General features: G+C 49.4%; 2 protein-coding genes across 10 annotated transcripts; one reads left to right on the top strand and one right to left on the bottom strand.

The window, feature by feature from the left end:
- Positions 1–2859: 2859 nt before the first annotated feature.
- On the top strand, positions 2860–12207 carry SHH (sonic hedgehog signaling molecule). The gene is made up of 3 exons (XM_052639149.1): positions 2860–3168; positions 8365–8626; positions 11405–12207. Exons 1-3 carry the CDS (start codon positions 2860–2862, stop codon positions 12205–12207), a joined length of 1374 nt encoding a protein of 457 aa, XP_052495109.1.
- Positions 12208–35007: 22800 nt separating this feature from the next.
- On the bottom strand, positions 35008–141422 carry RBM33 (RNA binding motif protein 33). 9 transcript variants are annotated; one of them, XM_052639205.1, is made up of 20 exons: positions 141298–141422; positions 129592–129670; positions 125508–125556; positions 120033–120109; positions 117688–117997; positions 113981–114097; positions 99671–99842; positions 94149–94357; positions 89674–89965; positions 86036–86094; positions 68169–68301; positions 67440–67783; positions 65954–66226; positions 64297–64584; positions 60350–61000; positions 46125–46334; positions 44479–44667; positions 39385–39588; positions 38077–38165; positions 35009–37953 (listed from the first exon to the last, which is right to left on the bottom strand). In XM_052639205.1, exons 1-20 carry the CDS (start codon positions 141338–141340, stop codon positions 37905–37907), a joined length of 3837 nt encoding a protein of 1278 aa, XP_052495165.1. In that variant the 5' UTR covers positions 141341–141422; the 3' UTR covers positions 35009–37904. The 9 variants fall into 9 exon arrangements, with proteins under 9 accessions (XP_052495173.1, XP_052495165.1, XP_052495166.1 ...); XM_052639206.1 differs by having other exon boundaries at positions 46125–46331; XM_052639207.1 differs by having other exon boundaries at positions 89674–89932.
- Positions 141423–144179: the final 2757 nt, after the last annotated feature.

Raw genomic sequence — 144179 nt, 5'->3', positions numbered from 1 at the left:
GGCGAGGGATGGGAGGATGGGAGCCTGCGAGGAGGCGGGCGGGGCGGAGGGAGGAAGGAGATGACCGCGGGAAAGGCGGGCAGGGCCCAGACTGATCAGCAAGGGACCCTCAGGGTTACCTGGAAGGCCGGGTCAGCGCGGGCAGAGGCTGGGGCTTGGAACCTCGGACCCGCAAGGGGAGGGGCCCGGACCGTCTGGAGGGGTAAAGGCAAAGAGAGGGAGCCATCTGGCGTCTGGAGGTGGAAGACAACCATGTCTGGTGTCTGGGAGGTGGGGAGGGGTGGGATGAAAGGAAGGGGACGTGGGGGGAGGGCGAGACCTCAGCGTCTGGGGCAGATGCCCTCATTTCTAGGGCGAGAGATGCAAACTGCAGGTGGTTTGTCTTGATTCCCCCAACCCCTGCCCCAACGACAGGGAGCAGGCCCTTGGAATTCAAGCATCAGTGGTGGGTGGACGGCCTATCGCTTTTTCATTCCTGAGGATCTGCCAGTCTCTGGGCAGGCAGCCCTGGCAGGCTCTCAGGGTGTCCAGGGCTGGCAGGCACGGACGGCCTCAGCCCAACCCCCGACCCCTACCGCTGGGGCAGAAGGAAGGGACCTCCCACCTCCTGGGAGTGAGGGGCCAAGTGGCCCGCTCCCCGACGCCCCAGGTCTCCAAGCCCTCTGCAGCTGAGGAACTTGGGCTTTGGTTCCCCAGGTGCCAGCCTCGCTCTGGTGCCTGGCCGCTCTGGGGTCCTGGCGGGATTCTGGGGGAGCATCCCTGCTCTCGTGGTGGCTACATGGGTCCTGGATTTCCGGCTGGCTGCGGGGTCTGAGACCCAGCGCTGCAGCCCTTTCGCCTTTCTAGGAGAGGAAAAGGGGAGGGGAGGGAGACGCCACTCAGTGTCTAGGGGAGGGTGGTCAGGAGGCTGGAGTGTCCCCAGGGCCCAGGGGCTTGAGGACAAGCCCCCACCTCCAGCCGTGTCACGACCACACTGAGCTGCGCGAGGCCACCGCCCCGAGCAGACCTCCGGGGTCCAGGCCGGTGTGACCCTTCTGCTTCTGTCCCACTGGGAGACCTTGAGGAAGTTGGGTTGATGCCTCACGAATCATAGACCAGCATGGAGGGGGGCTCTCCTGGACGGCAGAGCCTCGGTGATGCTGGGTGTGTGCGAGGACCACACTGCAGACTCTGACGACGCCCCCCTTCCACGCCACCCCCGGCAAAGCGTGTCTGCGTGGAGCTCACCCGAACCGTGGCTGGGGCCCAGCGACAGCTCTTAACTGCAGAGTGAGCCCCAGGCCTTGCTCAGGCCCCTCCACGTGGAGAGCCCCGCCCCCCACCCCACTCGGAGCAATTACTGTGTCTGAGCAATAGGGCAGGGCCCAGAAGGAGGGCATATTCTGCAAAAGGCGGGGGGGGGGGGGGGGGGGCAGAATCTGTGCTTTTCTTTTTCTGGTTGAAACAAGACTGAGTTTGTTCCTTAAATGCAGGACCTGAGAGCTCCAGCTTTGCCGGCCCTGAGTGCTGAGCCGACTCCTGGACGCCCCTCTCTGACCAGGACAGTGTGCCCCCATCGCCCTGCCCCACCCCAGGCTGCAGCCCCCAGGGCACGAGGACCAGCTTGCCCAGCTCCAGGGAAAGCCGGCTCGGTGTGATGTGCAAGGAGCCTGAATTCCACATTCACCTCATCCCTGGCCTGCACTTTGCTCCGATCGATGCAATCGTGGGGGCGGTGTGTGCACAGCCTTGCCCACTCACCGCTGCCCCCACCCCGTCCCCAGCACAGTGGGCCTCCGCCCACCACACAGGCACCAGCACCGTCCCCTGCTCTGAGCTGGGGTGCAGCCCCCCAGACCCACTCTGGCCCAGCCAGCCGGCCCATCCCCTCAGCTCACTCTGCACCTGAGCTCATCTCCATTCTACTCTCAGGGCGTTAAAAATAATGCATTAACCGAAGCACAATAAAGAGCAGCAGGTTCAAGTTGTTCTAAGGTGTCAGAAGCTCCTCAAACAGCACCACGCGGTGTGTCCTGACCAGCTGTAGCGACTGGAACCTTCAGGAGGAGCAGAGGACCCCCCCCCCACTCCTGTCTTTCAACTGCAGGGAGACCTGGCCTGCATGACAAAGTCCCTGGGAAAACATTTAAATAGGACCTGGGCAGCTCTGCCCAACAAACATTTGAGAGACTATTTGTTTGGTGATGGAAGCTTGGGGGTGGGGGACGCTGAGTCTAGATGTCGTTTAAAAACTTAAGTTGGTTTTAACTGAAGCATCTACCATTCTGGAGGAAGGGAAGGGGGAATGGGAGGTGTGTGCAGGGCAGGGGTAACTGAGGTTATCCTCATCCGCCTGCCTCCTCCCTCCCTCTCACCTTTGTCTCGGTGAAGATGTTTTCCTCTCTTAACTAGAAGCCTTCAGGTAAAAATAAAGCCACAGCGGCAACAGAGGGGGGAAAAAATGAGTCTTTTTTAGGGTTAAACATCAGAAGACAAGCTTGTGCGGCTTCGGCCAATCAGATCCGCCCTGCCAGCTATAATATAGTACTGAAGACAGCCTCTCGCACAAGCTCTCAGGCTTGCTACCATTTAAAATCAGACTCTTTTTGTCTTCTGCCGGCTGTCTTGAGCCCCAACTCCGATGCGTTCCGTTATCAGCGGCCAGCAGCCTGCCGTCCCAGCCCCCGTCTGGGTGCGGATCGGTGGCGAGTCCCCCGCAGCGGCGGCGGCGGGCAAGGTTATATAGGAAAAGAAAGAGCGAGGCAGGGCGCGCGGGCGCCAGCAGCCAGCCGGAGCGAGGGAGACAGAGCGCGCACACTCGCACACCCGCACCCTCGCGCACTCGGACCTGCGCCGCCGGCCGCCAGGTCCCCGGGCTCCATGGGCGAGATGCTGCTGCTGGCGAGATGTCTGCTGGTGCTGCTGGTCTCCTCGCTGTTGATGTGCTCGGGGCTGGCGTGCGGACCCGGCAGGGGATTTGGCAAGAGGCGGAACCCCAAAAAGCTGACCCCTTTAGCCTACAAGCAGTTTATCCCCAACGTGGCGGAGAAGACGCTAGGGGCCAGTGGAAGATACGAGGGGAAGATCACCAGAAACTCAGAGCGATTTAAGGAACTCACCCCCAATTACAACCCCGACATCATATTTAAGGATGAAGAAAACACTGGAGCGGACCGGCTGATGACTCAGGTAGAAACCCAGCGCGGGGCGTGGAATGTGTGGCTTTCAAGGGGTTATGTGTAACCATGCAGTTCGGTCTGTTTGCTCTTCAGGCAGGTAGAAAGGCGATTTTGCCCGCTCCTTCCCCACCCACCTGCCGGGCCTCCGGGTGCCTTCCTCTTCCTGGAGGGGAATGGAGGTGAAGGGTCCAGATGGACAAGTTGCGGGTGGGGGCGGGGGGGTAAGGACGCCGGGACATGCGGTCCACGGGAGCCCCTGACCGCATGCATCCTGCTGGGACGGCCTTTCCATCCTGCCTGGCTCTGGCTGGAAACTTGGGGAGACCTTCCCTTTGGGGTCATCTGTCCTTCCCAAGTTGGGAGTGGGCACCGAGGAAGGAGGCAAGGAGGCAGCGTCAAGGGGTGTCGGGGTCAGCGGGCAGGTGCAGCCTCTGCGCTTCCCCTCTCCTTTCTCCTCGCTGCTCCGCTTTTCCCACCGCTCCCCTCGCTCTGTCGCCCCCACCCCACCGTAGCCCCTCCACAGGCAGTGCTGACAAAGGGTCGGGGTTCCAGAGGCAGCCGGGCTGGCCCCTGCCCGGATCACAGAGCTTCCACCGCCACTCGGGCGCGGGCGGTTGTGCCCATCCGAGTGTGAATGTATCGATATTTCTTTAAGGATGCCCTCTGATTCTCCCGAGCCCGCGGTACTTGAGGGGAGGGACTTAGAACTTACTGGCATTGCATCACGCTAGTTTTCAACCTGCTTGCCTAGGAATTAGGAGAGACTCGGTATCAGCGGGAGGGGGCTAGAGAGACGAACCAAAGCGAAACACGCGTTCCTCTCGCCCTCCCTACCTCCGCTGGACTCCTGACTGCCCATCTCCCCGCCAGTGGGAGACTTTCCGCCAACTCCACGCACGTAGGACTGAAGCTAGAAATGGATTTCCTGAGGAATATAGGTCAACATCCTTTTTATTGCCCTATTAAAATATTCGAGTCCTACCTTTAGGGCCAGGAGCGCACCGCCGCTGACGGAGCGGCGCTGGCGGGGCGCTGGTGCGGGGGAGGCTGGGGGCGGGAGCGACCCGGGAGCCACCTCCGGGGCCGCGGCGCTCCCCGGCCCACTGCCCGGCCTTGCGGCGGAGCCGAGCAGGGCGAGGACCCGGCGGGGAAGCGGGCTTCCGCTGACGGGCAGAGGGCGGCGAGGGAGCGGGGGAGGAGAAGGTCCTTCTCCCCGACTTGCTGGCATCTGCTCCCGACCACCTTAAATCTGGCCCGCGAGTGCGGACGCGCGCGCCGGTGCCGGGAGCGGCGAGAGCCGCAGTTAACTCTGCGCAGGCCGCGGGGGGCCCGGCGCGTGCGGGGCTCCTACCCCCGGCCCACGCTCGACCCCCGCGGGACGGAAGGGGCCTTCCCAGGACCGCTCGGAGCCGGGGGAGAGGGGCGAGGGCCCGGAGAAAGCGGCGGGGGCGGGGGCGCCGAAGGTCCCCGAACCAGAGAGCTCGGCGTGCGCCGCGCTCCGCGCGGGGCCGGCGCGGGAGGGAGCGAGGTCCCTGGCCCGCACCCTGCCGGGGCCGCGGGCCTCTTCGCCCCGCCACCCGGGCAGAGCGCGCGGAGCCGCGCACCCGGGCAGACGCATCCCTGCTCCACTTACTCCCGGGTTATCGATCCCGCGGCTCGGGTTTCAGTGCGCGCGGGGCTGGACCGCGGCCTCCCGCCGGCCCCTCCACGCGCCCGAGCGCGGGCTCGGCCAAGGGCTCCCGGCGGCGCTCCGACGGCCAGGCTGGCGGGGGCGGCACCGGGCGGGAGCGGGCAGGCCGGTTCCCGGGCGGGGGCGCCTCCCGGGCCAGGGCGCCCGGCCGAGCCCCCGCCGGGCCGCTCGCCGCCCCCGCCGGGACCCACGGCCGCGCGGCCCGACGCCGGGCCGCTCCGGCCGCCGTGTGCTCCGGCAGCATTTGAACTTCTGACCTTCTGTCAACTTCCCTCAGACGAACGAAACGAAAACAAATACTTTTTTTCCTTGGGCAGTGGCTATTCCCGTTCCCAACACAAAAGGAGGGGGGAGGGGCAGCCGGCGAGGGGGCGGGGTGGGGCAGGGCGGGCCAGGATCGTAGCCGGGACCCCCCCAACGCCCCCTGAAAATGGGGAGGCTGGCCGGGGGGCGGCCTGAGAGGTGCCCCCTTGATCTCCGCCACCGCGTCCTTCCCGCGTCCCCATCCTAAGACTTAAAGCGCGGAAGGCGGGAGACCTGGGCGGGGAGGGCAGGGCCGGCGAAGGGGGGTAGCGGGCACCTGCGCCCCGCGGGCCCCCCACTTAAGATAGCCGCCCAGACTGTTCTCAGGTGCGTGTCCCTCCTCCCCCGTCTCTGTGCGTCCCTGTCTCTCTAATGGGACTGCCGCCCAAGTCCCTCAACCATGGCGAGATCGTCCCCAGTGGAACTTTGAGAGCAGTTCAGGAACGCAGGCGCTCCTGTTAATATTAACTCGGGGCGGGAAGGGGGAGCTCAGACCGACGCGCTCTCCCCGCAGGCCGGCCGTGGGTGCCGGGGGCTCCGAGGGGGCAGGGGGCCGCCGGGGGCCGGCCGGGAGCGGCGGTGGAGACCGCCAGGTTTCCGGGGGGTGCGTGGCGGCCCCCGGGGAGCGGCGCTCCGCGGTGGGTTCCACCGGAGGGGCCTGGTTTTCTGCAGTGGGGGGCGGAGGCGTGGAGAGAGGCGCGTGCGGGACTGGGGGGGACCCTTGTGAAGCTGGGGCACCCCTCCCCCGCGCCGGGGAAGCCCGTCGGCGGCGACAGCCCCCGCTCGGCTCCCCGAGGCGCGGAGCGGCTGCGCAGACGGGGGAGGCGGCGGGAGCCCAGGCGTGGGGAACAGCTCGGCCTTCCGCCGACACAAAGCCGGGCCCGCCGGCCCCGCCGGGCTTCACGGTGGCTGCACAGGGGCGGGCTTGATTCGCGGCACACGACCCAGTGAATTGATCACCGGCCCAGCCTTCCCGGCTCTGCCTGCGACGACCCCGCCCGGCCGGGGCGCGGAGCGTCCTGCAGTCGCGGGGCCGAGGCCCCCCGCCTCCGGCGCCCGGCCGAGCGGGGGGAGCGCGCGTGGGGCGCGGGGCGCCGACTCGGGCCTGCCTTGGCGCGGCCCCGGGGCTCCTCGCCCGGCTTCTCCATCGCCTGCCCGGGTGGCGCAGCTCAGAAGGCGGGGGGCTGGTACAAGTGCTCCCCAGCCTGCCCTCCCCCTTGCCAGCGGCCCCCGAGGAAGCCATCAAAAAGCTCCGCCTGCCCCCCGAAAGCAGGGAGCCGGGGTGCCATGGGGGTTCGGGAGGAGAGTGTCTGCGTGTGCGCGTCGTGGTGTGCGCCTGCGCAGCGCGTTCCACATCCCGGCTCGAAACTGCCCCTGGTTTACTGATTGATTTTCATGTAAAACGCATTCAGTCCTCGAGATGACCTCACTCAAACTCTGTCCTTCCGAGTTTTTTTTTTTTTAAAGAAAACTGTCGGCGGGCCCAGAAACCCGCAAGCGCTGACCTGTTACCAGGGCCGCCCCCTAGTGCTCTGCCCGCATCACCACCCCACACACACACACACACTCACATCTGTTGTACGTTTAACCCCACAACCATAGGCTGGTACTCATTGCTGCCAGATACACAAGACTTTTCCTGCTGCGCAATCGGTCACGTCCCCTTAAAATGCGGCAGCAGCCCTTGCCAGAGCCCTCGGCACCCCCCCAACTCCGTAGGACAAGCCCCCCCCACCCCAGCCATAATCAGGGTCCCGGCGGGGGGCGTCGTGTCATCTCGGTGACCGGGGTCCCCGCTGGGGGTCACCCCCGCCCTCTGCAGAAGTCAGCTTGGAGTTGTCACCTACCTCCCCCTCGAGTCTGCCTCTTTGGGGGACACCCCCATCCTGACTTGGTCACCACTCCCCCATTTTGCAGTCCCGCACCCTCCAGCCGCGGTGCGACAGTCCAGGGTGTTTCTGTCCACAGCAACGCACACGTGATCCAAGGCTCTCTAGAATCCTTATCTGAATGGGACCCAAGAATCCTGCGGGAACTCCCACAACTTTGCCCTGGCTCGACTCCTGCCTATTCACTGTTTCTTTACCCCACAAGGAAGCGGGAGGGGGGGACCCCAAGGACGGTTTCCAGAAGGAGGCTCCCCAAGGCAAGGGCTCAGAGGGACCCCCCTCCACGCCCCGGGCCTCTCCGGTTCACCCACCCCTCCCCCACCCCCATCCCCTCCCCCACCCCACTGCACCTCACCCCTCCCTCCCCACCCCTCCCTCCCCACCCCTCCCCACCCCTCCCCACCCCTCCCCACCCCTCCCCACCCCTCCCCACGCCTCCTCCAGCTCTTAAGTTTGCTCTTCAAACTTGCAGGACACCATTCTGAGCCGGCCAAGAAAACAAGAGGGGGGAAGGGAACAGGTTAAGGAAAACAAGAGTCACAATCAGACCGCAGAAAAGCTGGGAAAAAAAAGAGTTCCACGGGGAAAAGGAATGCGGCTGTCCAGATAAAGAATGTTTGCCATCCGGCCCTGGCCTTATAGAAAATTATAACTCACCTGGTTGCCTTTCACTCCCAGCACCCCCACCCCTCGAGTCGCTATCAGCGTCCCACCTGCCTCTCTACCTTTGGCTTAAGTCTCGCCTCAGATAGGCACAGGGCAGGCGGGAGGGCACAGAGATAAGGCAAGGCTTTTAATTCTTTGAGAAGCAGTGTATTTTTCTTTTTGCGGCACAGTTGCGCCCCGGGCCTCTCTGTGGCCTCCAGATGAGGGGTTTGTCCAGGGAGAGGGGCGGAGCCTTGCACAGGTGCTGGGCGATGGGGCCAAGCAGGAGAGGGCAGGGCTGGAGGGCACCCTGGCCGAGGGTGCGGGCCTTTGGCCATCGTCCAGAAACGCACAGTTGACTTGTTGCAGAGGAATTTCATCTGCTTCTGGGGCCACGATCAGGCCTCTGCTGTTTCAGATGCAGAGAAGATCCCCAGGTCGTCTGCGAGGGAACTGGCTCATCACCCGAATGCCAGGACCCCTGCCACCAAAGTGCCCTCGCCGGGGCCCAGGCCTCGCCTCTTTCCTTCTCTGCACAGTCTGCATCTTGTGGGGCTGGGCTGAAGAGCCCACAGGGGCAGAGGTGGCATAGCGTGGGGAGGCATAGGGTGGCCCGCAGTGGGGGTGGCTGGCAGGCCCAGATGCTGAGGTCTCCTGGGGTGTCCCCTTCTCCTCACAGAGGTGCAAGGACAAGCTGAACGCCTTAGCCATCTCTGTGATGAACCAGTGGCCGGGCGTGAAGCTGCGGGTGACCGAGGGCTGGGACGAGGACGGCCACCACTCGGAGGAGTCGCTGCACTACGAGGGCCGCGCAGTGGACATCACCACCTCGGACCGCGACCGCAGCAAGTACGGCATGCTGGCACGCCTGGCCGTGGAGGCCGGCTTCGACTGGGTCTACTACGAGTCCAAGGCGCACATCCACTGCTCAGTGAAAGCAGGTGAGGGGCCAGGCCCGCCGCTGCCGGCAGCACGCCCCCCTCCTGCCCACCTCCAGCTCTGCACCCCACAGGCTGACTCCAGGGCCGGAGGAAGATGGGTAGGGGTCGGGCAGGGAGGGCCCTGGGGGCTGACTGCTGTTTGCGGGGGGCGGCCGTGCTCTCTGAGGCCCTTCTCCATGCCCACCTTGGAGGCTGCAGAGGCCCACGTCCTCGGAGTCCAGATGCAGAGGGCATCTGGCTTCCCGAGCCTTCCTCCAGCCTGGTTTCCGCAGCTCCTAGCGCAGGTGGCAGGAGACAGGGAGGAAAGATTGGGGGTGGCGTGGCGTGGCGGGGCGGGGCGGGGTGGGGGGGACTTTCCTGGTGAGAGAGGGCAGCCCAGCCCAGACAGCCAGCTCTGGCCCAGGGCCTTTGTCTCCGGAGGGTTTAAGAAGGAACCACTCCCCACTCCGCCCCCGCCCCCCTGCGCGGGAGGAGCCGCCCCGGGTGGAAACCCCGGCCCCTCCCCGCCCCGCTGGAGCCTAGGCTAACCGGGCTCACCGGGCCCGGGGGACGAGGCCCGGCGGCCGGCCACAAAGCCAGTAGTTACGGCTTCCAACATCTGGAGGGCGCCAGCCCGGAGCGCCCGTCCTCCCCGGTAAGCAACTGGGCCGCCCTGCGCCGCGAGGCCGCTTCCCTGGGCCTGCAACGCCACTCGCTGTTGCGGGCGAGGAACAGCTCCGGGAGTCAGGTGTGCGCGCGGGCGCAGGCCCCGACTCGGCCGGGCGGTCCCGCCACCCCCTGCAGAAGCTGCGCCTTCAGCAGAGCAGTCCACAGCGGGTGTCGGAGGAGCTGCGTCTCCCCCACCACTGGGCTTGCCGGTTTGTCTCCTAACCTGTGATTTATTAGCACATGTTAGGAGGAAAAACAGTTGAGAAGTGTCGACACACTTTGGAGGAAAGGAAAATAATGGCTTCTTGGCACACAAGGTGTGGACGGTGGGCAGAAGGTCTGGGCTTATAGCCCGAAAAAGGTCTCAGCCGCTGGAGGGCGCGGAGGCGCGCCCCCCATCCCCGGCCCTGCGCGGGGCTCCCAAACGGAGGCGCGCCCCCCATCCCCGGCCCTGCGCGGGGCTCCCAAACGGAGGCGCGCCCCCCATCCCCGGCCCTGCGCGGGGCTCCCAAACGGAGGCGCGCCCCCCATCCCCGGCCCTGCGCGGGGCTCCCAAACGGAGGCGCAGCGCGTGGTCCCCTCCCGGCCGCCCCGGTCCGCGGGGTGCCCCCCTGTCGGGGCTGGGGTGGGTGGAGGGTGGTCCCTCGAGGTCTCCGCGCAAATGAGCAACAGTCGTCCGGCCCGGGACCCCGGCGGGGGCGCGCGGCCTGGTGCGCAGCAGAGCCGCTCATTGGCATTCCGCGCACGCGGGCCGGGCGCGGGGCGGTGCGTGTCAGGCAGGGTCGTGCGACTCGACGACTCGGGCTCGCCTGAGTCCCGGACGCATTGCGGGAGGCTGCGGCGGGCCCCCAAAGGCCGGCCCCTGCACTTCATGCCCGAGAAAACGATGAGAAGATTAAATACCCTCAGTAATTCCAGCAGGAAGATTCTTTCTGGCGATCTCTATTTGCCAAAAGCCTGATCCCGGAGATTGGAATGCAAAGAAGACGGGGGGCCGTCCTGCCCCTCCTCCCCGGCCCCCCGCGCGCCGCCCGACTCCCCGGGATTATTGTCCCGGGGACAGTGAGCCTCAGAGAGCGACGGAGGCCGGAGAAACCCGGTAGTCAAGGGGCCTTGAGAACCCGGGGCTTCCCGAGCGCGGAGCAGGCCCCGCCATTTAAAATTCAAATACACATCTTGAGTGCTTGCAAGAGAGGCCTGGCTGTGCAAATAGTGCCTGTGAGGCCCGGGCCTCTGGAGGGCCCGCGTGTGAATCGCTGAGGGGCGGGGGGAGGGGCGTTGCACCTGAGCAAACAGGGAGGGGGCGGCCCGCGCGGAGAAAGTGGAGGGGGACGGGGGGCGAGATGGAAGGGTCCCCTCTTCCAAGAGCGCCTCCTGTTCGGTGCAGAAATCACAATGACAATGGCGAGCCCTTTATTGGATTTTAATTAGAAAATCCACACAGCCCCGGGTTTTCACACCTCAGGCAAAGCTCTGGAATGTTTGTCCAGTTGCTACAACTACTATAGCTATTTTTCACCGCACTGCCCCCACCCCCGCCACACACACACCCGCCGGCCGACCCCCAAGCCCCCCCCCCCCCACTCCAACCCCGCTGGGCGCTGGGGGTGGGAGGCCCAGGGTGCCAGCCGCGCGGCCTGGGTGCCGAGCGCACGAAGGCAGGGGAGCCGCGCCTCCCGCCGAGGCGGGAGGAAAGGAGGGTGCGCCCCGGCGCGCGGGTAAGCTCGAGGAGGCTTCCTGAGGACTCCAAGTGGAGAGCAAATACCCTGTGAATTCGCGGCGAGGCTGGGTGTGTGCGAAGCCGGCGGCGGGGGTGAGGGAGGCGGAAGGGAAGGAGGGGAACTGGCCTCCCGCCGGAGACGCCAGCCGACCTTTGGCACCGCCGGTCCAGCCCTAAGAGAGTCGTTAGGGAATGCGTCTGCATCTGAGATCGGCCTCCGGGGCGGGGATGGGGGAGGGAGGTCTGCGCGCGCCCAGCCGGACTGTCTCCCGCGCGCCCCGGAGCCACGGGCATCCCTGGCCTGGGCGCGCGGCACGCCAAGCGCGCGCCCCCCGCCCTTTCCGCCGGCGCCTCCTCGGGGCTCACCGCCACTCCCCGTCTCCCCTTGTCCCGCCTCTCCCTCCCCGCAGAGAACTCGGTGGCGGCCAAGTCGGGCGGCTGCTTCCCGGGCTCGGCCACGGTGCACCTGGAGCAGGGCGGAACCAAGCTGGTGAAGGACCTGCGGCCCGGGGACCGCGTGCTGGCGGCCGACGACGAGGGCCGGCTGCTCTACAGCGACTTCCTCACCTTCCTGGACCGCGACCGCGGCGCCAGGAAGGTCTTCTACGCCATCGAGACGCGGGAGCCTCGCGAGCGCCTGCTGCTCACCGCCGCGCACCTGCTCTTCGTGGCGCCGCACAACGGCTCGGCCGCGGGGGCGCCCGAGGGGGCGGCGGCGGGCGGGGGCGCGCCGGGGCGCCGGGCGCTCTTCGCCAGCCGCGTGCGGCCGGGCCAGCACGTGTACGTGGTGGCCGAGCGCGGCGGGGCCCGGCGGCTGCTGCCCGCCGCGGTGCACAGCGTGACGCTGCGCGAGGAGACGGCGGGCGCCTACGCGCCGCTCACGGCGCACGGGACCATCCTCATCAACCGGGTGCTGGCCTCGTGCTACGCGGTCATCGAGGAGCACAGCTGGGCGCACGGGGCCTTCGCGCCCTACCGCCTTGCGCACGCGCTCCTGGCCGCGCTGGCGCCCGGGCGCACGGACCGCGGTGGAGCCGGCGACAGCGGGGGCGGCGGCCGCGTCCCCCCACCCGCGCCGGGGGCGCCGGGGGCGGCCGACGCGCCGGGCGCCGCGGGCATCCACTGGTACTCAGAGCTGCTCTACCAACTAGGCACCTGGCTGTTGGACAGCGAGGCCTTGCACCCGCTGGGCATGGCGGTCAAGTCCAGCTGAAGGCCGCGGGGGCCGGGGAGGGCACCGGAGGCGGGAGGGGCGGGCGGGGGGGGGGGGGCGGACGCCGCCAAGGACACACGGAAACGGCGCACGCGATGAGACTTTAATTATAATAAGAGTAAAGATTAAGAATAAAGTAGGACAGTCCAAAGTAGACTATAAGGAATCAAAGACCCCGAGAAATTCTGTCGTCGTCTTTAGTTTATATATATATATTTTTTTGAATTTTTTGATTCTTGTGTTAATTTTGGTTTTTTTTTTTTTTCCACCTCTCCTGGCTATTTATTTGTTTGGTATGAATAGATGTTTTAAAATAATATGAACCGGACCTTCAAGAGCCTTAAATAGTTTGTTTCCTGGATAATTTATTATCATGTGAACTGTACTCACAGGGGGAAAGATTATTTTGTGAGGCCAAGCCACCCGCTCAGAGTCTATTTTTCTACATGCCCCTCGTCCTGACTTTCAGAAAGCAGAATTCTGTCCTCTCCACTCCTCCTTTGCAATGCTCCTGCTTTTCGGCAAGTGTAAACTAAAACAAGCTTCATGGGGGTCCACAAATTATATTTTTATACGCAGAATTGTAAATTAGATTTTTGAGAGATCAATACTTAACTGAATTACATTTCATTTTTGAAATAGTGTAAAATATGAAAATATATTATTTTAATTTAACTAGCTTCCAATGTCACAGCCATCTCCTGTATTGTCTTCTGGGTTTAATATTTGCTTTGTCATCACCATTTTGGCCACATTCTTGGAAGTCGAGACTGTTACACACTCACTCACTCACACATAACTTTTTTTTTTTCTTGGACAAACTGGAAGAACTCTTATTTTTAACTTCAAAGAATTTATTAGAAAATAATATTTTTTAAAAGCGCACATAGTGATGAGCCCACAAGGATGGAGCCCGTAGTTTGTACAGAGAAAAACAAAGGATGTTTTTGCATTAATAAGTTGAGAAATAACTGCTGTAAATTTACTAAAATGTATTTTTGAATATTTTGTAATAGTTTTATAGAAATAAAATGTGCCGCGCACAGACTGGTTAGTGCATAATCACTAAGAATCCCTGTTGCAGCCCGTTTTCTTTGCTTTTTTGGCTTCTTTGTTTGGGAAACCTAGTGCTAACAGGAGCTCCCCGTATTGTATTTAGATGTTTTGCTCAAACTGTGAGTTCAGATCAGCTTGCTTAGGTAACCAAAGCAGGTAACCAAATTGACTTGTTTGTTTTGGTCACTGGAGAAACCTCAGCTCTGTTTGTATTTATTGTGTGAAAGTTGCTCTACTCCAAGGATGGCGGTGCCGAGCTGGGTACCGGCCAGCCCTCGCCTCCCCACAGGCTAACCCGTCCGGAGGGGCTCGGTCACCCGGAACTTCCTCCCCAGGCTCCGTGGTGCCGTGGCTGACTCTGCTCCCCCCAGCTTGGTGGCCCCAGGTTGGAGTGCCCTGCCCCGGCCTTCCAGGGAGAAAGTCCTTCACTGCTTTCTGAAGTCCTGGGGTGCCCTTTTCAGAAGGGTCCCCAAGGAGAGGGCCACACACTACCCACATGCTCCCCGCCTGCTCGGTGTGGCCACTGGCCTTCCCGCCTTGCCCACAGACCCCTAGAGCCTGGAGGTGCTGGGGTCTTTGGGCCACACCGGGTCTCCAAGCTGTCTTGAGTGGTGCCAGGTGAGGACCTTTGTCCCCAGGTCACAGCCCTCCTTCCATGAGTGGCTGGTGCCCCACACCTGCTGCTTGGCCACCCCAGTGGGTCACTCCAGGGGCTTCTGTCCGGTGAAGACCGAGGTCACACTGGGCACTACCAGCCCCGGCGTGAGCCCGTACAGGCCCAGCTTTGGGCAGGTGGGCCGTGTGGGCCCCAGGGCTTCTCAGCGGATGAAGCGTGTCTGGAGGCTGGCCTGGGGCGAGGGGCACGGGACTGAAGCCGATGACCTGGGCCCCCCTCCGCCCCACCAGGGCAGGGTCTGGGAAAGCCACTCCTGAGGCCCCCGGGGGCCTCTGTGCTCCAGGTCTGGTGAGACGTGGCTTTTTCAGGAGGCCAGGGCCCCGATGGACAGGGCTGGGGGCCGGGGCTCACCGTCCAGGGAGGAGCGGTCCCTGGTTCTCCTTGGTCTCCAGGGGGTCAACCAGGTTGCAAGCCCTGCTGAGTCTGGGAGTTTCTGCTCTGGTGACTGTTCAAGTCTGAGTGTTCAGTTAACTGGGCACACCGTGGGCTTGGGCCTGGGTGACCCCCCGACTCATTAGCGGTGAGAGAGAGGTCAGGCCCCCTCCTGGCCAGGCGAGGTGGTCCTGCCCCTCGGGGGTCCCACCTTTCAAGGCCCTTCCCAGCTTCTTGGTGAGAACTCTCTTTTCCACCTCCACCATGTAGACAGACCAAGCACCCGGCAAGGATCAGCGCAGGCTGACACCAGCCCAGGGCCCGCTTCTCCATGGTGGGGGGTGACGGGACCGACCGACCGTTGGTACCAGATGTGTGTGTGGTCTTGCTGCCCACCTCCCTTGTGGCTAAATGCACGTCTGTTTGTCAAACACGCGTATCCGAATGTACTTGAACCTGCTGTCTTTGTGCTCTATTGTTTGAAAAATTAAAGAAGTCACAGAGACCCTGTGCCATGTCTGTTCTGTGGGAGGACCCCTGTCCCCTCCTGTCATCCGCGGCTCATGCGTTCTTCCACCACGGTGTCCCCAAAACGTGAAAGCAAATACTTCATGGAGCGCGCACACTGCAGACCCATCCGGGGAGGGGAGGGCCGGGTCCTGGGACCAAGCCAGAGCCCATCCATCTGAGCAAGCAGCCAGCGGGGCGCTGGGAGAGACAGGCCCCTCCTCCCCTGGTGGAGACCCCTGGCTGTCAGCGCCACCTCCGCATGGAGTGGGCTGACATGCAAAGAATGCTGGCCGGCTGCAAGATGTGGCAAGAAGTCAACACAGGGCCTGCCCATGAGCCAGCTCCAGGCCTGGGGCGGGGGTGGTGGGGAGGAGCTGGGTTCCCCAGTGACGCAGAGAAGTGGCCAGTCCATCCTTGTGAAAGAACAGTCCACTCGAAGGGGTGGAGAGGCCCAGGGAAGTGACCTTCATAGGATTTCTTATCAGCCATCCTCGGCCCCAGGGACAAATCTGGCCAGCGGCCTGTGTTTATGCAGCCCGGGAGCTGAGATGGGGTTTTCTACGTTAAGTGGTTGAAAACAAAACAGCTAAAGAAAATTTCATATGTGAAAATTCTATCAAACTCATTACTCAGTTTCCAACCAGTAAGTGTCTCCCGGCCCCTCAGTGCCCTGCACCTCCCCCGCCCGGCTCACTCCTCTGCCTGCTGCCGCCTTCTCCCACCCAGGGCCCTCACGGCTGAGAAGCGGCACTGGAGGCCGCACGACCGCAGAGCCTGAACTGTGTGCTCTCTGGGTCTCTGCAAACCTCACATGGAGACCCTGGTGGCTCAGACAGTAAAGAATCTGCCTGCAAATGCAGGAGACTCAGGTTCAATCCCTGGGCTGGGAAGATCCCCTGGAGGAGGGCATGGCAACCCACTCCAGTACTCTTGCCTACAGAATCCCATGGACAGAGGAGCCTGGTGGGCTACAGTCAATAGGGTCACAAAGAGTCAGACACGACTGAGTGACTGACACTGTCAGTCACGTGATGGAGGTGGGGGGCGGCAGTGGAGTGCACTGGGATTCTGGGGTGTGGCCAGCACAGTGCACCTTCTGTTGGGGTTCAAAGGCTGCCATGCTCCTTGTGTAACAAATCCAGGAAGCCCTGCTGCTGTAACAGGTGAAGCTGATGCCAGTCTGGAGATAAACTGGAGACAGACCCAAGGGCAGACGCGAGAAGCCACGCAGGCTTCACCCCACCCGGTGAAAACCACCCCGGCTGAGAAACTAGGGAGCCTGCATTTGGAGGTAACCCTCTTGGCTTTTCTTGGCTGAGCTTTGATTTTCTGAGATGAAGAAGAAACTGACAGCGATCCACACCTCTGTACACAGGCTCTGGGCCGCAGTGAGGAGACCGGGGAACTGTGTGAAGGTTTGGGTGTTCAGTGGGATCTTTGGTTTCCAGGATGAGGGCAGCTATGTTCTCAGAAGGGGGAGACTGGTTTAGATAAGAGGACCCAGAAATCCCAAAAGATAAATTCGAAGAAATATGATGCCAAAAATCCAAGGGCTCCCCCATCTAACCGAGCTGCTTGGTAAACAGAACCTTCTGCTCTGGGTCCCGGAGCCTGTGTGTCTGCCTCCAGGGGAGGGGGACACCTTTTCTGCTGGACGCCAGGCGGGAAGCTCCCTCTTGTCCACACCCCAGGAAGGCTCAAGGCTTCCCTCTCTGAGCCAGGCAGCCAGAAGGCAGGGAAACCAGCCCTGTGTCTTCGAAAGGAGCTTTGGGCTCTGGGTCCCTGGGTCTGTCACCCAGCTGGTCCATGTCATCAGCATCCCAGCTGAAACCCTCGAGCCAGACCCAACAGACAGGAGCCCAGGAAACAGGATCTACGGCAGAGGCGGGATTGGGGGCTGGGGTGGGGGGCGCTGTGTCAGAGCCCTGATGCGCAGGCCTCAGCTCGGGGTGGCCGGGTGGAGACCGGCCTGTCCGCTCCCTTGCCGCTGCGGGCGCTGTTATTCCGCAGCCTCCGTAGGACAAGACAGCATCCTTCTGAGCGTCAGCGCCCCGTCGCTTCCGGCGCTGGGCGGCCACTGCCCCTCCCGTGGACGCCTCCCGAGGGTGCGGGCCCCTCCACTTAGCGCCGGGACTCCCGGGCGGCCTCTCGCCCCCCCGGCCACAGCCCCGGGCAGCGGAGCGGCGGCCGTGCCGGGTCAGGCAGCACCGTGCGTCGTCGGGAGCAGCCTCCTCTCCGCCCAAGCTTCCCCGGGGTCCAGCATCGGCCGGGCGGCGGGCGGGCGGGACGGACGCGCTGCGTGGAGCCCGCGCGCCCTCTGCTGGTCACGGCGCGGAACGCGGGCTGGTGGCCAGGAGGAGCCAGCAGGGCTGAGCCGGCCGGCTGGGGCGTGAGCACCGCTAACGTCGAACGCACCTTCAAGGAGAGGCGGCCAGGCAGGCCCTGGGGAGAGCTGCCGTGTCGGGGTGAAGCCGGAGGCACCCCCGCCCCACGCTACACTCTCAGTGGCCCCAGCTGAAGGCCAGCCGTTCACGCCGCCCCTGAGCCCCGGGCCGGGGCGGGTGCTCTGAAGGATATCAGGGGTCACAAAAGGAAAGGGGAGAAGGTGACCGTGTTGGAAAAAGCAGAGGCTGGAAACGCGGGCGGCGGGGCCCTCGGGGCCGTGCCAGGCTCAGACCCTTCGTCTCCCTTCACTGGGGCTGAGGGTTCCCAGGGCTGGGGGGCCCTGCATCCGGCCCTGCTGCAGCACCTTCAGAGCAAGGCACGCAGCCGGGGGTACGACCCACCAGGCCCTGTTCCTGAGGGTCCGGGTTCCTGGGCATGTGGACCCTCGCGGGGCTCCCAGGGCCTGGAAAGGAGTCCCCAAGGCCATGGGCTGAGCAGATGGCCTGTGCGAAGCTGGTAGGAAGCAAGGGCCACAGACACTGACCGCGGTCACAGCGCTCTGCTCCCACCAGGACGGGGGATGCTGGGCTCTGCCCCGCCGTGGCCCTTTGTCCAGGGGCATTAACCCCCCTCTCTGCTCCATCCCTGGGGAGATGGGGTGGGGGACACTGGGACCCCTCCGACTCAGAAACATGGCTGCTCTGAGGCTGGACCGCACCTCCCAGGCGCGGGCCTCACCTGGACTCGGCCACACTGTCTTCACTCAAGAAAAAGAATGACCTTGCAGTCTTGGAAAATTCCAGATGAAGGAGTCTGAGTCTCTGTGAACCAGCCTTCAGGGTCGGCCCCGTGGAGATCCTGAGCCATCGCCAGCTGTCTCCTGAGGGACGGACCCCCCCAGAACCCTTCCCTTGGGTGGCCTCCCCGGGGACCGTCCCTGCATGGACAACATTCTCAGTGGAAAGGATTGAGCCATCTGCCTTGCGCCAGCGTCCCCTGTGGCTGCGTGCAGGGGCCAGAGGCACTAAGAGAACCCCTCTTCCCTGAACCCAGGGCTGGCTGGTGCGCGACTGGGGTGGGAGGAGCCCCTGGTCCTCATCCACAGCCGGTCCCTCCCGCAAAGAGCCTAGCGCGGCCACTGCTGTCAGGAACACATCTTTTCAGCCCTTTCTCTTCTCCAAGGAAGTCGTTCAAGAAGAAAGGAAAAGCCTGGCAGACCGACGCTGACCACGCGGCCAGAACTCCTTCCCTGCTGGAGCATGCTGAGCATCATGACTGACTAGCCTGTGGTGTGTCCACACAAGCAGCCCACTCCCCCCACACCCGCCACGTGGTCATCGTCGCCACTGCCACCCCCTGCAGCCTGCAGTGCACACCACCTTCACCCTCCTGTTTATCCGCGCCCAGGGAGCCACTTTAAGGATTTTCCACAGTGTGTTGTGGTCCATACAGCTGAAGGCTTTGGCATAGTCGATAAAGCAAAGGTAGCTGTTTTTCTGGAACTCTCTCCCTTTTTCCATGATCCAACAGATGTTGGCAATTTGATCTCTGGTTCCTCTGCCTTTTCTAAAACCAGCTTGAACATCAGGGAGTTCACGGTTCACGTATTGCTGAAGCCTGGCTTGGAGAATTTTGAGCATTACTTTGCTAGCATGTGAGATGAGCGCAATTGTGCAGTAGTTTGAACATTCTTTGGCATTGCCTTTCTTTGGGATTGGAATGAAAACTGACCTTTCCCAGTCCTGTGGCCACTGCTGAGTTTTCCAGATTTGCTGGCATATTGAGTGCAGCACTTTCACAGCATCATCTTTCAGGATTTGAAACAGCTCAACTGGAATTCCATCACCTCCACTAGCTTTGTTCGTAGTGATGCTTCCCACTTGACTTCACGTTCCAGGATGTCTGGCTCTAGGTGAGTGATCACACCATCATGGTTATCTGGGTAATGGATAGCTTTTTTGTATAGTTCTTCTGTGTATTTTTGCCACCTCTTCTTAGTATTTTCTGCTTCTTTTAGGTCCATACTATTTCTGTCCTTTATTGAGCCCAACTTTGCATGAAATGTTCCCTTGGTGTCTCTAACTTTCTTGAAGAGATCTCCCGTCTTTCCCATTCTGTTGTTTTCCTCTGTTTCTCTGCACTGATCACTGAGGAAGGCTTTCTTACCTCTTCTTGCTATTCTTTGGAACTCTGCATTCAGATGCTTATATCTTTCCTTTTCTCCTTTGCCTTTAGTTTCTCTTTTCTCAGCTATTTGTAAGACCCCCTCAGACAACTGTTTTGCCTTTTTGCATTTCTTTTTCTTGGGGATGGTCTTGATCACTGCCTCCTGTACAATGTCACGGACCTCCATCCATAGTTCTTCATGCACTCTGTCTATCAGATCTAATCCCTTGAATCTATTTGTCACTTCCACTGTATAATCGTAAGGATTGCAAATCGGAAAAGGAGCACATCAAGGCTGTATGTTGTTGTCGTCACCCTGCTTATTTAACATATATGCAGATTACATCATGCAAAATGCCAGGCTGGATGAAGCACAAGCTGGAATCAAGATTGCCGGGAGAAACATCAATAACCTCAGATACACAGATGACACCACCATAATGACAGAAAGCGAAGAATTAAAGAGCCTCTTGATGAAAGTGAAAGAGGAGAGTGAGAAAGTTGGCTTAAAATTCAACATCCAAAGAACGAAGATCATGGCATCCGGTCCCATCACTTCATGGCGAATAGATGGGGAAACAGTGGAAATGGTGACAGACTTTTCCCTGGGCTCCAAAATCACTGCAGGTGTGACTGCAGCCATGAGATTACGCTTGCTCCTTGGAATAAAATCTATGACCAACCTCAGTTCAGTTTAGTTCAGTCGCTGAGTCGTGTCCGACTCTCTGCGACCCCATGAATCGCAGCACGCCAGGCCTCCCTGTCCATCACCATCTCCCGGAGTTCACTCAGACTCACGTCCATCGAGTCCGTGATGCCATCCAGCCATCCCATCCTCGGTCGTCCCCTTCTCCTCCTGCCCCCAATCCCTCCCAGCATCAGAGTCTTTTCCAATGAGTCAACTCTTCGCATGAGGTGGCCAAAATACTAGAGTTTCAGCTTCAGCATCATTCCTTCCAAAGAAATCCCAGGGCTGATCTCCTTTAGGATGGACTGGTTGGATCTCTTTGCAGTCCAAGGGACTCTCAAGAGTCTTCTCCAACACCACAGTTCAAAAGCATCAATTCTTCGACGCTCAGCTTTCTTCACATTCCAACTCTCACATCCATACATGACTACTGGAAAAACCATAGCCTTGACTAGACGGACCTTAGTCGGCAAAGTAATATGAATTTGAATATGCTTTCGAATATGCTATCTAGGTTGGTCATAACTTTTCTTCCAAGGAGTAAGCATCTTTTAATTTCATGGCTGCAGTCAGCATCTGCAGTGATTTTGGAGCCCCCCAAAATAAAGTCTGACACTGTTTCCACTGTTTCCCCATCTATTTCCCATGAAGTGATGGGACCGGATGCCATGATCTTCCTTTTCTGAATGTTGAGCTTTAAACCAACTTTTTCACTCTCCTCTTTCACTTTCATCAAGAGGCTTTTTAGTTCCTCTTCACTTTCTTCCCTAAGGGTAGTGTCATCTGCATATCTGAGGTTATTGATATTTCTCCCCGCAATCTTGATTCCAGCTTGTGTTTCTTCCAGTCCAGCGTTTCTCATGATGTGCTCTGCATGTAAGTTAAATAAGCAGGGTGAAAATATACAGCCTTGACATACTCCTTTTCCTATTTGGAACCAGTCTGATGTTCCATGTCCAGTTCTAACTGTTGCTTCCTGACCTGCATACAGATTTCTCAAGAGGCAGGTCAGGTGGTCTGGTATTCCCATCTCTCTCAGAATTTTCCACAGTTTATTGTGATCTACACAGTCAAAGGCTTTGGCATAGTCAATAAAGCAGAAATAGATGTTTCTCTGGAACTCTCTTGCTTTTTCCATGATCCAGCGGATGTTGGCAATTTGATCTCTGGTTCCTCTGCCTTTTCTAAAACCAGCTTGAACATCAGGGAGTTCACGGTTCACGTATTGCTGAAGCCTGGCTTGGAGAATATTGAGCATTATTTTACTAGCCTGTGAGATGAGTGCAATTGTGCAGTAGTTTGAGCATTCTTTGGCATTGCCTTTCTTTGGGATTAGAATGAAAACTGACCTTTTCCAGTCCTGTGGCCACTGCTGAGTTTTCCAAATTTGCTGGCATATTGAGTGCAACTTAGTGTATTAAAATGCAGAGACATTACTTTGCCAACAAAGGTCCATGTAATCAAAGCTATGGTTTTTCCAGTGGTCACGTATGGATGGGAGAGTTGGACCATAAAGAAAGCTGACTGTCGAAGAACTGATTCCTTTGAACTGTGGTGTTGGAGAAGACTCTTGAGAGTCCCTTGGACTGCAAGGAGATCCAACCAGTCCATCCTAAAGGAAATCAGTCCTGAATATGCACTGGAAGGACTGATGCTGAAGCTGAAACTTCAATACTTTGGCCACCTGATGCGAAGAACTGACCCTTTGGAGAAGATCCTGATGCTGGGAGGGACTGAAGGTGGGAGGAGAAGGGGGCGACAGAGGATGAGACGGTTGGATGGCATCACCGACTTGATGGACATGAGTTTGAGTAAGCTCTGGGAGTTGGTGAAGGACAGGGAAGCCTGGCGTGCTGCAGACCATGGGGTCACAAAGAGTAGGACACAACTGACCAGCTGAACTGAACTGAGGGAGCCACTGACCTCAGGATGGCCTGGGCTGCAGGAGAAGCTTTCAAGTGACTGCCCTGCACCCTAGGAGTGAAGGGCACCTCCTCCAGGCAGCCCCAAGCTCTCTGCCCCTTCACGGGCGGGCTCTCATTGCAGCCCCAGATCCCCACTGTCCCCTCCTGGCCGCTGCCCCGCCCACGAGGAAGCAGCACCGAGGGTAAGAAGGGAAACTGAGGCAGCCAGGGTGGGCCCAGGGGCATCTGAGGAGCACTGCCCGCCCTCAGCCAAGAAGCCCCAACGCCCCAAGGGGGCAGGCAGCCAAGACGGGCAGGGGAAGCCCCACGGTGGGGGGTCTCGGGCGCCACTGGGACGGGGACTCCGGAACACAGCCGGCACAGGCCGGGGTGTGAGGAGCTCTGTGGATATATGTAGATGTGCTCCTTTCTCGTAGTTCCGTGTAAGGAGCACACTTCCATCGCTGAGAGAGGGAGCGGGTTTGTAAATTCCAGGAGCTCAGGTCCCGCCGGTGCGGCCAGGCTGCCCTCTTCCCTGCAGCCCCTCGACCTGCCCTGGGAGGCCCTTGTGGGCCTGGCTCCGTTTCGTCTCTTCTGGTTCTGCGATTCAAAACACCCCGGGGATTTCACTAGTAGTCGAACGCCAGGGACGCGAGTTCGGTCCCGGGTCCGGGAGGATCGCAGGAACCGCGGAGCCGCCCACTGGCCACCGCGCGCATGCGCCTGGAGCCCACACTCCACAACAAGAAGCCCGCGCGCCGCACCTGGAGACAGCCCGCGTGTGAGCAGCAAGGAAGGCCCGGCACAGCGAAAAGACAAGTGAATAAATGAAGTACAATAGTGAAAAAATAAAGGAAATCTACCCTGGGCACCCCCGTGTGAGACCTCACACCGGGGCCCCTGGACGCCATCACCGCCTCCCTGGGTGCTCCAAGCTATTTATAGGCGGTGTCAGGATCTGTCCCAAAGACTAGGTGTTCAGTCCCAAAAGAGCCTTTTTAGGTCAAGGAAATGAGTTTAAAAATACTTTGTCTGCAAGTGTGCCAGGCAGGGCACAGCCTTCCCAGCCTCAGCCTCTTCCAGGTGGACCCCCTGACCCCAGGCCGGGGGCCAGCCTCCCCGCTGAGCCCAGGGAGGTGGGGGTACACGCCTGGGCCCTTGCTCCTCAAGGGTACAGGCCAAGGGGCCTCCTGGCCCTCCTGCCCAGCCATGACTTCAGTCCCCAGGTTTGCAGAAGATCCCCCCAGGGCACACAGACTTCCCCCAGGGCAGGCACACACCCCAGGATGGACAGACATCCCCCAGGTCAGACAGACACCCCAAGGCAGACAGACACCCCCCAGGGCAGACAGACACCCTTCAGGACAAACAGACACCCCTCAGGGCAGACAGACACACCCAGGGCAGACAGACCCCCCCCAGGGCAGACAGACACCCCCAGGGCAAAGCCCTGCTGTTTGCCCTGACCCTAGTAAGGTGCAGATACACAGCTCAACACACTGGTATCAGGACAGTGTTTGAGGGTGTGGCTGGGCACACAAGCATATGTGTGTACTCATGAGTGTGCATATGTGTGAGTCTGAGCATGTGAGTGTACTTGTGAGTGTGCATATGTGACCATGTGGGTCTGAGCATGTGTGTCCTCGTGTTTATGTGAGTGTGGTCTGTGTGTCCCTGTGTGTGTGTACGTGTGAGTGTGTGGGGTCTGTGTGTGTTCATGAGTGTGCATATGTGTGAGCATGTGGGTCTGAGCATGTTCGTGTACGCATGAGTGTACATGTGAGCGTGTGGGTCTGAATGTGTGTACTCGTGAGTGTGCATATGTGGGAGTGTGTGGGTCTGAGAGTGTGTGTCTTCGTGTGTGTTCCTGTGAGCGTGAGTGTACATACTTATGAACATGTGGGTCTGAGCATGTGAGTGTACTCGTAGTGTACTTATGTGTGAACGTGTGGGTCTGAGCGTGAGGGTACTCGTGTGTGTATGTGTGAGTGTGTGGGTCTGAGCGTGTGCTCTGTGTGACTGGTGTGTGGCCATGTCTGCAAGTATGCTGCCTGAGTTGTGTGTGTGCACACGTGTGTCTGCGCGAGCGGCGGGGGCTGGGGGGGGTGCGGGGGGTGGCAGCCAGATTCCGGATTCTGCCGGCAGAGCGGAAGTCAGCCGTCCCCCTGTAGAGAAACGCCGCGCCCCCAGGGAATGCAGGCTGTCCGGTCCTCACTTCAGCATCAGCTCCTCTGAGGACCGGTTTGGAGAGGAATGGAGCAGAGAGGGTACTGACGCTGGGACACGTGGGGGCTCCCGGGGGCCGGCAAAGCGGAGGGGAGGAGCCTCAAGGGGGGCGGGAGCCCCGCCCAGCCCAGCCCCGCCCCGCCCTTACAGCCGCCCTGGGGCCACGCTTAGTAAGACTCTGTATCTTCAACCCCAAAGCGGGATTTCCAAAGCTCCGAATTCCCCATGAGCTTCTTGTGTGTCTTCATAAGACTTCATGGCATTAACCTGACAACTGAGGCACACAGTGTGCCCTCCACTCGGACTCAGCAGTCGCTGACATGAGTTGACAACGCACGTTAGACACCGGAGTGCGTGTGCTATAGATTACAAGTGACATGGTGCACAGTGCAGGCGCCCAGCACTTACAAGTGTCTGGCGGACAGCAGCGCTTACACGTGTTATCTGATCGAAGCTGCCTAACTTACCTGTGGGGCCACAGGCAGGGGTTTCCACCCCACCTTGGAAGGAAAGCTATGACCAGCCTAGACAGCATATTGAAAAGCAGAGACTTCACTTTGCTGACAAAGGTCTGCACAGTCAAAGCTGTGGATGTGAGAGTTGGATATTAAGAAGGCTGTTTACGGAAGAATTGATGCTTTCAAATTGTGGTGTTGGAGAAGACCTTGAGAGTCCCTTGAAGTGCAAGGAGATGAAATCAGACAATTCTAAAGGAAATCGACACCAAATATTCATTGGAAGGACTGAAGCTGAAGCTCCAATATTCTAGCCACCTGAAGCAAAGGGCCAACTCATTGGAAAAGACGCTGAGGCTGGGAAAGATTGAGGAGAAGGGGACAACAGAGGATGAGATGGGTGGATGGCATCACTGACCTAATGGACATGGGTTTGAGCAAACTTTGGGAGATGGTGAAAGACAGGGAAGGCTGGAGTGCTGCAGTCCATGGGTCGCGAAAAGTCAGACATGACTTAGCAGTTGAACAACACGGTCCTTCCTCAGTGGGGGTTTGCTGAAATGTCAAGGCCTGCTGCTGTCTGATGACGCCTTCGAGATTAACAACGTGTGCAACTGTGTCCCGAGTGCCTCCATGAGAAGTGTCAGACACACCCCATCTCAGAGACGTCGAGGGTGAGAGAAGGATCTCACCATCAGTGTACTCAGTTCACTGCAGATGTTGTTCCCTTTTCTTTTATTCTAGGTTGTGCTGGGTCTTCGTTGCGAGGCGAGGGCTTTCTGTAGCTGCAGTGAGCAGGGACTACTCTTCGCTGCAAGACACGGGCCTCTCACGGCAGTGGCTTCTCTCGTTGCAGAGTAGCTGGGGCTCCCAGACTCTAGACCGCAGGCTCAGTAGTTGCGGCACAGCCTTAATTGGTCAGCAGCACGTGGGGTCTTCCTGGACCAGGGATTGAACCCATGTCCCCTACATTGGCAGGCAGATTCTTAAGCACTGGGTCACCAAGGAAGCCCATAGATGTCTTCTCTAGAGAACCTGAAATTTGTTTCACAAAGGACAAGAGATATAAGGCCATGTTTTATAAAAATCAGTATGGAAATTTGCATACATATATTAAAAATGCTTTTTTAACCTGAAACCTGGGGTTTACAAGTCACCATGAAATCCAGGAGGAGGAGTGTGGAAGCTGAGGCCCAGAAGTCACTGATGTCCAGTGTGACCAGAGGGCCCTTCATACATCGATTCCCCACCGGCCATCTCAGAAATCACCTGCTTTCTACTGAAGGGCTGACAGATTTGCTTGGTCCCTGGGCCTCAGGCCACGTCGGTTTCTGGGCCCTGAACATGGGAAGACGTGTCTGTGGGTGGCGGGACCCCAGCTCAGGCTCTACCGCTCCTGCCCAAGTCGGGACCCCTGAATTCCAAGGCGCCCCTGGGGTACCACCTGGGGACAAGTCCTACCTGCTCACTTCTGAACTGAGCAGCTTTGGAGTCACAAGAACAATCCTGGGCCCTCCAGATACATCAGGGAAAAAAATCAGAAAACGTGTCCTCCCTTTCTAGAACATACTTACAGAGTGAAGATGGGCACGCGATCGACAAAATAAGCAAAAGGGAATGCGTTACTGTGTGTGTATTAGTCGCTCCGTTGCGTGTGGCTCTGCGACCCCATGGACTGTAGCCCACCAGGCTCCTCTGTCCATGCGATTCTCCAGGCAGGAACACTGGAGTGGGCTACCATGCCCTTTTTCAGGGGATCTTCCCGACCAAGGGACTGAACCTGGGTCTCCCAGTGATAAAGTCTACAGAGATAAGCCAACAGGATAGGAGCTCTGCTTCTAACCCCAAAGGGACAACCACAGACTGCCTGGCTGTGCCCCTTGACAGGTGTGAGGCAGGGAAAAATGCACCTGGTGTCTCTTCCAGGCACTGGACACGGGCACCCGGGCTGTCACCATACAGGTCGGCTCCAGGACCCCCAGGCTTTCTGCCTGGAGGAACTTTCCAGACCTCAGTGCAGAGGCATGGACCCCAAGTGCAGCACGCCAGTTCTGCTGGGCTGGGCAGACTGGAATTTGTGGGACAGGATTCTGGGGAGGACAGAGCTACCCACAGGAGAAACTCCAAACCTGTGCAGAGGGTCCCCGGGAGCTTTCAGAGGGTTCAGACCTGACCCAGCGGAAATGTCACAGAATGTCCTGGTGGCCCGTGTGAGACCCTGGCCACAGGAACCCCGAGCAAGGGCCATCCGAGATGGGCCGAACCAAGCTGGAAACCAGGTCTCAAGAGGCTCATGAGACCAGAGCTCAGAGACCAGGCCCTTAGGCTGGCTGCCTCCAGAATAAAAATGAGCATTCTTTAAATGTCAGGACAGCAAAATTCAGGCTCCCAAAAATGTGTCCAAAGTGTCTCAAGTACAATCCGAAACTGCTGGACATTGTAAGAAAGAAGAAAGCGGGACAAAAGCTCCCAGGAGAGTAACAGTATAAGAGGAGTAAAATGATGGAAGCAAGGGAAAGGGGAGATCATTTAGAGACAGCAATCGGAAGGTGGCCGCCTCCACAGAGGCCTGAGCGTGGAGAGGCCGAAACAACGTCCGTGGACAGAAGGCAGAGCATCACAGGGCCAGGACAAGGAGCACAGTCCCACGGGAAACCTGCAGACCCGAGGCCTGGAGGCCGTGTCGGGGGGTTTAGCCTGGCTGAGATGAGAAATGCCTGGAGCGCCCCCCCACAGAGGAGTGGGCTCATCTGACCTTCACCTTGAAGACATTTCCAGCTGATGTTTGCTCATGGCCGGTGGAGGGGAAGAGTGGGTGCAGGGAAACCGTTGGAGCCCAGGCTGGCCATCCGGGTGGGAGGTTGGGGGCGTCACTGGGGTGGTGGCTGCGGGCCAGAAGAGGAGTGATTCCAAGGGCATTGGAGGGTACGGTCGCTGGGTGCGCCATGGTCAGAGAGGAGGGGGAGGCAGAGAGGGCGCCGGAGTTCGGGATCTGGGTGCCCCCAAGAAATGAGCTGCCATGTCCCGAGATGGGGCTGAAGGGCAGAGGTCAGAGTTCAGCTGGACCGAGTGTGAGCTGGATATCTGGGTGTCTCAGCAGGGACGCAGGCTCGAGTCTGGAGTTCAGGAGAGAGTCCACGGGAGGATGAGGGTGCTCAGGGGCCCGTGGCTGACCTTTCAGGCCACTGAATGGCCTGAGGTCACGGGGAGTGCTCGGGGACTGAGACAGGACAGACCCAAGGGCTCCGGCCTTTAGCTAGAGGTGAGGCCCCACCGGGAGCCCAAGAAGCAGCTCCGAGGACCACCGAGAGGGGGCGGTGAGTGAAGTGAGAGTCACTCAGTCGTGTCTGACTCTTTGTGACCCCTTGGACTGTACAGTCCATGGAATTCTCCAGGCCAGAATACTGGCGTGGGCAGCCTTTGCCTTCTCCCCGGGATCTCCTCGACCCAGGGATCGAGCCCAGGTCTCCCGAATTGCAGGCGGATTCTTTACCTGCTGAACCACCAGGCAAGCCCAGAGGGGTGGGATTGGGTAGGAGAGAGATGGAGAGAAGGCGGCGCCCTGGACACCAGGGACATCAACCGCTTTACATGTGCCGATGGCCTGAGATGAGTCCTGAGGCTCTATCCTTGAACTTGGTGACACAGGTACCAGGAACATCTTTAGCAAGAGAAGTCTTGGGGAAATGCAGGGGTCGAAACCCAGATTATTGTGGATTCAAGAGAGAATTTTCAGAAGAGAAAATGAAGGCAGCAAAAAGAGGCAGCTCTCTCAGTGGCAGTGTCATGCTTCAGCCTTTTCGACCCCACAAACCTGTAGCCCCCCCAGGCGCCTCTGTCCTGGGGACTCTCCAGGCAAGGGTACTGCAGTGGGCTGCCATTCCCTCCTCCAGGGGATCTTCCTGACTCAGGGGTCGAACCCGGGTCTCCTGCACTGCAGACAGATTCTTTACTGTCTGAGCCACCAGAGCTTTACAAAAATGGGGAAAGAATTATGCATCGGTTGCTTAAAGTGGTTACAAGATCAGGGAGGACATTTTCTTTTTTCCACTGGAGGCTGTTTCCTGCACGTTTGCTGCTGAAAGGAAAGGTCTGGGGCAGAAGGGAAAGTCCTGGAGAGGAAGAGACCCACGCAGGCCCCGGGTCTTTTGTGTGGGGGCCGTACCGGGGGGGCGCTGGCCTTGGATGGGAGCACCGCGGGGCGGGCTGGGAGGCTGGGTGGTGAGGGAGAGGGAGAGTTTATGCTGAAAGGGGAGCCCGAGAGGCCGTGGACACCGAGGGGAGGAGACAGGAGGGAGCCCCCTGAGAGCAACCCTGGCCTGACTGGGAGATGCAGCTGGGCCTCCCAGACACCTGGGCTCTGCCCTGAGGTCCACAGCTGCCAATTCAAAGCAGGCCCGCCAGCCTGGCTGCCCGCTGCCGGGATGCCAGGCACGTGTCCTGAGAAGAAGGGAATGCACTGGGAGGGCGGCCAAAGAGCCGGTTCCCAGCGGGGGGCAGCCAGAGGCGGCGGGCTGAGGACGGGGCGTCTGGGCCCCTGCGGGCCTGCCAGTCGGGCTCAGCAGGTCAGGGTCCAGGAAGGGTCCACACAGGCCATGGCCCAGGTCTGCGCAAGGGGCAGCCGAGGAGGAGGGGGAGTCACAGGACTGTCTCCATGTCAGATCACGTTGTTCGGTTCAGTCCAGTCGCTCAGTCGTGTCCGACTCTGTGACCCCATGAACCGCAGCACGCCAGGCCTCCCTGCCCATCGCCAACTCCCGGAGTTCACTCAAACTCACGTCCATCAAGTTGGTGATGCCATCCAGCCATCTCATCCTCTGCCATCCCCTTCTCCTGCCTTCAATCTTCCCCAGCATCAGGGTCTTTTCCATCGGGTCAGCTCTTCACATCAGGTGGCCAAAGTATTGGAATTTAAGCTCCTTCCAATGAACACCCAAGACTGATCTCCTTTAGGATGAACTGACTGGATCTGCTTGCCGATCATGTTGTGGAAACGACATTTCCTAATGTCCAGAGTGATGGTGGAGAGAAACGGGTGTCAGGTCAGCCAACTGGGATGGCATGACCCGGGAGGTGTGATCCTAGGGACGTGGTGACTCGGGGGGTGTGGCCTTGGGGGTGTGGCCCTGGGGGAGGCCTTGACCTTGGGGGAAGGATGTGATTCTGGGGCTGTGACCCTAGGAAAGGGGGCAGCCCTGGGGGAGGGTGTGACCCCAAGGGCTGTGACCCTGCGGCAGAAGGGACTGAGTGGGGGGTGGCTGGTAGCCCTGGGAGGGATGACCCTTGGGGTGTGGCCCTAAGGGAGGGTGTGACCCTGGGTGGGGGCTGACCACGGGGAGGACGGCACCCTGGAGATGTGATCCCGGTAGCTCCTCCAAGGGTTCGGGCCTCAGGCAAGTAGCCCTAAGAAAGGGAGGGGGTCCTGGTCTCCAAGACCAAGAACCAGGGCTGTGGCACCGAAACACAGGCCCCCTTCCAGGTCTGCTGGATGGAGGGCTGGGGACTGGCCGCCCTGGGGGACTCAGGCTGGCAGGTGCTGGGTGGGTCCCATGGTTCCGCCCTCCCGGTGACGGAGGCTGGAGCATCCCAGGAGGCCTGCACCCTCGGGCAGGGCTCAAAGCTGGAAGCCGCAGCGGCAGGGCTCGGCCTGATCAGGTAGGCCCCCACGCACCCCCGAGGACCCCACCCCCCCCCGAGGACCCCACCCCACCAGGCCGCCAGCACGGGACCCAAGCCGGGGATCAGGCCCAGGTGGGCTGTTCTCCATCCAAACCGCTGCCCTCCTCGCCCACCTGCGCCCCTGCCCAGATCTTGGACCTTGTTCAGGCGCTGGAGGCCAGGCCCACCCACCTCACCTAGAGGCTTGAGGGCGAGGCTGCCCACACCCCGCCCCGCCTGCAAGCCCCCTTTATCACCCAGGCACAGGTGTGCCCGCGGGTTAGGTGGGTGCTTGGTGGGAGAAGGGGGCTGCACGGCCAGCTCGGCGTCTGTTTCCCCGTTTGGATCTAACATCAACGTCTCCGCCTCTCACCCCGTCTTCAGGTGACGCTGGAAGTGCAGCCGAGAAACTTGGCTCTCGAGCGACACCAAGCCTTTGAGTCTGGAAGCCACACCCAAGCTGCAGACAAGTTCCTTTCCGTGCTTTCCTTCTTGGAGCCAGGATTTGAAAGCACTCACCTAGAGAACTGCACGACGTGCTTTTCCCTTCAGACTTGACTGTAAGTAATTTCCTGGAAAATGAGGAGATAGGCTTTTGAGGAAGAGCCTGTCAGATGAGAACGGAGCGAGAACAGCCTTTCCACAGGGAGTGAAGGACGCACACGCACTACGCGCCTCGGGTGTGCAAGGAGGCCCCACGCCTGGGACACGCACACTCCCCCTGCAGCCCCGTCCAGGCCCCGGGCACGGGGCGCACCGGTGCAGAGGCTCCGTCCACAAGGAGCTCCCCCAACTCAGAGAAGCCCGCTTGCCCCCCGACATCTCCAGGCGCTTTCGGTCCATCTTCTTGAGATCCCCATCACTCCAAGCAAAGGCCGGGTTGTAGAAAAACAGTGACTTATCCATGAAATATGGATTAAAATAGAAGAAAATGGTCTTTAATCACTAGGTACTTTAAAAACTCCATTAAATCAGATGAACTGATCTCTGTGAGACATCTCTTTCCTCTTAATCTGTGCTCCCCCAGACCAGCCTCTTTTCTCACCTTCTTCTTCCTTCCCTGAAACCTGGGCTCGTTCTCATCCACACCTTGGGGAGAACGGTGCTAAGATTCAGGCTACCTTTAGGGACAGGCCTCCTTCTGTCCTTAGTGAGGCAGGCGCGTGTGGACGCAGCCCAGGCCCAACCTGTACAGCGCGGGGGGAGTGATGGTGTGTTTGTGTGTGGGGGGCGCTCTGGGTTTTTTTCCTCAAGCTTTTCCTTTAACGTTTTTTGGGGGGTGCTTTATTTTTTAAGTATTTTCCAAGAAAGACCATGAGTTATGAGCAGTTTGCAGCAATATGGGAAGGGCCAAGGGTGCCTGGAGGGTGGGCACACAGCGCGGGTACATGGGCACGTGCAGCTTCTCGTGACAGAAACAGGAAGTCACCGGGCGATGGCAAGCGACCTTCCCCACTCTCGGTGTCATGATCACCGATTTCCTCTGAAAAATGGCTACAGATTAGTTCTGATGCTTCAGAACGTTTAAAAGGAGAATGTAAGTCTCCCACTTCCAACTAACAAAACACAGTGAGCCTGCCTGCTTGGTCAGTGTGGACTCATGAGGCCTGGACCGTGAGCAAGTCAGTCACCTTGACCTTCCATTGACTAGACACCTGATCAGGGCAAGAGTTGACCAGAGGGGGCGGGTCTGGGGGGCCTCAGGACAACCCCCATCCACTGAGGGATGGTCCCAGTGCCTCTGCTCATGGGGGGAAGACGTGGGACGGACCGAACCCGAGTGGGAGAGGGAATAAAAGCTACGGACAAAAGCAGAAAGTGCAAGGCATTTATTAACACATCTTTCAAATTACAATACAGTTCAAAACACATTTCTTGGCATGGAATCACATAGATGACACACACAGAATACATTTTTTCCAACTATGTCACAACTGTTCTTCACACATATTCCTGATAAAGCTATCACAGTGATTAGCGCAAAGTAGAAAACGGGGTAAAACAAGGCAACATCCCTGCCCGCAAACGTGAGAGTGGTGGGTTGGGTGGAGACACGGAGCAGATCACCCAGAAGAAAGCAACTCGCTCAGCTCTTGATTCCTCAATCCTAGTGTGCGCCCCACAAACACAGCTGCAGATGCCGCGCCGAGCCGCCCAGGCCAGCTCGCGGCACTTAGCAATACGCTTAGGAAGGTCACAGCCAGCCAGAGTGGCGACAGAGCCCGATGGGCCGTCGCCTCCCAGCGGAGGAAGAGGCGCGCTACCACTAACACTGACGCACGCAAGAGAGGCCCTGCAAAAGGAGAGGGAGGGACAGAGGGCTGGTTAGTGCCCCGGGCGCGGGCCAGCCTCCGTGGGCGCCGCCCCTGGGGAGACTGCGAACAACAGGACCCAGACGCGACTCTGCCAGCCGGAGACCTGGGGGAACAAACCCGGAGTCAGACCTGTCGAAGCAAAGGGTGAGACGGCACAGCACAGGGGACTCGCGGTAGCAGGGTAGAATTCTCAACACCAACACGGCAAAGAGCAGCCAGGACGAAGTCACCGGAGGTGGCGGCGGGAGGAGAGAACGGTCAGCCGGCAACACAAGTGAGAAAAGGGCATGCTTGTGGGGACAGTGGGGGTGGGCTTGGCAGGGAACCCCGAGGAGAGGGGGTGTGCGGGAGACCTGGCTGACGGGGCCCAGACTCTCAGCAGCAGGAGTGAGACCAGACAGGGAGCCCAGCAAAGAGAACCAGCTCAAAAATGAAAAGGAAAAAAAACAAATCAGATTTCAGGCTGCGCTGCTGGTGAACCTGAAAATTAAACAGCAGAATTAAAGCCTTAGAGTTAAAATCCTCACAGAGGAAAAAACAATTCTGGATCCCACGCCTGTGAAAAGCAAAGCCGAGTTATCAAAACAAGTGGTTATTTGCTCTTCGGTCAATAGTTATAAATGTGTGTCGTATAAATGTTGCTTTAAAAACATAAATTATATATCCTGAGACAACACTGCAGAGAGCACAGAACTTAAACGGTCCTTTAAAAATCAGGTTCCATTACGTGCCCTTAAAATGAAAAATAGTTTAAAAGAAAATCATGCTAGAAGAATGTCAAAAGGTCTACTTTCTAGAATATATTAAATTACTAAATACAAAATATATTAAAACAGTACATCTGTTTGTCCACTCTGCGGAAAGTATTAAAATTCAAAGACTACAATCATGTTTCTTTTTAAAGGCCTGTACTTTTCTACATACCTTTCAAAATTAGTAAAATAAAGCACCAACATGAAGGCCTTTTTACATTTTAGTTGGTTAGAAATGAAAGCAAGAAGCAACTTCTCACTAAAAATGCCTCTTCTGCCTCCTCATCTTAATTAAAAGACTTCCTACCAAAGTACAGCACAGAAAAGAGAGGTAAGATTTTCTGCACATTTTCTAAAAAGACCAGGTTTTTTACACATGTAAAACCAAAGACCCTTCCCCATCAAACACTACCAGCAGGTATACCCGGGATCCAATATGAATCAGGGAGTTGCTTGGTTCCAGGACACAGAACCATGGGCCCTTTAAATGAGGAAAATTAAACAGGTTGCAAAAAAACCTTACACAAAATCCTTAGGATTTAATAGTAAGTCAAGGCTCACTGCCTTTGCAGAGTTCATATTTACTGATGTCCAAAACAACACATCATTCACATGATTTAAAAAGAGGTAAAAAGGCTAAATTAACTGCTCATTAAGCACAGTAGAACATCTACATTCTCCCTGTAACGGATGTGATTCCTATGGCTTCCTCCAAGGGGACAGGGGTGTCTCCTGGTCCCATTTCGTATCGTCCACCCCTTTGGTTAGTTAATTCCCTTTCAGAATACCGTCACTTAGAAAAACCTGTAAAAAAATCAACCATGCCTTTCGAGCACCCCACACCCCCTCAGAGACAAAGGAGCTGGGCTGCGGTGGGGGGCCGGGACGGGATGCAGGTGGGGGCGTGGTCTGTCTGACCATGGGTGGGTAAAAGCAGGGCTCCCGGTGGGGTGCAGCCGGGGGGCACACTGCCACTCCAGGGACTGGGGGCAAGAAGCTAGGGGGCTCAGGGGCTCCACACCCCATGCGTGGCTCTAGGCGCTCTGCACACAGACCTCAACCAAAACCTGACTGTCCTCATCAGGGTCCCTGGCAGTCAATGGTCCATAAGCACACTGAGCTTACCTTCAATTAAACAACAGAGAAACTAAAAAATAAAAAGCAAAAAACAACAAAAACTACAAAAGATTTTAAAAAAAAAAAAAAAGGAAAGAAGGAAGTGACAGGTTCTCGGAACAGCCTGGCCCTAAGTCTCATCTACCAGCCAGCCAGCCGGGCCTCCTCGCGTCCGCCAGCTTGGCGGTCCACTTCGTGCAGAGTGCTGCGCGGCCCGGGCTCAGGACCGGGCTCCCGGCCAGCTCTGCATGCTCTAACCCCCTGCGCTCCGCCCTGTCCTCTTCACCCAGCTCGCCTCCCCAGCCTCCCTCCAGCAACAGCGTCTGCTTGCGGCATTAGCAAAACGCCCTTAAAAAAAAAGACCCCTGAGTGCAGGATCCAAAGCTCTGCCACAATTCAGAAACTCTACGGAACTGAGCACAAACAACTGTTCGTCCAGGACCTTTTACAAATCATGAGAAGACCCCAGTCAGAAACAGTTACGATGAAGCCCCTCGCCCCCCGCCCCGCCCCACCCCCCACCCCTGGTGCAGAGAGGGCACAGGCCCCTGCTGAGGGTGCTGCCCGGCCAGAAAGGGCGGGACCCTCAACATTGCTTTCGGAAAAAAGAGCTAGCACTTCTCCCTTAGAAGGATATCATGTAAGACTTAACAGATGTGGCCAGACCAAGGGAAATGCAAGATTACCTCAGTAAGTAGCTAAGTGAACTTATATTACAGCATTAAAATCAAAACAAGATAATATGAAAAGAAAGGGTACCTGAGCTCCACATAATCACTGAAGTCTTTACCTTATGAGATATAATGATATTCACTGGCTTCTTGAATTTGTGAACAAATAATACACAGATCAGGATAAATGTATTGACTTACTACCATCTTTATAAAAATCGAATATACACACAAACACATCAACATTATGGAACTGTATCCATTAAACTTTGATAAGACAACACAAAAGAACTAACAAATAGCTACGATGTTGCTGAGTCGAAAGCATTTCCCTTAAGGATCTAATTTCAAAAGGTCCATATTTACACAGTGTGTTACCTGCTTCTGCATCTCACTTAAATGCATGATAAATAAAGAACAAAGATAATGGTTGCAACAGATCTTCCCAGAGGGTTCAGCGCACGGTAGGCTGACTGCGCTGCGCTGCGCGGTGCGCGAGGCGGCAATAGTGCTCCTTTCTAACTCTGCTCCTTCCTTTCCCAGTTTCCTCAAGGAAACCGAGGCTGCGTCCTCAGGCCTGGCCGGCACTGAAAGCCCGTGCCCACGGGCCCAGCGTGTCAGGAGGTGACCACGGGGAACCTCTCTAACCAGGCCTTGACGGAAGGCCTGGCCGACTTAGCCGATGGCCATTCAAGAATGTTCTATCCATAGAAAGCGTGTTCCGGGTGTGTGCAGACAGTTACAGACGCACACGCATCCCGGGGCACCATGTCGGGCTCAGACAACACAAAAGCAGCCCTTAGGGTAGCCATGAGGGCCGCTGTGAACAAGGTGCCCAAATAGGATTCGTTTATTATCACTAACTCGAAAAAAGGGTGCCTAGCTAGTTTATTATCGCTAACCAGAAAAAACGGTGCCTAGCTACGTTATGGAGACAACGGGCAGATTTTTAGCTTCAAAGTCATAGCACACTCAGACTATTTCAAAAAGCGGTAAAATCGGCAGGCTCATTTTACTGCGCCATCAAGCCCTGAACAAGCCCCTTAACTGTGAGCCTCCCGCCGCCCGGGGGGGTAGATGGCCTGGACGCCCCCGCATGGTGCCTGCAGTACCCCACTTGCCGCTTCAACCCAGCTCTGTGGACTGAGCCACACTCGTGTGAACACACCTGCATCTACTTGTGAAGACGGGCTGGGGGGCGGGCACACCAGTGGCCGGGCGCCCCCAGCGAGAGGTGATCTAGCGTGTTCTACCAGTCCCTACAGCTTCCTGAACTGCAGCCTCCGAGCAGCGGCCATGAGCACCCACCTTCACGTTGCAGGCTCCCTCCTAGCACGTGGTGCACTGTGGAGTCAGCGTTACAGAGGCTCGTGGGTCTCAACACTCCCCTGCAGTTCTGGTGACTTAATTTGAAAAACATAAAATTTCAACTGTGAAAACAAGAAGATACAAGATCACATGACCTGTGTCTCAGCTCCCCAAGAGAAAGCTGAGAAAGGGGTGCCCTGCTGAGGGGCCTCGCTGTGCTAACCAGCAACAGGCGTCTCTTTCCCTTAATTCTACTAATAAATGTGACAGGAAATTTTAGGTATAAAATTCAGCTAAAAAGTCTGAGTATGCCCCAGTTATCATTTGCTCCAATAGTTCAGGCCCATGTTAGAATAAACCCAAACAGTGAGACTCCTGCATGAGCACAAATGCAGTAAGGCACTTCTGTCATCGTTTGCCCAGAACGGATTTCGCTGAAGATGACTTTACGGGGAGCGAGCGTCTCACCTGCGTGAAGCTACCCCGAGCCCCGGAGCTGCCCGCCCACACGCCCGTGCGAGCAGCCCCTGCTCCGGGCCCACTGAAGGACAGCGCAGCCCCTGCTCAAAAGGCCTTCAAAAAAGAAAACGCTCATCACAGCAGTGACAACCAGGCTTCCCAACAGTCACGTACGTATCCCAGAGCCAGTGCCATGACTATGCCTCCTGGGGCTGTGTCTAAAATGAGGAAGAAACCAAACAGGTCCTTTCAAGCTTCCAGCTGGCCTACCCTCCCCTAGCGGGGCCCCAAAACCTGCGCTCAGCTCGGGGGCTCACGCCAGTGCCCACCAGCGTCTGCATGGTGTCTGGGCAGAGTGTAGAAAGGGGCTTTCCCTCTGGAACTGGGCTGGCGCTCTGGGAATATTTACAAGAAGCAGAATCTGCCGCACAACTGGCACCACTCCCAGCCACCCGCACACCCTGCTTCCCAGGATATCGCCACCCGAATTTGCCTCTACGTTTCCACAAGAGCCCTGGAGGGCCTTCTGAGAAAGGAACGCGAGTGAAGCTGGGTGAGAAGACACTCGTCTAGCCTGCACTGAAGATAAGTGCAACCATTATCAAGTATTCTTTGCTGTGAAAAATACTGAGAACCTGTGACGGTGATGGTCTCTCCTGACTCTAGGTCACTGGGATCGGTCACACAGTGAGATCACAAAGAACAACGTGTACATGCACTGTGAGCACTTGGAGAACAACAGGAAGCCAAACTGCAGTTCTTTGTGGTGGCGACAGAACGTGGACGCTCTACCAGCGACTCGAGTCTGCCACGTCCCGCAAGTCCAGCTCTTCTGGAATCTACTCTGGGCCGTCGGGCGTCTCAGACAACGGCCTGGCAGGGCTGTGGATGGAGAGACTCGGCTCGTGGGGCCTCTGCGCGCAGCTCCGGAGGAGTTCCACAGTGTGTGTTCGGCGTCCCAGTCAGCCCGTCCGCGGAGGTCACTCGACAATCAGGGCCACGTTTATGTGGGACAGGTCTATCATGTGCCTGCGGGTGGTCACACAGCACACGCGTGACGCCCCCTGCCCCCCGAGGGACCGCCCACGGCACGCTCCGCACCGCGTCCTGCAGCCAGCCCACCCTCGTCCGGCCCCAGGGACCCCACGCTACCTGTGGAACTTCTGCTGGAATGCCAGCGCGTGCGCTGGCTCCTTGAACTTGGCTATGGCTTTCCGCTGCTGGGGGAGCATCTGCAAGCTCTGCAGGAAGAGGACAGAAGCGTGTCAGAGCGGGGCTGTGCACCACGCGACACACGGCACAGGGGGTGGTGCACACGCTGGTCCACAGGGGTCAACACGAGGTTCCAGTCCAGGCGGACCACAGGTCCCTGACACAAACTCGCTACTTCAAGCTCCCTGCCGAGACAGCCCCGCGCCCCCGCCCTAAGCAGCACTCAGCACCCTCCAGGCCCAGTGTGAAGACCCTCCTTCGTTTGCCCGCCAGCTGCCCCCCTTCCCTCCACCTGCTCACGCAGGTCTGGGGCAGGCGCCCAACCTCAGAGACTCCCTTCCCCTCAGGCGACATTCCCCAGGCCCCACTCACACAGGAGGGATGAGGTTGGCGAGGGGCCCGAGGCAGAGGGGCGGCGCTCCCCCGAGGACCGCTGGGGCAGACCCAGGTCCTCACACAGAGCAGGGCTGCGGGGGGCGCGGCTGGGACCGGGGCAGCCCTCGGCTCTGTCTGCTCACACTCTGCACTTTAAAATGTCGAGGAGCATGAAGCAGCATCTTAAATTATATCCTAGGATGTGAAACACCATTTCCGAGGCTACTCTCTGGAGTGAAGACCAGAGGCATGCGTGGAGTGGACAGATCTGTCTAGCGAGGAGACCAGTGCCAGGACTGTGAATGGACAGCTGGTCCTCACACCTGCCCCAAGGATGAGGGGAGCTCTGTGCTCCGACAGAGCACTCTAGGATTTGGGAGGGACGCGCCGAAGGAGGACTCGGATCTCTCAGCCAGCCCACTCTCCAGAGTCTGATCCTTCTCAAGCATTTTGGTGACTCGCCACGTGTGTCTGGGGCAGTGAGCCAAGTGCCCGGTGGGGTGGGGGGCGGCGGAGACCTTGCTCCCTGGAGGACCCAACCCGAGGAAGCAGCAAGGACTCGGCAGCTAAGAGCCGTCTGCTGTGTCTGGGCTTCTGTCCAGTGAAGTGCAGCAGGCAGAAACACAGCCAGCAGTAACACACCACCCTTGACAAGGGTTTACACATGCGGCGGTTTCGTTCTAAAGCACTTGTTCGAAGACCTCCAACAGAAGTATCTAGCCAAAACATCAATTCTCTGAAACACGTTGAGAAAGCCATGCTGTGTGTAAGAACAGACGCCCCCCACTCCCATAAACACAGCACCCCGCGAGTAAGAGCAGCGAGCAGAGCACTAAGGAAACGCTTTCCCAAAAGCTGCTCTCCGGCGCTTACACAGAAACGAACGGTCTCCAGTGCCCAGCTGGCATGGCGCCGAGGTTCACACCGGCCACACGGAGGGGCAGTCGGGTCGCCCGGCACGCCACCAGGCGCCCCTGACCAGCAGCAGGCCCAGGGCGCCTGGCGCGGGGCGGCCGCCAGCAGGCTTGTCTGCTTGCTCTCTTGACGCCAGCTCAGCAAATAGCAGATCCACCTCTTCTGTCAGATACAAAACCCAGAAGCACAAGAATTTTCTTGATAATTTCACTGATCACTAAGTTCACTGGACCAAGTAAAGTCGCTCAGTCGCATCTGACTCTCTGCGACCCCGTGGACTGGAGCCCGCCAGGCTCCTCTGTCCGTGGGATTCTCCAGGCAAGAGTACTGGAGTGGATTGCCATTCTCTTCTCCAAGTAAAGCTGGACAAGTAAAGCTCAATATTAGTTTCTCTGGGACATGCCAGCAGCACACAGCTTTCCTGGCCTCTGAAATCCCACTTGCGTTACTCAACAGAGGCCTGTCGGCCCCAGCTAGCTTTCAGCGTACACCCGCTGTCTTTTCTGACAACCATCTCCAACTGCTGACACCCTAGAGCTGCCCCCGAAGAGCAGAGGCAAGAGGGAAGGCCGTGCTGCCCCGAAGCCCGCGGAGCCCCGAGGGGAGCGTGGCAGGAGGGCGCTCCGGCCGTGAGGACAGCCCCTCAGCGCAGTAGGCACCCCGCCAGGCCCGCCTCCTGACCCCGGCCCCGACCTGCGCCACGTGGCTGCAGCGCTCGAGGGCACCAGGCACGCAGACACAGCTTCGTGCCAACTGCTGCCAGCACCACGGCAGTTCTCAACACAAGAACCACAGCTCACCTAGACTTATTCTGTCGGAAACTATAAAAATCACTCAATTAGGAACAGTCAAGAAAAACTAATTTGTTATGATGGCACAAATAATTATCGGCACTCTACGATTCACAGATGGAATTTGGATTTTGAAAACACCATGCTCTTCTTCTGAGAAAAAGCATATTGAGACTGTATTTCCTCTGGGTGACTTCACAATGTGGAATGAAATATGATGCTTCCTGTTTACCACTTATCATATAAAATGGCATCTGAGGTATCTGTAGCTTCCTGGTTTAAAGCTCAATTTGATTGAGAAAGGATCAATCAAAAGAGCGTAAACTTTCAATGAAATTCTTAAATCACAGGAGTGAGCCGCTTCTCAACAGTCAACAGAAGCAGTAAGAACATTGTCTTAAAATGTTTTCCCTCCCCCTTATTGACATTTCTACACCTTTTTTTTTTCAAAATACAGAGGCTATTTTCAGATAAAAGATTAATACACTGCCAATATTTAAACACTGTCAATATTTAACCATTTCTGACCTACCAAAGTGACAAATATTAGCGATCACTCTACTGGGAAGATGGAAAAAGATACCGTGGACTATAAACTAAAGAGCATGTACTATAATCACCAATTTCCACTCCGAAATTATGTCCTGCAAATCAGCAGCCCATCTCCAAATAAGCAAGCACTTTAGTTCACCCGGAACAAATGGAGAGGCGGACTCTGTCTCCACCCCACACTCCCTGACCCTGCCCGGCTGGCTCCACCAGCACCTGCTGGCCCACGGGGACAGGCTCACTGCCCACCTCACCCAGATATACTTGTCATTTTTCAGAGACAAGACAGCTGCAGACAACTCCCGAGAGCACCCGTGCTACTGCAAGCAGAACACAGGCTGCGACGCCCTCCCGAGGCGGCCTCCTGCATGTATGCTCAGCGACCCCACTCGGGACCCCGGGACTGAGCTGCCACCAGCACCGCAGGGACAGTGGACAGTCAGTCCAGAAAATCGTCCACACCGCTCCAGGTCTCTCTTCCCTGTTTCGGGAAAGTTCCTCCTCTTTCTAAGAAGAGCCTGTGTTCGTGCCTGTGCGCATGAATAAATGACAATGCGGGGGGAACTCTGAAGTGAACCTGCAGCCCTGAAAATCACTCACACTACTCTCCCTACTCTGGCCAACAGTTCCCAGCGCCTTCAGGAACTGACTGAAGCAAAACTGACACTGATGTTCGGTGTTCTAGACACACACGAACCTGCTCAAACAGAGCCCCAGGGGTAAGCCGTCAGGTTCATAGTGACAGTGGTCCCTGGGCAGCCAGGCCGCAGGGGCAGCCCTGGGGCGTGCCGGGCGGCGGGCCTGCCATGACTCCAGCTCTCCTCCCCTGGGCCCACAGCTGGGCTGGAGTGCAGGGGCACCGGCCTCTTCATTCTGGACGCGGGTCACCCGACCCTCTCGTTGGCGATGGGGTGCTTGCAACAGCGACTCCAGCATCTCAGGCCGCTCCGTCACATGCTGCTTCCTCTTCGCGTTTACACTGGATGTGGTCTTTTTTGACGCCAAGTCTGTCTTTTCCTCAATTCCAGCATCTGGGCTTCCTCTCACGCACAACGTAAGTGCTGTTCCTTCTGCTCTGACACAGTTGAGAGATACTCTGAGGCCCCCCTTCCGCTCTCATCTTGTACAAACTTACCCTACAGATCACAGCCCTCGGGTTACCATGCACTCTGCCTGGAATCCTCTTTTTTGGGGACAATTATTTACAACAGTGTTTTCAGAACTGTGTGTGGGAGCCTCTGGTCAACAATTTCCTCATCACAGTTTCAGATCGTGTGGCCACGCCTGTTTTCTTGAAAGCTCAAAACATCAGTTTTGGGAACGTCTACATTTCTCTTGAATAGTCACTGGAAGGACTGATGCTGAGGCTGAAGCGCCAATATTCTGGCCACCTGATGTGAAGAACTGACTCACTAGATAAGACCCTGATGCTGGGAAAGATTGAAGGCAGGAGGAGAAGGGGACGACAGAGGATGAGATGGCTGGACGGCATCACTGACTCAATGGGCATGAGTCTGAGCAAGCTCCGGGAGTTGGTGAGGGACAGGGAGGCCTGGCATGCTGCAGTCCATGGGTCACAAAGAGTCAGACGCGACTGAGCGGCTTACCAGCAACATGTAACTATGTCTAGTGTTTTCTTCCCCAAACGTCCTCAACTCCAGAATAACTAAACTGCTTCCACTGAGATCCCGACTTCCTCCAGGTCACCCCAGACGCTCCTGGTCCGTCAAAACCAGACAAGGCAGGCAGGAGGGCTCCTCACAGGAGGTGAGACGCTCCAACACAACCCCGCCTCACACGATGGCTCCAAGGGGCTCCTCCTCAGCAGGTAACCCAAGATAGCCCCAGAACAAGGGTTTCCCCTGTGCCTGCGCCCCCGAACAGCAGCGCCGGCAGCCTGAAGCGACCCCAGAGACCTCATGCAGGGACGACAGGCGTCCTTCCGAGGACACACGCTTTCCCTCAGCAGCGCCCAGAGGCCCCGCCTTTCTTTCACCCCACCTCCGTGGTAACTCCAGGGGCGGGGGCAGAGGCAGAGACAACATGCGCATTACTGTGCGGGGCCTGGGGGACGTCCTCGGTTGGGAAGCTGCACCCCAAGAAGTGGCAAACTCAGGACCGAGACGGAAGCCTTCTCGAAGCCAACGCCCGCGGCCCCGCTGTGTCCTGGAGGGCCCGGCAGCTGACGAGGCTCACCTGTCCACGGAGCCCCCAACCACCACCCACCACATTAAGTCAGCCACCGCAGTCTCACTCCGCCCCAGCCTGCCCGTCCCTTCCCTAAGAGCAGGACCCCTGGCATGGTGGACGGGCGGACAGGCCCTTCTTTCTGGTTCTTCCCACACCCCTGCTAGTGGGCACCGGGCAGGGCCTTCTGGGTGCTGACACCGCCTGCTCTCAGGGCACGCAGGCACCAGGTGGCGCCACAGCCCAACCCACCAGAGGCCTGACGTCTGCCTCTCCTGCAGCCAGGAGGCCTAGATCTCCTCACCACCCCCTCAAAGTGTATTTAAAGTTAAACCACATCGAAGTCTTGTTATAAGCATATTCTCACAATTTAAACTTAACAGTATTGGTCTTCAGCTATCTAATGCTGGCAAAGTTTGTTACATTAGCACTCTGTGATCGCAGTGCTTACAACCTGTGAACGGCCCTCAACACCATCCCTCAGGACCAAGACCGGCAAGGAGAGAGGGGTGCTGGCTCCTTGGGACCCTTGGGATGGCCCACAGGCCCTACTGGGCAGCTGCTGAATTCCTCACCCTCCGGGACTCCTTCCGGCAACATTCTGAGGGCACCTGATGTAACCCCTCTTATCTTCCTGTCTTCTTCTCTAATAAAAAGAAGCCTTTAAATACCCGGTATCAGTTTTGCTCCGCTTCAATAAAGTGCCCTCCATTAAACTTTAACACAGTGATCTCTAATCCATCTTTCCAGAACAGGAGAAGGAGAAGAAAGGCAGATGGAAAAGCGGCCCCCAGAATACAGCACTCACTGCAACTCCTGCAGGCCTGCCGTGCAGCGCTGTGAGCAGCAGCTCTGCCATCACGCGCTGACCCTGAGCACAGGTTCACGCTCAAGGACGCACAGCAGACTCATCGGGACCGCGGGGCAGAAGCGTGGCCCAGACCGACCAGAGGCCACACGTGGAGAGCAAGAGCGCCACCACCTCCTGCCCTGACACGGGCCGGGAGCCAGCCAGGAGCAGGGGCCCCGGGCACAGCCTGGACTCGCCATTCGCCCCGCCCCATCCCCACCCAGGGTCCCAGGCTCACTACTCAACTGTGATCTGATCCCAGGTTTTCAACTACCATTTGTTGGAGAATCTCCACTCAGAAGACTGTATTTTTAAAAGCATCATAAGCTCTCTGACGCCAGCTGTGTTCCTGCAGATTAACCAGTTCTATGACAGACTGTCCAAGAAGAGCTCTCTGTGGACACAAGCTTAACATGTCTGATGACGGACAAGTCACTCCTCAATAATTCAAGGGTAACTTCAGGATTTCAAAGGATAATTTGTTCAGCTGGAATAAATAGTTCATGAAGCTTCTGAGCATCTGAAAAACTACAAACACTCTAACCCTCAGGCAAAAAGTTCTGACACCAAGTGTGCACAATGGTAAAACATTCAGCTTTCTTCTCAGGGGCTTTAAGGAACTGAGTCTTGGGAGGGCAAGATGGAGGCACAGACCGAACGCGCAGGGTGGCCCACCTGGATGGGCCCCACCGACGTCAACAGGCTCTTCAGCTGGGCGTCGGTGGTGGACGAGGAGAGGCCCTCCACAGACACGACGCAGGGCTGAGGCTTGCACTCCACCACCCGCAGGTTCTGCTTGTTGGGCATCAGGCGGCCCCGGCCCATGGCTCCCACCAGGCCCCGGCCTCTCCCATGCACGAGCACCTGGTAAAGACAGAAGAACCGTTCAGGGTCAGGCTGCGCGTCTGCTCACAGCTGCCGAGACACAGAGCGAGCACGTCAGTCAGAGCTCACCAAAATGTACCACGAGCTGCAGGGTCCTCTGCAGCAGTTCCTGAGGGTCTGACAGGACCGCAACACCCAGCACACGCTCATGAAGAGGAGGAGAGGAGGCGGTGCAGTCTCGGTCAGCCTGCGCACCAAGCACGGTGCTAGGTGGGCACTTTGTGTACCAGTCGACCTGCTCACACGGTCATGCTGTGCACGAAGCAGCAGGACCACAGGCTCCAGAAAGGTGATCGACTGACACAAAGATGTGGGTCCAGTCAGTCCTTACAGGCCCCAGAGCCCGAACTTCCCCACTGTGGTTCAGGCCAGCAGGGGCGGGGGGCGTCAGTGAACTTGCGCAGCACTGCCCCCAGCCAGCTCCCCATCACTGCAGGCCACGGCAGTATCCCTCCTGAAAGGCAGATTCTGCAGCAGGGGCCCCCCACCCTCCGCACACAACACTCCTCGGCAGGGCTTTCAAAGCAAAACCAAAACCCCAACTACAGTGACTGAAGGCCCTCGAGTGCACCATCTGTGAGTACAGCTAACGGTGAGGGAGGACGGGGGGGGGCCTCCCTAAGGTCTTTCCCGTCATACATCCAGGGACAACACCCGACTTGAGGAAACTCAGACTGGAACATTCTTTAAAGCTCTGACCCGAAGGTATGACGAATGTGACTGCGCGGGTGCCTCTCACAGCACAAACGGACTGTCTGTTTCTTATTTATGAGACAACATACACGAAGTGTTTTAAACATTTCAAAGACCTAGGTTGGTCTTCACACTAACACTCCTCCTCAGTATCAGCAGCAAGACCAGCAGAGGAGGGACTGGCAGGGTCCAGCTGCTTCCAGGAAAACTCAAGAGCAGTCTGAGTCCTCGCATGTGTGCGGCTGTGGGGCAGAGAGCGGGGCCCTTGGGAGGGCTATGAAGACGCCCCTCACTAGAAGCTGCGGGGAGGGGTGCCCCCATGGGACATGACAGGGCGTGGCGCACACTCCTCTCCTGGAAAGATGGCCGCGGCTCTCATCTCACACACGGAGCTCGGACAAGACATCCCTCGGGGCAGAAAGAGCCGGGGCCAGGGGCACTTTCTCGGGCAGGGGACTTCACCCCAAAGGCTTCCCATCTGTGAACGAGGCACGGAGGAAGAAACATCGGAGGGGCCTCTGGAGGAGCAGCTGGGAGGGCAGGGGCCATGCAGAGCCACGCCCACCGTGCACGCCGAGCTGCAGGAGACACCCACACCCTGGGCTCCAGGTGAGCTCCCAGAATCGCACCGTGAAGCCGAGGGAGGGAAGCGCGCCTGTGAGCACATCACCTTTCAAACCCAGGGACGGGGGCGTTCCAGCTCCTCTACCCAGAGCACTCCCAGGGATGGGGCTGGGCCGCACCTTCTTGGCTGGGTGGATCCCCTGGATGCTCTTGATGCCTGGCGGGCCGGCCGCGTGCATGTGGGCCCCCACCGCAGGGTGTTGCGGCTGCTGGAGCGCCCCCTTGGTCAGCGTCACCTTGCGGGCGGGCTGCTGCCTCGCCTCTGGGGGCTGAGGGAGCCGCTGAGGCTGGCCCTCCGGGTGAAAAAAGCCGTCGCTCTCTCCTCCCTGCTGAAACAGACAAGGCAGCGTGCTGGTCAGTGTCTGCACAGGCAAGCCTCCCTGCCCAGCACCAGGGTCCACCTCGATTAGTGCTCAACCAAGGGGCAGCACCACCCACCTGCCATCTCATGAGGGCCACTGAGGAAAGGACACGCTCACCTGACAGGTGTTAGGGTTAAAGAGTCTTTATCAAAGTTAAATCTAAGACCTTTAATCACTGTATCCACTCAAGAGGTCTGTAATTATTAAAGTGGGTCCTCTTTAGTTCAATGAAATATTGCTTAACTTTAAAAACAGTTCACATCTGGCATGCCTTTTCCATTGCCAGAAGCACCCTTATGAAAATCTGATAGTATGCGTCAGCAGTTGCTTTAAACTTTTAACTCCCCTTCAAGCCTCATGACAATGGGTCACCTTCCTGACCACCCCCAGGCACATCCCAGCACGTCCTTCCTACAGATACAACCCTCAACAGTGGTGCTCCCCGCAGCAACCACAGGCCTACAGCACCCAGTCACCCCTTCCCTCTGAGTCACAAGTCTCCACGTGCATGCTGGCCTCCAGCCTCAGTCCTGTTTGGGACGAAAACAGACCAGCTGGGAATCCACAGAATGGTGAGAGAAGCCTCTAGAAATCAGTTACTGGAGGCCTAGACAAGCCCCCAGGGCAGACAGGGAACCACGGGGGACAGCAGGGAGAAGAGCTGAGCAGAGCAGGGCGAGGCCAGGCGCTGGGCAGTGCTGCCTCCTGAGCACTGGCCGGCCCCTGAGGGCGGGGCGCCACGGCCGCCGGCCAGGAGACCGGGCTCGGAGGTGGAAGGGAGCACAGGCACCGAGCAGAAGGCGTTCTCAGTGAAAATGAGAAGACAGCACCACATCAGAATCGAGGGGCTGCACCTAAAGCAGCGGCACCGGGAAGGAAAACGGACCTAAGCCCAAGACCGTGACCCGTTATCACAAGAAACTAGGGAAAAAGCAAGAACCCAAATCCAAAGCTGGAGAGAAGGGCGTAAGATCAGAGAGAGAAGCACGGACAAGGCACAGAGAGACGGGAGGAAAAGTCCAGCACTGTGACTCTCCTGGGGCCAATAAAGCCGACAGCCCTTTAACTAACTAAGGAAAGGAGAAGACAGACACAAATTACCAAAATCAGAAATAAAAGAGATTATCAAAAGTGGCACTTGCCAAAATATGAAAGAATATTCTGAACAACTCTATGCCAACAGAGTCAGGGGACTCAGGTGAAATGGACAAACTCCGTAAGGGATGTGCGGCACGCCCCAGCACGCAGCCGCGCCCGACCACTTGAGACCCCGTGAGCCGCAGTCCGCCAGGCTCCTCTGTCCATGGGATTCTCCAGGCAAGATGCAAGACACCAAAGCTGACTCAAGAAGAAGGAGAAAATCTGGAAATCTAAGAAGACACTGAATCGATCATTAAAAACCTTTCACAAAGAAACACCGGGGCCCAGATTGATTCTCTGGTGAATTCTATCAAATAGTTAAGAGAGACAGACTACCCATTCTACAGTCTCGTTCAGAAGGCAGAAGGGGAGGAACAACTTTCCAACTCATTTTCTGAACACTGTTTTTCTGAGATACAAAAATAAAAGACAAAAAAGAAACAAAAGCCACAGAAGAATACCCCTCATAAATAAATAAATATGTGTATATATGTATGAAAAAAATCCTCACTAAAATGTCAGCAAGCTAAATTCAGTGGATCATACACCATACTCAAGTAAGATTTATCCCAGGAATGCAAGGTTGGTTTAACACTCAAAAATCAACTTACAGACCACATCAGTGGAGGGAAAGACCATATGACCACCTGCACTGACACAGGAAGGGCACCCGTCATGAAAACTCTCCATGAACCAGGAACAGAAGGGTCTTTCATCAGCCTGATAAAGGACATCTGCCAAAGCCGAGAGCTCACGTCACACTCGGCCTGAGACTAGCCAAGGGCCTCGACCTGCACGTCAGTCACCTGGGCACCTTTCAGATGTTACTATTCCTGGGCTTTAGCCCAGAGCCACTCAGTCAGACTGTCCTGAGCTGGAGCCCAGACGTGAGCGCATCTTAAGGCTCTTCCAGTAACGTCCAGCCTGGGCTGAGGACAGCTGAAGCGGAGGGCACCCCTACACTGTGTCAGCAGGAACTGCCTAAAATGTGATCCTACGGTGAGTGGATCCACTCCAGCCTGATGGAGAACGCCCAAAGGAAGACGGAAGCCCCACGGAAAGGCAGGCCAGGCCGTTCTGTGGGACCACAATCCACATAAAGTTAATGAGAAGTCTGGAAAAGCTGTGTGAACTCTCTCCAGTTCTTCATATGCTTAAAGTCTTTCTACACTAAAAAGCTGAAAATGTTTAGGATATACACACATACTCCTAATGGTTAAGAGCCAGTAATCCATTACTTATTAATCTCCCTAAAATCCCATTGAAATTATGTTAGTATACGGTTCATAAATCCACTCTGCAAGGGTTAAGTTTTGCTGTTCTTTAAAACACCTTTTTTTTTCACACGGGGGGGACACATCACACTAGCCCCAGGTCCCACCAGAGGCTGCGTCACACACGCAGGAGGCACTGGGCCACTAAACCTCCCCACAGCTCAGCTCCCCAGTCTACTGACCGATTCTCCTCTACTGTCTACCCTTCTCACAAATGTGGGTCGATGAGCTGGCTGTGTATGGCTGCCTCTGTGGGAAAGTCCTCCATTCATGGGCTCCCTGGAAACTCCCGAGAGGAGGCTGAACGAAGTCTGTGGACAACTAAAGCATATGCCATTTTTAAGTGTCTAGAGAAACCAGTGATTTGCACTTCGGTGAGTCTGTTTTTGTTCACCAAGCCAAAATTTCTGGTGCATGCAGATGGCACTGAGCTATTTACTGAATAAAACAATAAACAGTAGACCAGGCATCTAAAAACTAAGTCATTCTGAAAGTGCTGTGAAAAAAGCCTGCACTATCAGGATACTAGGGTAGAGTCACTGTCAGTCAGTGCAGTGATGTGGGCATCCCAAAACACTCTGCCAGGCTGCAGAAATCAGCAGTGAGCTAATACAAGTGCCCTAAGAGGAATGATGTCCCTACAGACGACGGACAATGAGGAGCGCTGTCATAAAATTCTTCTTTAGCAACCCAAAACTGAAAACGCAGATGATCTAGACAGTAACTTTTATTTAAAACGAAGAGCTTGTACCAAAAGTAGGCTGTGCCTGTTTTGAGGTATACACTGTATATGTATCTGGGGGATAAATATACAATACTGTAGAGATCCGATGATTTTTAAACTAGGAATTGAGAACATAAACATTGAGTCAACAAACGCTGGCAAGTAATAAAAATTCTCTTTACTGCCATTTTGAGTCAGAGACTGATAATTCACGCCTGACAATATTCGGTCACATAAAAACCCTGAAAGCCCAAGTTCTAAACTTTTACTGTCCTTTCAAGAAAGAGTTTAAAGCAGGCTTGTTCTCCATCTACAGCTCAGAAGCACAGGCAGCAAGTGTCACAAGCGCCTCTCTGTCTAGGGCTCTGAGGCTGCCTGCGATGACACAGGAGCCGGGCACTGCTTCCTCCACGCGGGCCCCCCCACTGTGCCTGCCTCTCCCCGGCGCAGTGAGCGCCCCGACCCCGCCCTCGTGGGGAGCCAGGGCAGCGCCTCCAGCCCTCAGGCTGCCTGGGCCATGGGACTGTACTCTTTGTCTTCAGGGTTAATCCGCACTCACTGTCCTGCAATGCTCACGAGAAGGGGAGCCCCACAGGGACACCGGTCACCAAGCAGCCTCAGGACCAAAGAGAGATGGAAGACAATCGGCACAGAGCAGGCAGATACGAGCAGAGGAGCAAGACACAGGGATGTTTCAGGCAGGGATTATGACAAAAGCCCAGCTTTTAGGAAAAACGGCTGTCATCTGCTCACACGAGTAGGGGGAAGGCCTGAGCAAGCTCTAGAGTTCCTAGTTCACAACAGGACAGTGTTTTATACCCCCTATAGCTACCTATGGAGTCACTTCCCTGGTGGCTCAGAGCGTAAAGTGTCTGCCTGCAATGCGGGAGACCAGGGTTCGATCCCTGGGTTGGGAAGATCCCCTGGAGAAGGAAATGGCAACCCACTCCAGCACTCTTGCCTGGAAAATCCCACGTACGGAGGAGCCTGGGAGGCTACAGTCCATGGGGTCGCAAAGAGTCGGACACGACTGAGCGACTTCACTTCACTTCATAGCTACATATGATGGAAGAAACTTCAAAACAGCAATGTCCAAGGCACTCTAGGTTCTTAATCACCAGAGTCTTGGTATCATTCACCATGCCCTACCCAGGGAGGATGGACAGAGCTGTTCTTTGAATGTCTCCCAGTTGACAAGAAGTACACTTGGGTCTGTTTCCCTCCACCTCCTTCAAAATAAACATTACTGTTCTCACTGGTCACACACTGAGTGCTACCAGGACTTCCTGTCCTGGTGGATCCAAAGCATGGACTTCACACGACCTCGTAGGCAGGAGCTTACTCTTAACATCCAACATAACGCTTTTTAGCAGGGCTGGAAACAAAGGGGCTGACCATCACTCAGTCACACCATTTTAAGTAAATCAAGGGTTACTGTAATATGCTGCTTTGACTTTTTTCTGAAAATCACTGCTGAGGACTCAAGCCTTATACATAAGCATCGAGTTTTTTTATTTTGTAAGGAAGACAGTGCTGCTTTTCTTTCAATTGAGAGAACGATTATTTTCTTTCAAAACAGCACTATGAAAAGCTAGTTCTCAGGGGAAATTCTAAATCCCAGAGCTACTCCAGTAAACACTAGCAAACAGTCAACCTACGAATTTCTAGGCTGCGGCCAGAAACGTATTTTCACACCTACTCTCACACAGAGACACAGAAGAAAAACAGTGACTGTTCAGAACCAACCCAAACGGAACCCACCCATTTACTTACAAGTCTTCTACAACTCACACATAATAGTTAACAGCACTGAAAAGACATCCCACAATTGTTAGTACTCAGTTATGTAAATTTAAAAATACTGTCAATTCAAACGAGGTCTTTTAGAAACAATGCTGTCTTAATGTAAGGAAATTACTAGTCATTTGTGCATGGCAGATTCCATCCACTCAAAGAAAGGAAATCCATCTTGCAAATGAATTTCTCTAGGGCAGCACGGTTCCCTTTTAAATTCCTTACACACTAGTGTGTTTAGACATGATCTTAAACTTCTTTTACTTCCTCCAGAACAGGTGAGGAGAAAAGAAGTTTGGCCCGTCTTAGACCAAACTGGAAATATTTTGTTGGCTTTTTTCCACAAATGATTTATCTTTTAATGAATACTGCAAAAAGTGCCTTTTGAGAGTAGTTTTTCTTAAATATAAGAGGCACTTCCTGAATTAAGTAAGCTTAAGGAATACTTTTTATCAGCTTCATCGTTACCCAAAAATGAGGCTTGTAGCCACCAACATTAGCAGGACAAATTTACTTATAACAAATGGCTTAAATGTATAGATAAAAATGCCGACTGATACTGTCAGGGCGTCCTGCAGTTTGACAGATCAAATCTTATTTTCATTCTTAAATCCCATGAAGAAGTGATATCACTGACTTGCATTCACTGGTGAGCAAATTGATTAATCCCTCTCTATAGACATCTCAACTCTTGATTACACCTATCAGACGCTAAGCAGCATTATTCTAGAGTGACAACACTTGACAAATGCCCCAACCGTTTTTCCCAGCCTTTGTGGCCCTGCTAGCTTGTATTAACCCTGATGAAAAATTAATTTTCCTTATCTTCTTCTAAGCCCCAAAATCCAAATCCGCCAAACTGGCAACTCTTTCTGTAAAGGTATTATGAAAACCTCTAAAAGATTAATTGCATGTCTTCAGGTGACATTAAATTAATTTCTGTGCTCATGACAGACATGGGATACTCCGCGCTGAGAGGACAGATAACATTGTCGGGACACACAGAAGGACAGTGGTTGGGGTCCCAGGGCAGCCTCTTATGCATTCTCCTGCCGATAAGGCCTACTTCGCTGTCATCGCAGCGCTGCTGATCTGCAGCCCACAGACCTCACGGAACAGGTTCCTATTAACTGCAACAATGCTGGGTCTAGCCTGCGATCTTTAGAGAGCTCACTCGGAATCTGGGCAATAGATGATCTGCATGCTACGCAAAGTTTCTCAACACCAGTGCATTTAAGGCTCTATTTTGTCTTTGAGACTACTGTTTAAAGGAGGAGAGAATGGAAATGACGTTGTTCTCCAGGCTCTGGGGTCAGTCCCCTAATTAAACTACCACAGTACGATACAAGGTGAGAATAATCCACACGTGCAGTGTTCACCTAGTCTCGGCAATAAAGTATCCTTACACATGGCAAGCACGCAAAACGTGTAACCAGCAACTTAAACCTAAAACCCTTCCTAATTCCACTAACAGTCTACATCCCTTGAACTGAAACAAAATCCATTGAGATTAGAGGCACCGCCCAAGGGCTCTCCTGGAGAAAGGAAAAGGGCCCAGAGGCAGGGGCACGATCTCTCTGCAGGGCTCTACCACAGCACAGCGACGCAAGTGCTCTCGCTCTCAACATTCTCCTTTCTGAGACTAGGCAGGTTTGGGGAAATCGCTTGAAAGCAAAATTGACTGGCCTTTGGAGAAGCAAAGCAAGGTGCGGGGCCGACAAGGCGTCTCCAGTTTCCCAGGACGGGCAGCGGAGAAGGAGCTCCTTCAGAGCGCGGGGCGACTTCCCTGTGCAGAGGGCCTGGCTCCCACTCTTGCCAGCTGCTCCTCGTGAGGACAGGGAAGGCACCCAGGTCACTGGAGGAAGCAGATTCCTTTTCTGCTGAAGAAGCTGGGTGAGCAAATCTGATTCCTAATTATAGACGAACTATTTCTGATTTAACCACTCATCTCACTTGGAAACACCATATGCATAAAAACACCTATAAATCAATGTGCAGACTTTCTGATTCATTAAGACTGACTTCTGTCCTCTAATGAACTATAGTCCACTTTGGCCAAATGAAGAGGTCACGTGTTTAAGAATGATTAAAAGGTCATGTCTCTAGAAGTTATCAGTTCTTCCCACTAAAGTATTCCAAAGTTCTCAAAAATAAGTATCACCATACAGCGGCTTGTCCTCCAAGGAAAGTCTAGAATACACATTTTACCGAACAAGTGACTGTTCACAACACATGATGCATTCTTCCTCGGGCCTGTGTTTCCCCCTTCCCACCATCTGTACTCACCAGCGCCTCTAACAGGGAAGTGGTCAGGAGGCAGAAGACACCACTCCGCCTACGGGAGAGGGATGGACGGCAGGGAGAGGGGAGCTGCGGTCAGCAAGCCGGGAGTCGGGCCGCGCACCCGCCCCAGCTGCCCAGGCAGGGTGTCTCCTGGCTCTCCTCCCTGCGTCAGCGCGGGGCCTGCCAGGAGGGCGTCCCTGTCGCAAACCCGCTGCGGCCTGCCCTTGACTGCCTCATTTCTGACTCACTTCCACCAGGCCTGCTTTACCCTGGTCCTCTAGAATGTCCTCGGCTCGCGGGTACCACGTGAAACCACGGCATCAAATCGGCTTCTGCCAGAAACCAGTGAGCTGGTCAGCTGAGCCCTTCTCCTGGTCAGGCAGCTGGCTGCGTGATGCAGCGACACCCGCAAGGTCAGACTTGCCCTGCCTTGGCCTGGGGCTCCCTGAGAACGCGTCACCACCGCCGACTCGCCAAACAGCAGCCAGATGCGATGGGCGACACAATCCCACCTTGTAAACAGAGTAGAGGAGTGTGGGAGCAGACTATAAATTTCAGCATGAAAAGGCAGCCAGAAGAACTAACAGGGATTCGTGCTATTTCTGGCGTTACCTTTGCTTACTAGAGAGGGCTTCCTTGGCGGCTCCACCTGTCAAGCAGACTGTGTTTGATCCCTGGGTGGGAAGATCCCCTGGAGGAGGAAATGGCAACCTATTCTGGCATTCTTGCCTGAGAATCCCATGGACAGAGGAGCCTGCTACAGTCCATGGGTCACACAGAGCTGGGACTCCACTGAGCACGCGTGCACACAGTGCAACCTTGCTTACTAGTGCCATCAACAGATGCTTCTTAAATAACACATTTGAAACTGTCCTAAATTAAATTCAGAGACAAAAAATGAGCCAAGGAGGAAACCCAGCCTCAGTCAGGAGCACTGACTGGGACACAGCTCTGAGCGAGGGCAGAGGCTGTACCGGGAGCCCAGGCACGTGCGTGTGGGCCAGGCAGAGAGAGAGACGGCAGAGGGAGAGCAGCAGCCGGACCTTGGGGCCACAGGACCACAGGGACCACGGGGCAGGGAGCGGGCAGGCGGGAGGCAGCGAGTGGGGCTGCTTCTACCTCTGCCAGCGACTCCGCCTCAGACCAGAGTCCCCAAAGCGTGGACCGACACTGCTCTCTCTAGTAAATCTGGTAAATCTTGTACTATTTTTGCAGCGCCTCTTAAATTGAGATTATATTTTATCCAAAAATGCCTCTATTCCACAAAAGAGGGTCAGGATTGTACACATTTTACCTCTTCTACCACCTCTAAAGAAAACCTGACAATAACTTTCGAGGAAGAAGAAATCTACAAACTCAGGGCAAGCCCCTGAAGCAAGAGCCCCACACAAGCTGGGGCCGCCTGCGTGGAGCACTCCGAGTCTCCCGCCCGGACGGCGGGCTCTCCTGCTCAGGCGCTCGGTGCGCCTCTCCTCCTCCTGAGTGGTCGGCACAACAAAGGGCTCCTCACTTAATCTGCTGGCCAACTCTTAAATGTTTCATTACCTCAATCAGAATAAAGCAGCAGAATTCCAAATTTGCTTTCACTTTCTTAAAGAACGGCCATGTCCGACTCTTTGCAATCCCGTGGACTGTAGCCCATCAGGCTCCTCTGTCCTTGGGATTTCCCAGGCAAGAAGATGGAGCGGGTCGCCATTTCCCTCTCCAGTAAAGAACAGTGGAAGAACACATTCTTCCTGCCCTTAACTAAAGGAAAGGTAGTAATACTGAGCAGTCATGAGTAACACAGGTGAGTACCTCAGTACCGGTGACACGGAGACCCTGGGTCACACTGGTGCTCACGCAGGCCAGGTGACCGGATACACACGCCTCACAGGTTCCGTTTCCCCTGAACTGAAAGACAGAGCTGCAGGCCCAATTAAACTCCTGAATCTCGCCCGGCACACGCTTCGTCTTTCTTTTTTCCGGTGCTTCATCACAAGTCATGGCTGGGGTGACTACGTAAGTTACGCTGACCAGTTTCTATTTCCCATATGCTCGGTTAGTAGCTGAGGAGCTGTACGGGACTACGTGCTGGTCGTGAGCAGCTACAGCGGGAGGAGTGGCGTGCCACGGGGCTTACAGGGTCTCAGTTCCCCCACCAGGGCCTGAAGCTGGGCGCTCGGCAGCAAGGGTGGAGTCCTCACCACTGGTCCACCAGGGGACATCTGCAGCCATGATTTAACAAGATTGCTCTCTTTTGGTTTATGAGAATTAAATACTTAAAAGTAGCTTTCTGAGAAGTGAGCAAATGTAGAATATTCCTATGTTTTAAGTAATAAAAATAGAACCATTTCATCAAATGAAATCCTTTAAGTTGATTACAATATTCGGGGAGGCACACTAAATTCTAGAAGCAATAGTTGACGATATGTAATACTCTTTAAAAGCAGTGTTAATGTGTTCCTTTTTAAGTCTCACCTAACAAATCCAGACAATAAAATATAAGTGGGGGAAAATGAAAATTTAGAGAGATTTCATGTGCCTCATAACAAAAGGTCTCTTTAAATTTCAAGTTCCCTTCATGATTTCAACCCAAAGTTTTAAATAAAAATCTGACCCACTCTGATTTATACAGAAATGTTCTAAGACACATTTATAGCACAAAGCAAGTCAAAGCCACCCTCCACCGGGGTACACCGTCACCCACTTCAATTCACTATACCAGGCTAGTGGCCAGGTGGTTACCCAAATGTACCAGGCCACTCCATACTCACCCTCCAGCCCTGCCACCACTCACCACTCAAGGTACTCTGTTGTACCTTCAAACACCTCCCAAAATTCTCAGGACTGGGCGCCACCAACCAGGGCTGGCAAGCGACATGAAACCTGGCCACTCCCTTACTCTCGAAAGCCCCTAGAGATGTTCTGAACCAGCCCTGATTGCCATATCCTCACTGGAGACAGCAGACTATGCTCCCTTCGGACTAAGCAACACCTGGGGAGAAGGAGCAGCAAAACAAGTATTATAAATAACAGTGAAACGCACGAGACTCAGAGGCCTCACTCGACCAGTCAGTCAGTAGCTGAGTGGCCCTGGGCAACTAACACGACCTCCTCGACATTCAACTTACTTAACTGTAAAAGGGAAATAACAGAGCTAACCTGTAAGGCTGCTGTGAATACATGCTAAGCAGCAACTCTGCTTGATAAGCAGTAGCTACCACTTATTATACGGCATAAAATCATGGAATGTGTTTCTAGACGGGGCCTTAGGAGCATTCTGAAAAGAAAATGGGCATTTATAAAGTACCTTCTCTGTGTTAGAAAGGTCCCAAAGAAATAAAGAAGAGGCCAGCACCCAGCCACGGGTCTCTCATCCACAGCCCTGTCATTTTCACTTTGCCCTGCCCTTGAGTACACACGTGTGCACTCTGCCCTGGTGACAAGGGCCTCAATCTCCACGCTCCACACACACAACCTCAAGATGGCCAACAGCACACATAATGCCGAGACCGCCCTCGAAGAAAGTGAAGGACAGCTCTGCGAGCTTTCAACCCAGACCATGACCCTGCCCACCTGACTGCGAGAGCCAACATCAAGAAAGACTCTTTGTTACGTCCTTCCTAAAAACGCTTCCCATGTCCGTAATACATTAACTCTAACAAAGAGGAACAATACAGAAAGACCAGAGAGTCTCCTTGGATGATCAGTATGAATTAAAATCACTTTAAAGACAATATGATTAATGAAAGGACAGACTGAAACAGCTAGTCTTAAGACTCAGATTCTTTCACTTTTCAAAAAACTCAATTTAATAAAATCCAAAGACAAATTACTTAATTAGAGATGATGAAATACGGAAAATGACAAAAAGAGAAGTTCTTGTTGATTCACCATTGCCTCACAGGTAAAAGCTCACCCAGAGAACCCTAATGTAAACTGTGATATATTTTCAATTTGTATATCAGAATAAGACTGCCAAGAAAATTCTGTTTTCCTAACAATTCTGTAGATGCATATTTTGACTCTGATCACATAATCACTGGCATAATTTCTAAACAGCTTTATGTACCATGATAGTTCAGTGTCCTGTACAGAGACCAATGAATGCAAAGAATAATTTAACTAATACATTAGATGCCAGTTTAGGTTAAAAAAAAAAAAGTGAAGGAAATGAAACTCTCTGAAGAGTAAATTTCTCTAGGAAATCTTATGAACAAAACATGTATTTTGGTACTAAGAGAAGGTGAAGAAGGCCTGGAATCATAGCAAAATACAAGAACATGCGCTGACTGACAATGAGATGCTTTTATTAAACAAGCGATTATAAACCTGAAATGCATAAATAACATTCTCCACAGATGCAGCACACAAGTCAATCCTCCCAGAGAGGAAGCCCCCGTCAGACCCTCATGGGGGCGGCCAGTTCAGCACAGTCCTGGGCATCAACACCTCAGTCCCTGCAAGGGGACAGAGACCAGCAGGGGCAGGAGGAAGAGGGGAAATGAGAGCACACTTACTTTAGCACTTAAACGGTCTCCTTTTTGCACAATGGGTATGTTCTCTTATAAACAGTTCCTACCCACCAAAATATACACATACACACACAACAACAACAAAAACCCAGAACAGGAGGGAAACACAGTTCCACTTCAGAGAGATACAAGCAAGCGACCACTATCCTCTGAAAAGGCGGACTTGCCAATATGGAGGCATTACTGGAATAAAAAAAGTCTTAGTTCACAGATTTACACATGTTGGGCAGTTAACTTAAAACTTAAGGATTAAGAAGAGCTGAAAAACCACTTCAACGTTTGGCAGATAAGTACTTTCATGTAAAATTCTTGTTATTTTCCCGTGTATTGTAAAATCATATAGCATGATTTTAGAATATGATCTCATATAAAAAACATACTGTTTTCCATCAGAGCAAAAGAGCAAAAACTGAAGCAGATAAATTCTTCTGAAGACAAGGTGTTCATCGGTTGAATGCCCGTAATAGCAGAGCCGCGCCCTGCCCCTCCTAGTCCCCCAGAGCCCAGACTGCACGGGCCTGCAGGGCGCCACCTGACTGCACAGGCAAGAGGCCTACTCCCAGCCAGCCCCAGGGCCCGTCCTCTGCGTTTATAGCTCCAGTAAAAGCATGGGACACTGACAAAGACCATGATTAAAACAAGGCCAGAAGCAGGAGCCACAGAGGCGCTGGGAACTGATGAGCACTTGGGTTTTCACCTAGAGACAGAACAATCTGATACAACACAGGCCAGTTACTTATCAACATTCTGAATCACAATGAATGGAGGAGAGAAAAAACAGATTTGGTCTATCAAAAATTTTCTTAGGGCATTGGAAACACTTCACATCGTTAGCGCACAAACTGAGCAACAACAGCAATGGAAACGCATCTAACGGAAGGGCTAAGGACGAGCTGCCCTTCATTCAGCAGAGCAAATGACTCCACACTCCTTCCACTTCCTAATGGTGCTGCCTTCCCCGGAGGGACGGAGAATTTGAGGTCCTTTTTGCAAAGAATCGGACATGACTGAGCGACTGAACTGAACTGACTTTTCCTACAGGATTCCCAGGTGGCACTAGAGGTAAAGAGCTCGCCTGCCAACGCAGGAGACATAAGAGACAGGGGTTTGATCCCTGGGTTGGAAAGATCCCCTAGAGGAGGGCATGGCAATCCACTCCGGTATTCTTGTTTGGAGAGTATCATCGACAGAGGAGCCTGGCGGGCTACAGTCCATGGGGTCACAGAGTCGGACACGACTGAAGCAACTTAGCATGCACGCACTTTCCCTACTGTAAATATTTTGTGGTTAATTGATGACAATTAAAGCAAGAGGTGGGCGTACCTTCTACTGTAAGTAGAGACTGCACGGCAGGGTTAAGAAAGCACTAGGTGGCTCAGTGGTAAAGAACCCGCCTGCAAAGAAGAAGACGCAGGTTCGATCCCTGGGTCAGGAAGATCCCCTGGAGAAGGAAATGACAACCCACTCCAGTACTCTTGCCTGGGAAATTTCATGGACAAAAGAGCCTGGCCAGCTATACAGGCCATGGGGTTGCAGAGTCGGACACGACTGAGCGGCCAAGCAGCAGCGCTCTACGCGGGCTGACAGGAGGGTCTCCTGCAGCAGGGCCTATCTGCAGCCAGCCTGCTCGGTTTCAGCGCTGGGCTTACCCAGACTTCAAAGGCAGGCTGCTTTGCCACAGACGCTCTAAGACAGGCTCCGAGCTAAGGTGAGGCAAGGAGTGACGTGCATCCCACTTCTGAAGGATACCGCGGGAAGACCCCCTTTCTCCTCAAACAGGGATTGGGGGGGGTGAGGAGCAACCAGCCTGAACTGGAAGACAGGAAATGGCGTCTGGGATAAAGGTGCTTAAAAGCAACACACTGTTCCCTCCCCACCCACAGACACTCACTGAATCTAAAGCTACATGCAACAGATTATCTTTTTTGTGGTAAAGGAAATTTTTTAAAACAAATTTGAGGATTCTATTATAAATTATCTACAAAAAGAAGTTAAAAATTCTACAAAACTCCTAAATCAGGACTTTAGGAACTGTCACACTGGTTTTCCACTAAGACTCAAAGAGACCTGAAGTAGGGGTCCCAGCAGGCAGCAGCATCTCAAGGACCCTCCCACAGCACTTCGGGGGACAGGGGCTGCCCACGGGACTGCAGAGGGTGACCTGACCCCACCTTCACAGACTCTCTGGGAGCTGGGACACACTCGGAGAAACACAGAGTCCAAGAGGCCCTGGTGACCTCGTCAACTTACCCCGCCTGACAACTTAATCACCCTGACCTTGGAGCCGACGTGTGGCCCGTCTCCACCACCGCTGTTGGCCCGGTGCATGACAGTCCTCTTGGCGCCGGGCTTGACCTCCGGGGGCCGGCCTTGGAGGGATGCGGCCCGAGCGGTCTGCGAGGGGGGTGGCGGCCCCTCCCCACCGGCGGGCTTCACCTGCAGGACTTTGTGCTGAGCTGGGCTCTGAGGTATGGTTCTGGCCTGTCTCAAGTGTTTCAGTGGCTTCATCTGTTGTCCTGGATACTGTGTGTGAGCACCAGACGGCACAAAGCCCGACGTTTTGGGTGGAACGTTTGCAACGGCCGCATCCTGGTTTTTGACAAGGAGTCTGTTTTTCACATTGGGTCTGACCGGAGGCCCCGGGAAGGGGAGCAGCGGGTTGCCGTTGGCAGGCGGCGGGGCGGGCGTCTCCTCGCCGGGCGCGGCGGGGGTGGGCGGGGCACAGAGCTGCTGCTGCTGCTGCTGCTGCTGCTGGGCCAGCCTCTCGAGCAGCTCCTTCTTCCGGGCGCCCGCCTGCTGCTGCCGCCGCAGCTCCTTCTGCTTTAGGATCTCTTCTCGCAGGCGCTTCTGCTCCTCTATCTTCAGACGGTACAACCTCGTTTCTTCATCTTCATCAGGAAACTGAAACCAGAAACACAAGTGCTTTACTCTGGAGTACGAGGCGAGCTACAGTTCCAGTCTGTTTCAACAAACTTAAGAAAAGGCACTTTCTAAAAACCCTTTAATTCAGGATCTGAAAGAAACCATTCAACTCTGCCTATACACTTTAAGTGGAACTCCTTCCCCAGGGGAGGGAAAAAAATTTACACAGCTAAAGCTAATTTGGAAAATCTTATCAGAATATTAAAAATGAAATAATGCAAATTTCCACTCATTTACAACTTTAAATCAATTAAACTATTCATTTACGATATCAAAATATGTTTGAAATGGAAACTGCAACAGCAGGGAGGCCCTGCTGTCACACAGGTTTTATCTGGCTCTTCTCTGACGAACCAACAAAAGGTGGGGTGTAAATGACCTGAAAGGGCCTGATTAGAACTATTGATTTTTCGTACAGAATTTTCAGTCTGATCTCAAACTCATTTGTCACAGAATAATTGCTTACAATGAACAGCCAAGTCAATCTCTCTGACCTTGAACTCATGTACTCTCCTCAGAATCAAAATGCTGCTGATTGCAGTATCGGAATATTAATGGTATGCAAGGGATGCCTTTAATACGCCAGCCTCAAACCACTCTAAGTCTATCAAAAGAATCTTTATAAACTCCAGTAATTTTCAAAAAAAAGCATTTAGAGAGGAAACTTTATTAGAAGTTAAGCATGCTTAAAATTGTAATAATTTTCTTTCAAAAAAATCATAGATATCATCACTCACAGAACCTTTACAAGAGAATGTAATAGGGTTTAATCTACCCAGAATTCACTGTTAACAAATAAACCTTACAAGCTTGGAATTAAAAGACCAAAGCCTCCCTCACAGCTCACTCGGCGAAGGATGCGCCTACAGTGCAGGAGACCCGGGTTCGATCCCTGGGTCGGGAAGATCCCCTGCAGAAGGGAATAGAACCCACTCCAGTATTCCTGCTTGGAGAATCTCACAGACAGAGGAGCCTGGCGAGCTACAGTTCCGTGGGGCTGCAAGAATCGGACACGACTGAGCGACTAAACCACTACCCTAAGACTAAAACACCGCTGAGGTTGCTGGTGCCCCCAGGGCCCATGCACAGGACCTACAAGACACATAGCCGAGGTCTCGCTACCTGCATCTCAGAAGCAATTCTGACCAACTCAGTCATCTAACTTCAAACAGCAAATCTGAAGCTGGAAGGGACATTAGGGGAAGACAGGAAAACAGACGTTCAAAAAGCCCAAGAGCCAGGTCATCCTGGGGCAACAGTAACAGGTCCAGAGGGCCCACTGTTTCAAAGGCAGGACAGTTAACACCCACTCGGATTTTTCCCCAGGGAGTCAAAAAACAGTTACAGTATGTTCAAGAATATAGGTAGAAATATTTCGAAATAGACTTGTCCTTTATTCTATCAACTGGGTGAATATAAGAGAAATCACATTTCACATTCACCTAAGCAAAACAAACAGAAGACTTTAAAACGCAAAAAATAAAAATAAAAAACCCACACAAAAAACTGTACTCCTGGTTACACTCCACGTACACTGCGGCCACCTGCAAGTTCCACTTCATGTACAAAGTGCCCATTTTCCTCTAGAGAAGACGTCTTCAGAAGCCTGCTTAAACCAACTACTACGGGAGGGACAGGCAGATGTGCCCAACAGTGTGCCTAAAAAGCCACTTTCCTCATTTTATTTAGCCACTGTCATCATACAAGTGTATGTGACCTCACTTTTCTGAGCCAAATCCTTTTACACGTGAGTTAGGAACCACCTACATCAACTAAAAGCAAGATAAAACTGTTGGCAAAGATTTCTAAATTATCCCAGTCCACTTTGTAAATCTACATTATTTTTTCACATATTGATTTTAAAACCGTAATGTCACCCTTCTTCTAATAATATGTTTTTACATGTTAGCTCAATATTTTTACTTTATATTTACACTTCTGATTTAGAAGCATTACTGTAACAGCTGCTACAATAATTTATTAGAAGACAATCTAATAGAAAACACAACTTGCTTAATATTCTTACCTGAGGAAAGTCTTTGTGCCATTATTCTTTTATACGTTAAGTCGATTAGCATTAAGTTAGTCCACAATACTTATTTCTTACGTTCTATACAGCACTATAAAATTAGCGTAACTTTCACATACAGGTCTTCCGCCACGTCTGACACATACACCCAACAGCATGGGATACGTGGAGTCACAGGCCCAGAGCCGCTCTGCTAGCGATGGCAGTGGGCTGTGCAGGGGTGTGCCCTGGCCTGCACTACACTGGACACCCAGGCTTTGTGAAAGCTGCATCACATGAGCCACTGCCCAGCCTCTGTGTCTGTAATTCTAGGGGGAGCCCAGAGGGAACTCCAGGGGTCCCAGAGGGAAGCTGCAGGGAAGCACTCGATAAGCGCACTCACTACTTGGACAGGAGACCAATGGACAGAAGAGACTTGTCCCAGGAGTAAGCTAATAAATTTTACTAATGGAAAGAAATGTTCTAAAAATTTTAAGCTGCATGACTAAGCAATCAAAACTATATCAAATAACATCTCAATTGGAAATCACGTAGAACACTGATGTGCATTTTTATTTATTCTTACCTATTTATACCTAGTTAGAAATCAGCAATAATATACACAATTCAAAACAAAATACGCCCACCCCCCATCTCATTTAAAGGTCCATAGTAAAACTGGTCCTACCTCCTGGTAGCCCACAGGATAAAAGCAGAGCGAGTCGCAGGAACGTAACAGTATATGTCAGGGGTCGGCTAACTAAGGCCCATGGGCCAAATTCAGCCCAGCACCAACCCGACTCTTCACGCAAAGTGCTCACAGCACACAGCCGTGCCCACCTATGCAGGAGCCGTCTATAACTGCTTCTGTGCTAACCCTAAAGAGCCAAGTCATTCTGAGAGACCATCCGGACTATAAAGCCTGAGATATTTATCATCTGGGCCTTTTAGAGAAGCCGTCTGTTAAGATTCCTGATACACACAGACTGTGCAACATGTAACTGCAACTGTATAAATACATCAACACAACCTAATACAGGGCCAGGGAGAATGAAACTATCTTCTATGAATATGGGGGTTAGGCTACAAGGAGGAACCGGTGAAAAGAAAGTGGGAAGATTCTGGGAAGAACACACTGGATGCTAAGTGTGCTCTAAACAGGTAACAAGTACTTACCTCTTACCTAAGCGGCACAGGCTGATTATAAGATCTCCCTGTTTGAGTCCAAGTATTATTTTTTAATTAAAAAGAAAAAAAAAAGCCCCACCTCTGGTTCGGTCTTTGCTTCCTCTTTCGGCTGACCCACAGGGCTAAGCGGCTTGACTCTCCCTTCGGCCTTTCCCTGCGCGTTCCTGGGCCCCAGCCCGGGCCTCGAGGGGGGAGACGTGCTCATGATGGGTTTCACTTGAGCCGCAGGCGTGGAGGAGCAGCGGCTGGTGCTCATCTCGATGACGTGAGGCGGCGCGATCGGTAACTCGCGCAGATTGCTATTCCTCGGAGCCGTTGGCTGCATCTGCTGCATTGGCCGCTTGGTGACGTTCTGAGAAGCAGTGTTCTGTCACAGGAAGCAAGAAATCCTCATCACAACTGGAGACTCGGGGGAAGAAGCTGGGCACACGAGCTCAATCTGACTGGGTGAGTGACTTGGGAGGCGGACACTGTCCCGCTGGGAAGCCTCTTCTTGCTATATAAATGCCTCTTGCTCTCTGTAGCAGCATACCCTAGAGCTAAGCCCTGGGGCTGGGAAAGGCACCACACCGGCCTGCGGACAGCCTCCTCTGTAAGGATATTACACCAGCTGACTGCAGTAGGTGCCTTACAGGACGGGGACATTTTTAACAGAATCAACAGAGCAATCAACTCCTGCATGAGGAGTCAGCTGGGTTACTGGCACCCCCATGGTCAACGGCCCCCTAAATCCCAGGTAGAACAAAGAATGAAGCATTAAGTTAGTGTTCTAAAAAAAACTACATTCTGGAGGAGAAAGATGCCCGAAGGGTTTCATCGGAGAGGACACTTGTCAGTCATGTTCGTTCTCAGGATTCTCAACAGACCTCACAGCTGGAAGAGCATGCAGATCTGTGAGAGGCCAGCTAGGGAGTACCCAAGGCGGCTCAGCTCAAGGCTGAGGGCATCGTCTGCCGCTCTGCTTATAAGATGAAGTCCAGGTTACAAAGCACCCATTTTAGTCTCTATGTTACTTAAAGAAAAACACAGGTTTGCTTCCCTGCTGGTTCAGACAAGAAAGAATTCACCTGCAATGGAAATGACCTGGGTTCAATCCCTGGGTGGGGAAGATCCCCTGGAGAAGGAAATGGCAACCCACTCCCGTACTCTTGCCCGGAAAATCTCATGAACAGAGGAGCCTGGTGGGCTATAGTTCATGGGGTCACAAAGAGTCAGACACCACTGAGGTGACTTAGCATGCATGCATCTAATGGGGGACAAGACAGTAATGATGACTCATCTTTGACTTTCAAAGCAACAGGCTAGTCTCTTTCGATGCCGGACAAGCCACACATCTGCTGACAGGGTTTGAATCGATGAGGCTCTCCCCCATGATTAAGCTCCAGGAAGGCAGGAAATGCGTCTCTCTTGTGCAATGCTCTACTGCCAGGAACTAGAGTAGCACCTGACAACAATGGATGTTCAATGAATTCTTCCTGAATTCACTGACATGCATTAGTTGCCCAAGGAGTTAGAGATAACCTCAGTACCGAGTAATAAACCACTGGAGTTAGGGATGACCTCAGGACCGAGTAATAAACCGCTGGCAAAGGCAGGATGACTATCACCCAAAAATATTTTCTAAAGTTATGCGTCAATCAATAACCTCATCTATCACTACAGAAATAGGCAGATACACCAAAGTCCTGTGCCAGAACAGGCGTCCCCAGAGCCGGCTGAGGACACAGGACACTCACATGCCGCAGCCCCGGGCGCTGGGGGCACTGCATCCGGCTGCTGCTGGGCTGAGGCTGGGTCGCCGGCATGTGAGGCCTAAACTGGGGCTGAGCCACGGGCATCAGCGGCGGGGGCGGCACGGAGAGGTGGTGGTGGTGCTGCTGCGGCTGGTGCGGAGGCTGGTGTGGTGGGGGCGGCTGCAGCGGGGGCTGCAGCGGCGGCTGGAGCGGGGGCTGCTGCTGCGGCTGCGGCTGCGGCTGGTGTGGCGGGGGCAGCGGGGGGTGCAGCGGCCCCTTCCAGGCCAAAAGAGAGACAGAAGACAGTTAACCACGTGTGAACTAGTCACACTCCAGTGCAGCCACTTCCCTAAAGACCCCAACACCAGAAGGAACTTCAAGTGGCACTAAATTTCATTTCAGATTGGTTGGTGAAGGTGAGTAATACCTTAAAGGCAGTAATAAGCCAAAAGCTACTATCTGGCATTTTCCATCTGCTCTAAACCCTCAAATTCTGAACTTCCAGGGACGTATTCTGAGGAAATAACTAAAGAGGAAGGAAGCACAGCCTCAGGGACGCTCTCTGCAGCACTGTGTCTAATACCCAGGCACTGAAAGAACCAACGCGTGCCTGCGCTGGGGACAGCCGGATAATGCCAGCTGCTGCAGCAGCGAAAAATGCTCACCACCATGGAAAGATGGCAGTGAGACGCTAACTGGGCAAAGAGAGCATCATGAGGGTGCCAGCACTGAGAAGAATGAGAGGTGCGTCACCCCGGCATCTGGGGTGACTGTTTCCAGATGGTGGAACCAGAGTGAACCCATGCCTGTGGCAGCGAAATAGAGGAGTCCTAATCACTGGTCCACCAGGGAATTCCCAAATTATATTTTTTTAATAAAATAATTTAGGAAGAAAATTTTTATCTTATTTTAACATCTTAAGAAATAACCCGTTTACCTGTTTTTATTTTAGGTACATATTCTATGTGGTTTCTAAACAATTGGTTCAAGCGTATCATCATTACACACCTTAACAGGAAACTTAAAATACAAGATGAAAGCTTCTGGCTAAGAGAACACTCCAGCAGCTGATGACAAATCCCACCAGCAGAGGGCACTCAAATCTCTCAAATAATAAGGCAGCAGCAACCCGGTTTTCCCCACTACACACTGAAGGAACGTGACCTGACAAAGAAGCTGACTTCCTGTTCACCTTCTGAGAGTCTTGCAGTGATAGCGAAGGTATTATCAAAACATGTCCTAATTTCAGTAGCAATATATAGGACATCCTTTACAAAATCTTAATACTCAATTTTTTATTTCCCCAAAAAATGACAATCACTGTCTCCATTTTTCCTATGGTTAAGAAAAGAAGCAATATTAAGAAAGTTGTCTTTAATCAAGAGTACATGAAGTTTAACCTCTGCTCTCCAAACACTCTCCACATCTCAGTAGACTAGAATGAAAAGGTGGAGCTTGTCCTTCGGATTCTGAACCACAAGCCACTCACCTGCAGACTGGGCTGCGTGTGGGTGGGCAGGAAGGGCTGTCCCGGGCCCGGCAGGAAGGGTTGGCGAGGAGGGATGAAGGGCCTCGTGGCCGCAGACCCCGGCTGGCTGAAGTGCAGGAGCCCCACAGGCCCTGGCGGCTGGAGGGTTGGCCTCACGGGCCTCTCTCTGGGGAACACAGGCTGCTGCCCCTGCTGACTGAACGCTGGGCCGGGCTGGGTGAACGGCAAGGGGCTGGGTGTGGGCACAGGGTGACCGCTGCTGAGGAGCGTGGGAGGAGGAGGCGGTGGGGGGGGACTTCGTTGCTCCAGGAACAGATGGCTCGGGAACCTTGGCTCACCTGAAACTGAGGGGATTTGCAACGTTAATTGCCTCTAGTTACACAGAGCACTCTGTAGAAATCCGCTTTATGGACTGTGCTGCTAAGGACAGAAGTTACACGTGGTGGCTGGAGGTGAGTATCTGAAAAGAACGCTAGATTTTGCCTCTGTGTTTCCAGATCGCTTCCTTAGTTATTCTCCATAGATGATGGCCTCCTTCATGGGAGGTCTTCCCATTTCAGATGCCACTAGTGTCCGACTACAGCCTCTGAAATGACAGGCAGGGCTGTGGCACAGAAACCTGACTCTTCAGAGAATCTCTGGCTAGGGGCTGAGCATGGATAAAGCATGGACATGGCCAGGCACATGGCCCCACATAGCTCTGCTCCCGTCCTCCGCACCCTCCTTTACCTCCCAAGAAGAAAGGGTCTCGCTCCTGGGGCGGGGGCGGGGCCCTCCACTGGTCCTGAAGAGGAAGCCGAGGGGGCTGGCTGAAGCTGTTGGGGACGGGGCCAGGCGTGTGCTGCGGGAACTCTGGAGGGCCCTAAAGAACAGCAGGAAAACAGGATGGAAGGCAGGAAAATAAGCGATAATGTTCAGAAAGGTGTATCTGTGTTAAGTTTTCCTCTGAAAACATCAAGTAACTGATCTCCTGCAGCTCCCCCCCCATCTACATACAACCTCATATTACAAAATAGGTGTATTTTATGTATCTCTCCCATAATTAAACAGTCAACCATCAAAATGCAACACCTAAAAATTAATTCAATGTTTGCACAGTACTACAGAACCAGCAGAATATTATTTTTAAGCTTACTGAAATCCACACAATTACTGACCTTCTTGCCCATTAATCTGAAAGACCAAATGTATACTTCCAGCGTTCCTGACATTTATCTTCTCAAACATGCTACTCTTTGCTACCTTTCTGACAGGACCATAAGCCACAGCTATGAAGTTGCTTTACTTCAAAAGAAGAAAAAGAAATTGAATGTGCACTGTAACAAAAATCAGCCATGTCTGATGAAGTAGGAAAATGTGAAAATGTTTAAGAAGCCACATTACTACAAAAGAAATACTACAGTCAGATTCCGCTGGCTAAAAAACGCTGAACTCTTACAGATTACCATTTTTCAAGAACTACATGTTATCAGTAAAAATTTACAAAAAAAAAACAAAAAAAAAACCCTAAAATTACTTACTTCTTTTTCTGCCAGTATTTTATAACTTTAAGTGAAATATCATCTATAAAAATTTTGAATCACTGTATTATAAACCCGGAACTAATATTGTAAATCAACTATATCTTGATTCTTAAAAAGTCATTTTTTTCAAGTATTTATGGAGAATTAAAAAAAATACATTTACTTAAGAAAGCCCCACATTTTATTTTTCCAGAAATTCATTAATTATATATACTATCATTCAATAACATTTCATTAAGTATTTCTCAACTTAAAAATCACTTTCCCATAAACTTGAAACTCTAATGATTTTCCTGTCCTTTTATTACTAATACAACTAGCTAGTCTCTCTAAATGTGGCATTATATTACAATGTTGAAAACACTTTTGCAAACTACATTTGCTTTCCTTCTCTCTTTAAACAGCTGCTCTCTCCACAGCGTTTTAAGGATAATGCAAAATGAACACCAGAATAAACATCACAAACCTGTAAGACCATTGGCTATATGACATCAACAAAATTATATTTAGACACAAACATTACTTCTTCATAAAAAGACACAGAGACATGTGGTCAGAAAGCCGCAAAGATGACATTCTTGTAGTCTGTGTCTATGTGGGTGAAATCTAGGACATTCTCACCTCACAATGTTTGACAGCTGACATAAAGGAACATCACTTCTCACTCTAGATAAAGGCATCAATTAAGATACAACTGAAGCGATAAATATCGGGAACTGACAAATGTCGGATTTATAACTGAGAATACATAACCGTATACTCTCAGACTAAATCATCACATTTTTGTACCCCTAATGTATGTATATGTTTTTATCACAATGTTAATTTCAAACTTCTAATATGATGCTGTGATATGGATACTCTTCAATATTTACTCTTTTGCACTAACGCAATAATATGCTGGAAAAGCCTATTTCCACCAGCATCAGCTACCCTACACGGATACTGACGGGTCAGATCGCGCTAGGAATCCCGACGGACTTGCCTTCTGTCTTCCACTGCCACTTCCCCCGTTTTAAAATGACTCGTATTTTTGTGTGCAGTCAATGAAATATGCAGTGTGCATTTACGTGGGTATTTTGTCAAGTAACTCAGAAAGAACAATTATTAATAAAGTATGAAATACAGCATTAATATCTTGTCTGTAGTTTTACAGACCTTCTTCCTCACATGTAAATGTATTTCAAAACTTTCTGTATGATAACATATTAGCAATCAAGGTCCAATCATTTTTTTTTAATGCTTAAATCATTTTTCTTGGAGTGGCCCAGAAAATAAAATTTAAAATTGTCTGCCCTCTGTTTTATGACAAGGTTTGACTTGTCACACTGCCTCCCATCTGTGCAACGTGACACACAAATTAGTAACGCTCACCTAAGTAAAACCGGGGCTCAACTATACGGCTTGCTGCCTCGAGCTGTTATGGAGTAAGTGTACCTGCCTGTCCCCCCTCTAGAGGAGGGGACACCAAGAGACAGTTTCAGAGAGACCAGCACAGAAGGGACAGGCAAGAGGCATTAACTACACCACAGCCTCAAACAAGGTACTGGTGTAAAAGGTAGAAGAAATCACTGAGTTTAAAGCCTTATAAAAATGAAACACATGTACTTTTCATGAGGTTTTAGCTTACAAAAAGTAAAACATTAACACATACCTGAAGACAAGTAAAAAAACATTTTCAACTTCACAGCATCCTAAGAAATGTTAGCTCCCTTCAGATAATTGCACAGGGATCACGCGTAAGCCGGTGTATGTGGCCTGCGTCAGGCCACCAGGGCAGGGTCTGCCTGGATGCAGGTTTGGCGGGGCAGACAGCACCCCGAGAGGCCTCAGGAAAGCCACGTGGATGTGGAAGTGCCCGTCGTTGGCAGGAGGACGGCTGTGCCAGGAAAGACCCTCACTCTGGCTGACCCCCCCACATGTGCTGAGAAGTGGGCGTGAGACGCCGGGGCTGGACCCAGGGGGGCTTACTGGAGCTGTCACCAGGACTTGGGGTCAATGCCCTGCCTCCCTGGCTAGTCTGACAGCCCCAAGCGCGCATGGTGGGACCGAGTGAGGCCCAGCCAGAGTCGGCACCGAGGCTCGTGTCTGGGCACCATCACAAGAGGGAGAGAGAGCCCTCCCTGCTTCCCAGGACTCGCTCTCCGCACGAGAGCCCCTGCTTCCAGCGCACTCCCGCGGGGCAGCAGCAGCGGGCGCAGCCATTGGCATGGGAGTCAAGTCACTCTGAGAACCCTGCGCAAGCACCTGTTTCGCAGGCAGGATGGGCGGGGACCGGACTTGACGGCCACGGCCTCCACCGCCCCGGCTCCCGCCCCGCCCGCCTGAGCTCCCCAATGCACGGTGAGGGCAGAGGGACGTGCCCAGCTTCACAGCCAAGGAAATCCAATCACGTGACACTATTATATTTTACTTCTTAATCAGTACCCAAGAAAAACAAGTTAAAATACAGTAGGGGAAGTTTCAATGCATATAAGTCATCAAAATGACTAAATCTGGGGATTCTAAAAATGATACTTTCCCGACTCAGACATGAAAATCAGTTTATAACTATTACGCAAAACATGAGTTCTGGAAACCATTGCATTCTGTATGAACGTCCACATCCTGACTTCGTCAGGAAAATGTTCACTCTGTGCTTCTGTTTCAACCAAAATGCGAGCCCTCTCATAAGCCCCTGGTTCAGACACTTCCTCTTCCCTGTCCCTCCTTCATTCTCCTGCCAGTGGTCTGTCCTGGGGCCGCGCTGCTCCAGGAGACACTGTGTGCGCCCGGGCCAAGGTGGGCCCCCGAGCCCGCGCCCCCACAGAACCCCCGGCACTCCTGCGTGGAGCGCTACACGCCACGTCACACCCCCGCCAAGCTGCCACTTCCTCTCGACAGGCCCAGCAGCGAGGCTCCCTGGCTGCCGGGGACACTCTCCCATGCTCCCGCCCCTCGGGCTTCCTCCCCAGCTGCACCTCCATCCACAGACAACTTTTTGCCATGAATCATGTGCTCCAGGCTAATGTTAGCATTACTCTAGAAATTTTTATTCGCATTCTGATACTGCATTTGGCCAGCTTTCACGTAAAAAACAGGAACAAGATGCTGAATTACAACAGCAGTTGGAACTATTACACTGCTGATTTGCTGACAAGCTTTTAATCTGAACTACAGTTAGCACACTTCAGGACTCGCAACTCATTAGCTGTATCAGTCATTGCTATGCTAGCGAGTTGACGAAAGAGGACGGACATAGACAGATGGTATCAGAAAGAAGGATGGGAAGACTAAAAAGCGTTTTCTGAGAGAGAGAGAGTCCTGTAAGGCTGTTCCGGACGACTCACTGGACAGCAGCGTCACTCAGGGGACTTCACTAACTTTATAAAACCCCCACCGGCCCCCCTAGGAAGTGAGACAAAGTTTAACTTCTGTTGTTCAGAAGCACTGTTCTCAGAGCCCCTCGTCCAGGGCTTCCAGCACCCCATCCAGCCCAGCCCACTTCCACTTCGGTCCCAAGCGGCCACTGAAGGACACATGAGGTCTGCAGTGTTGCCGGCTGTACCGTCAACGGCTGGAAGGCGGAAGAGCCGCATGTGCGGAAGAATCACTCCAGAGCTGCCGCCTCCGTTCAGCTCCCCAGAAGCCAGCAGTGGCGGATTCTCTCTGTCTTGCTTCCCTGATTCTGCTCACAGTTTAGAGAAGCTTGAAGAACTTCCTAACTTTTCTGTCCTGCCAACAAACACGGCTTTCTTCGTTACTTAACATGTGAAGTCACAATACTTCACAGCATTTCGCCTATCAGGCTCACATCACGCTGGGAAAACCCTCAGCGTGTTCCTCTGACATCTGTGGTTATTTATAAACTCTGCCTTTTGTTTATAAACGCACCTTAGAGCCACAAGTCTCACCCCCGCAGATGAAGCTCTGGTCATGTGGCTGCTGCAACGGAGCTCTTTACAACCTCTCTCTCCTTTCGTCACACAGGAGATTTCAAGTCCGCCCAAACACAGGTTCTCTCATGACAGATTGGGCAAAGTGTCTGTGGAGAAACACACTGGCTTTCCCCACTGTAAGTTAGTAGGAAGCTTGCTACTTTTTGACTTTTACTATGCAGAGGCGGAAAGCAGGGCACACCTCCTCTCCTTAACCCCTTCAGCCTTTCCTAAAAGCAAGCAGTTACAGAGTTACAAGAATGACCTCAAAGGAGACTGCTGCAGCTAGCTTTCAGGAAAAATTCCAAGCTGCCTGAGCGTCTCTGAACACTTTCAGATTTCCTGGAAGATTATTTTGAATATTTCTAACTTCTAAGGACAATTTCTGATATTAAATTGAACATATATGGGATTATGAATCTTGCCCCCCTTGGAATCTTCAGATTGTGATTTTTAGCTCCCTCCCAAACCTTCCCTTTTACTAATCATCCCTGTGCTAACAGCATGTACACAAGCATTCAGGTGTTCTTTAGCAATATACAACAAAGCCGCAGAATTCTTTCTGCATCAGTAATACTTCGGAGAAGGCAATGGCACCCCACTCCAGTACTCTTGCCTGGAAAATCCTATGGACAGAGGAGCCTGGTAGGCTGTAGTCCATGGGGTCGCTCAGAGTCGGATTCAACTGAGCGACTTCACTTTCATGCACTGGAGAAGGAAATGGCAACCCACTCCAGTGTTCCTGCCTGGAGAATCCCAGGGACAGGGGAGCCTGGTGGGCTGCCGTCTATGGGGTCGTACAGAGTCGGACACGACTGAAGTGACTTAGCAGCAATACTTCGGAAGGAATGATGCTAAAGCTGAAACTCCAGCACTTTGGCCACCTCACGCGAAGAGCTGACTCTTGGCCTGGAACTGTAACTTCCAAATGATCCTCCAGCCTAAAGCATCAGTGACTGAGAAAGTGGACTCCAGGGCTGGACTGACAGTCTCGGCCCGTGTCTCCCAGCCCTCCCGTTACAATCTCCCTCACAGCCCAGCACACGCCATCAAATCACTCTGGGCCTCGGCTCCCTCATCTATAGGACAGGGGAGACGGGTAGGACCCACCTCACGGGGGAAAACGAAGTGCACGCAAGCACTTAGGAGCACCCAGCAGACGGCAGAGGCGCATCATGCTGTCGCTACCACCCTTCCTGGCACTCCTACAGGCAGCACTCCACCATAAACAAACACGTTACAGCTGTATTAGCTTATTATTAGTATAATTAATAATTACATTGGGCTTGTGCTTAGTCGCTCAGTCACGTCACACTCTTTGTGACCCCATGGACTGTAGCCCACCTGGTCCTCTGTCTATGGGATTTCCCAGCCAAGAAAGAATACTGGACTGGGTTGCCATTTCCTCCTCCAGGGAATCTTTCCAACCCAGGGATCGAACCTCCGTCTCCTGCACTGACTGAGAGCCTCCGGGAGGAGAGAAAGGGAGGCAGGCCATGCTGGCCGAGGAGCCGGCGACCGGCCCCAGGTTCCTGAGCCTGGTAGATTCAGAGCACAGACAGGGCAGTCAGAACAGAGAGCAGCAAGACCGACAGCCCCTGCTCCCCCAACCTAACTTCAGGAAAGCAACGTGCTATGACCTGCACGTAATGATATCATACGGTCAGAGAGAAGGTAACACGAACCTGGAGACGCGCGACCTCACCCTGCAACCACGTCCCTATGGTTAGAGAAGAGGGACCTTCCCTGCAGAATAGATGGAGGTGGGTGGGTACCCTCCAACACGGCTGTGAAGGAGCACACCCCAGGCCAGTGTCCTCCTCCTGGCTGCAGAGACAACTGGAGAACCATGCCCCTGGAAAACGCATGATGATCCTAAAGCCACATGGCCCCGCGACCACTTTCTGGCAGACGGCACATGAGCACAGGTGATGGGGGTGAGCTGCAGGCCCGCTTCCAAGACAACTTCTCATGGATAGCCCTCCCTCTCTCCCCACCTGCCGGAGCTGGAGAGAGACCCGGGGTCCAGAGGAAGATGCCCAGAGCAGGGCGTGAGTGAGAATAAGCTTCCCGAGGTGAGCCACCAAGGGCTCAGGGCTATGGAGTCAGTCCACTCCGGCTGACACTCCCGTGCTGGGCACTCCGGGGCCGTCGCCATGCCGCCTTCACTGGCCAGGGCCAGACACCCCAGAAACGCACGTACCACCCTGGCAGATGGTGGCGGGTTCACCGAGGACTCCCTGCCATAGCCACACACTCTGCCCAGGAAGGACAACTCAGGTCGGACTGACACTGCGGAGCCCTGCCCCCGACCCCGGAGGTCAGGCCAGGGCAGGGGCCTCTGACCAGAAACTCCATGTCAGCCCGGCCTCACCGCCCCTGTGCTGCGCCCCTGTGCTGCGCCCCCATGCCCTTCCTAGCCCCTGCACCCAGCCCCCCAGGCTCTGCCGCCCACACTACAGAGAGCTCCACTCGGGCAGCTCCTGCTCATGACACCTCCGAGCGCCCACCTGCCCTACACAGAGCATGAGGCAGGAACGCACCGGAGCCGGGCCTCACCCCAGGGACAGACACGGGCACCCAGCCACGACGCTGCCGACTGCGGGCTGTGCACAGCAAGGGCAGGGGCTTCCATTCACATCCCCTTTTCTGTCTCAATGTCTCACAGTCACCTCTGGGTATATAAGCGAGGGAGAGCCATGCGCATGCTTTGAGGTCAGGAAAAACAGTAAATTCTAAAGGCAAAAGTCAGACGGCCATGGAGATTCCACAGCTGGCCTGAACGGGAAAACAAATTAGGGGCGCTTATCTGATCAACCTGAGGCACTGATAAAAGGAGGGAAGGCCACAGATGCGATCTACAGCTTAGAAAGAAACAGCTGACTCAAGCTGAGTAAACAAGCAAATCTCTGCCTTTGGAAGAGGCTCAACAGAGTAACAATGGGGACAGGGGTTTTGTGGGCTTAACCTTGAAACTAAGGGACACTGGCAAGGTGCGGGAGCCTAGGCCAGCCAGGTGGGGGCAGCAGGTGCCAGGGAAGGTCGTGGCAGGTCACACACAGGCCCCAAAGGAGAGGAAAGCCACCCTGAGGAGGACAAATGAGAGAGACCAACACCAGGACAGAGCCAGCTTAACGATAAACGAATCCTGCCCAACCGGGAAGAAGCCCATTTCCAGGACGACAAACGCCTGCAGGAGAGCCAGATGGAAGCAGAATGAGGAAGAGGGCAGGTAAAACAACAGATGGTTCAGACAGACAGCGGCTGATGCCCCACAAGCACAGGGACAAGGGCGCCCTCTCTGGCGGTGTCCGCCACTGCTGGACACGAGGGAGACCATCTGGGAAGACACACAGGCCCCTGACTGCCTCCATTCGCCTCAACGGGCGACAGAAGTGGAGTCCGGATATCTAAACAGAAAAATTTTCAGCTCGAAGGTCCCAAAAGCTGCTGACTGTTACCAGTAAGTATCGGCTGTATAAAATACTTTAACAAATAGGAATCATCAAGCTCACAATACCATTTTTCCCTCAGCATTGTCTGTTCTGTCTTGAATACCCATGTCACTTTCTTTTTCTCTATTTATACAAACTTAAAACTCTGAACATGTATTTTATCCGTGTGGAAAAGCCTGTGAGTTGCGTCCCGAGTATGAACTCTCACCTCTCGCTCAGTAATGCAGGGACAACAGGGTGCCCAGCTGCGAGATCAGCAGGCCCGCCTTGAGACAAGACGAGCTGGCTGCTGGACGGGGCGGCCTCAGTGGGCACATGCCTCTGCCGCCTGCCCTTCTCCTCTTTCAGCCCGAAACTTGGGTAGGGGAAAACTGACAACACAGAACTGATTAACAACAGAGGTAACAATACAGAACTGCTACACCAACCCGGAAGAACTTTCTCTTTTATGCAAAAACTATGACACCAGGTTTGCCAAGTCACCGTTAACTGAACTGTCTGTTACATGCAGCCTCATTCACATCCTGGCTGATAAACCTAGTACGAACTGTATTTTCCATGAATACAGCAGAACCAATCACTCTTCCTTTAAGGGATGAAGAAGCTCAGGTTTACAGGGTTCAACTGAATTAGCCAGTTACACTGTCAATGGCAGAAAGCGAAGAGGAACTAAAAGAACATCCTGATGAAGGAGAAAGAGGAGAGTGAAAAAGCTGGTTTAAAACTCAGCATTCATGGAGATCATGGTCATGGCATCCGGTCCCATCACTTCATGACAAACAGACGGGGAAACAATGGAAGCAGTGATAGACTTCCATTTTCTTGGGCTCCAAAATCACTGTGGACAGTGACTGCAGCCACGAAAGTAAAAAGATGCTTACTCCTTGGAAGAAAAGCTATCACCAACCTAGACAGCATATTAAAAAGCAGAGACATTACTTTGCCAACAAAGGTCTGTATAGTCAAAGCTGTGGTTTTTCCAGTAGTCCTGTACAGATGTGAGAGGTGAACTATAAAGAAAGCTGAGTGCTGGAGAACTGATGCCTTTGAACTGTGGTGCTGGAGAAAACTCTTGAGAGTCTCCTGGACAGCAAGGAGATCAAACTAGTCAATCCTAAAGGAAATCAACCCTGAATATGCACTGGAAGGACTAACACTGAAGCTGAAGCTCCAACACTTTGGCCACCTGATGCCAAGAGCCGGCTCACTAGAAAAGACCCTGATGCTGGCAAAGATTGAGAGAAAGAGAAAGGGACAACAGGATGAGATGGTTGGATGGCATCACCAACTCGACGGACATGAGTTTGAGCAAGCTCCAGGAGATGGTGAAGGACAGGGAAGCCTGGCTTGCTGCAGTCCATGGGGTCACAAAGAGTTGGACACAAATGAGCAAATGAATAACACCACCACTGTCAATAAATACGACATGAACCCACATTGTCAGACTCCCGGCTTAAAAGAGCTTTCTCCTCTCACACACTGCTTCTCCTGGGACTTATCTATCCTCAGGTACCAAGGTTCCCAAGTCGGGCGTTCTCTTGATGTGAATATTCATTCAATAATGTCTATCATTTCACAAGTAAAAAGGATAATAAATTCTCTCCAGCAAATGCAGAATTATTTTAAGACTATTAAGGAGTTGTAAATACCTCACTTAACAGAATTTCTAGTACTATTGTCATTCAACCATTTGAAAGAAAAAGCTACCTTAATCTTTTCAAATAACTGCTCTGTTTTGCTTTCCTTTATGTCCCTTTAAAAGTCCAAGGTAAGAAATTATCATCCTCCTCATATAATTCTTATACAAATTGTACTTCCTTTTTGCATCTCTTGTTAATTATATGATGTTATCTATGTTAATCCTATTCAGGAAGAACTGATAACTTTGGTTACAAAAAAAAAAAAAGATGAAAACTTTGCATAAATTGCTTAGCACAAAGTTAATCATATAATGCAAAGAATAAAGAGGTTCTAACAGCTATTATGTGACTTATCAGCTTCCCTGAAAGGGTCAGTTGGTATATTTTAGTAAGACTAATTGAATACCTTAACAATGTCATTGAAACTTCATGAATCTTTCAATAAATTACAGCCTGCTGCTTCAACGTGTTTTCATTTATTAATCTCACTTAAAATGCAAAGAACTATATAAGAAACCAACAGATACTAAATAATGCCTCTCAGTTAATTCTGATTAAAGGGGTTAAATGCAAGGAATACAGACCACTGGTGACCCCCAACACAATTAAAATTAGAGCCCACTGTCACAATGTTAATCCTCTTATTTGAGTGTTTTCCATAGATTTCTTTTTTCTTTCAGGTTATGCCTTGTTTAAATATCTACATTCATTTTCCTAGAAGGTACTCGCTTATTTGCAGATGCATTCTAAACATTCTGAAGCACCACATCCCTAGCAGCCAGCCCTAGCTTTCTGAATGGGGCGGGGGGCCACCACAGGAACTTACATGTGCCATGGGAACATTACTGGTTCAAGAAGGAGCAGGCACCACAAGTTGTAACACTCCAATACAAAATACTGCTTCTGAGGAACCTACTAAAGACTACTTGCTACTTTTTTTCCTAAAATGAGAAAGTCTTTACCCCTGCATCTCACCCCTCCTTCACCTTTTGTTAGCAAGCTCACCCAATGACAGGCCCTACCATACAGAGTACACGCTTCACTGCAGCACTCCTGAGAAGCACAATCTTATATATTATGGTTATGACTCAACCTACCAGATGCAATTATCTTTCTCTGGTTTACTGAGGTGGGTTTTAGCATTTTCAGAGAAAAGGAGAAGGTTCAGCACGATCAAGAGCCTCAGACTGACCTGGTTCCACTCCCACCTCCTGTACCAGTTATGTGAACGTGAACCTTTCACCCTTTCCAAGACTCAGTTCCTCTATCTGTAAAGTGGAGAAAATGATACCCTCTTAAGGTTGCGAAATGCAAGCTTTGCACAGAACCTGGAATACTGTAATTACTCAATGACACTCTTCATCTCCCACTGGCCGACCGGTCACTAGTGCGTGCTCCAGGAAAAGGACATTTCCTCACTGAATCAAGGACTGAGAGCACCAGCAGGCCCAGCTCCACGGACTGAAAGCCCGCAGTCTGCTTCAGAATTCTCACCTGAACGCATCTGCCGTATGGCTCACAACCCGCCCTCCTAACACCCACTATGACCACAGAGAGTTCAAATGGCCAAACAGCAACTGGGTAGACTAACGGGGGTACACCTCCCCAAGGGAATACTGCTGGTCCACACGAAAGGACAGCCCCTGGCTGTTGTGACCGAAGGGTAAACGAGTCTCAAACGCACTGTGCTGAGTGCAGGAAGCAAGACCCACAATGAAGCCAGGCATGTGATTCCATTCATCCACATTTTCACGAGAAGAAGCCAGATGAGGGTCTGCCAGGGGCTGGGCTGGGAGAGGGCTGCCTACAAGGGGCAGCACACGATGCCGTCTGGGCAGACGGAACTGCTGTCAACAGCAGTGATGACGCCCCTGTGTGCAGCTGTGCAAGGTCAGACTGTGCATCAAAAGGACTACATTTTTACCAGTTAACAAAACAAAACCTCTAGTCTTTTGCAAGAAGCACTTTCAGGTACTTTAAAATAAGGTCACTTTCGAAATTTATCTGAAAAGAACTATGGCTCTTCAAGGACTCCAGGAAAAAATAACATTAATTTTAAAAATGGTATGCTTTGAAGGGCAAATCAGTAAAAATAGGACAGAGATTTTCTTTCCACAGAAGTCGTTCTAAGACTTTGAAAGTCTGTGCTGTTGTATTTCACTGGCTGAATTATTAAATTACAGCTGGGCAAGTCATACTCAAAGTTTAAGTCTACTCTACAATGGAACTATGTATCTCGGGATTTACGAAAGGTACTCAATTCAATGTGACGTTCTTACTTAGCTCAAAATTAAATAAAATAGTATACCACACTTTAACAGTGCAGTTTTTACACTGAGACTTCATGGCTTGACTTGGTGATCTCCTGAGTATTCCTGGGGGATCCCAGGTTGCACAGTGTAAAGAATCCACCTGCCAATGCAGGAGGTGCAAGAGACCCCCTGGAGAAGGACACGGCAACCCACTGCGGTACTCTTGCCTGGGAAATCCCATGGACAGAGGAGCCTGGTGGGCTGCAGTCCATGGGGTCACAGGGAGTTCAGACTGAGCACAGCTGAGCATTCCTGCCTCCGAGTTATGGGTGTGGACTCCCACCACCGTCTCTCCACCCAACACACACAATGCACACCGACGGGACACACGAGTCCAGTCAACAGGGCGCTCGGCTTTATAGCCACCATATTTAACAGCTGTACCACAGTGCTAAGCTGCTCCTGTTACTGCTGCAGATGGGAATTCACTGATATGATTAAATTTGATGGTATGATAATGTATGGTAATCATGATTAATCAGAAACCCACTAGCAAATGGAGGATGTTGGGTATTATGTCACCTGCATTTTAAAATCCATTCTTGCGCTGCAAGCCTGACAATGTCTGACAGCAGGAAGAGTCTCCTCCCACAGCTGCCTGCTACTACTCACAGATCTGATCAGAGAAAATGCCCATCATGACTTCCGCATCTTAAAAGCTAATAACTATGGGGCATTGAAGGCAAGTTGTAAAAACAGAGAGGGTTCAAAAGAAAGGCTTCTTTTTCCCAGCTGGAATGAAGTCTGGACTCACATCTGCAAGGGCTGTAATCAGAAAGAAACGCAATTTGCTGCAGCAGTCTCATCAAACATGGTTCGCATGAAATGCCATGTAAAATGCATCCAGAAGTGTCAGTCACCACCACCTGACACCAGGCCCCCTGCTCCATGGAGGCACAGCGCAGTCAGACCTACCTATGAGGTGCTGTAATCACATGGGAGACACAAATCGCAACCTCAGGTATCGGGGTCTACCTCACAAAGGAATCACTAAGAAGCCTAATTCAAACTCCGCATGCTAGTCCTTTCCGAACATAACTTAGTTTTAATTGAAACAAAGGTCACTAGGAAATTATTCAGCAGCCAGATTACTCAGTATTTAACTAGCTACCCTGAAATACCAGCACTGAGAATGCAAGCGTGAAGAAGCAAGCAAGCATGAAAATGATTCAGTAACTAGCCACCCTGAAACACCAGCCCTGACAGAAACACCAATGCAAAACCAATGAATAGGTTTTAAAATACCCTAAGTCAAGAATCTTCACAATGTGAGCTACTTAAAATTTATCCATATGCTTTACCTGACACTGAAACTACATTAGCAAAATCTCAAAGTAACACTTTTGAAAATATTATTAATCAACACTCCAGTGTTACTTTTTTAAGTGGACAAACTTTTAACAACAACAAACCTCTCTGAGGACAAATACATAAATGACTAGCCATACTTATGGATAAGGAAAGGACAAAAACATCAGAGACAGCCTCTGTGGAAAGAGAAATCTATGAAACTAATGTGTAAAACAAAGACAGTGGAACTCAGAACAGACTTCTAACAGACACAAAGACAGAAGCCTACTTGCTGAAAGGTGAACAGTCTCCCCAGCCCCACTCCCCTGCAAAAACAAAACAAGAGAGAAAACCACTACTGTCCTGCGAAATTCCACTCAAAGGTCCTGGCAGGAACGCAAATGCTTCAGGAGCAGACTGGGGGATGGTAGGTGGCTAGATGGCAGGACTGGACAGGACAGAAGGAGCTGAAAGGGAGGAGGGACCGACAGGCACTCTGAACTCCTGAGCACAGGCTCTCTTCCTGTGTCTGTCCACGTTTGTAAGCAGTCACTACTTCTAAGGTACATTTTACATTCAGCAGATTAATATTCTGATATGAAAGTAAGCATGAAAATGATTCACTCTCTGATATGTGTGCTATCAACTGAGACATATTATAGTTTAAAAAAAGATTCACATTTCTGATCTGAAAAAATAAAATAGTCCTGGGAATAAAAGCTTAAGAGAGAAAAAAGCACTAATGGCTATATCTGTAACTAAAATTAAATACGTGAATCTAATTTTCAGACAGAAACTTAAATTACAGAGCACTTCACTAAACTCCATAAACGAAGGAATGAAGGGAAAATCCCATCTGGACACAGAGACTAGCATGGCAGAAGCAGCGCCAGCCCACTGCTGAGAGCTTAAGTAGCAGCTTCTAAAAGGGTCAAAAGTAAGGAATCCTTTTCTTATGATATTACTTTGGCATTCAAATCTTTGTTTTTAGAAAATGTTTATTCACTTCTATAAATAAAATTCATTAACAGGAAATTAAAATATCAGTATTGCTACATTAAGCATAGCTTGTGTGTGCCCACTCACTCAGGCATGTCCGACTCCTTGACCTCACGGGCTGTAGCCCTTCAGGCCCCTAGAGTTCTAATTGCTGAATTCTAAGACCGGAGGTATTATCACTTGGTACAGTTTCTAGGCACACTAGTGCTAAATTGAGAATTCTCAAGTTTTTACAAAACTGTCCAACAAAATAGACTATTAAGAAAGTAAAGTTGAGGGCTTCCCCGGTGAGCCACCGTTCATTTGCACTTGTGCACACGAGGCCCGGGGCCAGGCTGGCTCCACTGAGCGCAGGATGCCTGGGACTCCGTAGAGACAGGAATCCGCTTCTCACACAATGCGAGCAAGCATACGAAGCTGTCCAGGAGCAGAGCAATGGAAACTCACTAAAGGGGTTTAGGCGGGGGAAAGGCCCAATCAAAATGCACTTTGCTCCACTTGACACATTCTGTAATTCAAATCTTTCCTGTGTACCAGCAAAGCACACTGATCCAAACAGACCCTATGACGAAACTGAAGCCAGCTTTCCTAAGACATGTTTTATCAATTGGTGTGTGTGTAGTCACTTTACAAAGCAAAATTCAGTTTAAAATTAAAATAAAGACTAAACTCCTCTATCGAAAAGAACCAAGAAAGAGCCCGCAGGGTACACTGCCATCAGCACGAAATCGCCAAGGGGCTTTCTTAAGCCCCAAGAGCACTCTCTCTTCAGGAGGAAACCAGGCTTCATGGGCCTGTGCTCATACGTTTTACGGTTTAAGGACTAGCACTATACAGAACATTCAGCACGGGAGAAACTCACTGAGTGGTTATGAAACCACATCTACACTGATTAAAACGCAAAGTAGAACCGATTAGTAGAAAAGGGAAAAAATAATGTTACTCAAAAAAGATAAATGCACCCCAGTGTTCACAGCAGCAGTGTTTACAGCTGCCAAGACTGGAAGCAACCTAAATGTCCATCAACAGATGAATGGATAAGGAAGATGTATATACATATACACACACAATGGAATAGTACTTTGCCATAAAAAAGGACGACATTTTACCATCTGCAGCAATATAGGCGGATGTGGAGGATATTAAGCTAAGTGAAATAAATCAGACAGAGAAAGACAAATATTGTATGAAATCACATATATGTGGAATCTAAAAAAGACAGCTAGTGAATACAACAAAAAGGCAGCAGACTCACGATATGGGGAATAAGCCAGTGCTTACAAGGCAGAGGGCGGCAGGGATTAATAAGGGTAGGGGAGTGGGGGATACAAACCGCTGGGTGTAACATAGGTTCAAGGATGTATTGCACAACATGGGGAATATAGCCAAAATTTTGTAATAACTGTAAAAGAAAAAGAACCTTTAAAATTATATACAAATTAATACTCATTAAGATATTTAAAATTTTTTTTTAAAAATCTGGTGTACGTAAAACAACAGGAGACAGCCTAGAGTTAGCCTCCTTCCCAATAATATTTTGATGAACTTTAAAAAAAAAAACCCTCTATTGTAACTCAATCTGCCTGCCAATGCAGGAGATGCAAGTTCGATCCCTGAATTGGGATGACCCCCTGGAGAAGGGAATTGCTACCCATTCAAGAATTCTGGCCTGGATAATTCCTTGGACAGAGGGGCCTGGCCAGCTACAGTCCATGGGGTGCAAAGAGTCAGACACAGCTGAGCAACTGAGCACAGAGTCTAAGAACCAGCACTGGGGCTTAAAGATACATGTTGAACGGCAGTGACTATTCCTCAAATTATATGACACATATGACTAATCTCTAGCCTGTTTCCCATCATCTGTACACATAGTCCACCTTAAAAATAAGAACAAAACATTACACCTTGCAAGAACTGCTCCAAGAGCAGTTCACTAATATTTACCACCCTCAGAGTATCATATAACTTTTAGTTTAATTTCTCACAAATTATTTTATTATCCTCTTTGTAATGACCTCAAGTAATACAAGGTTTCTTTTAGTATCAGATACAAATGTTTGTACAAGTGAAATTATAAGTAGCTGAAAACTGCAAATGATTTTTCTAATTTTATATTTACACACAACCTTGCTTTATAATTTTAAACTACATTTGCTTTCATCAAATTTTATCTGCGCATTCCTAATAAAATATATACACAAAATCAATTATGATTCTAATGCAAAAGCTCACAACCCTGAAAATAAGAAAAAGTACTTTTTAAAAAATGTTAGTGCTTTATAATAACTATCAGTTAAATTATTTACCAAAAGAAATAAATCAATGACTAAAATCACACATATTTATCCTTGAGTAATGCAATTAATAAATCTTAACTATTTAGACACCTGTTTCAAGTAAGGATCTGTACTCAATAAATGTCACCTAATTTTTAAAATAACTAGTTTTTAGAACTTGATCAGTTAATTTAAAAAAATTAGCTAATAAAGCATCTGAAACCAGTAGGAATCAGTTCTAGAAACAATATGATGTCATAAAGATTAACTACAAATCAAGAAAGTTCCTAAAAAATACTCTGAACCTTTAAATCCAAAACTGTCTTTTTGAATAATCATCTGACTACACATTCCTTTATGACCCACATAAACATGGTAGCTACTGAGGATCAAAGCTAGGGTCAAACAGGTCATTTAGGTATTTCCAGGAAATCAGATTATTTAGCATCAACAAAACTATATCTGTTTTAAATACAAACTAAAATGTTATGGTGTGGTCCTTTTTTTCCCTCAAATTCTTCTTAGAACACATTCTCACTGATATAATAAATTTATGAACTAACTACAAATCAAACCAAAAAGTCAAATAAAATGAAATTTATTTATTTAAATGGATAACTATTTAATGGACATTTTTCTTCTAATTAAAACATTATCAGAAGAATGGATAAAATTATGGGAACAACAGGAAAGTGGGGCGAGGGGTGTCTTAAAGATACTCTAAAAAGAAAACCTGCATTTTTAAAATATACAACCAATGGCTCATGAAGACCTTTGAGCTTGTTTTTTTAAACAAGTAGACATCTTATTATTACTCCCTAAAACTGCATACACACACTCACACTTACCCAAGTGCACACATGGCTCTACACACACAATAACAAAGGCCCTTCCTCACCTAACATGAGGCAATAATAAAATCAAAATCCATATTCTTTAAGACAAAAGGCATTCTACTGATGATCCTGATTCAACAATTTTACAGTTAAACAAAATTAATTCCATTCTCAAAAATCCATTGACCTTAAGCTTTTAACAAACATTTTCTACTGCAAAAATTACTGTCAATATTTACAAATCCTTAAACTTCTATTTGGCTGGAACCACTTGTATCTGCCATATTAATATTTCCTGGTGAATGTATGCTCTTCCCTACGAGAGCAGAAGGAGCAGCTGCTACTCACTGGGAATCTCTGGGGTCCCACCGCAGGTCTCGGCTGGCTCGGGACTGGCAGCAAGGGCACTGTGAGGAAAACAGCACTCGTTACACGTGACTTCACCCCGAACCCGCCCGGAGAGGAGCACGACACACCAAGCGCCACACGGAACACAGCCTGTGTGCACAACACACACAACACATCACGTTCACACTTCCGCAAAGGCTGCATGTTTGTACTGACACAGTCGCATAAAGGGGCGGGGAGAGAGCTTCTGTCTTCAGTGTACAATAGCACAAGCAGAAGCTTCCACTTCAACGGTGAACTCTTATTTAAGAGTTAAAATACTTCGCACCAGGAAGACATTATTCCTTTACGGTAAGAAATCTTTGTTTTCGGCATCCATATGCAGGTGATCCAGGTTATCTAACCCGAGTTACGTTTTCCGACGCCCATCGAACACAAATTTATATCCAAATCCTCCAGGCTCACGAGGGAGGGAGGCGGGAGATGAAGTGAAGCGGGCAGAGAATAGAAAACGTGCACACACTGTGTGGCTATCTGTGTTGGTTGCTGTAGCACAGAACACCCTACTCGACAACCTGCCATGCCGAGACCTGTCGTCCGTCTTTGTGTTTCAAGAGGCACAATTCCATCAACTTGCCAGAACAGTGGTCAAATAGTTTCAAAAACAGGGAAAAAGCCAAATGCTAGTTCCACACCCTGCATGTTTAAGCTGTTTCATACATGAGCCTTATACTGATTTTGATTTGCGAGGTAAAAAAATCCCCTCGCAAGAGGTGCCCACTCTATGGTAGCATGCTAACCCTCCATTAAAATGTCCTGCCAGACGCGTCCAGGAAGGTCTCGGCTGGCCAGTGCAAGGGCTGGCCTGCAGCCCCCTCTCAGCTTCACACTCCAGAGGCCTCAGCACGAGGACTCCGGAAGGTTACGTGGAAATGCACCTTTAAAGAAGTGACGGAGGGAAAATGAGGTCACGGGGCGGGGCAGGGGGACCCTGACCCAATATGACCAATGTGCTTATAAGAGAAGATCAAACACAGACAGACACAAAGGGATACCATGGGGAACTCAGCAAGAACAATATAACAGCATTTAGTTTTAATTTTAAAAAGTTCTGGTAAATCAGCACCACAGAAGTAACATAGCTTAAAAGTCAATCAAAACTATTTTTAAAATAGAGCACTAAGACAAACTATTTTTTACTTATTATGATTAAGCAAAGAAATCGGTACATTAGACTTCTGATTATGATCGCACTTCTACTTACCTGCTTCCTCCCCCACTGTGAACAGGAGACAGTTTACAACCTGTGATGCTAAGAAACCATTTCAGCTGGACCGTGAACTCTTTATATCTGACCTTCAATATTTATATCCCACACTGTCCCATGAATTAATGGACTAAGTTTTCAACTTTAATAGTGAAAATCTGGAAAACAAGTTAAATTTCCGACAAAACTGGTTGATTACAATATGGTAAAACACTCTTCATCCTTGAAAAGAAAGTAGGTGCTATCAGACAAAGGTGTGCATACATCTTTTTAATTTTTTAAAACACCTTTTGACTGTGTGAGGCTGAGAATCACAGGGTTACTTTATCTTTTGCGTACAGGAGACAACTAGACAGCCAGCCTTTCTCAAGAACAGCAGCGGCTTTCTATTTAACTAAGTGCAGTCAAGCTGCTGTTTCCAGAGCTGCCCCAGCCCCTAAGACCTGCTCTCCATGACCTTAGGCTATCTCAACCTTCCCGCGTCACTCCCTCCAAGACTCTAACCTCCCAACTGCAGGACCCCACAAGCATCTCCTGGCCCCTTATCATCCTGCACTCCATGGCCTTCACTGTGAGCAAGACGCCTCCTCTACTGCTTCGTCGACACCCTAACTCCAGCAACTCCAATGCTGTCTAGACTACCCCTGACGCAGAGGGGAGTGGGTTGGAGAGAACCATGCAGGCGGCCAGGTCTCTCCAAGCTCACGGCCGACAGCCCCAGGGAAGCTGGGGCTGCCCAGCACTCGCACTCTCCTGCTCCGCAACGGCCATCTTGGCAAGACACTCCTCATCCCTGTTGATGCACTCGTCTCCCACGCCTGCACCCCGTTCCCGCTCAAGCCCACGTCAGTGAGGCCTGTACTGCCTCCACGTCACCAAAAGCACCCTGTCCGAACCCCACAGACCCGGCGCCTGCAGGCCCAGCACCCAGCCTGCAGCCCACGCCCAGCCACCGGAGCACTGGGCTCCGCTAGCCCCCGTCCTCCACAGTCTCCCGGCTTCCCCCTCCCTACAGACCCCCAGCTGGCATGTCACGAGCCCCAGGCTTCAGGCCCCAGGTCCATCGAGATGCCAACAGAGCCCCACTTCAGCTTCGCACCCAGATCTCGTCCGCACGCTCCCTAGCAACCTCACCCTAGACACGTGTGCCCGCGCGTCTAGGTGCACCTCCAGCACAGGACTTGCCGTCTTCCCCTGAAAGCCTGCCGGGCTTGAGCACTCCAAGACGGCAACCCCGCCCTCCAGCGCTCGAGCTCCTTCTGCGTAGCTGTGTCCTCTCTCCCGCCCACACCCGGCCCATCCATCAGTCCCGCCCTGAGGCATGCCTGGCTCCTGACCCGATCACTGCCACGCCCTGAGCTGGGCCACTGCACTCACCTCCCCGCTGGTTTCCACCCCTGCCGCCCTCACGAGCCCCCTCTCAACCAGCAGCAAGAACAACCCTTGTCAAACACAGAGCGAGGATGCTATTCCTGTGCTCAGACTCCTCTAGTCACAGCCCACTTCATTCGGAACAGAAGCACAGCTCTCAGGACAGCTCCCAGGCCTCACATGACAAGCTTCCGCATTTCTCTCCACCACCGCACTCCACCACGTGTCACCTGGCCTCTCTTCAGTTACCTGAGCACAAAAGCCACAGCCGCATCAGAAAGAGGCGCCCCTGCACCAACCGGCCCCTCTGCCTGGAAGACCCCTCCGCTGGCAGGCACGTCAGCAGCCCCGCCCCTTCGGACCTTCCCTTCTCAGCGCAGTCAGGCCCGCCACCATGGGATCCCCGTGCTCTCCTCAGCACTGCGCTTCCCTCCAACGCACCACACAGGGCCCTCGTGTACCATCTTCACAGCTCACTGTCGCTGCTAAGGTGCTAGACTGACAACCACAGCAAGTGCTGACCGCTGTGTTCACCGACAGATCTCCAACACCACAGAGAGCAGCATCTCCATCAACGCTGCGCTGAGCAGGTGCGTGAAGATATGCTCTGTATTCACTGCTTAGCACTAGTCTCCTCGCTCCAGGAACGTGTGTCTGTGATCATGCCACCAGAACTGACCATGAACAGACGGATGTGTACCTCTGGAACTCAAAGGAAGCAGCGCGAGTGGCACCTGAGGGGACGGGCCCTTCGCACTCAACCCCCCCAGAGCCCTCCACAGTGGCCTCTAAGGCCCTGCACCGTTGCCGCACGCTGGCAGTGCTCTCCCCAGGGCGCCGTGACAGAAGGCACACAAGCTGAGAGGGGCCTGACCCGCCAGCCAGCGCGCATCAGAGCAGCAGGAAGGAGTCGGGGAGCCCCCGGCGTCCTTATGGGCCTGGAAGTGACGACAGACCGGCCAGTAACCTGGAGCGTGGCCACAGCAAAGGAGGCGCATACCTTGGACGGGCGTCACCACGGCCCCTTTGAAGTGGGGGTTGATGTGTATGTTCTTGGGCTGCTGCGGGGTCACGGGAGGAGGGGTCATCATCACGCGGGGGGCCTCGATCTGGGGCGGCATGTGCATCCCCTGCGGAGGCGAGGGGTGGTGTGGGTGCTGCAGGGGCAGCAGGGGCTGGAGCTGCTGCTGCTGGAAAAGACTGCGGATCGGCTGCTGCGGCGGCGGTGGTGGCGGCGGCGGCGGCGGCGGCGGCTGAGGCTGTGGAGGAGGAATTAGTCTTGGAGAGTACGTCTAAAACCACCAAAAGAGACAAAGTCACAGCAATCAACGCTTACAAGGAAAAATGCCACTGCCTTACAGACTTCACACTGACTGCACTGTAAGAGTTGACTCAGAAATAAATTTATTAGTAACAACTTGTATAGAACAGCAGGATAAATGAGCTGCTCCACCTGCTCACGGTTATGGCTACCGTCTGACGACGAGAGCCAACATCAGGACAGGGAGGGAAGACCGCAGCCCCCAAACACGACGCATGGATTCCAAAAGGGAAAAACTGCAACTCAACCATCAGAACTGCCCGCCAGGAGCCATGCGCTGTGGGCGGAGCACAAGCTGCCTGGGCGGCCCGCTCCTCCAGAAAGCCTATGAGACGGCGGGCAGTGCAGGGGCAGCCCCGTTAGAGAGCAGGCTGCAGAGAGGCCCAAGGGCTCCCAGAGGGGCGGGGGCGGTTCCTGAGAGAGTGGCCTCTGAACCAGGAAGGAGGGGAAGGAGCCAGGCGAGGGGTGGAATGGCATCACCTGAGAGCAGCGGAGGGGAACACACGCGTGGCTGCAGCAGCACTCCAAGATTGGAGGGCGCCAGAGTGGGAACACACCCCCTCCACGCGGCCAGGGATCTCGGGGTTACTTAGTGCAACAGTCTGGAGAGAGGAGGAGACCCCCACCACAGCAGCAGCCTCAAGAGGACTGGGCCTCCTCCCCTCCGCCGGTGTCTTACGCACACGCTGAAAGGTCTGTATGTGGGGTAATTCACGCCCAACAAGCCTATGAAGCCAGCCCTTGTCGTGACCCTCCTCCTCCAAGATCGAGCGGCCGGTGAGCAGAGGAGCAGAGAACCTGGTTCCACAAGCCCTGCCTGTGAGCACTCATCCAACCGGCCACTCACGGCGGCAGAGGCAACAGGCCACCACCGGCCAGGGCACCCTGCACACTGGCCGCCCGGGAGGACGCCAGCCTTCAGCGGCTTCTCAGTTCCGTTCCGGAGCCTCTACAGTGTCTGACGATGACGACTAACAGTGTGTGACAGACGAGGGGAAAGGGGACAGAAGAAGACGGACCATTTAACAGGCCACAGACACCAAGAGCTAAAGGAGAGAAACAGCCGTGGTCTGGGAATTCTGAAACCCAAGTGCACACGACCTCGCCGAACCCACCCTTCCTCGGGGAGGGCTTTCCTGAAGATGCAGAGCTGGCATAAATCCCTGGACACACACGCTCTCCTCTGACGCACAGTGTCTGTGGCGTGCACAGCTGTGCGTGAGCAGCCTCTTCTATCCCGCTCAGCACTGAATCCGCAGGGGCAGCGCGCTGACAGAGGGACAGCTAAACCGAACCTCAGCTCAGCTGGGAAAGCACGCAGGGCGGGCCCCTCACTCGGCCACGCGAGGGACTTTTAAGGAGATCACAGGTTCTAAACAAGGGGAATTTAGGGCCTGCGCAACAGCCATGCAGAGAAGCCCAGGGCAGCTAGGAAATGAAGAAACTGAGCTGGCAAGAGGTGCAGGCTAGAGACCCAGACTCATGCGGAGAGAGCAGATGGCAGGAAGGACAATGTTGCCAAGCAAGAGCTCTGATCAGAAACTGGCCTGAGAACAATGCAGCCAAAGAAACAGGAGAGAGAGAAGGGGTCCCGTTGAAAGAGAAGAGACTACACCCCAATCTCAAGACACTCAAAATAAGAGAGCCTCAAGAAAGAGGAGCTCACAGGTGATGCCCAAGGGCCCAGAGAGCAGTCCACTAGGACAGACTGCAAAGGTGAGGAGGCGATTCTCAGAGCACACTCAGGACTGGCAGGAACAAAGTGCCAGCACCAACAGATGGACCAAGGAGAAACCAGACACAAGCAAAGCCACGGCAGAAAAGGAACCGGGGACACAGACCACTCTGGGGTGGGGCACGGCCGGGACCGAGGTGGGCACAAGCGGAGCAATGAGGCCATGTTGGAGAGCTGTGACTGCTTCAGCAGCCTGCAACTCCAAAACACCACTGCTGGCCAAGACGCACGCACAGCTCACTGGCCACAGCTCCAGCAGGCTGAGTCGGGCCAGCAGCAGGTTGAGCCCGCTGGCACCTAGAAAAGCCCTGGCACTAGCGAATTCCAGACACGATGCTGCTGTCAGGAGGGACTTGGGTCAACTGACACTTGGGCAACACTTCTAGAGCACTGAGGGCCCCCAGTCGAGCCTCTCTCTATGGGTAAGAAAGCAGGGAGTTCAGTTACTTTTCCAGGATCCTGGAGGAACAGCTATGTGAAAACTGGTCCTCAGCTGGCTGTTTCCCCCCTTCAGAGGCCAAAATCATGGAGCTGGCAGGTCAACACACACAATGGAAGCTGGGGGCGAGGACCCAAGATGGGGAAGAAAAGGAAAAAACTGAAGCGCCCACCTTCCTGCTATCAGAGAAGCTTAAAAACAAATGGTTGTATGAGCCGAGAGCAGCTATCCATATCATCAATCTCTTTATGCTGTGATCAACCCACCTGCCTTTCTTCCCTGTTCACTGAAATTAGAATTCTCATGCAAAAATAGTATATCACCTTTTCTACTTTGTTATTTCACAAATGAATGCCTAGTAAAACACAGCTTTCTACACCGAGGTCAGGTGTGATTTTCCCCTACACTCACCTAATAATATAGGAGGACAGACAGTGTGAACACATATTTACCTTAAATAAATCTGTCCTGAAAGACTAACTTCTGAAGGAAAAACTATAAAATACTACAGTTAACTGGAACAACCACCAAAAAAAAAACCCACTACACTTCCTGTCTTTGTTCCTGAGATGTCTCACCTCTGAAACACAGAGAAATTCAAACGAAGCTGAAATGACAATTACATGATTTAGTCCTAAATTATGAAAATTTTTTATGGATATGACAATCTCTGTTTCTATGGAGAGGAGATGACAGTTATTTGTAAGAGAAACTGCTACATTTAAGGAAAAACCTATGGTAAGCAGTATGTAAGAAAAAATATTTTATAAAATACACCATTATGGCTATATTCTCAATGTAACAGAGCCTGTGTTTTCAGAATGGTGCTCACAGGAGCAGTGCCCATCCACCAGCAGAAGAGATGAGCAAGGTTCCTGTGTGGTTCGACCCCTGGAAGACATCAGCTCTCTCACTGCTTCTTTCTTCGTCCGTACTGGCAAAGAATCAGTCTTCACTACCTCAATACTAGAAGACTGGATTTTTAAGACCATATACTGGATGAGTTACAAGCTGGAATCAAGACTGCCAGAAGAAATATCAACAACCTCAGATATGCAGATGACACCACTTTAATTGAAGAAAGTGAAGTAGAACTAAAGAGTCTCTTGATGAGAATAAAGGAGGAGGGTGAAAAAAAGCTGACTTAATACTCAATATTAAAAAACTGGGATTTTTTGGCATCTGCTCCCATCGCTCCATGGCAAATAGAAAGGGAAAAAGTGGAAGCGGTGACAGATTTCCTTTGCTTGGGCTCTAAAATCACTGCGGATGGTGACTACAGCCATGACATTAGAGGACAGCTGCTTCTTGGCAGGAAAGCTTCGGCAAACCCAGACAGAGTGTTAGGAGCAAAGACTACCTTGCTGACAAAGGTCTGCATAGTCAAGGCTATGGTCTTTCCAGTAGTCATGAACAGACGTGAGAGCTGGACAATAAAGAAGGCTGAGTGCCAAAGAACAGGTGCTTTCGAACTATGGTGCTGGAGAAGACTCTTGAAGAGTCCCTTTGACTATAAGGAGATCAAACCAGTCAATCTAAAAGGAAACCAACCCTAAATACTCATTGGAGAGACGGATGCTGAAGCTCCAATACACTGGCCACGTGATACAAAGAGGAGACTCAGTGGAAAAGACCCTGATGCTGGGAAAGACTGAAGGCAGGAGAAAGGGACCACAGAGGAGGAGACGGTGGATGGCATCAGCGACTCGATGGACATGAACATGGGTAAACTGCGTGAGACGGTGAGGGGCAGGGAAGCCTGGAGTGCTGCGGTCAATGGGGTCGCAAAGCGTCAGGCACGACTTGGCAACTGAACAACAACGAAATCATACCACAGGCTATAAAGAAACTTTAGCCATGACGCCTTTTACTAAATTTTCATCTCAGACTAAGGCAAATGCAAAATACAAAACCCACACCAGAGAGAACTGTCACTTGCTCTCAGCGTGCAGGCTCCCAGGACGGAGCTGAGCGACTCACCGCCACAGGGGGCTGCGTGGGCAGCAGAGCAGGCCTGTGGTCCTTGGCGCGGCCCCTCTCGCTGCTCTCCCTCCTCTGGTCTCCCACGCCGCGGCACAGGGACGAGCCTCCTCTCCTTCCTCCCCGCCTGGAGCCATAGCGGCCCTGCTTGTGCTGCCGCTCCCTCTCTTCAAATTCAAGCAGCGCGGCTTTGGCTTCTGCTGAAAGCTCTATTAGAAAAGATGCATATGCGTTAGATACCTTCAAAGAGGCAGAATCAGATCTATAGGGAGAAACAAAAAAAAAACAAGTATGTGACAAGGAAACTCAGGATCAGCGAGTGCTTCTCCAACAACCACCAACTCCACCTCAGCAGTAAGCAGCCGGGGGCAGGATACAGAGACACCAGGACCCCGTGAGTGAGGCCTGTGACACGAAGACACGCTTCTTCCTTCAGATACAAGGACCTCCTGCAAATCTGAATTTTCATTTGAGACCACTAAAATGTGCTGAGGAAAGCTAAAAAGGAGGAGCTGACCAAGTTCAACCCAATCACCACTCCTCATCTGCTAGGCATCACATTCTTTCACTGATGGCAGATGATGCTGGTCAAGACCTGGCTACCCCAGTCCTAAACCAGGACACTCGCCTATGCGGATCCAGTGTAAGTATTGATTAATTCACAGTGGCACAGAGACTCAAAAATTACAAACTACTGATTGTTCTGCTTTAAAAGCAAACCTACTAATAAAATCACTCTCAAGCCAAATACTTAAGGTTCATGAAGAACGGAAACTCATTCAGCACTACACAAGTCAGATTTTCCGACTTATTTAAAGGCAACGACTTTACTCCGTGCAGGCAGACCTACATCCATACCACCTGCAGGGAAGCCACAGCAAATGAGAGCAAAGCCGCAAAGCGGTGCCCTCCTCTCTGACCAACGCTGTGGGGCCACAATCAGCATTTCTGGCCCTACTCACTAGGCACGTTATTCTGAATTCTTAGAAGAAAAAGGCTAACTCATTCAAATACAGTTCTAAGTTATGATAGTATATACTCTATTAGTAAACACCTTTCAAGATTTCACTGAATCCTACTAAGAAGCATTCCCACGCCTTCTTCCACAGCAAAGGGTACATTTTAAATATTACCAGTTTTTCTCCTACCTTGGATTTAATAATCATCTCCAAACTCTTCCAAAATCTCTAAGCCACATTTCATTTTCTTGAGACTGTTTCTAAGGTATCCCCCTTCCCTTCAAACGGATCTAGACTCCATTCTAAAGAAAATTTAATCTCCTCTTAACAAGCACAGACTTTTATTCTAATCTTGACTACATGATAGGTTCACATACACATTTTATGCGGTGAATCAGCAATTATTTTTCTAGTGGTTCTAAGTGTCAAGATTAATTTCACTATCCCCAGTAATAAAATGGTTTCAAATGACATCTTTAATCAGCAAGTAAAAATGCATTCCTCCAATTGAGACAAGCTGTCACAAAAGGTCACCAAAATATGACGGGATGGAAATTACATTTGTTAACTTCAACTGAAATGTTAATTTCCGCTTAAGTGTTTTCTGAACTAGGTCTATATTCCAAAGTAAAGAGATAGTGTAATGTAACGAAGTTTTACATTGTGCTGTCCCTTTCTAAAATGTGCTTAAGAAAAACATATGTATATAAAAATACTTTAACTAATACATAATGAATATCTACAAAATACAGTTTATTTGGCAAAACAGAAACAACAAATGACAGTCTGAAGTTTTTATTTTTGGTTGTGGCTCTTTTTTTTTAATAAACAAGATAATTGAATCAAGAAATTTTTAAAACCTTGCAAATGCAAGGACTACTGTGTAAACTGAAGGTAGTTATCTTACTGCTGGCACTACTGATCTTAAATTGTTTATTAACAGATGAAAAAAATGTGTTATTGCAGATGTTTATTTCTTTTCTCTACTGGAGTATTCTACTGTATAAATACATAATTTATATATCAATTTAAAAATACTGTTTTCCCCAAAGATCATTTGCCTTAAGCAAAATTAACCAAGGATACTATTTCAAGAGAACATTATGTGGGCCTAACAACAATGTTCTTCAGGCTAAAGCAATGGAACGTAATTTCATGTATTACCTGTGCCCAATGAAACTTAGAATATGGCAAAACCCAGCAGCTTACTCACAGATTACAAATTATAAAAGCCTAACTAAAATAAGCACAGTCTTTCATTTTCCACTGGTACTGCTTCCAGAGAGAATCTGAGGTCCATCTCCTAGGGCAAAACACGTGGCCCCTCTGAACCTCTGTGCTGACACTTCAGGGTAACTGGTCAGTGACACCCATGTTTTAGAGATGGCTTTTGACGTTGCCATTCAAAATAAATCTTTCTCTTACACATGCATGTTCTAGAAACCCTTGTCAACTGCATTCTGTGAGAGAATTAAGCCCTCATATCCTATGGGATCCTTTTTACATAATGAAAAATTTGTCTCCTAAGTATACAGTTTTGTATCCTTGGGAAAACTGATGATGTCACATTTTCTCTAAGGTATTTAATTCCCAGAATCCTGGCTGAGGACAAAAGCTCAGTACTTAAGATCATAACTTAGGTAACAGCCCAAAATTCTATGCCTAATCCAATATGAACTGAAAATACACATCAACATCTGTGTCTCAGGCTCCATAATGGTCAAGACTATCACAAATATGAATTACTTAAGGATGACATCATACATTTGAATATGAATAAGACTAAAAGTGACTGAATACCCTTCCAGATTCTGAAGAAAACTCACTATTCCCAGGCCAGAGCATTATTTCATTCTTCTTTGTCGAGTGCAGTGTTCTCAAAAGTAATCAATGGTATCACAAAATAACTGCCTTTATTTGTATTCAGAATGTTAAAAGATATCAACTGTCAAGAAAAATCCATCACAGGAGATGATATACATACTCCAGTAGCAAGATATTTTAATCCCATTACAAAGAGTATGTGAGCAGCTTTATACAGTCAAATCAATGCAAGCGCCTGTATGCAAAACCTGAAACTGATATTTCTATCACCAGGAGTACACAAAGTGATGAGTAAAAATTCATGAGAATTTCTAGTATACCAAATACTATAGGATCTTCTCTTTCTCAATGAATATTTTTCTTCTGTATAAAATTAACTTTTTGTTGGGGTGAGGGGTGTTAAGGAAACAAGGGAGCTCCCTGTTTTAGGAAATCAAACTCTAAAATAAACAGAAAAATCCTTCCTATACTGGGAATAATCCTAATTTTTCTAGAAAAATGAAAACCTGTTTTTAAACACTGAGCTCTCCTACTGTAGCTTTCCTACACTGGCTGACAATAGGGAACAGAGAAAGACACTTCTTAGCATCAATTTTATTTGCCCTATTATCTAGCCAAAGAACCACATTCGGCACAAATACATTTAAAGGCTTTTTTCCTAACGTTTAAAAGAACGGTAAATGGTAGAACGGTTAATGCTTCAGCTACTCTTGCCTCTCCGCCCATATTTAAAGGGCCAACCTGCCCATCACTAACCCTTTCCAGCCTCCTGTCTCAGGATGACATGACTACAGAACTAAGAAACTACTTAAAAAAAAAAAAAAAGCAACACAAACTCTTTAATAAAAGAAGTACAAATGACCCTGTGAAGAACCAAACAAGGCAAAGATCCTGAAAAGAAAGGGACGCGGGGATAAAACAAGTACAAATTATGAACACAGGCAAGTCGGACACTTCAGAACTTGTCAGTGCTTGGGTCAAGTTCAAGTGAACAGAGGTGAGATAACCGTAGCTGAGGAGCAGGGGACAGGAGGAGCAGGGGCTCTGGGGGTGCAGAGAGGGTGATCTAGAAAGTGCACCAGAGCCCGTCAGCAGCTGGCTGCAGACAGCCTAGGCCGCCAATCCTAACGGTGTCTGAGAGCTGACTTCACACACTTAGAACATGCAGCTAACACTGTTATTAAGACATAATGTACGGCTCCCAGACTTATGTAATAAAGCCACAGCCCTGCTACACAGAAGCAGAAGGGATGCTCACCACACCCCGCCCCGCGACGGCACTCTCCTTCCCTAACAAGCCAGGCCCACCGCTGTCTGTGAGCAGCGAGGGGCGCCATCTTTCCCTTGTCCATCTTACCCCAGCCCGAGACTCAGATGCCTATTCCAATGTGCTTGCTGTGTAACGCTGCCAATCACTCCTGCTGACAATACTTTTCATTTTTTCCCATCCCCCCATTTTAAGACCTAAGCCTGCTCCATCTCCTTTTACCCAAGGCCAACTTCTCAGCTCTTTTTTAGAAGCCTATGCTGTACTGGTTCACACCAACAAGCAACTTAATACCATAACCTGAGCAAAGTCCAGGGAAGAGCCTGGGCCAAAAGCTAGAAGCAGGAAACCAGAAGGGAAAGACACAGAGAACACTAAGACTCCAGGTCAATCTCTCCACAAACCTCACCTGGGGATGTCACATGGCAAGACGGGCTCACTACCATTATGGTGGGCACCTTGAGAGCGTGCTGTCCTCACAGAGAAGTCATTTCTGCCACTGCAAGACACATGCTCAGGCTTCCAACAGCAAGCGGCTACAAATAACAGTTTTACGAAGTAATGAAGGTAGTAACTGATTTTACTTTGACCAAGACCAGAGAACAGGTATAACTCTGTTCTTCCACCCTCCCACCCTACTCCTTGGAATACAGGACAGTACCCCAGTGGTTCTGAAAGTATGGACTTCGGAGCAACAGGAACAACACCACCTACAAACTCATCAGAAAGTCGACTTTCCTGAGCCCTACCCTAACCCTACTGAATCAGAGCAGCTCAGAGTGCACCCAGAAGTATGTGTTTTAACAAGTCTTCTGGGGGGATTCTGTTGCTCAAATTTGAGAGCCACTGCTTTATTCCTTGCAGTGGGCACTGGAAAGAACTCCAGAAGAGTGTGGGCAGGGTCACCACTGGAAAAGGCTCTGCTCATCAGCAACAGCCTGCTGTGTGTGGGTCTGCAACAAGGACGACGTGCAACTGACGACGCGACAGACAAGCCCCCTCGTCTCCCTAGCGCGGAGCGGGGCAGCACAGAGGGAAACACACACCGGAGACACGGCTGTCACGACACTAAAAGGCTCAAAAGGAAGCCAGTCTGGCCCAAAAGGAGCCCTGGCAACCTGGGAAAGGCGAGACGCCCCTGGACCACCCGGACGCCATGTTCCCAGAGCCAGCAGAACCACACGGCATGCAGGAGAACAAGCCTAAGTCACAGACTACGAAAGGAAAACTATGTCAAACAACAGATATTTTATTCAAACATTTTTTAATCCAGAAGATAAGTCATTTTATAGAATGACTTTTACAGCACCGTTAACTCAGCTCTCACCTCATACAGACCATCCAGCTTCTGGACACCATGCTAACAGTCTATAAAGTCAGCTGTTCTTTATCTACTTCGTTAATCGTAACAGTATTACAGAGGAAGTTGAAATGGGAGTGGAAGAGGATGTGAGACAGGTGAAAAACGTTACCCAGCGTTTCTGGAATGTTCCTTCTCTCTCTAGTTACATCTGAGAGCCTAATGATTGTTCCTTCTTTCCTTTCAGTTTTGAAACGCAATCGTCCAGATTCTTCATCATCATCATCTTCTTCATCTGACTCTTCTTTGATGTCCTTCTGCAGCTCCAAAGTCTCCATGCCTCCCTACATGGCAGACAGACAAAAGAGCAAGGAGGGAAAGTGAGCCCATACTCTTCTGAATTAAATACTGAACAACAGTTACGCATACACGTATGTGTACACACACATAAAAGCTCTTTATAATTAAGATGTAAAAATACAGCACGACGTCCCATTTATAAAGCCATGAGAAACATTAAACGGATGCTACGAGAAAAAACCTCTAATATTAAAAATTAACAATGTTAGAAAAAATCCAAACTCCTACTCCTAGTTAATACACACAGTCTTATACACTGTAACTGCTTATACTTCTAAGAGAACAAACATGATTCCCAAACACCCGTGCTGGCCTAGCCTCTAATTCAGATCTAAACAAAGTTCAGTATGTTAATTAAACTAACCCTAGAGTCCCTGAGCCTGATTTCAGCACAGAAGCCACCCTGTGGCTCCCATTAGATGACAGTACACTCCTTCCCACTAAAGAGGCCCCACGTTTCCTGGCACTCCTGACCCCATCTACTCTGACTTTCAAAGCAGCCAAGTGCTCCAAATCCACTGTTGGGTTGCTTGGCTTCTCTGGTTCTCTCAGCCTGTACAATCTTTCCTGCATCGTTTCTCACCCCTTTCTACTTCATCCCACTGTCCAGGTTTGTGAGTTACTACCTCTGGTTCAGACTATCAACCACTATCAACCAGAAGACTATTTTTTTTCATTCGCTTCACACTAAAGCCAGTTTTGGGGTTTGCTTTTCATTCACTTATTTATGGCTGTGCGGGGTCATCGTTGCCCTGCACAGGCCTTCTCTAGCTGTGGTGAGCAGGGGCTGCCCGTCTGCTGCAGTATACACACCCGTCCTGTTATGGAGCGTGGGCTCTACGGCACACGGGCTTCGCCACTTGCGGCTCACAGGTCCCGCAGCACAGGCTCAGCAGTTGTGGTGCCTGGGCTTAACTGACCAGCAGCAAGTGGTTTGCAATTTCTGTGCCCTGCATTGGCAGGCGGGTTCTTATTCACTGTGCCACCAGCCGAGTCCTTAAAACCAGTTTTTATCTTGTATTTCATTATATCAGGATTCCTACAAAAATTTTATTTAATCTAGTCCCAAACTAAACTAATTTATTTATCAACAATTCTTACTGTATTAACTCATGTCCCTTCTGACACTGATCACTTTCATCTCGTGTTAGGTCTTAGTGACCTACTGTCAGGTAACAAGACAGGTACCTATGACTGCTAGATTAATCTATGCTTGTTGCAAACTTAAAAACTGCTCCTTCAGTCTCATCACTCATAATTCTTACATGTCCTTTACTCTTAACAGAAACAAAAATGAACCACTTTACTAGAAAATGTGCAAGGGAAAGAAAATGATACAATCATTTTGGATTCTTTCCCCAACATTTTCTGTGCAAAAAATGCACACATTCGTTGCTATAAACCCTGTGGTAGAGAATCAATGCCTGAAAATAAAATACTGAATATAAACTATAACTTTTAGCCTAATGATCGCAAAACCACCTTTCAGTATTCTGATACTCAGTATACTATAGAATTTTAAAGCACCAGAACGTTGGCATTTTGTTGTTTTGCTGGTTTGATACCATTACTTCTGTCTGACTGAACATCTGAGACCACACGGGAATGACGTGTGAGATGGGCCCAGCTACGCTTGTGCTGCACTACACTCACGCCGAGCAAAAAGTCAGCTCTTTTACAAAAGACTCTTCTCCACCTCTTAATCTCCAGAGCAGTGCTTCTCAAATTGAAGGTTTATATTCATCACTGGGAATCCTGCCAAAATGCAGATTCTGATTCTGCAGGTGGGGGTCTAACATTCTGCATTTCCAACAAGCTCCAGGTGAAGCCAACATGCAGGTCCACAGACCACACTTTAGGCAGCAAGGCCAGAGGAAGAAAAGAAATCGTTACCAAGAAAGCAATTTTATTACAGTAGTCATTTCTAATTCAACCATTAACAATAATTACAGTTCAAACACTTTACAAGCAAGTTTAACGTGAAACATGACAGTACTGAAACAAATACAGTTTATTCTAAACACACTCTCCATCTAAGAAATCCAAATATAACAAAGACAAGCTGAGAACTGTTTCTCTGAAACAGATATTACAGGCTACCAGAGACAAATCGACGAACAGTACCAGTCTACGGCCCAGCGCCGCCACTGCCGGACATGCACTCAGGGAAAATGAAAACTTACGCTCATGTGAACACCGGCAGGGAAACTGTTCCAGTTCTATTTCGGATGACCAAAAATCGAGACAACAGTGAACGGATACACAACTGTTGTACATCCAAACTATGGACCAGCCTTTCAGCAACAGAAGAGGAAGGAACTATGCAAAAACCGGGATGAGATCGCAAAGGCACCAGGCCGCACGACCCAAGCCACAAGGCACAATAAGTCACTCAGAAGGGGACACACTGCGACAATCCCACACACATGACACTCTCCAAGAGACAAAGCCGCACGGGTCACCGAGGGTTAGGAATGGAGGGAGGGCCTGACTACAAAAAGGATGGCACAAGGTCAACTTTTGGAGAGACGGAATATCCTAGGATGCAAACTTCTGGTTCACACTCAGGGTCAACTTCCACGTGAACTTCATCAAGGATTACACAAGCCCTGAGCTGAAACTGAAAAATTGCTGGCATCAGCTGCCTCAAGTATAGGTCGCCTGGCAACACTGACTAAGTTAGACTCACTCTTTCAGCCACTGGTCACTACCTCTTCCTCTAAATACTAGGCTCAAAAAAAGGGCATCTTCTCTGGCCGTGGACATAGAATTAACTTACCTATCTGCCATAATGTTGACTTTCTCTGCAGAGAAATACTTATGAACGGGATATTCACAATATCCCATTCACAAGTAAAACTCCACTGAAGGGCAGTGCTGGATAACAATATAAAAATCAAGTTACCCTGATTATATTTTTTAAGAATTTAAATTGTATGTAAATATCTGACTTCATTATATAGACACTGCCAAAAATATTCAAAGGTTTGATTTTTAGCTATTTAATTATCTTAAAAACCTGAAAGATGTATTTGTAATGCGTAACAGAGGATGCATATGAAAATCATCATGAAAGTTCTTTATAAAACAGAAAGTCCACCAGTCTTAACATCCATACATACATACATACATAACTAGAAACTCTAAGAGGCAGCAAGCCCCAGACTTATATATTTTGTTACATTCACTAGCTAACTCTGAAATGAACTTGTGATCTCAGTTTCTGAAAGAAACTTCAATATTCCATCCCACATCCAAGGGGGTGGGGCAGGGAACTGGGCAGCTCTCTGGAATAGAAGGCTCTGGAGACCACTGCTTCTGAGAGCTTCCCACAAGTGTTTAGTGCTTATAAAATATTTCATAGAGAATAATTCTATACTATCATATCTATATCATAAATAAAAACCGATTCTAATTCCACCAAGAGTTAAAACTTACAAGCTGAAAAGACTAGCAGTTATTAATAAATTGTGCAAAAATTACAAGAGAAGAAAATTAGAGACCAATCTCCTTCGTGAACACAGACACAAAATTGCTTAATAAAATAAAAGTATACATTGTTCCATCACTAAGCAGTAGCTGACTGTTTGCGACCTGGGGACTCTAGCACCCCAGGCTTCTCTGTCCACATGGAATCCCACAAAAAAGGAAAATATGTCATGACCAAGTGAAGGTTTAGCCAGAAGCATACGGTTGATTTAACATTCAAAAACCAGTCAATTTACCAAATCTCCCTTCAAGAATTCCAAATATATGTACACACGCTCTTCTTTTCCAGAGGCGGCGCCTAAGTCCCTCTCGCTCACGGTGGGTGAGGACTAGACTTAGTAACTTGCTCCTAGAGAACAGAGTACAGAGCGAGAAAGACAGAACTTCACGGAATGACAATCTTCACTGGCCAAGGCCACCTCAGCACTTGCCCACGGCTGACACTGCCGGGGAGGCCCTGCACACAGCTGCAGGATGGGATGAGGACACCTAACCTCCACGGCATTCTTTCCGAAACTCCCACCGCCCAGTCTAACTGTGAGAAGAGCACCAGACAAGGCCAGGTTAGAGGACATTCCACGGGACACCCGGGGAGGACGCTTCTTTAGACTGTCATGGTTGTGGACCTCAAGGCAAGACCCACAAATTGCCGCAGGCCAGAGGAGACAGGACAGCAACATGGTGCCCTGGACTGGGCCCCAGAATAGAAAGAGGACATTAATGGGAAGATCTGCAAAACAGAGGCTAAGTCTGGAATATAGGTCATAGTTTATAAAGTCAATTTAATGCACATTAAAAAAACAAGAGATGACACAAGATTACCTCAATAGGAACTGAAAAAGCACTGACAAAATTCAACACTCATTTCTGATTAAAAAAAAAAAAAAACTGAGCAAACTAGACATAGAAAAGAACTTCTTCAATCTGACTGAAAAACCTCTGGTAGCTTATATTACTTACCTGATAAAATACTGAGTATTTCACCCCTACCATGAACTGAACTGAACCATGAAGAATGAAGCAAAAACAAATGCCTGCAATGTTTCTATTCTACACAGTACTGGAGGTCAACAAGGCAAAACGAATGAAGTAAAAAGACAAGTGAGAACCATTAAACTGCGGTTATTAACTTTCCTATTCCAGACTAGGAAAGACTAAACAGAACTAAGGACACTGCCCGCCTCTGAGAGGAGTCAGGACTGACCATAAAGAAACAAGGGGGGAGCTCTGGGGATAACAAGGGTAACTGGGATGTACACATGTACCAGATCCATGAACTGTATTAACCGGTTGTAACTCTTCCAGAAAAGGGAACTAAGGCAATGGAGTAGTAAGTGGCCTGCCCAATGCCAAGAATCAGTAAGCGACCGAAAGGGAAAGTCGCTCAGTCAGGCCTCTCTGTGACCCCATGGCCTACACAGTCCATGGAATTCTCCAGGCCAGAATACTGGAGCGGGCAGCCTTTCCCTGCTCCAGGGGATCTTCCCAACCCAGGAATCAAACCCACGTCTCCCTCTCTGCAGGCGGATTCTTTATCAGCTGAGCCACGAGGGAAGCCTGTGGTTATTAACAGGCAATGTGATTATCAAGATGCTAGTTTCCCCCCAACTGGACTAAAAATACAATGCAATGTTCAAAAACAAGGCCAACCAGACTTTTAACAGACGCTGACAAGTCAATTACAGAATTTATATACAGAATTCAGAGGACTTAGATTGACAAAACAACCCTGAAAGGGCACCACAACTGGCGGATCGCACTGCCTGATCTCACGCCACAGTGACCAAGATAGCGCAGTGCTGGCGATGGGGCACAGGGGGCTCCAGAAAGAGACTCGGAGGCCACCGGCAACCGAGCCTCACACAGCACTAAGGGACTCGACGCGGAGGGGAAGCCTTCAGGCAAAAAAGGATACAAACATTAGAGAGACAAGCGGGAGAACTAAGACTCTCATACATGACTGGTGGCAGTATAAACGGTACAAACACAAGAAAATCATTTGGCTGTTTCTTACACCATCAAACATATTTCTACCCTGTTCCAGGAGTACCACTTCTACCTAATGCTACAGGGAAAAAAAGATATATCCACAAAAAAATAAGTAAAATAAGCTCTTTTAATTATTCATGATAACAGAAAAACTGAAAACCACCCAAACATTACCTATTATCAAGAGAAAACAAACAAGGTATGTCCATCAAACGGAATGAACTGTTGACTATGGGCATAAACGACTATTTGGGTGAACCTCAAAAACCATTACGGTGGCCAAAAGAAGCTAGACAGACAGCAGGGCATCACTGCCCTGCGCGGCTGCTAAGTCCTGTCTGGCTCTTGGCGACCCCATGGGCTGCGCTGCACCAGGCTCCTTCGTCCTCCACTACCTCCTGACATTTGCTCACATTCACACCTGCTGAGTCGCCAATGCTAGTTCTAGACCAGGAAAGACTAAATACACAGAACTACGGACATGGCTCACCTCTGAGAGGAGTCAGCACTGACGAAAGAAACAAGGGGGGATCTTCGGGGATGAGGGTAACTTGGCTGTACACATCTATCAAATTACTGAACTGTATCCGTTAGTTCAGGTCAGTCACTCAGTCGTGTCCGACTCTTTGCGACCGCATGAACTGCAGCACACTAGGCCTCCCTGTCCATGAGCAACTCCCGCAGTTCACTCAAACTCAAGTCCATTGAGTCGGTGATGCCATCCAATCATCTCATCCTCTGTTGCCCCCTTCTCCTCCTGCCTTCAATCTTTCCCAGCATCAGGGTCTTTTCCAATGAGTCAGTTCTTTGCACAGGTGGCCAAAGGATTGGAGTTTCAGCTTCAGCATCAGTCCTTCCAATGAATATTCAGGACTGATCTCCTTTAGGAATGGACCGGTTGGATCTCCCTGCTGTACAAGGGACTCACAAGAGTCTTCTCCAGCACCACAGTTCAAAAGCACCAATTCTTCAGTGATCAGCTATACATGACCACTGGAAAAACCATAGCTTTGACGAGACAGACCTTTGTTAGCAAAGTAATGGCTCCGCTTTTGAATATGCTGTCTAGGTTGGTCATAACTTTTCTTCCAAGGAGTAAGCGTCTTTTGATTTCATGGCTGCAGTCACCATCTGCAGTGATTTTGGAGCCCAAAAAACTAAAGTCTGTCACTATTTCCACTGTTTCCCCATCTATTTGCCATGAAGTAATGGGACCAAATGTCATGATCTTAGTTTTCTGAATGTTGAGCCTCAAACCAACTTTTTCACTCTCCTCTTTCACTCTCATCAAGAGGCTCTTTAGTTCTTCACTTTCTGCCATAAGGGTGGTGTTGTCTGCATATCTGAGGTTATTGATATTTCTCCCGGCAATCTTGATTCCAGCCTGTGCTTCATCCAGCCCAGCGTTTCTCATGATGTACTCTGCATGTAAGTTAAATAAGCAGGGTGACAATATACAGCCTTGATGTACTCCTTTCCCAATTTGGAACCAGCCTGTTCTTCCATGTCCAGTTCTAACTGTTGCTTCCTGACCTGCGTACAAATTTCTCAAGAGGCAGGTGAGGTGGTCTGGTATTCCCACCTCTTAAAGAATTTTCCACAGTTTGTTGTGGTCCACAACAGTCAAAGGCTTTGGCATAGTCAATAAAGCAGAAATAGATGTTTTTCTGGAACTCTTTTGCTTTTTCGATGATCCAACAGATGTTGGCAATTGGATCTCTGGTTCCCCTGCCTTTTCTAAATCCAGCCTGAACATCCAGAAGTTCTCGGTTCACATATTGTTGAAGCCTGGCTTGGAGAATTTTGAGCATTACTTTACTAGCGTGTGAGATGAGTGCAATTGTGTGGTACTTTGAGCATTCTTTGGCATTGCCTTTCTTTGGCATTGGAATGAAAGCTGACCTTTTCCAGTCCTGTGGCCACTGCTGAGTTTTCCAAATTTGCTGGCATACTGAGTGCAGCACTTTCACAGCATCATCTTTTAGGATATGAAACAGCTCAACTGGAATTCCATCACCTCCACTAGCTTTGTTTGTAGTGATGCTTCCTAAGGCCCACTTGACTTCACATTCCAGGGTGTCTGGCTCAAGGTTGGTGATCACACCATCGTGATTATCTGGGTCATGAAGATCTTTTTTGATCTTCAAGTATACACTGAACTGTATACCTCAGATGTAAATACCACTGAATGTAAATGTTACCACAATTTTTAAAGTATTTTAAATTTAAATGGTACAAAGATGTTATTTAAACTTCTCACCTGTTCCTCTATACAAGCCAAAACTATCAAATAGCAAACCTTTGTAACCACGTTTGAAGACAGAAGCATCACTGGCACTGACAAGACTGTATAATTAGAAAGGCTCAAGAGTCAGTTTCATAATTAGATCTTTCTAACTTGTTCCAAATACAGTGATTCTTTTTGTATTAACCAAGAAGGAACATTAGTTAAATAAAAGGAGTCATCGAAAATAGACTTTTCAACAGAAATTTCTTTTTAGTTCCACAATTCAGATTCTAATGTGTACTTATACATAACTGTGAGAAAGAAGTTATCTGAAAAATTGCAATACGCTTTCCACTCCATTTTAAGCAACCAGAGCATGCACACTACAACACAGGGTGGAGTGCAAAGGTTTGGTTCCCCAACACCCTACAGTTTATCCCAAGAACATGAGTCAAAAGACTAGAAAGACACCAGAACACAGGTGTACACGGCAAAATAAAACTGCTGCTCTCCCACGAGGACTATGTAGTTTATTTATATGACTGAAAAAGGTGGGAGGACAGCCCTCCAAAAGTGAAGCCTACCAAAAGGTCCCAAAATAATATGTAACACTCACTCCCAGCACCTACAAAAATACCACGCATACAAGTTCTCAACAATGATCTATCTGAGGGACATTCAGTGACACCAGTATGAGGAAGAAAACACCACCAAGATGTCTGTTGCCAGGACGAAGTCCAGCATATTACCTGCCTCCAAGAAGGACGACTAAGACCTGAGAGCAAAGGGCAAGACGAAGAAGCTTCCATCAGCACAAAACCAAGCAACACACACCAGGTAAACACACCAGCAATCAAGGACAGAGCATAAGAGAAACGCGTGACTTTTTAAAAATACTTTGAAATATTTTGTTTAAAACTATGGGACATACATCTTAGAAGAAAAAGCGAACAATATACCTCTTAAGAGACAGTATAAAAAAGATAAACTATGTAACCTGGCTGAGAGTTTACTCTCTTCTCTATAAAAACGTACATACAGAAAACCACCACTAAGATGTTTCAAGTTAGCGTTAATATCAACTAGAAATCACAGGAGGAATTAAACAAATGCACCCCAGTTCTTTGCCTTCCAAATTACCAAGGGTCAAATTTTAACCGCTCTGTATTTCCCTGTTCACAAAAGTTATCTTATTCACAGCAAAATATTTTACAGTATTTGATGTACAAAATATATAATAATCCCACCATCCAGAGGTGACCACTCTCACCATTTGTCCTGATCCTCCCAGACACGTGTTGAGAGAGATACACACACACACACGTTTATACATGCACAGCTATGGAGGACCTAGGGGAGGAACACCACTAGCTTGCTCTTTTCGCGTCACACATCACACGTCTCTTTCCATGTCCAAGAGGGCAAGGGCATCCTTTAGGAACGTGTAGCCCCCTGGCCATCATTCATTTAACCCTGCGGAAAACAAGTGGGCCCACTTGTTTTCAAGGCTGCAGACAAACAGCTGGTACATGTGTCCTTGAGCACATCGTAGGCTAGCTCTTGGATAACTTCATTAACCTGGAATAACTGAGCCAAAGCACTTTCAGGCTTTTGATACTGTCACAAACAGTGAAGGGTCTGCAATTTTACCCTTCTTGCAGGCTAATAAGGTAAGCCTGCCACTGTTTCACGTAGGCTGTGAGAAGGCACAACACTCCTAGTCACAGACGACGACAACTAACTACTTTTACCAGCAGCAGTGTCATGTGGGGGCCAGCTCCGTGAGCCCCAGTTACCAGCGGGCTACCAGACGAAGAGAGCTAGCTGACCCTGCACAGAGGGAGCTGTGTTATGGGGGGACCTGAGTTCAGGGCACTGTCATCAGGAGCAGAAAGCAGGCCTGGCCCCTGCTCCAGAGAAAGACACGTCTTTCCTTGAAAAGACCGGAACAAAGGGCAGTCTGTGCTCTGCTCCCCAAACATGCACAGACATGACAGCGTTGTGGAAGACTGTCTCCCATCTCCAAGACAGTCCTCCAACAGAATAAACCACACCTGACCAGTATTTTTATTTCTGCCAATATTAAGCTAGGTTAGAATTCACAACTGCCTTAATTTTATTAAATATATTTTATACACTTAGTAATCATCTGTCTTATTTTTGTATCACCTTCTCACATTTTTTGCCCTTCTTTTTGCAAGAGTGCTAGTCTGTATATACAGAACACACTGAATATGATAACTTTACTAAATACATTAATTCTTAGTCTTATATGTATATTCTTTCCCCATACTGCCATTTCTCTGAACTTGTTTATACTGTTTCGGGGTATTTGTGTATGATCAAATCATTCTTTTCCTTTATGGCTTAAAAAGGCGTAATACCAAGAACAGCAGAGTAAAACCAAAACAACTTGGCGGGCATCTGTTCCCCGTTCCCTCAGTTCAGTCGCTCAGTCGTGTCCGACTCTTTGCGACCCCATGAATCCCAGGATGCCAGGCCTCCCTGTCCATCACCAACTCCTGGAGTTCACTCAGACTCATGTCCATCGAGTCCGTGATGCCATCCAGCCATCCCATCCTCGGTCGTCCCCTTCTCCTCCTGCCCCCAATCCCTCCCAGCATCAGAGTCTTTTCCAATAAGTCAACTCTTCGCATGAGGGGGCCAAAGTACTGAAGTTTCAGCTTTACCATCATTCCCTCCAAAGAAATCCCAGGGTTGATCTCCTTCAGAATGGACTGGTTGGATCTCCTTGCAGTCCGAGGGACTCTCAAGAGTCTTCTCCAACACCACAGTTCAAACGCATCAATTCTTCAGCGCTCAGCCTTCTTCACAGCCCAACTCTCACATCCATACATGACCACAGGAAAAACCAGAGCCTTGACTAGACGGACCTTAGTCGGCAAAGTAATGTCTCTGCTTTTGAATATACTATCTAGGTTGGTCATAGCTTTTCTTCCAAGGAGTAAGCGTCTTTTAATTTCATGGCTGCAGTCACCATCTGCGGTGATTTTGGAGCCCCCCAAAATAAAGTCTGATACTGTTTCCACTGTTTCCCCGTCTATTTCCCATGAAGTAATGGGACCGGATGCCATGATCTTTGTTTTCTGAATGTTGAGCTTTAAGCCAACTTTTTCACTCTCCTCTTTCACTTTCATCAAGAGGCTTTTTAGCTCCTCTTCACTTTCTGCCATAAGCGTGGTGTCATCTGCATATCTGAGGTTATTGCTATTTCTCCTGGCAATCTTGATTCCAGCTTGTGTTTCTTCCAGTCCAGCGTTTCTCATGATGGACTCTGCATGGAAGTTAAATAAGCAGGGTGACAATATACAGCCTTGACGTACTCCTTTTCCTATTTGGAACCAGTCTGATGTTCCATGTCCAGTTCTAACTGTTGCTTCCTGACCTGCATACAGGTTTCTCAAGAGGCAGGTTAGGTGGTCTGGTATTCCCATCCCTTTCAGAATTTTCCACAGTTACTTGTGATCCACACAGTCAAAGGCTTTGGCATAGTCAGTAAAGCAGAAATAGATGTTTTTCTGGAACTCTCTTGCTTTTTCCATGATCCAGCGGATGTTGGCAATTTGATCTCTGGTTCCTCTGCCTTTCCTACAACCAGCTTGAACATCAGGGAGTTCACGGTTCACGTATTGCTGAAGCCTGGCTTGGAGAATATTGAGCATGACTTTACTAGCATGTGAGATGAGTGCAGTTGTGCGGTAGTTTGAGCATTCTTTGGTGTTGCCTTTCTTTGGGATTGGAATGAAAACTGACCTTTTCCAGTCCTGTGGCCACTGCTAAGTTTTCCAAATTTGCTGGCATATTGAGTGCAGCACTTTCACAGCATCATCATCGTCCCCCGTTCCCTAGGACGTCCTTAACCATGAAACTCCCAACTTTAGCTGAACATGCTGTCACCTACTAAAACACTATACTCGCCAGCCTCCTCTGCTGTGAGGTACAGCCATGTGACTACTGCATAATTAATGAGACGTTTATGAAGTGCTGTTCGAGAACTCTGGGATGTCTCCTCCAACGGTGGGCATGGGCCTGTTCAGCCTCGCTGAAATCCACTGCCTGGATGTGGACCATGGCAAGCACAGAGCCCTGGGACTGCATGGAAGTCTGGAAGAAGCCTGGGCACCTGGCTGCCTAGTGAGGCCACACCAGATCTGAAACACTTTGGGGAATTTTTTTACGTTAGTGAGAAATAAACTTGTACTATTCGGTGAGCTTTTTGTCTCGTAGGTCAGCCTAAAGCTAGCACACTATTATTAAAACATTTTATTTGAATACATATAAAATCTAGCATTAATTAATCTCAGATCAATACTGGCATAAGGCTCAAGAAAGGGGTCTAACTTCTGTCCCAGTTATTAAGCGTTCCTAAGTATTAATATATCTGAGATATTATCATATTAATTCATACATGTCACGAGTTCATTTACTTTAAGGGCTGGGACTGATCATTAATGTTCCTCCAAAGACACCTATCTCTCTCCCTCAATCTCTCTGCTCAGAAGACACTGAAAATGGAAGGAGCGATTACCATTTTTAAATAATAATCCACTTTTGCTTCAATGTTTTAATGAATACAGCTCAGGAACGAAAGTTTGAAATATCTAAATCTACAAGTCATACCCTCTATCAGTTCCAGAATGCATTCAAGCTAAAGCGTAACGCCAATTAGAATTCTTATTATTTAACTGCTTTACAATAAAATAGTTTATATTTCCAGAGATCATCTAAAGATTAAAACCTACAAAACCTTTTCTCACTCTAAAATATACTACAAAGACAATATGTTATCACAGTAAGGAGAAGTACTACCTAGAATACTAAAAGAGTAAGTTACAGGAAAAAAAAAAATCAATGGAATTAATTTTCCAACTACAAAGTATTACAAATTAATGAAAAGGACATGAACTGACTAACGGGCACTAGACTCCTCAGCTTCCCTCTCAACTACTCACCCCGAATGACCCCCACAGCCACCTCCGTCAGCCCCCAACCCACACACCACCCTTTAACGACTTTTTAGCTCGTTCTCTCTCAGACATCTTTTGCCAAAACCACCCTTTCACAAGTCTGACCTAATCGAGGCTCATACTGGCCTTGCACTGGGCAAAGAGCACGTAGGATACAGAGCTAAGCATGACCCGCGTAAAGCAGTCTCCCTGGACCTCTCGGCAGGGGCTCAGTTCTCAGAACAGAGCAGCTATCAGTAGGAGAACCACCTCTTAACATCTCCTTCAGCTTTGTCTCGGCTCCTTTGGCTAAACGCACCTAGCACTGACGAATCTGGGCAAAGCGATCCTTCTACTGCTCTGCTGCCTGTCCTCTAAGTTTCAAATATTTCAAAGAGCAAATGAGAGAGGCAGCACGAAAATCAAACTTAGCTTATTGGCGAAGAGCAAGGACGCGTCCCAGAAAGTGTCTGCACATGTCCCCACACTGTCACCCCACTGTATTAGGGGAAAGAAAGGGTAATGCTTTGTATACTGAGTTCATAAAGCACTGCTGTAAGACCTTATGTAAATGACCTAAGCCAGTGAAATACCACTTTTCATGATCTCTTAGGGAAAAGAGAGGGGAAGTATTAAGAAAAATAACTGAGAAAAAACATTAAGAAAAAAAAAAATCTTAAACCAACAAATCCTAAGTCTACAGAATGGCTTTATGGCTTACACACTTGGCCCATGAGACAAGTTCTAAGGTTGGAAACAGAACTCACTGGCCTCCACCTCACAGCACACCCCAATCTGTCCCGAAAGCACAGAGTCCTCCGGACGTGCTTCACAGGTCACCTCTTCCATAAAGCCTCAACACCCCAACCCACCCTCAAGACACACGCCCAACCAGGGAGGCCCCAGCGCAGGCCCCTGCGCCTCCCTCCGGCAGGTCTTCTGTCTTTCCCTCACTGGAATGGGCACTCGTCTTCCCTCCCCTATTTTAGCCTGCAAGTTCCGTGAGCACCAGAACCAAGCTTCTCAATCGTCCGCTTCTTCAACACCTAACACTGCACCTAAATCCAGGGGAGTCTGCAGTATTTTCTGAATAACGGTCAAATTTAACTGATGCTAATTAACTTCAGATAATCCCAGTACTTCTTTCAAAGAACTAACATATACTACGCATTTCAAAAGATTCCCACCTACACCCCATAAAACAGCGAAGACATTCTAACACCCAAAAGGCAGACATCTATCTGGAGACCACAGCTCACCAGAAGTCACTGTCCAAAGACTCTTGGCAAGCTCAGGGATTTTGGTTTCCGCTTTCTTAACTACACTCATACTTCAAAGCGGAGATGTATTCACTTTTCACCAACATTATAAAGATGCTCATTTTAAATACGGAAGAGGAAAAAAAACACCGGGAAACTTTTGGACTCTTTTTAAAAAGATGAACAAATACCTCTTCGGTTTCAGGATCAACCTGGGAATCAGTAATCTCATCTAATTCCTCTTCAGCAACACAGTCTTCCTGCTCTTTCATCCCTTGTTGCCCACAAGCCTGCAAGTATTCTTCATCCTAACAGCCATTAAACAGAAAGTAAGTTTTTCTCTTATTGCTTTGGGGCTTTTAAGCACTTTTCACCTTCATGACTCATGCTTAGCTATGTTAGCACACTTTTCTATGACAATTACCAGACTGAGCAGAAAAGCACGAAGCACAAACCTAGAATGGGACCTCCCCTGAGTGTTAACGAGAGCAAAGTGCAGTATGCCAACCTGGTCGATACGGGCAATGACACGGACTCTGCCTTCACCTCCAAGGACCCCGACACACAGCTCTTCTCAAAATCAACAACAAGGAGATGTGATCTTGAAAAAGAAAGCGTGCCATGTGCTTGCACAGAGCAGCTCAGCGCAGTACTGGGGCTGGAATCATGCCCAACCTGAACTATTTTCACAGCAGCAGAAGACAACAAAAGTAGGGCCAATTCAGCTCAACAAGGAGCTGTGTGAAAACTGCATGTTAGGGCTGGTTTCTCCATCAGCCGTTCCTTTCAATTAGAAGGACGGTCTCAGCTTCACATGGAATATAAGGAGCATGGCAGCAGGCAGGCAGCTCTTAAAAGCACAGGGAAGGAAACAGGCAAACTGGCTAGAAACAGCAACTGCAGGCATTACTACGTGCAACCACTCCCCTCCAGGGGAGCTGGACTTCCCAGCGTCCCTGGCCATCAGCTGAAGTGAGCCATCAGCAGCTGCAAGGCAGGGGGAGAGCAGGCAAGCTGCGGGGCCTGCGCAGCTCACCGCTCGGGGCCCAGCAGTCTCGCCGCAAAGCACAGCAGCAGCACACACGGCGTGGACTGCCTGAGGCCCCTCAACCATCTCTCAAGACGGCCCCTGCATACTGCAGTTGCTTCCCCAAGGAAACTGAGGCCATCCCACCCAAAGGAGCAACCATCGCTGCCCAAGACTCACTGAGAGCAGAGCTGTCAGAGTTCAGAGAGAGCCGCAAGAGGCGGGCAGCATTTTCAGCAAACACACAAGGGAGAACAGTCCACACCACGGGGCTCTCACCAGGAAACGAAAATCCGCTGTTACACAAGTTACCAATCTAAAGCCGTTTTTACAGAACACTGCTTTACAAAAGCTCAATCTACGTTAACTTTAAAGGCACTAAGTAAACTCAGTTATGCTCAGAAGTACAAATCACCCAACAATGTTCAAGCACCCTGCTGAACAACAAAGAATTTACATCCCTCCCTAACATAAGAATACAAGTTTACATCAAATCTCCATTCACTCTCAAGATTAGGACAGCAAAAGTCAAAAAACTGCTTTTGAGTACAACAGCAAAGAACACTACAGTTTACTATCAACTTTTTAGGTAAGCGTCCCTGCTGGCTGTAACGTTCTGCAATATTATAATTCTACTCCCAGTTACAGAATCCTCCGTCTGGCCTGCGTGAACTCAAACAGAACATACTCAGGATCAGTAGAGAGCTCAATTCCAGCTCCAGTGTATGAGTCAACACGGCCTAACCAAGACACGAATCACAGTTAAATAAACCATTTAATAAACTAAAATACCTCTGGGACATACAGGGACACAATCGACTCATGTGTCCGTTAGCCTAATAATGAATAATTAATTAATCTGTGCACCGGTGACAGCCTAAGAAAACAGGAAGAGGCCCTCACTGCAGAGCTGGAGAAGTATTTCACAGCTTAAGTGCGTTTTTCTCTCCCCATGCAAAGAAGTGGCAGTGCCCATGTCTACCACTGTGATAACTATAAAGAAGAAACCGGTAATCTTAAACAGTGAAGAAAAGAAAGAGCATGATGATAAACCTGAATATCCTGAGGGTGGCTGACACTGCTCCAGAAAGATACTGACCTTCACCTCACCTTTAAACTTAATAACTCTCTATAAAAATATGTAGATACATTCAGAATTCTTAAGTAAACTTCAAGATTTTTTTAATTCTGAAAAAATTAATTTTAATGTAGAAAAGTACTGTGACTGTATTGAATTTGCACATTTTTTTTCCAATACCTGAATCTTAGGCACAAGATGTCAGATGGTTTAAGTTGGATTTTATACAATGAGGAGCCTAAATGTAACCCCAAGTTTGGAAAACAAGAGAGAGAAATTCCTCACTTGCTAGAAATCCTCTTTACAACAAACTCTGCGAGAACACCAGAGAGGGGGGGCCTCTTCCGTGACCATGTGTAGGTACTACCAAGCACTTCCCAGAAGGTGACTGTTTCGCAAAATTCTAAGCTCTAAGAAAGCAGGGGCCATGCTTCATGTTTCAACAATTCTCATGGCCCCACTGCTTCCACACTGGTAAAGATCTGCTGAAATGCTGAACTTACAAGGGATATGACTGACTAACCACCTCATCTTAGGGATGAGTAGTAGAAATAACACAATACTAACCCGCAGATACTTGGGCACAATTTTAAAAGATTCTGGGCTAATTTTTAAGGAGCACTTTAAACTACAGTGTCTGACTTTAACACGGTATAAGAACACACTGTAAACCAGAGATCACCAGTCCACATTACCAAAACAAACCATTACAGAGTTATCCAAAGAACAAGAACTCACAATGCCTTTTATACGATTCTGTTTACCAAAACTACACACATCTTTTGGTGATTATGTCTACTAAACAGAAACCATTCAAAAAGAATCAAACCTTAAAAATAACTATTGAGATGTGGAAACACAACTGTGTCTGGAACTAAATATTCTAAGGCTCCATGTAAACAATCTCTTTCAAAACTACACACACACACAAATTTTTTTCTCAAATGAAAAATCATTTACTCTGAATGAAAACATAAAGGCAGAATTCTTGCCCTAAATCTGCTGACCTCCACCCCATCCCAGCAGCCCCCAACATGGCACCACAGGAGCCCAATACGCTGAAAAGCTTAAGATTCCACTGCATCTATGGAGATCTCGCCCTTCCAACAGAAATTTCACTAAGTGCTTATTTCATAAACAAATCTCTCCCAATAATGAATCATTAAGACAGATGATCTTTCACTAATACCTTTTTGACTATTCAACCTTAAAAAAAAAACCTACCTACTAAAACCACCTTTCTGAAATAAAAATCAGCACCATCTCTGCTTCCTGATTACAGATAACAAATTGTGTGTGACATTTCCTAAACTAACCTCCAATCTCTTTATTCATGTTTAGACAGTTCTCAGTTAGAAAAAAGGATGAATGAGCAGGACATCAATCACTCTGGAATATTAGCACCTTAAAGATGTCTTTAGCAGGTCAATAATCTTTTCACCTTAGAAGGACTTTATCAGATCTTGTCTAAAGCCTGGATAAAAGCTCTGCATTAAGTACTTCCAACAATTGACAGTGTATCTCCACCACACAAAGCTGTTTTCTTCCTTAGGGTGCAATCCTCAAGGTCACAATTCTCTGCAGCCTTCCAGAATGACAAAGGAGCATTAGCTCCGGCCAAACAAGCTGTCAACACAAACTTTGTCATAGCTCAGATAAAGAAACTGGCAGACAGTGATAATAAGGTCTAATTTCCCTCCCTCCCAGGGGAGGGAAATAGATTTCAAATCAGTCTAGAAACCTATGCCCAGGCAGCCATGTTATCTCCAGCCATACAAAGGAGAAAGACTCACTGTGAATTCATCTAAAGGCTCATTGATCTCGATGTCTAGGACCTCGTCATTGTACAGCTGCTCCTCCTCGGGCTCCTCCACGTACTCAATGTGGTCTTCTGGGAGCTCAGCGTCGTGGCCTTCATACTGCCCTTCTTCTGGGTACTCATGAGCATACAGTTCAGACCCGTCCGATTTGTGATAAACGAGTTCGTCCTCTCCTTGCTCATACTCGGATTCCTGTTCTGCAGACTGGTCGTTAGTGTCAGACATCTCAAATGATGTGACCATGTCTGACGTGGCAGTCAGACTGATCGTGACATCCTGAGTACTACAAGGGACAGAAACACACAGAAAGGCAGGCAGCTGGAGTGGAGCTCAAAACTCAATCGTCACGTAAGTTAACTACTATCAGAGACCAGTGAGACGCTAATCCAGTGACTGATCGATGCACACTGACTACAAGAGGGACTACAAGTGAAACGCACGTGCCACACACTCAGCCAGCACCAGACTCCTGCCGCACCGAGCGCCCGCTCTGCCATCACTCCAGGGGCCCAGCAGGACCATCAGACCAACTGTGAGAGACAGGTCTACCTGGCAAAGTGCAGGGCTGAAAATAGACCACTTTTCATTCTATCTTTCAGAATGAGGGTGGCATCCATTTTCTAAGACATCCAAGTAAAACCAGGAGTGAAGCGAAGTGAAGTCGCTCAGTCGTGTCCGACTCTTTGCGACCCCATGGACTGTAGCCTCCCAGGCTTCTCTGTCCATGGGATTGTCCAGGCAAGGATACTGGAGTGGGCTGCCATTTCTCCCCACAGCAATGGAATTTTAAGAGCTTTTCTAAATCTATGATGCACACTATAAACTCGTATTTTAAAAATTCAAAACATTAAAAGTCAGCATGTAAATACATTTCAATGTTTAACTAAATCAAGTTTATACTGGCCTCAAATTTTTTAAAAACTGGCTAATTTCTGAGTGAAATAAACAAAGGTAATTTTAAAACTGAAAAAAAAAATCATATGCCACCTGTTAAATCACAACAGCCAAATGTCAAACAATTAAGATGCAGAATAACAACATTTAAAGGGCAAGGTTTTAGGGCTACATCTAAGTTTGGACCCATTAAGTATACAATCCTAACAAAAAAACTCAACATTCCACATACACATAAAGATACTACATGGCTAAAAACTCCTAAAAAGTAAACTTCAAGGGCAACGTAATTCAAAAGATCAAAATCTAATAATGATACCAGAGAATGAAATTGGGAAACAAATAACTGATAGAATAAATAATTTAAAACTTACTGTCACCCACAAAAACTACTTTATGTTAAAAACCATCCATTACACGTCTACAGCGCAATAATAAAGAGCATGGATTTGTTAATTATGTTTATACACAAGAAGTCTTTATTTTCACAAAAAAATGTTTCTTCATAAAATTTTAAAAAATTATTTCACTTAACAAGAGTATAGTAAATACCTCTTCCTCTTTTTATAACAGAGCTTACTACTAATAAGCTCTTAGTCAAGAGAAGGATATTCTCTACTGCCATGCACTGAATAGCTGTATCCCCCACAAAATTCACATGTTGAGTTCTAACACCCAGTGTGATGGTGTCTGGAGGTGCGGCCGTTGGAAGATGCCGAGTCCACAAGGGTGGAAGCTCATGAATGGGATCAGTGCCCTATAAAAGGGACCCCAGAGGGCTCCCGCACACCCACCAGCCACGTGAGCACACAGTGAGAGGGCCGGGGGCCTCACTGACACCCAACTAGGCTGGCACCTTGACCCTGGAACTGTAAGAAGTAAGTGTCTGCTGCTCACAAGCCACCAGTTTATGATATCGTGTTATGGCAGCCCAAACTGACTACATCAGTTATATCCAGATAGTCAGCTATGAAAAAGCACAGTCCAAAGGAATTTCCAAAATGACAATTTAGCCAATTGATATGCATAATTTAAAAATGTCTACAATGAAAACAAAAGCAGCAACATCAAACTGCAACCAACATTACTGAGTCAGAGGCCACTGCCCCATCCAAATAAAGGAATTCTCTAAAAGAGCAGTACAAACCTATCTGGAACTTCTGTAACCTGCACTCAACACAGTTAACAGGTTATTAAATGTAGGACCAGCAATGATGCTAAACAGTTGATCTATTTGTAGTAAAAGACATACGGCTTCCACATCAGTTATAGTAATATAGTGATATAGTTTATTAATATAATTATATTAGAATATAATCATATGGTAAAGATACAGTACATTATCATTTATATCCCACTATAATTATAAAGCAGTTACTAGAAATTTACACAAAGAACATTTTTAATGAGATAATATTCAGTACCAGAAATTTTCTTCGTCTTCATTATCACTCTGTAGGAGATCATCATTTAGCTCTTCATCTGACAAATCCGATTGATTCTAATTAAAGCAAGAAATCTAATTAATGCATGTCACTTCCATAAGAAAACCTGCTATAAAAGTGCAATATTACGTTGACTGGATTATTTCTGACCTTGTTATTAAAACATTTGCCATTCACAAAGTTTTCTCAGTTTGACATAACCAGTGGCAGTCAAGGTTCTACATATGGCATACTAGCTAACTACCCCAGACTAATTTTTAGATGCTCAGTCACGTAAACATAGAAGGAACAGGCATAAGGATCATATTAAAACTCTAACAAAGGAGAAAAAAAGGACAAGTCCTTTGGTAGTATGATATAAACAATTTTTTCTTATCATACCAAAAAAATGGTATCCTTAAGACTTGATTAAATTTAATGTAAACAAAAGAAAAAAACAGTGGAATTTTAGAAAAAAGCAGATTTCAGGTAACTGGACTGCCCAACTGAAATGATAAGAGACTAAAATATAACTCTGGTCAGTCCTGTAGACGGATGCATGAAGCTAAGTACAACTTGGGCTCTCTCTCCTGTTCCTGACAGGCTTGTCTGCTCATATTATGAGTAAGCAGAGGCAGTCTACTGAGTGTGCCAACTGGTCAAATTTCTAAAGTTACATGTTTTGTTAAGCTAAATACATACCAGTATCTTAGATTTAAGATGGGGAACTTCACACTTTCCTACCTTATTAAAATTATTTCTATGGTATATATAAATTACTACTCCTCCACAACATGCACGCAAGGGGGGAAAAAAAGACTTGATTTTCTACCTACGGATGAAAAGAAATAAACCAGCAATCTCTTCCTGCCATTTTATAGATTATAAACTTAGGCTTCTCAACCATACCTCTATTTACTCTTCCTTAAGGTAATTTTGATATAAGCCAAAAAATATCCATCTTATTTGTAGTTTTTATTAGTCTCCCACAGAACCTGTCATCCATTAACAGGATGAGCCCGGCCTGCTCTGCACGTGTGCATGCCGAGTCACTTCAGTCATGTCTGACTCTTTGCAACCCCCCAGACTGTAGCCTGTCAGGCTCCTCTGTTCATGGGACTCTCCAGGTAAGAATACCCGAGTGGCTCGCCACGCCCTCCTCCAGGGCATCTTCCCGACCCAAGATCCGAACTCCAGTCTCTTACGTCTCCTACACTGGCAGGTCGGCTCTTTGCCACTAGCACCACCTGGGAAGCCCGGGCCTGCTATGGGAGAACTCAAATTTAGCTGCCCAGGACCACTAAATAAAAGCACAAGAAATCTTTAAAAAATAATAATTCAATAAAGCAAAATTTCATTCAATAACAGGCTGTTCCCTTCAGGTTTTTAGTAAAACTTCTAAATATTGGTCGAAATCAATTAAATCACACACCAAACAAAGAAGAGTGTATGTTGCAGTAGGCTCTGATGGTGATCAAATCTCACTTTTTTGAGTTCTGAGGATTCAACTTTCTTTGTCGGTTCTGAACTTAATGAGTAATAGACACAGGAGGCACAAAATAGTGATCAAAATGACCGAAACACTGACATTACTTGAAAAGCTGGAATGGAGGGCCACACTAAGCCCTGAGGCCACAACTGCTTCCTAACTACTCTGTCCCGATGACCTGGAGTGGCGTCTCCTCAGGCAGGAGGGGAACAGCTAGGGAGGATTCTGCTCAGGGTGGCCGGCAAGAAAGCGGGGCAAGAAGAGTGAGAAACTGGCCGTGAACACTTGTGGAATCATTAGGGCCAGGTGGGCTCCCTGACAGAAACACAGGGCAAACTACATCAGGCTTGCCCAAGAGTAGAACTCCAACCGCATGTAAAATTATTTTACTACATTTAGACATTTTCGCATCTAACTGGTCTCCCTCACAAACGCATTTTAAATACTTACAAAGGAAAACACGTGTTTACCTTATGGGATGTGAACTCCCAAATACAGGGAGTGCACGTTAAGGCAGTGCAAACTAAGCCAGAGGCAGACAACAGTCCCCTCTCCCTCTGTTACCACCCCATGGAAGGACTGGCCCCGGGTCTGCCCCCGCCCAATCACACCACGCACTGGCATCCCGAGGCCAGCCCGAGCTCACAAACGGGCAGGCTGAGGGGCATGCTCACAGGTTCTTCCCTTGCAGTCATTCTGACCATGTAGGTTTACAGGTAACAGAAGGAATTCTTTAGAGTTACAGGGGATGACAAAGGAAACGCTGGGGGAAGCCAAAGCCAGGACGTATGCAGGCCTTGGGGGCAGGCCAGGAAAGGAGAGCAGCTACAGCAGCTCGTGTGTCAGAGAAGATGCAGGCGCAGTGGAGTGAGAGACAGGAAAGGGGCGGGGCTGGCACGCCTGCCAGGACTGGACCTTCATCAACCGAATTATAAATGAGACGAAAAGGAAAATCTCATCAGATCTGACAATCAGACAACTGATCTGACCCAGTCGCCTAAGAGAACAATGAGCTTGAGTGTAACCGCTGACGGTAAGGAGCCATCACAGACTGAAGACTTTAAAAAAACTAAGCACACAAACACCCTCTTCCAACAACACAAGAGAAGACGCTACACATGGACATCACCAGATGGTCAACACCAAAATCAGACTGATTATATTCTTTGCAGCCAAAGATGGAGAAGCTCTATACAGTCAACAAAAACAGGACCAGGAGCTGACTGTGGCTCAGATCATGAACTCCTTATTGCTAAATTCAGACTTAAATTGAAGAAAGTAGGGAAAAACGCTAGACCATTCAGGTATGACCTAAATCAAATCCCTTATGATTATACAGTGGAAGTGAGAAATAGATTTAAGGGTCTAGATCTGATAGATCTAGTGTGATAGAGTGCCTGATGAACTATGGAATGAGGTTCGTGACACTGTACAAGAGACAGGGATCAAGACCATCCCCATGGAAAAGAAATGCAAAAAAGCAAAATGGCTGTGTGGGAAGGCCTTAAAAATAGCTGCGAAAAGAAGAGAAGCAAAAAGCAAAGGAGAAAAGGAAAGATATAAGCATCTGAATGCAGAGCTCCAAAGAATAGCAAGAAGAGATAAGAAAGCCTTCTTTAGCGATCAATGCAAAGAAATAAGAGGACAACAACAGAATGGGAAAGACTAGAGATCTCTTCAAGAAAATTAGAGATACCAAGGGAATATTTCATGCAAAGATGGGCTCGATAAAGGACAGAAATGGTCTGGACCTAACAGAAGCAGAAGATATTAAGAAGAGGTGGCAAGAATACACGGAAGAACTGTACAAAAAAGATCTTCACGACCCAGATAATCATGATGATGTGATCACCCATCTAGAGCCAGACATCTTGGAATGTGAAGTCAAGTGGGCCTTAGGAAGCATCACTACGAACAAAGCTAGTGGAGGTGATGGAATTCCAGTTGAGCTGTTTCAAATCCTGAAAGATGATGCTGTGAAAGTGCTGCACTCAATATGCCATCAAGTTTGGAAAACTCAGCAGTGGCCACAGGACTGGAAAAGGTCAGTTTTCATTCCAATCCCGAAGAAAGGCAACACCAAAGAATGCTCAAACTACCACACAATTCCACTCATCTCACATGCTAGTAAAGTCATGCTCAATATTCTCCAAGCCAGGCTTCAGCAATACGTGAACCGTGAACTCCCTGATGTTCAAGCTGGTTGTAGGAAAGGCAGAGGAACCAGAGATCAAATTGCCAACATCCGCTGGATCATGGAAAAAGCAAGAGAGTTCCAGAAAAACATCTATTTCTGCTTTACTGACTATGCCAAAGCCTTTGACTGTGTGGATCACAAGTAACTGTGGAAAATTCTGAAAGGGATGGGAATACCAGACCACCTAACCTGCCTCTTGAGAAACCTGTATGCAGGTCAGGAAGCAACAGTTAGAACTGGACATGGAACATCAGACTGGTTCCAAATAGGAAAAGGAGTACGTCAAGGCTGTATATTGTCACCCTGCTTATTTAACTTCCATGCAGAGTCCATCATGAGAAACGCTGGACTGGAAGAAACACAAGCTGGAATCAAGATTGCCAGGAGAAATAGCAATAACCTCAGATATGCAGATGACACCACGCTTATGGCAGAAAGTGAAGAGGAGCTAAAAAGCCTCTTGATGAAAGTGAAAGAAGAGAGTGAAAAAGTTGGCTTAAAGCTCAACATCCAGAAAACGAAGATCATGGCATCTGGTCCCATCACTTCATGGGAAATAGATGGGGAAACAGTAGAAACAGTGTCAGACTTTATTTTTGGGGGCTCCAAAATCACTGCAGATGGTGACTGCAGCCATGAAATTAAAAGACGCTTACTCCTTGGAAGAAAAGCTATGACCAACCTAGATAGTATATTCAAAAGCAGAGACATTACTTTGCCTACTAAGGTCTGTCTAGTCAAGGCTCTGGTTTTTCCTGTGGTCATGTATGGATGTGAGAGTTGGACTGTGAAGAAGGCTGAGTGCCGAAGAATTGATGCTTTTGAACTGTGGTGTTGGAGAAGACTCTTGAGAGTCCCTTGGACTGCAAAGAGATCCAACCAGTCCATTCTGAAAGAGATCAGCCCTGGGATTTCTTTGGAAGGAATGATGCTAAAGGTGAAACTCCAGTACTTTGGCCACCTCATCCGAAGAGTTGACTCATTGGAAAAGACTCTGGTGCTGGGAGGGATTGGGGGCAAGAGGAGAAAGGGACGACAGAGGATGAGATGGCTGGATGGCATCACGGACTCGATGGATGTGAGTCTGGGTGTACTCCGGGAGTTGGTGATGGACAGGGAGGCCTGGCGTGCTGCGATTCATGGGGTCGCAAAGAGTCGGACACAACTGAGCGACTGAACTGAACTGAAGCATACAAGGCTAGCTTGATATTTAGTGAGAATAACAAGTGTCTTTAAATTGTTAATATTAAAAAAATTAGTATTTCACTTCAATATTTGGCTTTTTATTTCTATTTTTAATGTATGTTTCATAATGTTCAAAATATATTGGTAGAGATACGTTATACGTATAAACACATGATACATAAATATACACACTGGAGATAACAGCTTCCAAGTTTGTACTTGATCAAAGTTGTTCATATTTGAGGATAATTTTACCCTTTACTCTGAATCTCAAAAAGTAAATTTCAGATTCAACATTCAAAATATTAACCACCAGATGTTAAGTTCCTTCAAGGCAAGTGGTAGTTTTGTTACAACTTTCATACACTCAATACCTGCTAAAACGCCTTGACATGCCAGAAACTAAAGCATTTGCTTCAAAGGACTTACTGCCTGAATTACAAGTTATCAGAGAAGTTACGGATATACAGTCAACTCTTTGTGTATATAAAAAGTAATCAATTCACAAAATTTTAATCTATACCCAACTTTCCAGTAACCCTAACTGGTTATTCTTTAAGTGCAATTAAATAACACTTAATTTCAGGAAGTCCTGTATTGTTACCTTTTTGCCAGACAGCAAATCTTCTCCAAGTAAGTCATCATCAAGTTCACTGTGGGGGGGGAAAAAAAGACATGACAGTGTTTTATTCCTACTCAACACTGGAAAGTTTGCAGACCACTGGGGAAATTTACCCAGGACTTCAGGGTTAGGGTACTTTCACATTAAGTTTGCTATCTTTTCCTTTATCTTTATTAATAATGAAGACACATTTTCAAATACACAGGGAACATCTGATCCTTTAAGTGTGGGAGTCTTTGCTGTAACTAGTGGCTCCTACTAGACTTCTAATCTTAGTTTCTCACCTCAATACGAGATCTTCATTTCTTTGGACCTGTTCATCAATGAGCAAAATAAGAAACCATACATAATATCTATGCTTTCTCTTACCTTTCAAAACCTATGATGAAACAGGAACAGACAGATGCCCCAGTATCATTAACTGGGAAAATTAAAACCAAAACTACTGGGAGACCATTTAACACTCATCAACTGCAAAAACTTTAAAAATGAAAAATCAATGCTTATGAGAACATTCAAGTGTATCATAATAACTAAAGGAATTATTTTTCTATAACATCGAAGTCACGTCAGCTGTTTGCAATTTATGGTCAGCATGCTCATGTTTTGAAGTGATCAAAAGTAGGTTTTCTCATAATTAAAATAGAAACCCTTAGCAGATGAGAAACCTGGAGACATTTCCCACTGTTTCCTTTTTTTTAATTTTTAAATTGACAGAAGATAGCGACCACTAAATTATGTCCTTTTTTTCTTACTTTTGTATTTATTCTTATTAAGTTATGTCCCTTTAAAGCAAATGTCTAAGCACTAACATCTAGAAAGAGAAAGCACAATTAGACTATGATTCTAGGTGCAAATGCCAATGGAGACTCAACTGCACCAATGTTATTATAATTGTTACTTTTTTCCTAAGGGTTCTGGTTACAAATTTCTACAGGTTCTATAGGTTTGAGCACTATTTTACCCAAAACTCATGTTTACTTCTAGTGCGCTACTCTGCAGAATGACAGAATATCCTGGAATGCACATATGAAGTTACAACAGCAATTCAATGTACTATCTCTTAGAACTAGAAACAAATTATTTCATTCATGCACTGAGTATCTCTTTTATTAAGTTACCTTACATAAATCCTATACCATCATTTTATAAATAAAGAAAATAGGGACAACAGATTAAATGATTTGCCCAAGGTCACACAGCAGAGACAAATCTGGGACAAGAACTTTGCCCATGGAAAAAATCTTTCATGGACCTGCATAAATACAACAGTTATCAGAGAACAATGTATGACTTCTTTCAACATTTTCAATCCTCAAATCATCTAATCATCTTCCAGATACAATTTCTGTATCTTCATTGTTACATTCACTCCCCAATGGTGAGGAAATAAATGCTTGCTCGTCACAATATTTACAATAACTGCTTTTGAGAATTTGACTCTAGATGACCCAAAAAATATAAGCACCTCTTTGAGGATAAGCACCCCTCTGGAGCATCACTCAAATAACTGAAAACGGAAGGTAGTATCATTTGCCCAGAGGACACTAACTGGGAAGAACTCTTTAAAACCACAGTATGAACAGGTGCTGGTAATCACATAAACAAAAATCTAGAAAGTGTTGGTGTCTTTTGCTGACAAAAAGATGGAAATAGGCAATCAGTGACTTTGATGACTATTTTTCCTAAACAAGAGCATTTTTTAAAAGATAAACGAAAATTATATCAGCTACAAATGAACAGAGCGTACAGAGATGAAGAGCTGTTTCCATGACTAACAAAGGTAGTAAGAAAGAGCGTTAAATCAGAAAGCAAGAGGAGAGGTTAACCGCACAAATAACAATAGGCATCAACTGCCGCTCAAGCAGTCACTAACGTCCAGTCCCTATACTACAGGGCAAGAATCACTCTAGGCGTTGGACACATACTTGCTCTTTTGCTGACACACTGAAACTGAGCAGGACCGCATGGCCCTCGTCCCCTACCATGCCCTCTGCCCGCCTTTTGCCTGTGCAAAACTTTAGTCAAAGAGTAAGTTTAATCAGAGAAGTGAGAAATGCTGAAACAAAGGAAAGCAGTCAGAGGAGACTGAATGATAACAATGCAGTCACTAAGCACAGTCAGGACCTTTAGCTCTTCCTCACGTGAAGCGAAATCACTCAGTCCTGTCTCTTTGTGACCCCATGGACTATAGCCTGCCAGGCTCCTCCATCCACAGGATTTTGCAGGCAAGAATACTGGAGGGGGTTGCCAATTCCTTCTTCAGGGGAATCTTCCCAATCCAGGGATTGAACCCAGGTCTCCTGCATTGCAGGCAGACTCTTTACAGTCTGAGCCACCGGGGAATCTTTCTCAAGGGTTATAGATAATATTCCAAGCCATATCTTGTAAGCTGTCTTATAGATACTAAAAGCCCAGGTGGAGAAGTTAACTACACAATGACCAGACTGTACCTAGGACTTGAGCTGCCATAATTCTGAGAACTGATTGCAAAGAAATGGGAAAGAAAGATTGAGGGCAAGAGGAGAAGGGGACGACAGAGGATAAGATGGCTGGATGGCATCACCAACTCAATGGACATGGGGTTTGGGTGGACTCCAGGAGTTGGTGATGGACAGGGAGGCCTGGCATGCTGTGGTCCACGGGGTTGCAAAGAGTCGGACACAACTGAGCGACTGAACCGAACTGACACCCAGAACTGAAGATTAAGCGTACCTAAAACAACCAAGATGATGCTACTCAGACCGCTGATGACCAGCTGAAGATGACTGTTAGAGAGGACTGTGCTGTTTCTGCGTGCAACCCCCCTCACCACCACTCTGTCTATAAATGCTTTCCTTCGCTGCTTCTTGGGCAGTGGGGAGGAGTCGGCCTTTGCACAGATGTCCGCCACCCTCCCCACCCCAGCTGCCGGCACCTGAAGTAAAGCAAACTTGCCTTTCCACCAGCCTGGCTTGTTTACTGACTTCTGAGCCGTGAGCAGCCCGACCCCCCACACATACATCTCTGTAACCAGAACACAACCCCATCAAGCAGATACGTCATTCTCCACTTTTTATACGTGAAAACAAGGATTCAAGATGTTAAATAACTGGCCCAAGATCACCCTGCTACCAAGTCAGAAACCAGATGAGTTGAGACAGTCTAGCGCTAGAGTCCAAATCCTACCTACTACGCACACACCACACAAAAATTAAATGTCCTTCTCCACTGTTATCATAAAGCAGGATCCTTATAAAGAGGTGCACAGAAGGGAAGAAATTTGTAAAATATGAAACACTACCAAAATGACACCAATGGGTCACCAAAAGCAACGAGTTAATGGGAGTGAGTGGCCCAAACCGCCTCTTTCCAAAAGGGTGAGCAGTAATGCTCACAGACAATAGCGGTACTTAGAAAGTGACAGGAGCACCAAAAGGACGAGGCGGCTTTCTGCGTCCCACTGCACAGCACCTGAGAGGCTTCGCCAGCGACCACTAGTTGAGGAAGACAATCAGACCTTTGGGAGCAGGTACATGTTGACTAACCGACAGAATTACACGGGAAACTTTTCAGGAAACAGGTATTCTGCAGGCAGTCATGGCTCAGATGGTAAAAATCGGCCTGCAGTGCAGGAGACCAGGGCTTGATCCCTGGGTCAGCACTCTTGCCTGGAGAATCCCAGGCACAGAGAAGCCTGGTGGCTACAGTCCATGGGGTGGCAAAGAGCCAGGCACGACTGAGTGACTAACACTTTCACTTTTTTTCACCTGGCTGCAGCCTTTCACAATCAGAGATGTGGGTGACAACACTGCACTGGAGCAGTCCCACCAACTCAACACCATCACTGTATTAACACAGACAGCTCCACTGGCAGCTGGAGGCAGCGCCAGCCAGGGGAGGAGCTCCGCACAACGCCTTCTGCCTGGAATGCCCACCCCTGCCCTTCTTTAGCCCAGTCAGGACAGACCTACTCAGGAAAGAGCATCGGCAGCTAACAGTGTTCTTAGGAAAGAGCTCTGCTTGGCCTAGAGGCAGAAGGAGATGAGTCAGCAAGGGCCCTGCATGTACCCAGGGGGGTCCGCACCTGTCCCAGTCCTCGTCCGCAGCTCTTCTCCTCCAGGACCGCTCCGCACCCGGCTTATCAAACTGGTCAAAGTCATCATCTGTGAGAGAGAGGCCATGAGTCAGTCTTACTCAATTTAAACAGACACATTCAAATATTGAAACAATTTGTTTCTTTTAAGGATTCCCAAAAGGATATTTTAAACTACTAAACTTTCATATACAGAACAATTACAAATGTTGTTTGTTGTTTAGTCACTAAGCCAGGTCCATGGACTACAGCCCACCAGGCTCCCCTGTCCATGTGATTTCCCGGGCAATAATACTGGAGTGAGTTGCCATTTCCTTCTCCAGGGGATCTTCCCAACCCAGAAATCAAACCCACGTCTCCTGCGTTGGCAGGCAGATTCTTTACCACTGAACCAACAGGGAAGCCCATAAATGCTTTAGCCATTTTTAATAATTAAAATATTTTAAACTACACATCTACCTAAAGAAAATTAATTTATTGAACATCCTTAGGCATGAAAGCTCGCTGATAGAACAGTTAGAGGGGTGCAACTGACCCCTGCATTGCTCAAGGGTCAACTGTAATAATAAAGCTAAAAATCAATCCTAGAAAGAAAACTGAAAATTCACAAGTACATGGAAATTAAACAACACACTTCACCAACCAATAAGTCAAAGAAGAAATAAGAACCAGGTAAATAAGAATATACTTTGAGGAAAGTGAACACAAAAATACAACATAACGGAGTTTACAGGATGCAGCAAAGGCAATACATGGAAGGAACTTTATTGCCTACGCTAACAAAGAAGAAAGAGCTCAAATCAACAACCTTACTTTAAATCCTGAGGAACCAGACAAAAAGAGGAAATTAAACCAAAAGACTGCAAAAGAAAATAAAGATTAGAGCAGAGGCACATGAACCAGACTAGAAAAACAAAACATATATGAAAATCATTTTTTAAAAATTTGCATATAGAAACCAGCAATATATTAAAAGGATACCCTACATCACAACCACATGGATTTATCCCAGGAATGAAGGGTTCATTTAACATTCAAAAATCAGTACTTTTTAAAAATCAATGTAACAGATCATATTACAAAGTAGAAAATTACATTATCATCTCAACCTAAGGAGGATAATCAATTTAAAAGTTAATCAAAACCGAACAGCCACATTCCTAAAAACTCTGAACAAATTAAGTATAGAAGGGACTTTGCCCAACCTGATCAAAGAGCATCTGTATGGAAAAACTACAGCAACCACCGCAAGTAAAGAGTCAGTGCTTTCCTCTAGAATGAGGAACAAGACTGGGGCTGTGAGTCCTGACACTGCAGTTCAGCACTGTAATCCAAGTTCTACCTAGTGCAACCAGACAAGGAAAAACAAAAGGAACTCAGATCGAAAAGGAAGAAGTAAAAACCACCATTCTTCACAGCAAACATCATCAGCTATGTAGAAAACCACATGGGATCTATGGAAAAAGAGTACGAAGACTAGTAAGTGAACTGAATTAGGTTGCACAATATGAGATCAGTTTTAAAAAGTCAACAATTTTTTTCTTACATACAAGGAATGAGCAATTGGAAATTAAAAAATAAATCCTTGCAATAACATAAAAATATGAAATACATACTAGGGATAACCATAATAAAAAATTGAGAAAGACCTGTTAATTAAGGACTATGAAACACTGCTGAGAGAAACTAAATACCTAAAGTGCAAAATCACCATAATTCCCCAAAGGAGACAAGAATGATTGCAAATGTGGGTAACCTTGTGCTTGGACAAAAGCACAATAAGCAAAGGAAAAAAAAAAAACACCTGATAAAGCAGAAAACAAAAACATACTTTCTTTCCACTTGGAGTATGGAATGCAAAAACAGATAAAAAAGAACCCTAAGGCAAAACCCTAAGAAACAAACTGACCTTGAACTCTGCGCGCCTGTTTTTATTCTTGCATTTTCTGCATCGTTCTCCTTCTGTTCTTATTTAGAATGTAAACAAGTCCTTTTAAGTTTCTATTTGTCATACTGAGTAGAACCAAGAAAACACAATGTGTCCACACTAGTCCAAAGTTTTAAAGGAGGAAAGCAGGACCCTGGATTCCAAGGGGAAGAGTGATCCGTGTCTTGAAATCTAGAAACCCCAAGGCCAAACGTTACACTAGACATACATGCTATTAAGGGAATCAGTGTTCCCTATCAGCAATACTAAAACCAGTTATTGGAATTTTTACAATTTTCAATTACACAGCAATTAGGTCTCTCTGATGAACACAAGTCCTCTACTTAGCATTCTTATTACTTCCTAATCTTTTCCACGAACCTGGAATTTAAGATTAGAAACTTTTTACAATACTAGTCTGGAACAGGGTTCTACCAACTGTCTAATCCAAGAATCAGCAAACTACAGCTCCCCCGATAGGTAGGTTCTGCCACCTGTTTTAGTCCAAATTTAGCTACTGCCCGATTTATGTAAATAAACTTTTACTGGAACACTATATGCTAATTCAATTACACACTGTCTACAGCTCTCAAGCTACAAGCGCAGAGCAGAGAATTGCAACAGAAGCCCTATGACCTGCAAAATCTAAAATATTTACCATTTGGCCCTTTACAAAGTGTTCCTATCTTTGCTCTAGTCCAAAGGTTCGCAACCTTCCTTCTTTTGCCTCGACACCATTCTCATGTACCTCATATTCTGAATCACTGACTCAAAATTCCGTATTTTATAGGTGAGGAAACCCACACCCTTTATTTAAACAGTATTTATTTAAACTTTATAGTAACAAGAAAAAAGAATCAAACTAACTTTCAAAGTAAGCGTATCTGTCCTACAAAATAACTCAAATTCTGAGTAACCACCAGGGAAATTTTCAGAAAGAGCCCATACATCATGTTGCTTGAAAAATAATTTGTAGTCTTGTTTTAAAACTCTCTTATTTGCATGGGACCCTGGACAGGTTTCCCTAAAATAAACTCTGTACTTTGCTTCTGAAGTGTGGTACACACTGACCATTTGTTTGCCTGTCTTACAACTCAAATGTCTCTTCCTGTGTTTAGGAATCAATCAGAGTGAGTCCTGAAAGAAGACAGCTGCCTTCTGATATGCAAGCCATAAAAGCTAGACTCTCAGGTCCTCTGTTAGCCTGAGGAACCTGGGAAAGGAAAATGGTCTGAGCTCAGCCAACTGAACATTCCCATCATGACTTGGAATCTAGAGGAAACAACGCCCCATTTCTTTTCCCAAAAATCTAGACCCTCTTTCTAAAAGTGAGACCTTCTAAAATGCTGATGGTTAGTTGCTAACTTCGTGGAGTGTAAGCAGCTGCTGCTCTTCCTTCCACGGAGAGAACCACAGCTATGCTGAGACCGTGATCCCCATCCCTCTACACAACAGGGCAGGCAATGCAAGAAACACACTTCCCAGAGCCTCCTTCCCTGTGCGCTTCTGAGTGAGAGAGCGCGAAGCAAGGCAGTCACAGAAGTCTGAGTCACAATTATCTCAGTTACTCTCATGAGAGAGGCACAGGACAGACACACACCCCCTCACAGATATGAGGTTCGCAGAGGCCAGAACGGGCTCCTGAAAGCCATGCGTGGCTCTGGGCTGGAGGGGCTGTGACAGTCAGAGGGGCTCTTGAGACTCAACACCTTCAGAAGGCAGCACCCAGTGCTGCAGACTGAGGCTGGCCACTGGCACTCCCACAGGAGTCTTCAGTTCCAGCAGCCTCCAGACGGACTCTGAACCGTCAGGCTCTGGTCCTCAGACTAAGCACTCCTGACCACCAAGGGGTGATGCTGATGCTCAGCCGCCCACTCACGCCAGACTCTGCGACCCCACGGACTCCCCTGCCAGGAGTCCATGAGCACCCCAGGCTCCCCTGTCGCTCACTACCTCCAAGAGTTTGCTCTAACCCACAGCCACTGAGCCGGTGATGCTATCCAAGGGCTGTAGAAGCCTCTAACTCTTGTATTAAAACCCTTCATACTTGGAGTGCGAAGCATGGCTTCTTTCCTAACTGAAGTAAGACTAATAAAACTTCAAATAAGTCTAGCACTCCTGAAGCACTGAAGAGAAGCTTCAATGTACTTCAACAAGCTAGCTATATTCATTTTCTCATTTAATCCATCCCCATTCTCCTTTTACAGATGTGAAAACTAAGACTAACCAAAAATTAGGAAACAGCAAAATCAGATTTAAACTCAGGTCTACCAAACACTATGTGTAATGCTCTTGAGTTTATTTAGGAAGCAACTATAGTAACAATGAGGCTTCCCTAATAGCTCAGTTGGTAAAGAATCCGCCTGTAATGCAGGAGACCCCGGCTCAATTCCTGGGTTGGGAAGATTCCCTGGAGAAGGGATAGGTTACCCACTCCAGTATTCTTGGGCTTCCCTTGCGGCTGAACTGGTAAAGAATCCGCCTGCAATGCGGGAGACCTGGGTTCGATCCCTGGGTTGGGAAGACCCCCTGGGGAAGGGAACGGCTGCCCACGCCAGTGTTCTGGCCTGGAGAGTTCCATGGGCTGTACAGTCCTACAGTCCATAGAGTCGTAAAGAGTCAGACACGATTAAGCAACTTTCACTTCACATAGTAACAAACCCTCTGATACATAAAAATATTAAAGGGTAGCTAGCCATAACTTCCTCAGTCTTTAGGTAGAAAGATCACTAATCCATGGAACCTACAAAATCATGAAGGCAGAATCAACTATTAACCTATTAACCTACAGGCTTGAATCCTGTGGCCTATAAGGATCATGCTATCTTTGAATTATGTTGTCTTTTTTTTTGATCAACTTGATCCTCAACATTTTTAAAATGTAACTATATGTAACTACCAGAGTTACAGCTTCTCTCAAAAAACAAAAGAATCTTATCAAAAGATCTGGAAAGTAGACCCACACTTTGGTGCAGCTACATCAGTGAAGATGCTCAGCACCCGGCCAAATAGGAACAACATTCCTGCATCCGTAAGAAAAGGGACTGAGGAGGAAGTGGCAGCCAGAGCCTGCGGAGAAGCCCCGCCAGCAGCCACAAGCCTGCCCGGGCCCAGACAGCCCTGACGCCTGATGTTCCACAGCCTGAGCTGCCCATCTCTTTCTGAGTCTGTGAACTGCCAAAGTACGTACCTATCCTTCCAAAAGATTCTCAATGAACTGCTTCATCATGCTCATGCTTTGTATATAAATAAAGCATCAAAATTCAATAATAAGAATTTCAGAAAGTTAGAACAGAGAGAAAGAGAGTAAAACAGTACCACAAGATAATTTCCCAGAACCGAAGGACACACATTTCCAGACCAAAGTATCCACCAAATGCAGTACAAGAAACGTAAGACGACCTACGCTAATGAATCCTGTAGCAACGAGGAGGAACTGTTAAAACCTTCCAGGAAGAGAAAAAAAGGTCACACAAATGATAGAGAATCAGAATGCTTCAGACTTCTCAAGAGCAGACCTAGAAGCCGGAAAACAACACAGCAGTACCACCAAAACTCTGAAAAGGAATCTAAGTCAAAGCTAGACTTGAAGATGTGACCATATCAATCAAGTTTGAAAATAAAATAAGAATTCATGCAGACATGCGTGGGTTTTCAAAAAATTTACCTTCAACACACCCACTCTTAGGAAGCTGAAACCTTTAACTCTATAATTTGTTATATTGAAAATATAAACATGAAGAATAATTTTTCCAGAAAAAATTATCAAAATTGACCCATGGATTTAAAAAAAGTTAAACAGACCAATAATAAAAAGAAGAAACCGAAAATTAAGCAGGCAACAGACCCAAATGGCTTTGCAGACAAGAGTTCTTTCAACATTTAGCAAAGAGATTTTTACAATATCCAGAAAATTTCACAACTCAGGTAGTTAGAATCTCACAAAAACACAGAAGAGCACATACACAGGGAAAGTATAAGCCAATCTCTCCTATGATCAGACAGTCCTGAAGTGAAAAGCTGCCAAACACCAAAAAGAACAAGACCTGAAGAACCAGAAGACTGGGAACCCAAGAACATGTGGCTGATTCAGCACTGGAAATCTACCGATGCATTACAATAAGGTATTAAAGAAGGGGCCTCACGGGCCTTCCCTGTGGTCCAGTGGCTAAGACAACCCGCTCCCAATGCACGATTAGATCCTCAGTCAGGAAACTAGATCCCACACGTCACTGCTTGGTTGCTGAATCGTTTCCGACTCTCTCTCTTGTAATCCCACAGGTTATAGCCTGCCAGGCTCCTCTGTCCATGGATTTTCCAGGCAAGAATACTGGAGTGGGCTGCCATTTCCTTCTTCAAGGGGCTCTTCCCAAGCCAGGGATTGAACTTGCATCTCCTGCTTGGCAGGCGGATGGACTCTTTACCACTGGCCACCTGGGACACTAGATCCCACATGCTGCAACTAAAATTCTACATGCCATGATGAATATCAAAAACCCCATGTGCGACAACTAAAGCCTGGCACAGCCAGATAACTAAACAGAAACAAAAAGAAGGGACCTCGTGATCACGACGCAGAAAAAGCATTTGATAAAATCAAAACCCTAGTTCCAAATACAAACATCTTTAGCTAAACAAACAATAACTGTCAGAAACCTACAGCAAACACCATACGCACTGGTAAAACAAACAAACACTCGTTAAACTCCTAACAAGATGGCAAGATAAAGATGCCTGTCATCAGCCCACTACCAAACATTATATAGAAAGACTTGACAATGAAAACTTCTAGAACAAAAAGTACAAGAAATGAGACATAAATACTGAAATAGAGGAGACTGCAGATACAACAGTCTGAAAATCTAAAGCATCAAATATTAAAACAAAATTCCAATAAGCCAGTTATATATAATGACTAAAAGAAGAAAACAGTTCTTCTATAGCAAATCAGCAAAAAATTCCAGAATACTGTATGAGAAAAAAATTATAACATCCACAACAACAAATACAAAATATCTAGGAATACTACTAACAAAAAATATAGAAGAACTACATAAAGAAAATCTTACGAAGGTAAGTTCCATTTGTTGTTCAGTTGTTAAGTCTTGTTCGACTCTTTGTGATCCCATGGACTGCAGCACACCAGGTTCCCTGTTCTTCGCCATCTCCTGGAGTCTATGGACACTCATGTCCATTGGATCCATGATGCCATCCAGCCATCTCATCCTCTGCCACCCTCTTCTCCTCCTGCCCTCAGTCTCTCCCAGCATCAGGGTCTTTTCCAATGAGTCAGCTCTTCGCATCAGGTGGCCAAAGTATTGGAGCGTCAGCATCAGTCCTTCCAATGAATATTCAGGGTTGATTTCCTTTAGGATTGACTGGTTGGATCTCCTTGCTGTTCAAGGGACTCTCAAGAGTCTTCTCCAACACCACAGTTCAAGAGCATCAATTCTTTGGCACTCAGCTTTCTTTATGGTCCAACTCTCACATCCGTACATGACTTCTGAAAAAACCATAGCTTTGACTAGACGGATGGCAGAGATCCCTTCTCCTCTGGAAGTTACCTTAGTAAAACTGTTTTCCTATCTGCAATCTTTTCTATTCCAATATTTATATATCCCAAACTCTTAGATCAGTGCTTAGCATGGAGGAAATACTCAAAAATGTGGTAGATGACTGATGGACCAAAAAGAGCTTGACAGTGAGACATTCTTATTGCTGGATGAAAAAATACATACTGTAAAAATATCCATCGTCCCCAAGGTGCATTGTGTGTGTGCTAATCGTGTCTGACTCTTGGCAACCCCATGTACTGCAGCCCACCAGGCTCCTCTATCCATGGAATTCTCCAGGCAAGAATACTGCAGGGGGCGTGTCATTTACGCCTCCAGAGGATCTTCCTGATCCAGGGATCAAACTCACATCTTTTGCATTTCCTGCATTGGCAAGTGGATTCTTTAACACCCTGGAAACCCAAATTGCATTAATAAACTTAATGCAACCTCAAAGAATTTCAGCAGAATTCTTTATAGAATGTGACAATTCTGAAGTTTATTTTTTTTTTAACGCAGAGCTAATCAAGAAATTTCTGAAAAAAATCTATAATATATATAGACAAACACACCCTATGAAACAGTAATCTTCTAAAATTATGAGAATTTAAATACATCACAAAATGGAAAAGAAAGAATTCAATAAAGAAAGCTATGACAAACCTAGCATATTAAAAAGCAGAGACATCACTTCGCTGACAAAGGTCCATCTAGTCAGAACTATGGTTTCCCCAGTAGTCATGTGCGGATGTGAGAGATGGACCACAAAGAAGGATGACCAACCAAAGAACTGATGCTTTTGAACCATGGTCCTAGAGGTGAGTCTTGAGACTCCTTTGGACTGCAAGAGTATCAAACCAGTCAATCCTAAAGAAAACCAACCCTGAATATTCACTGAAGGACTGATACTGACGCTATAATACTTTTGCTCTCTGACGTGAACAGCCAAATCACTGGAAAAGACCTTGATGCTGGGAAAGACTGAAGGCAGAAGGAGAAGGGGGCGCCAGAGGATGAGATGGTTGGATGGCATCAAAGACTCAATGGACATCAATTTACGCAAACTCCAGGAGATAGTGAAGGTCAGGGGAGCCTGATGTCCTGCAGTCCATGGGATCACAAAGAGTGGGACACGGCTTGGTTACTGAACAACAAAAGAAAGAATGAGAATTTAAATGTATCATAAAATAGAAAAGAAATAATTCAATAAATTGTATTAAAACTGTTAGAAGCCCTAAATTCACACCACATCCAAAATAAAATTCCATATGGAATAAAAGCTAAACATAAAAAGCACAGACATAAAATGTTAAAAGTACAGGGGAACTCTTGGCATGGGGACAACGTTAGGAAAAAAATTTTACGAAAATAAGTGACAAGAAAAAAAATCTGAACAAGCAGATACATATACAAATGAATCACTCTGCTATAAACCAGAAACTAACACAACTTTGTAAATCAACTAGATGTCCATATAAAAAAAAATTTGGCGGGAGGAGGGCACAGGGGATCACCATTCCCTGGTGACCTAGTAGTTATGATTCTAGCCTTTCACTACTTTGAGCTCAGGTTACCCCATTCAGGTAACTGAGATCTCACAATCCATGAGGAGGAGCCAAAAAAAAAAAAAAAATTAAGTGACATTTTTCACAAGGTAAAATTTTAAAGCTTCCGTAATCAAAAGCTTAAAAAAGAAAAGGAACTGGCAACCCACTCCAGTATTCTTGGTGGGAAAATGCCACGGGCAGAGGAGCCTGGTAGGCTACAGTCCATGAGGTCGCAGAGAGTTGGACACGACTCAGGGACTTCACTTCCACTTTTCATAGGGCAAGCACAATTAAAAAAAAGTCTATAATCATAACATAATACACAAAGAATTCTTTAAAATAAGTCAACCACTCAATAAAAAACAAATTATATAAACAATTCACAGAAAAATAAATATAATACATGAAAAGATGATTAATTTCAACAGATCTGGAAAATACAAATTACAACACTGAGGCTATTTTCCTGCCTTATATCAAAGATTCTCAAAGCATGGGACAATTGTCCTTTCATACAGTACTGTTGGAAGGATAAAGTGGTACCAATTTTTTTGAGGATAACTTGAAAATAGCTACCAAAATTTAAAATATATGCAGCTTACACCACATTTCCACTTTGAGAGTTATCAATCCTCCATAAATATTTGCTTCAGCACATCATGATTGTGTCTGCAAATGTTTAGTGCAGAATCTTCAACAGTAGTGAAAAAGGACATATAACTGAAATGTCCATCAATATAATATGGTTAATCAATAAATGGTAGAACCACATAACTCTCACCTACTAACACAGGAGAGATTACCAAGACCTAACTATTAAGTGAACAAAGCAAACTGGGTCACACCACATGACTCCGTTCATACCATAAAAGGCCACACAGCTGTTAACTGTGCAACTTACAAAGGTACAGAAAGGGGTAGCTGCCAGGTATTCATTGAACATACGCTGCATGCCAGGACCTGGGATACACAGCAGGTAAAGCAGGCAACATGGCTGTCCTCAGGGGCTCACAGGCTGCTAGGGGAGAGAGACTTAAAAAAGCAGCAGACAGGCAACCAAATGCGATCACAAACTCCAACAAATGCTCCAGAAACAAGGCTGCCACAGAATAAAGACATCTGAGGGCGGCACACAAGCACGAGATGGACATACTTCAGACACAAAGAAGAATGCTCAAGGAAGGCCTCCAGGGAGCCTGAGACCTAGGGGATGAGGAGCTGGCTGACAGGAGTTGGCTGAGGCTGGGGGCTGAGCCATGCACAACTCACAAACCTTGGTAAGCAGCCTGGCTTTAACAATGGGAGAACAGATGTGCACGACAAAATGGAAGGAAAAACTTCAAATCATCAAGTATAAAGCCTAATCCTCTAAAATGGCAATTCGCAAAAACTTTCTGGATTCAAACTTATTAGAGGACATCAACCAGCTTTTGTTTATGTCAACTGCATTCAATGGTATTTGCCATTTTCATAACATGAGAAATTTGAAAAAATATGCAAGCACACATCACATTAGCCATCAGCACGATAACGTCTTCACGTGTGACACATACAGCCTCTGGGAAACTGCACTACAGTCAAGAGTGAGACATGCCAAGCTACATTAGTGTTATTAATGAAAATAGTTTTGACCCAGGAGTATGCAGACTACCTACCTTTTGAAAATGATACAAAACTCCAGCAAGTAACCAATAAGGAAAATAAAGCAAATATTTTCAAACTCTAACTAGAAAGCCTCGGGGTGGCGGGGGGAACCACGTGACAGAAAAAAGGCAAGCACCGAATCATATTGCCCGAAGTCGCATTTCAGCGCCTGTCTCTTAGGCTTTTCTATTTTGCCACAGGAACGCTTTGATACTCTGGCCAGAATTCCTAGACAGGATCGCTACAATGTAGTCTTAAATCAGCATTATCACTACAGAGTATACAGCAGAATGGCCTAACGTGTCAATAACGAGAACTCCGCCCGAATGAGGGTGGTGGTCACCCTTTTCCACCTTAAGGGTCCCCTTTATCAGAGTCTCCGAACAATCAGAAAACTCACTTCCAAGTGTTTCACTCAAAAACAAAAACAAAAACAAAAAAACCTCAGTCAACAAAAATGTGATTTCAACCAGAAAGTGATTCTACCTGAAAAAAAAAACCAGGTAAGGTGTGAGTGAGGTGCTCTGTCAAACTTATCTATGTTTGGAAGACAAGACAAAAAACGGCCCGAAGGAAACGCATCAGCATCTAAACCGTTTCTGCCCCAGTTCCACCCTCTGCAAGACGCTGACAACCAAGCGCTAATGGGTCCGGATTCAGGCGACTGAGGAGTTCAGGTAAACTGGAGCAGTCGCGGGAGGTTCTTTTTTCAGACTCCTTACTCTCTGAAATGCCCCCCAAACACCTTCCCTCAGGTACGTGCGCCGCAGCCAGGTCCAGGGAGGGGCTGGAAACCACGCCGAGCCCGCCCGGACGACCCCAGCGGGGCCGCGGCCCTCCCCGGGAGCGCCCGGCGGCGGGCGCTGTGCCCCCCGCGCAGGCCGCCCGCCGCCTCAGGTGGGCCCGCCGCCTCAGCGCCGCGAGGACAAGGCCACCAGAGACGCCGACCCCCCGAGCCTCCCGCGGGCACTACGACGGCCGGGAGCGGCCCGCCGCCGCCGCCTCCCGCGCGCGGCCGTTCATTTACCTCCGGCGCCCGCTCCTCCGCCCGCTCCCAGGGCGGCCGCCATGGCGCTCGCTGGGCCCGGCCTTCAGCCTCGCCCCACCAAGCCAGCTGGGGGGGGGCCGCCGGGCCAGCCGGCGCCCCGGGACGCGCGGCGGGGGGCGGGGACGACTGCGGACGGGGGCGGCCGGCCGGGCCTGGGTGCGGGAGGCGGCGCGGCCGGCGGGTGGGGGCCCTCCGGCCTGCTCCTCCGCAGGAAGAAAACAACAAACTATCGCAACATGGCGGACGGCTCGGCCTGCCGCCGCGGTGCACGCCGGGATGATGGCGGCCGGGAGGCGCCGGCGCAGGACCTTCCCGCCGGCCGCGGCGGCTCCTGGCCGCCCCCGGGGAAACGAAGGCCGAACGCGGAAGGCAAACTCGCAAGCGGCCGCCTCGCCGGGCTTCCAGACAGCCCAGTGTTGAACGCGGGGGCCGGGGCGGTTGCCGGCCGTCGTGCGGCCCCGAGCTCTGTCGTGAGGCGTTTTGCAGCAGTTGGCGCCGAGCTTTACGCCCGGCGGAAGTCCCGTTGGAAGTGGGCGAGGCCCCGCGCCCCGCTGCGGGGCGGCAGCAGGGCGTCTGTGTTTGGACCGGGAGGCGCGGGCTGGGGGCGGAGTCTCGGCGTTAGGGGCCGACGCGGGGGGCGAGGGCCCCTGGGGCGGGCGGGACGGCGCCCGGCTGGCGCTCTGCGGACTGCGGGGCGGCGGCAGGTTCGCTGAGCGGTGGGCCCTGAGACTGTTAGACTGCGCTGAACGCGTGCGCGAGAGTTTGCACTGGCGGAGCGGGAAGGGTTCAGAGCGAGGTGCTAACGAGTGACAGAAAGGGGACTAGGGTGCGGAGGAGGCTGAGGGCTACTGGGGAGAAGGCGTCTGAAGACGACTTCTCACTCGGCGGGTGGGTGGGGTGAATGTAACTAGGCCTTTAAGTACAGACAAGCTACAGACGTTGGTGCAAGAACAAGGAATGTGAAGAATATGGGGAAAGAAAAGGATCATTTTAGGTAGGAAGAGAAGGCTGAACATAGGCGCAGAGATGCCAGGCCCACCTGAACTCCTATGAATCATCAAGCAGTACTCGTGAACGCTATTAGTAGAAAATAATGCTTTATGGTGGAAAAGCCTAGAAAACTCCGCCTTAACTGATGATAGTAAACGTTTTCCCATAACGGAGTAAATCAGAATTTTGTGCCACTTGAAAGGATGCAACAGGAAGAAACAGTCTCACTTAAGTGGTAATCCAGTCGCAGATACGTAACTGAGTCTAATCTTCAAGAAATAAGGACCAAAAAAAAATTGAGGGACGTACCACAAAGGTCTTCCGAAGCGTTGGAAGTCACGAAAGTCAAGAAAAGACAGAAATTTTTCAGACTGAAGAAAAAATAGACATGACAGCTGGATGCAATGCATGATTCTGAACTGGATCCTTTCACGCTAATGAGTATTATTGGAACAATCTGCAAAAATCAGAGTCTGAAAATAAGATGGGAGTTATGTAGCAGAGTTAACGTCCTTATTTTGATGATTGCAGGTACTATGCAGGAAGAAAGTCTTTGTTGGAAATACTATTGCAAGTCCACGTTTGTATTTCTTGCTGCCTGGCAGGCCAATAAATCAAGAGGCAAGATGTTGGGGCAAAGACTACCACTTTATTTGGAAAGCCTACAGACCCCCAAGAAGATGATCGACTAGTGTCCCAAAGAACCATGCGTTAGAATTCAGGTTTCTTTTATATTAAAGGGGAGGAAGTGATTATTACAAACTTATTGGGGCTAGAATCCTTTGTTCTTGCAGCTCTCTGCAAAGGTCTGGTTACAGCGTTCCTATAAACCACCCCAGCAAGACAAGTGTTACTCTTTTCTGCCACTTTTTTATCTGCACAAATGGAAAAGTGCTGTACTGTTAAAGGTCAGATCCTTGAGAATGGGCTGTCCTGAATATTTCAGGCTACAGGCAACTTTCTTAACTACAGCAAAAACAATAGAATACAAAGATTAAAAGAAACAGATCCGATATGGACTCAGATTTGTTCTTCCTTCTTACAAAAGCACTTGATGGCAAATCAAGTCAGGAACTTATTGTCACGTGGTTCAGAATTAAAAGGTTTTATTCTATATGAAACTTTTCTAGAAAATTCTCTTTGCTTCAAAACAGTATAGCACAACTAACACAACACTGTAAAGCAATTATACTCCAAGTTAATGTTTAATGAAAGAACCAAAGAGGACATTGTGATGATGGTCTCACAGGTATATACATATATCCAAACATCAAATTGTATACATCGAGTTTATGTCATTTTTTTTGTATATCAATTATAACTCCATAAAACTGCAAAGAAAAATTCACTGTTGAAGTAAAAAATGCAAAAGAGAAGTTAAACAGAAAAGAGACTTGAGAAAAAGGTGGGAAAAGATTTCCCAGAATATGCCACCAAAAAAGTGGGGGATGGGGGTGGAGGGACAACATGAAGGAGAGGTTTGAACATTGGAAGCTTGGAATGAGAAAATCAAATTCATGAGAAATTGCATTGCAAAAAGTAGAGAAAAAAGAACGGAAAAGAGGCAATGTTTGAAAAGAGATGGAAGATACAAACCCACAAATACAGGCAGCATAACAAATATCAAGCAAGAAGAATAAAGCCACACCTAGACATATATGGTGAAACTGAACAGCATGCACAAGGGAGGTGTTAACACAGACAACAAGAAACTGCTTCTGGTCATGATGGAGACACAGGGACAGACTCCCCTCACTCCATAACTTGAAAAGACACATTTGCAAAAACAAAATTGCCTTCCAACATTGGGCCACAGGCAGCACAGGCCTGTGGGCACTGAGAGAAAGAAAACCTTATAATCGTGCAGCTTT

The sequence above is a fragment of the Budorcas taxicolor genome, chromosome 4 (genome assembly GCF_023091745.1).
Source record: "Budorcas taxicolor isolate Tak-1 chromosome 4, Takin1.1, whole genome shotgun sequence".
Lineage (NCBI taxonomy): Eukaryota > Metazoa > Chordata > Mammalia > Artiodactyla > Bovidae > Budorcas > Budorcas taxicolor.
Note: the sequence above shows the minus strand (reverse complement) of the source record. Positions and strands in the feature narration are given on the sequence as shown.

Bases quoted from the DNA above. Each gene is read 5' to 3' on its own strand.
- SHH (XM_052639149.1), top strand. From the start codon at position 2,860: ATGGGCGAGATGCTGCTGCTGGCGAGATGTCTGCTGGTGCTGCTGGTC. The intron at 3,169-8,364 runs GTAGAAACCCAG...TTCTCCTCACAG, and splicing joins CGGACCGGCTGATGACTCAG to AGGTGCAAGGACAAGCTGAA. The intron at 8,627-11,404 runs GTGAGGGGCCAG...CCCTCCCCGCAG, and splicing joins CCACTGCTCAGTGAAAGCAG to AGAACTCGGTGGCGGCCAAG.
- RBM33 (XM_052639205.1), bottom strand. From the start codon at position 141,340: ATGGCGGCCGCCCTGGGAGCGGGCGGAGGAGCGGGCGCCGGAG. The intron at 99,843-113,980 runs GTATTTGTTCAT...TCTGCCATGTAG, and splicing joins TTGATCCTGAAACCGAAGAG to GGAGGCATGGAGACTTTGGA. The intron at 44,668-46,124 runs GTGCGGCCCAGC...TGTCTTTACCAG, and splicing joins GGATCCACCCAGCCAAGAAG to GTGCTCGTGCATGGGAGAGG.